The sequence below is a fragment of the Narcine bancroftii genome, chromosome 4 (assembly GCF_036971445.1).
Source record: "Narcine bancroftii isolate sNarBan1 chromosome 4, sNarBan1.hap1, whole genome shotgun sequence".
Lineage (NCBI taxonomy): Eukaryota > Metazoa > Chordata > Chondrichthyes > Torpediniformes > Narcinidae > Narcine > Narcine bancroftii.
The window spans coordinates 215,848,512-215,992,690 of NC_091472.1; the positions used below are offsets into that span (position 1 = coordinate 215,848,512).

Below are 144,179 nucleotides of genomic sequence, written 5' to 3' on the forward strand. Positions count from 1 at the left end.
CCGGACATGAGGAGAATGTAAAAACTACTTCTAGACGTTGGGTCGCTGGGACTGTAATAACATTGCCTTAACAGCAATGCTACGCTAACTGTACTGCCCAAAAATATCTGAAATGAGGCGAGATTGAAAGGTGATGCTGTTAGGGACCTCAATTCACCCACACAACTTATAAACACGCCACTGCGCCAGGAAGGTAGGCAATACTTTGGCAAAGTGAGGGCAATTATATCAGATATCATGAGCAATTATAGAAGGCCCTGGTGAGACCACCTTTGGAACACTGCGTGCAGATCGGGTCGCCCCTCACAAGGATGCTTGCGTTTGCCATGGATGGAGTGCAGTGAAGACTCACCATCTCGATTCCCAGGGGAAGAGAGAGAGATTATCTGATGAGGAGGCATTAAGTTGGTGGGGCCTGCACTCTCTGGAGTCTAGAGGAAGGAGCAAAATGTACAAAACGTTTAAAAGGCTTGGTGGAGGGGAGTGGTGTGCAGATGTAGGGGCGTTCCGGGATGTCTAAGGCGATGGCCATTCAAGGCGGAGAAGATTTTTTTTCTTCCAAAGGATGGTGAATCCTTGGAATTCTAGAGCTAAGAAGACTGGTGGTCAAGGATAATCAACCTAGAAATGGATTGATTAAAACCGTCCGGCAGCCTCAAGTAACCAGAAAAAAAATTATGGAAAGTACAAAAGTTTAAAATTGGCACCTCCTAGCAGTTCGCCAATCTTGCCACGCGTATTCTCAAGCAAACGGCAAATCCACTTATCCAGCAATTGCCAATCCCCATTTTACAGTGGTTTTTAACCGTACAAGTACTTGAGTAGTCAAGAACTGAGACTGAAACTGACTTTGCATGTGGTAGATCATGTCTCACTAATCTTATAGATTAAGGAGGAGGTTACCATGAAAACTGTAGATGTTGTCTTCAAGGACAAGGACTCACATGGGAGATTGGTGAAGAAGGCTCAGTCATTCAGAATTCATGGTGCGGTAGTAAATTGGATTCAACGTTGGCTTTATGGGTGAAGCCAGTGAGTGTTAGAAGATGATTTCCTCTCTGATTGGAGGCCTGTGACTAATGGTGTGCCTCAGGGATTGGTGCTGGGACCATTGTTCTTTGTCTCTATATCAATGATCGGGATGATAATGTGGGAAATTGGATCAGCAAGTTTGCAGATGACACTAAGATTGGAGGAGTTGTGGACAGTGAAGAAGAATTTAATGCAGACAAGTGTGAGGTGCTGCATTTTGGAAGGACAATCCAAGAAAAGGACATGCATGATAAATGGTAGGACACTGAGGAGTGCGGTAGAACAGAGGGGTCTGGGAATACAGAGGTTCTGATGGCTCAGTGTTTAGAGCTCTGGTCTTGTAAAGCAGGGGTAATGAGTTCGTCCCTCGCTGGGGCCTCATTTCTGTGAGGGGCTCTGAACAAAGTGGCGACTCTCTGTTTTCCTTACGGTAGACAAAGTTAAAGAAATTCATTTATGTTCTAAATGTAATATTACAAGACAATAGTGCGGTCACAAGTTGATTGGGTTGTAAATAGAACATTTGGCATATTGGCCTTGAGAAATCAAAGTATTGAGCATAGGAGCTGGGAGGTTATTGGTGAGGTTGTATAAGGCCATATGGTGTAGGAGCAGAAGTAGGGCCATTAGGCCCATCGGGTTCACTCCACCATTCCACTATTCTCCCACTTAGCACCACTCCCCCACCCCATCTTCTCCACATAACCTTTGATACCCTGACTATTTGGAAACCTATCAATCTCTGCCTGAAATACACACCAATGGCCTAGTCTCCACAGCCTCCCATGGGAGCAAATTCCAGAAATTCCTGCACATTTCTGTTTTAAATGGGTGCCCTTCAGTACTGAAGTTTCCCCCCCCCCCCCCCCCACCTTGTCCTAGATGCTTCCTCCCCACCACAGGATACATCTACTCTGCCCAGGCCTTTTACATTCCAAATGCTTCCCTAAGGTCCTCCTTCTTTCTCCTGATCTCCAAGGACAACAGTCCAAGAGCGGTCAAATGTTCCTCATCTGCTAATCCCTTCATTCCAGGAACCATACTTGTGAATCTTCTCTTCAATGCCAGCACATCCTTTCTTAAATAAGGGAGCCAAAGAACAATACTCTGTATTCACCAGTGCTTCACATCACGTCACACCTCTGCTCTTATATGCTACGAAGGCCAACATTGCATTCTTCACCACCGACATGGGTGAGGCCAAATTCGTGCACTGTTTTGTGCACCTCCCTACAGGAAAGATATCAAAAAGATAGAAAGAGTGCAGAGAAGGATGTTTCCAGGACTTGAGGAACAGAATTACAGGTTAAAGAGGTTTGGACTTTATTCACTGGAGCATTGAAGAATGAGGTGAGATTTAATACAGGTATTCAAAATTGTAAGGGATGTAGATAGTGTAAATGTTTTTCCACTGAGGTTGCGTGAGGCAAGAACTGGAGGACATGAATGAAGGGTGAAAAGTGGAATGTTTAAAGGGAACATGAGGGGGAACAGAGAGTGGTTGGAGGTGTGCAACGAGCTTCAGAGGAAGTGCGGGATTGATTTTAACCTTCATAAAGAATTTGGACAGGTAGGGGAATGGGAAGGGAATGCAGGGAGGTGGTCTGGGTTCGGGAGCAGGTCAATTGGACAGCAGAATAATAGTTCGGCACTGACTAGATGGGCTGAAAGGCCTGTTTCTAATCAAGGCTGGGAACAATACAGTGCTCGCTCCCCTCCCCTCACATCAAATAGCATGGTGCTGCTCCAGAGCAGATGCCTCCAATCAATCCTGGATCACCTGGCCCACAGCAACACGTACACCATGGTGCTTTTCATCAATATCAGCTCAGCTTTCAACACCACCACAGCCTCAGTACAGGTCAGCAAACTTCAAAACCCGGGACTCTGCATCTCCTGCTGCAACTGGATCCTTGACCTCCTCATCAGAAGGCAATGGTGACTCTGGATTCAGATTTCCAATTTATTGTCAGAGTACGTAAATGACATCACATACAATCCTGAGATACTTTTATCTGCTGGCGAGGCAGATTTATCACTTACTGTGAAAGGAAGAAAAAAACTGCACAACATCCCCACATAAGCAAGTAAAGAAATGTAAACAGATAACAAGTGTAAACAAACTGACTGCAATACAGAGAGAACAAAAATTAAATGAAGTGCACAAGAAAGCTCCTTAAATGAGATTCTGATTGAGTTTGTTGTTGAGGAGTCTGATGGTGGAGGGGTAGCAGCTGTTCCTGAATCTGGTGGTGTGAGTCTTGTGGCACCTCTACCTCTTGCTTTATGGCAGCAGTGAGAACAGAGCATGTGCTGGATGCTGTGGGTCCTTGATGATTAGTGCTGCTGCTCTCCGACGACAGCATTCCCTGTAGATGTACTCAATAGTGGGGAGGATTTTCTTTGTGATGTCCTGGGCTGTGCCCACTGTCTGCCTGTCCCGCATCGGACTTGTCAGCCACAAACGAGCCTGCAGCTGACGTGGACATTTACCCCCTCCATAAATCTTCGTCCGCGAAGCCAAGCCAAAGAAAAAGAAAGATGCTCAATGGTATTGGTGACCCCATATCAGACCGTGATGCAGTCAATCAGCTCACTTTCCACCACCCCTCTGTTGAGATTTGCCAGGGTTTCTGGTGTCATACCCAACCTCCACAAACTCCTGAGGAAGTAGAGGTGCTGACGTGCTTTCTTCATGATGACATTGGTGTGTTGGGCCCAGGAAAGATCCTCCAAGATAGTGACTCCCAAGAACTTAAATTTGCTCACCCTCTCCACCTCTGATCCCCCAATGATCATTGGATTGTAGATCTCTGGCTTTCCTTTCCTGAAGTCAACAATCAGCTCCTTAGTTTGGTGACATTGAGTGTGAGATTGTTGTTGGAGCACCATTCAGCCAAGTTTTCAATCTCTATCCTGTATGCTGTCTCATCCCTTCCTTTATACAACCCACTACCGTGGTATCGTCCGCAAATTTGTAGATGGTGTTATTGTCATACCGAGCCACAGTCATAGGTGTAAAGTGAGTAAAGCAGAGGGCTAAGAACAGCCATGTGGTGCTCTGATACTGATGGAGATTTTGGAGATGTCTTACCAATCTTCACTGATTGGGGTCTGGAGGTGAGGAAATCCAGGATCCAATTTCATAGTGGGGTGTTGAGTTCCAGGTCTTGGAGTTTGCTGATCAGTTTTGAGGGGATGATGGTGTTAAATACTGAAATGTAGTCGATAAAGAGCATCCTGATGTATCTATCTTTTCCGTCCAGGTGTTCCATGGTATGATTGATGCCTGTTTGAAACAATTGGTTTCCACACCCCCTAATGGAGTGAGATTTTGAAGATATCAGTGAATAGACCAGTATGTTGGCCAGCACAGATTATTAATACTCAGCCAGGTCCTCCGTCCAGGCCAGATGCTTTCCTCGGATTCACTCTCCTGAAGGCAGCACGCGCCTCATCATCAGAGATGGACAGGATGGGACCATCAGTTGGGCTGTGGAGGGATGGTTCAATGCTTTTACGTCATCAAATCGTGCAAAGAAGGCATGGAGCTCCTCTGGGAGTGAAGCTTTGCCATCTGCTACTTCACCAGATTTGGTTTTATAGCAGGTTATGGCATTTAGGCCCTGCCACAGCTGTCGGGCTTCCCTCATTGTTTCCATTTTCATCCAGATACGTCCATCCAAATCTGTTTTAATGAAGTGTGCAATCGTTCAGATTGGTAACAGTGTCTCCTTAATGACGATCATCAGAGATCCACCTCAAGGATGTGTGCTTAGCCCACCATTCTACTCTCTTTACACCCATGACTGTGTGGCCAAGCTCAGGTCCAATGCCATCTGCAAATTTGTCGATGACATCGTGGTTGCTGTCAGAATCACAGGCAGCAATGAGGAAGCGTGCATTGATAGGTTGGCGAGTGGAATGGTGCCACAACAGAGCCTTGCACTCAATATTAGCAAAACTAAGAAACTGATTGTGGGAGAAGTCAGGAGAACATAAACCAGTCACCAGAGGAAAGGGTAAAGAACTTCAAATTCCTGGGTGTCAACATCTTTGAAAATCTGTCCCGGGGTCTTCATGTTGATGCAATCACGAAGAAGGCTCGCCAGCAGCTATACTTCATGAGGAGTTTGCAGAGATTCGGTATGTCACCAAGGACTCTTGCAAATTTCTACAGGAGCCCTGTGGAGTGGTTGCATCACTGTCTGGTATGGAGGTGCCAATGCATAGGGCAGGAGCATGTTACAGAGAGTTATTAACTTGGCCAGTGCCACCGCGGCACCGGTCTTCACTCACTCACTTCACTTCATATCCTCAAGGGACCCCACCACCCAGGCTATGCCCTCTTTCACTCTGCTACCATCAGGAAGGAGGTCTAGGAACTTGAAGGCGAGCACCCAGGGGCACACAAAAAAATAGCTTCCTCCCCTCCACCATCAGATTTCTTGAAGGGACCATGAACCACAGACACCACCTCATTTTGTTTCTCTTTCTTTGCACTAATATATTCATTTAAAAAAAATAGTGCATTTACAAAACTGTAGTTTATCACAGTTTTCGCAGCGGTAATGCACAATCGCGCTGCCCCAAAACAACAAATTGTGTGACCTGTGCTTGAGGCAATAAATTCTGATCCTGAATTTTTGAAGATCCCTGCTAATCATGCCACGAATTATAGGTGTGAGCCATTTCTCCCATTCCTGCATGGATTTGTTCTGGCCAGTTACTCCCACCACCCCTTTTTTTGCATTCGCTGATCTAGGGGTGTCCAACTCCAGGCCACTGAGGACCAACCCCTTAAGCTTTCCATTCAGATGCGCACACTTAGACTCAAAACTGCCAACGATGATGGGTGGGTCCATGCAAAGGGAGGTGGGGGACCTTGTGAGGGGGTTCTCAACACTGAATTGCTGAAGATTAATTAAAAATTTTAAAATTAATTCCATTAATTTATGGATATTCAAAATATGTGTACAAAACATAGCCTTGTTACCTGGCAGGCTTAATTCATGATTAATTGTTTGAGAGCAGGGGTGTTGGCAGCTGGACAAATCTCAGCCCAGCTGTATGAAGACCACATAGTTTTAGCTTATTCTGATTCCTGGCTGGCTGATTAAGGCCAGCCTACTTCATACTTGGTCTCTGCTTGAAGCAGAGACGAAGGCTTCTGCTCCTCTGCCTCCCCGTCCCTGCCTGTTCCTCCGTCAGGGTTCTCCCTCACATTCCGTGTGCTCAGCACACGGCGCTCCACTGCCAAAGTGGACATCATGGCTCTTAAGGTTTTATTCATCTTGTTCGAGCTCTGCTGCACATGGAACACTTTCCTGGCACAACCGAACTTTGTATATCACTCAGGTAGGTACATGGGAAATCTCTACCACTTGTGAAATTCTGTAATCATGGACTGCTCTGTTGTTTAAGATTAATTCAGTTTATCTGTCAACATTCAGCATTCAACTTGTAAGGGGAATCAGGGTTCAAAGTGTCTCGCTAAAAGTGAAGACAGTTATTGAAACCTTATGCCTTTTACTTTTCCACGTCTCTCCATGTTCCTGTGTTAAACAGTCTTGATTTACTGTCAAATGAAGAGAAGGAGGTGTTAGTTGCTTGTATCGCCAGAAATGTGTGCAAAGCAATTTCACTGTGACTCTAAGTTGGGAAAGGGTGGGGGGGGGGGGTGGGGGCGATGGTTTTCTACCTAGTCCTGACAGGGGTTGAACTTCAGGCTCTCTGATTATTTTTTGTGTGGTTTCCACAGATTGCCCCGTCGATCTGTTCTTTGTGCTGGACACATCCGAGAGCGTCGCTTTAAGAGTCCAACCCTATGGAGCCCTCGTGGACCTGGTGAAGAAGTTCACTACAAATTTTGTGGACAAATTGCAGAACTGGTAACCACTGGGTTCTCATGCATTCTTTCTGTCTGCAGCTGGGAAACAGAGGGTTTGGCTCATTTGTGTTTCTCCTGTGCCAGTAGATGGCACTGAAGTTCTGGTCAGAAACATAGAAAGAGAAAATAGGTGCAGGATAAGGCCATTTGGCCTTCAAGCCAAATGATCATGGCTGGTCAGTACCCGGTTCCTGCCTTCTCCCCATACCCCTTGATCCCCTTAGCCACAGGGGCCAAATCTAACCTACTCTTAAATATTGACAAGGAACCGACCTCAACTACTTCCTGTGGCAAAGAATTCCACAGATCCACCTTCCTCTGAGAGAAGAAATTTTTCCTCATCTCAGTCCTAAAATACTTCCCCCTTATTCTTAAACTGTGACCCCTGGTTCTGATTTTTCCCAGCATTGGAAACAACCTTCCTGCATCTTGTCGGTCTAAACCCTTAAGAATTTTAAATGTTTCTGTAAGATTCCCCCTCAGTCTTCTAAATTTCAGAGAATACAAGCCTAGTCTATCCATCTTTTCTTCATATGCAAGTCCTTCCATCCCTGGTATCAGCCTAGTGAACCTTCTCTGCACTCCCTCCATGGTGAGGACGTCCTTCCTCAGATAAGGAGACCAAAACTGCATGCAGTACTCCAGATGTGGTCTCACCAAGGCCCTGTACAGGTGCAGCAGGATCTCCCTACCCCTGCACTCAAATCCTCTCGCTATGAATGCCAACATACCATTTGCCCTCCTCACTGCCTGCTGCACCTGCAGGCCCACTTTTAATGACTGATGCACAGCAACACCCAAGTCTCGCTGCATCTCCCCTTTTCCTAAACAGATTCCATTCAGATAATAGTCCTCTTTCCTTTTCTTATCTCAAAATAACCTCGCATTTATCCACATTATACTGCTTCTGCCATGTTCTGGCCCACTCGCCTAACTTGTCCAAATCACTCTGCACCCTCCTAGCATCCTTTACACAGCTAACCCCACTACCCAACTTTGTGTCTTTTGCAAATTTTGAGATATTGCTATCTTGTTCCACATCTAAGTCGTTGATATATATTGTGAATAACTGTGGTCCCAGCACTGAGCCCTGCAGCCCCCACTAGTCACTGACTGCCATTTTGAAAAGAACCCATTTATTCCTACTCTTTGCTTCCTGTCCATCAACCAATTCTCTATCCACCTTAATACCATACCTCCTATACCATGCTTTTCAAGTTTGTACGCTAGTCTTCTGTGCAGAACCTTACCAAATGCCTGACTAAAGTCCAGATTTACAACATCCACTGATTCCCCCCCTCCCCCACCACCCCCCCCCCCCCCCATCCACTTTACTGGTTATATCCTCAAAATCTCTCTCAGATTTGTCAGACATGATTTTCCCTTCACAAAACCATGCTGACCCATCTGATGATACCACTACTCTCCAAATGTACTGCAATTGCATCTTTAATAACTGATTCTAGTACCTTCCCTACGACCAATGTCAGACTAACTGGTCTGTAGTTTCCTGATTTCTCTCTCCCTCCCTTCTTAAAGAATGGGGTGATGTTGGCCACCCTCCAATCCTCAGGAACTAATCCAGTATCTAAGGAGGTTTGAAAAATTATCACTAATGCATCCACTATTTCCTGGACTACTTCCTTCAGCACTCTTGGATGCTGACCATCCGGCCCTGGGGATTTATCCACCTTTAATCCCTACAATTTAACTAATACAACCTCTCGACATACAATTCTTTCCTTTATACCCTCTCCCACATTAGGTCCCCGATCCTCAACAATTTTCTGAAGATTAGTTATGTCCCCCTTGGTGAAGACAGAACTAAAGTAGTCATTCAGACAGTCTGCCATACCCTGGTTCCCCATGATTAACTAACCCGTTTCTGTCCACACAGGACCCACATTTGTCTTAACCAACCTCTTTCTCTTAACATAGCTATAAAAGCTCTTAGAGTCATTTTTTTATGTTCCCTGCCAGCTTCCTCTCATAATCTCTTTCACCTTTCTTAATTAATCTTTTTGTCCTCCTCTGCAGAATTTCTCCCAATTATCAGGAATATTATTTTTTGGCTAATTTATATGCTGCTTCTTTGGATTTGAATCTCTCTCTGATTTCCCTTGTTAGCGAAGGACACGCTACTCTCCTTGATTTATTCTTTTTACAAACTGGGATGTACATCTGTTGTACCTGCTCCAAGCTATCCTTAAATGATTGCCATTGCATTTCTACCATTAGTCCTTTAAGTATTATTTGCCAATCTATTTTAGCCAATTCACATCTCATACCATCAATGTTACCCCTCTTCAAATTCAGAACCTTTGTATCTGAATCAACTTTGTCACATTCCATTCTAATGAAAAATTCCACCATATTGTGGTCACTCTTGCCCAAGGGGTTCCTCACAAGATTGTTAATTAACCCTTCTCCATTACTCAGTACCCAGTCTAGAATGGTTTGTTCCCTCGTCAGTTCCTAACCCTAACCCTAACCATAAACTACTCCAGCCTCAAGAAAAGATCTGTTTGCATTAATAAAATATTACTTTTTTTCTTGCTGCAACTGTGAATATTTATCTATCCATTTATATTTATTACCTCTTTTTCTGTCTTGGCAATGTGGTAATTTATTGTCCACATCGCCTCTCCTTTCTCGGTGTCATGATCGCCGCGCGGCCGCTGTCCAGCTCGCCAGGCAGGAGGTCACTGAAAATGGCCGCTCCTACATAGCAACACCTTCTCGACGGTGTTCCTCCCCCACCCGTTTTCACTGAATTTGCTACGCCATGGCGCGACCGAGTGCCTGGCGGTTAACTGGACGGGTAGGCTAGGCTCGTTAGCCTTGGTTGGCGGCCAGCCTAAGGGAAGGGCAACTCTGATTTCAAACCCGGCAGAAGAGCCTCATCAGGCTGTCCATCTGAAGAAGGACTCTGCGACATAACACCTATGACCCGAGGGCCTGGATGTCACCGTTCCAGCATGCTAGGCCGTGGCCCAGGTGTAAAGGGTGGGGCCAGTACCCTGCACACACTGCACTCCACCTAGAAAATCCATTGCGCAGGCTCAAAGGACATGCCCGTGTCGCCAATCCTTCCTGGATCTTCGTTCACAAAGCCAAGCCATGAAATAAATTGTCATTAGATATCTTATGTACCCATGTGGTTGTTGCAACAAATAAGAATGTTGGTTCATCTGTATGTTGTACTTATGTATATGACAATAAACTAATTACTTGGTCATATTGCAATGGTCTTGCAATTTTGCTTCATGTTACCTTGTGACATAGGAGGTCATTTCAGTCCATCCAATCTATGCTCGCTTATTGGACAACCCAATCCAACCCCCCCCCCCCCCCCCCCCCCCCACCGATTGAATCTACTCTCCCCACAATGCAACCTAATTCATCCCTCATAGGTTCTACTGCACCCCCAGATGTGGGAGAAAACTGCAGCACCCAAAGGAAACTTGTGCAGCCAAAGGGAGAATGTGCAAACTCCACACAAGGCAGCAGCTGAGGCCAGAATTGAACCCGGGATCTCATGGGGGAAGGGAGAAACACTGACGAGAAGGTGTTGCTATGTAGGAGCGGCCATTTTCAGTGACCTCCTGCCTGTCGAGCTGTACAGCGGCCGCCAGGTGATCGTGACACCGAGAAAGGAGAGGTCGTGAGGCAGGACTCGAACCGCTGTGCCACTGATGGAGTCGATCTGCGAGCAGCATTATGCTTAATTGCAATATCTTAGCAAAGCTAGACCAAGCATAACAGGTTAAATTAACCGATCCAATATTAGCAACAGTGTCCATCATGGTGTGATTTTCTATTGGACTTCATCTGCCAACCAGTGAACTGCAAGAGCGGACTTGCCTTTTGAGCCATTTGGAATGCAATTTACATTCTGATGTCTCTGCGGGATGTGGTATGGGACTTTTGGAACTGATACAAGAAATTCAAGGGTGTTTCTTTTGGCTTCATGGATAAATGCTTGGGAAAGTCAATGGAGGAGGCTTTATCCCATTGCTTTCCAGGCTTGGAATGCTGGTCCTGTGGATGTGCTCTCTGTGGAGGGTGGATTTGAGCCGAGAGTGCACAGTCACGACTCTGAAGTCAGTCCTGAGAAGAAGCCTGTGATGCCAAGCTTCAATCTCCTCTGGGGAGCCCATCATGAGGTGACATGATTCAAGATTGGAGCCGGCCTATTAAGGAGCATTCCGAAAGCAAAGATGTTGGAAGTCCAGGTTATTCACTAGAAAAGGTGTAAAAGCTGAGGGCCAATTATAAACACAGAGGGTAAAGAGGCATTGAACGGTGGGCGGCACGGTTGGGCATTGTGGTTAGAGCAACTCGATTACAGCGCCAGTGGCCTGGGTTGGAATCCCGTGCTGTCTGTTAGGAGTTTTCACATTCTCCCAGTGTCTGCCTGGTTTTTCAACAGGTGATCCAGTTTCCTTCCCCCCCCCTCCCCGCCCCGTTCAAAAATGCACCAGGGACTGCAGGTCAATTGGGCCGCAAAGGCTCATTGGCCAAAAGGTCCTGTTACCGTGCTGTAAGTTTAAATTAATTTTTTAAAATAAAGAACCAAGATGGGGATTGAATAGGGAATAAAGAGGCACTGAACCAAGAGAGGGATACACAAGGAATAAAGAGGGATTGAATCAAGATGGGGGATACAAGGGGTATGTTGAGCCAAGACAGGCAATAGGAATTAGGATCCAGATTGGCTATTGATGAAGTGACTGGTGAATCAAGTCTAAGGCAGTAAGCTCATAAAGAAGGATGGGAAACAAATGGAAGGGACATGGAACAGATGGAGATTAAGGAGCAGGAGGTGCTTGCTGCCTTACAGTGAATAAAGGTAGATAAATCCCCCAGGCCGGATATGATATTGCCTTGGGCCTTGAGGGAGACTAGTGTAGAAATGGCTGGGACCCTGGCGGATATATTCAAAATGTCCTTGGCCACGGGTGAGGTGCCGGAGGATTGGAGGGTAGCTAATGTTGTTCTGTTGTTTAAAAAGGGCTCCAAAATTGAACCAGGGAATTATAGGCTGGAGAGCCTGGAGTCAGTAGTGGGTAAATTATTGGAAGGAGATCTGAGAGATAGGATATAACGGTATTTGATAGTCATGGGCTGATTAAGGATAGTCGCCATGGCTTGGCGCGTAACAAATCTAGTGGAGTGTTTCGAGGAGGTTACCGGTAATGGTGGTGAAGGAAAGGCTGTGGATGTTGTCTTCCTGGACTTTAGTAAAGCCTTTGACAAGGTCCCAAGTGGGAGGATAGTCAGATAGGTTCAGACACTCAATATTCATGGTAAAGTAGTGAACTGGATTTGACATGGCTATGCAGAAGAAGTGGTTGTGGTTGCTTCTCAGACTGGAGGCCTGTGATTAGTGGTGTGCCTCAGGGATCGGTGCTGGGGCCATTGTTTGTCATCTGTCTAGTGATCTGGATGATAACGTGGTAAATTGGACCAGCAGGTTTGCAAATGACACAAAGATTGGAGACTTTGTGAAGAAAGTTTTCAAAGCTTGCAGAGGGATTGGGGCCAGTTGGATAAATGGGCTGAAAAACAGCAGATGGAATGTAATGCAGACAAGTGTGAGGTGCTGCATTTTGGAAGGATGAACCAAGAAAGGATGTGCATGGTAAGTGGTAGGGCACAGAGGAGTGTGATAGAACAAAGGGATCTGGGATTACAGATACATAGTTCACTGAAAGTGGTATCACAAGTGGATAGGATTGTAAAGAGAGCTTTTGGCATCTTGGTCTTCATAAATCTAAGTATTGAGTACAGGAGTTGGGATATAATGGTAAAGTCGTATAAAACATTGGTGAGGGCAAATATGGAGTATTTTGTGCAGTTTTTGTCATCTAACTACAGCGGTGGTTCCCAACCTTTTTCTTTCCACTCACATCCCACTTTAAGTATTCCCTATGCCGTAAGTGATCTGTGATCAATAAGGGATTGCTTAAGGTGGGATGTGGGTGGAAAGAAAAAGTTTGAAAACCACTATTTTAATCATTCCAAATTGATTCGTTATGTGCAGTTTCATAACTCCAAAGGAAATGGGCCAATGACAATTTTACACAAGCAAAATATTTCAGTAATAATTGGGTCGAGATCAGTGATTCTCAACCTTCCCTTCCTACTCACAGACCACCTTAAGCAATCCCTCATTAATCACAGAACACATGGCATGGGGAATACTTAAAGTGGGATGTGAGTGGAAAGAAAAAGGTTGGGAGCCACTGAACTACAGGAAAGATAACAATAAGATAGAGAAGAGTGCAGAGATTTACTGGATGTTGCCCGAACTTCAGGAACTGAGTTAGAAGGTAAGGTTAAACAGGTTAGGACTTTATTCTCTGGCGAGTAGAAGAATGAGAGGAGATTTGATAGAGGTATTTAAAATGATGAGGGATGTAGACAGAATAAATGCAGGTAGGCTTTTTCTACTGAGTGTAAATAGACAATATGGGTTAAGGGTGAAGGGGGGAAAAGTTTAGGGGAAACATTTGGGGGAGCTTCTTCACACAGAGAGAGGTGGAAGTGTGGAACGAGCTGCCAGCTGAGGTGGTGAATGTGGGCTCAATTTTACAATTTAAGAAGAATTCAAAGGGGCACACGGATGGGAGAGGTATGGAGGGGTATGGACTAGGTGCAGGTCAGTGGGACGAGTCAGAATAAAAGTTTGGCACAGGCCAGAAGGGCTGAAAGGCCTGCTTCTCTGCCATAATATTCTATAGTTCTCTGGTTTTAACATGTAGCACACAACAAAGTGAGAAGTATTAGGCATTCTTATTACATGCAGTAGAGTGGTACATGCTTTTCAAGGGGGAGAAACCTGTGTGGGGGGGGGGGGTGGAATGGAGAGAGCGAGCTTGGCAGCAGAAATAACTTTGCTAAAAAGAGGCGCTTTTATGATTTGGATTTTCTCACTGTGAAGTTTTCTGGAACACGAATGGTTTAAGGTCCTTGATGCTCTTACCCCATTGCCTCCCCAGTACTGGAATGATTTGGATTGACTCAGTGAAAGATGATGATGAGAGTTTATTGTCATACACATAAGTGCATTGTGAAGATACACTGGCATTCTTGCTTGCTGAACCTATACAGATCACATGAAGCAAATAAGTGTGGATTACCACGCAAGAAAAAGGAACAATAAAAAAATGTTTAAAACGGATAAATATTCACAGAGATGCCAGAAACTAAGATAAATATATGGCCTCTTCACAAGATATCGCCTGAAATTGTTAATATCTCAAATGTCCCATCATTTATTATGCAGATCTACAATACAACCCTGATTATCTGAAGTGGTCAGTACTGGGCCTATTTCGGATAAACGTTTTTTTTTGGTCATTTAAAAAAAAAACTGCCCAATAGCCACAGCAAATCACTTGCTTATTCAACAGCAAACAACAAGGGAAGGGTTTTTAAGCATTAAAATTAAAGAAAATGCTGGCCACCGCTAATCACCGACTCCTGCCCGAGTGCCTGAGGTTCCTGCGGTTGCTGGCGCCAGGAGCTTGAAGACCCCGGTCAGTTTAGCTCTGGATAAATGAGGATTTCAGATATCCTCGTTGATCCAAAATTTCTTAAAAATTTCGGGTAACTGAGATTTCGGAGAATCCAATTTCGAATAATCGGAGTTGTACTGTATATATTTACATACAGTTATTTAATTTTAATTTAGACACACAGCACAATAACAGCCCATGCTGCCCAAACACCCCAATTGACCTGCAACCCCTGTACCGTTTGAAAGGTGGGAGGAAACAGGAGGACCAGAGGCAGCCCGTGCAGGGAGAATGCACAAACTCCTTGAAGACAGCGCCGGCTTCGAACCCCAATCGCAGGTGCTGTAATAGTGTTGTGTGTGCTGCTGCGCTAACTTGTGCATAGGCCAATAAACAGAAGCTTAAACCCAGGTGAGCCACTGTACCAAGGCAGCTCAGTCTTCAGTGTAAGTCCCAGTTAACCCAGAGACACAGAAAACACAAGGCCGACGTTGTGTGTGAGAGTAAGGCTGACGGTGGTGAGCCAGCAGTTGGATGGAACCTATCTCTCTGTCCCAGGCTTTACAGAAACTCAAAGGCCTTCTGAGAGGGGAAGGTCAATGGGTGAAGGGAAGGATGTCTGTCAAAGCCAGCGTGTATAATGCAAGGGGGTTTATCTGTTTCAGGTACTACCGATGCGACCAGACATTGGAATGGAATGCTGGCGCGCTCCACTACAGCGACGAAGTGCGAAAGATCCACTCTCTCAGCTTCATGGATCAGGCCGGGAAGTCGAGCATGATCCAGGATGTCAACAGAATGGCCTACATTGGGAAAGGCACCTACACAGACTGCGCCATACGGGATGGAGCTGAAGAACTTCTGCTGGGGTAAGAGGGCATTAGTGGTTGAACCGTCAGGTGGGAGCATGCAGCGGGCAGCTGTGCAAGTTCTGCATGAGGGCCAACGACAGCACAAAGCCGCCATGTGAAAGGGGCTGGCAGGCTGCATCAGGGCTGCACAGTGTGGCTTTCATACTGCAGCTGGAGGCACATGTAGTAAGTAACAAGGTTCCTTTTATTGACACGTAACAATAGATTTCAGATTTATCACAGTGCCTGCATGGTAGCACATCCCATCATGAGATTCCCTTTCCTGAGGGCCAGGCAGAATTACCACTTATTGGTAGTGCAAAAAAAATTGTACTCAATGTACAGAAATGATGAGATATGCAATACAGAGAGAAAATAAGGGCAGAAGTAAGAGTCCCGAGAGGCTGGAGGAACTCAGCCGGTCTTCAGTGTCTATATTGTTGACATTTCAGGCCTGAAATATCTACCTCAAGGAAGAAGCAGAATCTTCTGAAAAGACCGTCTGGGTTCCTCCAGCATCTCGGTGTGCTTTTACTCAATTGCAGTGTCTACAGACAAGTTTCACCCTGATTGAGTTCATCGTTGAGGGGTCTGATGTTCCTGAACCTGGTGGGGGGGAGAGCCTTGTGGCCCCTGGACGTCATTCTCAATACCAGCAGTGAGAACTGAGCGTGCGCTGGGCGGGGTGGATCCTTGACGATGGCTACTGCTCTCCGACGACAGCGCTCCCTGCAGATGTTCTTGATGGTGGGGAGGGTTTTGCCTGTGATGCCCATTACCTTTTACAGAGCTTTCCGCTCTGGGGTATTGGTGCCCCCATTCTAGGCCATGACTCAGCCGGTCAACTCACTTTCCACCACCCCTCTGTAGAAATTTGCCAGAGTTTCCAATGTCATACAAAACCTCCGCAAACTCCTAAGGAAGTAGAAGCGGTGATGTGCTTTCTTCACGATGCCATGAGTGTATTGGCTCCAGGAAAGATCGTCTGAGATAGTGACATAAAAATGATAATATACACGATATACTTGAACTTTCAGTAAAAACACAGAAAAGCTGGCAGAACTCTGGAGGTCTCGCAGCATCCACAGGAGGTAAAGATCTATTCCCAACGTTTCAGGCCTGAACCCTTCCTCAAGGTGTAATTAAAAATTTAGCAGGCACCTATATTAAAAGGTTGGTGAGAAGGGAAGAAAGGGAGGAGTACAGGCCAACACACAATAAGAGGGCAGGAGAGAGGTGAGGTGAGGTGACAATTGAATGGAAGCGGGGGTGGGGGGGAAAGAAGGTGGAGGGGAGAGACAGCGAGACAGAGGGAAAGACACATCTTCCCTTAACCCTCCTTCTCTGCCTTCAGTAGGGATCGTTCCCTCCCTTGTCCTCTCCTCCCTCCCTTGGCACATTCCCCTCTGACCACAGGAGATGCACCCACCCTCATTGCCATTCGGGAACACCTCAAATAGTCCTTCCAGGTGAGACAACACTCCACCTGTGAATCTTCAGGGGTCGCCGACTGCACCTGGCGCTCCTGCTGTGCTCTCCTCTCCTTCGGAGAGACTGGACGCAAGCTGGGAGACCGCTGCATTGAGCGCTTTCGTTCTGCCCGCCACAGCAGTGTGATCAGCTATTTCAATTCTCCGTCCCACTCCCTCGCTGACACAGATGCCCAAGAAACTGCTCGACTGAAACCGCCCGCATATTCGAGGAACAACACCTCATCTTCCAACTGGGCACCCTCCAACCGGATGGCATTAACATCAACTTCTCCGGTTTCCATGAGCACCCCCCCCCCACCCCCCATCTTTCCCTTTCAACGAGTTCAGGCTCTTCCTTTTTCCATCTGTGCCCTTACGTAGATTTAAACCTCCCCTCCCCCATTTAGTTCTCATATCAGATCCAATTAACACCTTTTGACTGTTGGTCTCTATTCCTCCCCCTCCCATTCTTCTCTTATCACTGGCCTTTTAATTCAGACATCTGCCTGTTTGTTACTCATACCTTGAGAAGAGCTCAGGTTCTTTACATCGTATGGACACTGTGAGACCTGCTGAGTTCCTCCATCCTCTCTGTGCTTTTTACCGCAGCCATCGCATCTGCAAACTTTCGTGTTTCACTTCGGACTTTTGTCTGCGGTATGGCAAACAACGAGTTGCCGTGAACATTGACCGGTGCCCTTAACAATAGGAGAGGGAGAAGCAAAAGGGAATCCTTTCAGACACACTTGAGTGTCCATGGATTAACCCCCCAGTGCTCCCGCAGCCTCTCTGACTCCTGTTCGATCCACTGGCAGGCCAGATCCAGGCCCTTCCTACCCTCAGTGCCTTCTCCAATCTGGTTTCCCATGAGTCGGTCTCCAGCAGCCCACAGCCTCTGCAGGTCCTCTGGGCGCGTCTTTGGCCACTTGCAGCCTGCTTGGGTTATTCAGATGTGGTCACCTTCCCTGTAGGGTCATCCCCCTTATCCTCAATGGGAGTGTCTCCCTGTTTCTGGGGCCTGGTGTCATTCCCCAAAGCAGAATAATGACATCCATTATGACCCTGTTCACAATGGTTCCCATCACTCGATCAATGCCAGTGGTCCTGGCGGCAGGTTTGGATATTCACTGCTTCCTGTCCACAATTGCATGTGATATACACTAGGAACTGTCCCTGAAGCATATGTAATTGTAATAGATCAGTTCGAAGTGTACACTGGACAAAAAAGTTTTTTCAAAAGCTTTGCTTCCTGAAAATAAATTGGGGATTATGAGAGACACCGTCAAGCTTAAGTCAAAGATCATTTCAGATTTGCTGTATGAATTAGGAAGTTAGAGAAACATTAAATGAGCTTTTATTGAATTTAGCCTGTTTAATCGCATAACGACGCTAACACAAAGCATTAGTTCAACCGACCTAAAAATGTTTTGCCGCTGATTTTCGTTTGTATTCAGCATCTGATGCCTCTCATGTCAGTGACCAACAATAGTCGGCCGGCATTATTGGATTCCAGTTGCCCTGATACCGCTTTTCCATGGTCGCAATGTCCTGGTGAAACCTTTCACCATGTTTGTTACTGATGGCCCCAGCAGGGAAGGAGTCCGAATGCGAATGCAAAAAATGAATTTTCAATGACATGTTGCAGTTCATGGTATGAGTAACAAACAGGCAGGTGCCTGAATTAAAAGCCCAGTGATAAGAGAATGGAAGGGGGAGGAATAGAGACCAAAAAGATCACATGATAGGAAAATTTTAAGGCTACTTTCGTGATCAGCAGCCCAAAATTCATAAAATGCACCCAAAAGTGTTCAAGAAGCAAATTTTTTGTTTGTCCAGTGTTACCAGACAATTTGTTCGGGGTATCAGTGCAGCCCTGATTCACTGTATATGTTTGGCAATCTCCCCAAGATATATTTATCTGTATGCTTACATTTGCTGATTCATATCCTACCCCTGCACCATCAGACTCTTAAACAACACTTGATCAAAGACTTTTCATGTTTATTATTCAATGTTTATATATTCTGTATTTACTGTCAGATGGTTTACATTTCTTTCTTTTGTAGACATATCTCTCTTCCTTGTTGGATATTTTAAAAGTCTGTATCTAAATGAAGAAAATAATAGTCATATGTTCCAAATCCATTATACATGTTACACCCCCCCCCCCAAAATCCCACCAACCCCCTCCTCCAAGTAATAATCCCCAAAGAATAGAAAAAGCAAAAGATAGAAATTAAAGGATATAGTCAATGAAAAGTGAAGGAGAAAGGAAAACAAACCTGGTTACCAAAATATCTCCACCATTCACTCAACTTTGCCCTCTCAATATCATCATTTATTTATCCCAAGGTTTCACAAGGTTCGGGGAAACCCCTTCATAAATTAATACCTACAGTATGTAAATATGGGCACCAAATTTTCAAAAAAATATCATATTTATTCCTTGCATTATCTGTGAGCTTCTCCAGAAGTACACAACTATATGATTCCCCATGCCATCTTTCCATTCCTAAATGAGAACCTGATTTCCATGTTACTGTGACTTGTAACTGCTAATGCAATTTTCACTAATTCCCTTTGGAAAAATATTCAATTTCAATTTTGGTCTCATCGCTGAAAGATTACCCAATTTAAAAGAAAAGAAAAGCATTAGAATATATCTTTCTTCTTGACTACAGTTTACAGTAACAGATAAGTAGAAATTCTGCCTGGCCCATAGGAAAAGGAATCTCAGGGCCGTATGTGATGTGTATTATTCTTTGAACTTTGCCGGACCTCCAAAGTAGTTGATTAACACAAATGTGGCTTGAAAGTCTGTATATACAGCGTGAAACCTATGACTGACTGAAGTTGCAGACCAGGAGAATAGGAGACTCGTTGTCAGGCGAAAAGTAAATGAGAGCATTTTTGCAGTCTGCAAGAGGCGGGATAAGTAAGAGTTGGAGAAAGAGGAAATATTCCATCTGATGAATGTCAGAGGTAGCAGAGCACAGTCTACAAGATTAAAAAGAAGTTCTGATGAACAGGATTGAACTGCTGGGGACAAACGATTTGCCACATCACTGTCTTTATGTGACACATAGTCTGAAGAGATTGTCTCCAGATTGCTTTGTATACTGTTAAACTACTGATCTCCCTTCCTCTTATCATGGTCCTCGTTTAGTAGATTCTGTGCTACCTGGCAACACTGATTGTCATTAAGGTAATTCAGATGAAAGTTATTTCGATTGTTACAGAGCTGCAATCTGGATTTATTTTCTTTAAATGAAAACAGTTTCTGTTTACTCATTGAATCCCAGATCCAATTTCTGTCACTGTTTTTCTGAATTAGGATTGCAGCTAAACTTCCTAAAAAAAATGAGACATGGCCAGCATAGCAGTTAGCATGACGCCATCACAGAGCTGGCGACCTGGGTTCAAAACCGGCTCTCCCCATGACCTGCATGGGTTTCCTCCAGAGGGGGGCTCTGGTTTCCTCCCACCGTTCAAAACGTACCAGAGTTGTAGGTTAATTGGGGGGCTTGGTGGCAGCAGTGGTTTGGGGGGCCCCCAGAAGGACTTGTTGCTGTACTTTAAAAAAAATATGACCAGAACGTTCTGACTTTTGGTAACTTGGTCAAATTCCCCTGACATCTCTCCCAGTATTGGGTGCCATATGCCAACGGCTGATGTTGATCCTTTAAGAATAAATGTTATTGACAGTCATCACTGGTCGGGCAAAAAATTCCCCTACATTGTAGGTTGCTGAGATCGGTATGTGCTCTAGCTGTGCTCTGCAATTCTCCCTCAAAATTGAAGCAACTGGGCGATGTCACATCATTTGTCCCTGTTGGTAAGACAACAGTTATTAGCAATAAAAGGGAACCTACATTTTCCCAGCTGCTCAAGGTGGTGTGCAGCACAAGGGAATCATGGACCTTTTGGTCAAAGCATCAATCCGAATGGTGTTCGACAACTGCTGCTTGTATGGAAGATGAGCCTGATCCTTGGGGATCAGAGAACCCTATCCTCCTCGCAGCCGAGAGACTCTCAGTTGCAAGGATCTCCCGGTGGCAACCCATTCCCATTCCCCGCCCCATTCCCATGCTGACCTATCTGTCCGGCCAAGCTGGGGCCACTCACAAACTGAAGGAACAGCACCTCTTGTTCCATCTGGGCACCCTCCAACCAAATGGCACAGACATCGATTTCTCCAGTTTCTATTAGTCCTCCTCCACCCCTCTCCCACCCACTATCTCTCCCCTTCACCTACACATATATCTCTTTTTCTCTCTCTCTTCATTCTTCCTCCCTGCATTCACAGAGCCACCCCCACTACAATCAGTTCTCACCTTTCCTTTCCTGCCATATCCCTGTCTAATTATCACCTTGGGTCTGTCGACCAGTGCTCCTCCCCTGTCCCTTCTTCCCTTCTCCCCCAGCCATTTAATTCAGCCGCCTGCCTGCTTTTCACTTATACCTGGAAGAAGGGCACATTGGTTATATAACTTTACCTCCTATGCTAGACATCCTGAGTTCCTCCAGCGCTTTTGTGTTTTACTCATTTATGAGGACGTTGCCCAGACTTCAGGAACTGAGTTACAGGGAAAGGTTAAACAGGACTTTATTCCCTGGAGCGTAGAAGAATGAGGGGAGATTTGATTGAAGTTTACAAAATGATGAGGGGGATAGACAGAGTAAATGTCGATGGGGTTTTTTCCACTGAGCTTAGGTGAGATACGAACCAGTGGGCGTGGGTTAAGGGTGAAAGGGGAAAAGTTGAGGGGGGAACTGCTTCATACAGAGAGTGGCGGGAGTGTGGAACGAGTTGCCGGCTGAGGTGGTGAATGCGGACTTAATTTTAACATTTTAGAAACATTTGGGCAGGTACATGGATGAGTGCAGGTCATTGTGGAAACAATAATAAGTTTGGCTCAGACTAGAAGGCCAAAGGGCCTATTTTCTGTGCAGTAATGTTCTATGGATCAATGGTTCCATAAGTCACTCTGATCTCCCTCCAGCTGATGGTTAAAATAAATACTGCCAATGCTGCAGGTTTATATCAAGCTGAGCTGCCTTCTTTCATTTGTGAACTTCTGATAGTTCAAGGGACAGCAGTCCTGTATGTGCTCTGGTGAGGCAGACTGCTCTGTGTTTTCCCAGCATGCCCCGAGGGGAATAGAAACTGTAACCATGGTGATGTCTCTCTCATTTCAGTGGCTCTCACCATCGAGAGAACAAGTACATGATTGTAGTCACGGATGGACATCCAATTGAGGGATATAAGGAGCCGTGTGGAGGGCTGGACAGTGCTGCGTCCGATGCAAAGAACCAGGGCATAAAGATATTTTCTGTTGCCATCACTCCAGATCACTTGGTATGTCACTCCTTTCTCTGCTATTGATTCCACAGATCTTCTATCTATCCATTCACCTATCCATCTCTCTATCTATCTCTCTATCTATCTATTTATCTCTATCTCTATTTCTATCCTTATTTCTCTATCCATCTCTATCTCTCCACCTATTTCTATCTGTCTGTCTGTCTATCTGTCTGTCTATCTGTCTATCTGTCTGTCTGTCTGTCTGTCTGTCTGTCTGTCTATATCTCTTTCTATCTCTTTATCTATCCCTATCTATCTATGTCTCTCTATCAATATATTTGTTTCTATCTGTGTCTATTATTCTGTCAGCCTTTCCTTCTATATCTTTCTATCTATCCAATTCTTTTCATAAAGATTTTGCAACGTAGAAACATGCCATTCAGCCCATCTGATCTGCGCTATGTTTAGACACACAAGCTCCCCTCCTCCCAGCCCTCACTCCACCTCCAGTCCCTCCCATTGCTCTGCCCTTGAAGGCGCTGACATCGCTCCACCTCCATCTGCTACTTGCCTCCTTGGAGTAGACCAAGCCAAGAGTACCCTGAAGGGCGGGACCCCGCAAAGCCTGTGCAGTTGTGTAGAAGGCAGCCATTCAGTTCTCAAAGAGATGCGCGGACTCTCAGGCAGGGCCAGAAAAAAGGCAACTGAGTCACCGACACAGCGGACTATAATTCCTGGCCACCTGGCTTTCTGATCTTCATGTGTTTCCATTCCCCTCTTTGGTGTTTTCCTAAATAGCCATTTCCTCATTTATCCATTATTCTGAGAAGCCAAAGATGTCCAAACAACTCCAACCGCAATCAGACTTTTGAGCCTCCTCTTGGTTCACTAGTTACAGACTGTCTGCACCTTTACTTCATGACCATCACAGTGAATATTTATTATCTACCTAAATGTATTTGTTGTTTCTTTCATCGTAATCCTTGTGTGAACGGTTAGCACAGCGCTGTGGCAGAGCCAGAGACCGGCGCCACCATTAGGGACCCTCAAATATTCATTTGGGTTTATTAATTCAGAAAATCCCCCATCCTTGGAGTTCCCTGCATCGGCGGGTTGAAGGTCATTTGGGTGTAATTGGGTGCAGTGCCAGTGGGGGGGGTGAATGGGGGGTAAACATCGCAAACGGGTAATTTGCACCCCACAGAGAAAGTTGAGTGGGAGAGGGAGGTGGCAGGAGTCCAATCTATTCCTGCGCTGAAGAATAGACTGAACAGCAAAAGTCCGTCATGTTTCAGTGCAATGAAAGTTGAAATAATGAGGACCAGTGTCTCAAAGATGTTACCCAGTGGTTCTCAACCTTTTTCTTCCCACTCCCATCCCACTTTAAGTAATCCCTCTGCCATCGGTGCTCTGTGATTAGCAAGGGGTTGATTAAGGTGAAATAGGAGTGGGAAGGGAAGGTTGAGAATCACTGCTCTAAACCCAATTGTTACTGAAATATTCTGCTTGAGAAAAATTGTCATTAGCCCATTTCCTTTGGAGTCTGAAATGGTGAACATAATGAGTCAATGAGGGACGATTAAAACTTACCACATTCCACCTTAAGCAATATTACTAATCACAGAGCACCGATGGGATAGGGGTTACTTAAAGTGTGGTGTGGGTGGGAAGAAAAAGATTGAAAACCACCGCATTGGATCTTTTCCTCTGAGGCTTCAGGCCGAGTTTTTCACATTTAATGTTGCTTCAGGAATCGAGGTTGAATCTGATTGCTTCTGATGCCCGATATCGCCGAAACTACACTGCAACCACTCTCGAAGAAGTGGAGTTAAACAAGACAATCACCGATATTCTTGAAACCATCGTGAGTATCCATGCTGCCTCGCCAGTGGGAGGACATTGCAAGTGTAAATTGCGTCGCACGTCATTGGATCATTGAGAGCGAAGCTGGCACTGAGAAATATCTGGAGGTTTCTTTCCAAGAGAATAGAATTACTCTCCTGCTTCATTCACGTTCTAAAATGTACGGGGTGGGGATTGTAGGTTAATTGGGATATTTGGGTGGCCTGAGCTCATGAGCCGGAAACTGCTGCATGTCTAAATTGGGGTGTGCGGATTGGTAGCACATTCTCTTGCGCAGAATTGCGGGAGGTGTTAGACGATCCACTTACATTTAAAGAGGTTTTACCAAAGGGGCTTTAGCAGCTGCATGCTACTACTGCAAGATATCCCATCTAGCCTGTGTGACTATTGCTGTGGATGTCGCAGGTTGCCATTCATTCACTGCAGCACTGAGCTCAAATGTTGGGCTTGTGAGTGTCTGCCCCCCCCCCCCTTTATTCTCTCTAGTGTTTTGTTCGCGAGGAGTCTCCCGACGTCCTGGCAGCGGGGGCTCACACAGGAACAACCAAAGCTGTGAATCTCTGCTTCAGTCCACGAACTCAGATAGCCTTCCAGCAGTGCATCATTGCACGTCAGTGGCAATTTTTGTTCAGGTTTGACTGCAGGCATTCCTGGAAAATGATTGGGGGGTGGGATCGAGGAGGTTAAAAAGTCAGAATGGGAACGACAGCCTCATCCCCAATCCCAGCTTTTTACACAGCATGCATTCCGGGAAAAAAGGAATAATTACCTGGAGCTCAGTGACTGTGTTTAAAAACTCCTTCCAGCGCTCTCACTGCTCTCCCCATATTCTGCTCCACATTGCCTCATTCTCCCCTGCCCCACAGAGTGATTGTAGTTAATGTTGGGGGGGCATTGCGGGTGTAGACACAGAAGACGCCGCTCGGACCCGGCCATCAAGTGGGCAGCACGAAGCATCGGCAGCCCATTCCCCACGGGCTGCTGCAAAATGGCTCTGCCGGCTAATTGCCGGTGATGGATCGCGAAAGTGTCAATCGGCGCCCAGGGCTGGCACAAAGCACACCCCCCCCCCCCCCCCACCGATGAGGCTGCAGCAAAATGGGCTGATTCAGCCAATCACCGATGGCGGGGGCCGCGAGGACGCCAGTCACAAACTGAAGGAACAATGGCCGGCGACGTGGCAGCCTGGCTATACAAAAGAGAGCAGCCAGTCATGAAATGAGTGCCAACTGCACTCCTTGGTGCGTGTGTGCGTGTGGGTGTGTGCACGTGTGCGTGTGTGGGTGTGCGCATCCACCTCAGCATCCATCAGAAGCAATGATGTATGTATCTCTTCGGACGCAGTGTGACCTGCTGACTTCCCCCAGCAATTTTGTGTGGTTTTAGTTCATTCCTCGACATTAGTTTCCTTTAAAAACACAGTAACCCAATGCTGTTTTCATGATTTTGAAACCACAGAGCAGAGGATGACAATCAAGTATTAGATTCCAGTGGGCAGAATATCTGCAATAGATTCGTGATCGTCTTGAGTTTCTAGTTCATCCGCAGGCTTAACTATACAACATGTTCTAAGCACCTCTTTTCCTTCCTTACAGTATGATGAAGTGGAACCAGTGGTATGTTGTCACTTAAAATCTTCATTTTGAACTTATTTGAATGAATATATTAGCTTGCATACCTGGCTCCTAATCTTCCTCCTTTCTCTCTTTCGGTTTGCAGTGCTGCTCCTTTGAGTGTCAGGTAGGTGTCTTTTTAAAGATACTTCAGTGTCGTGCACACGACCGATTTCCTACCATGCTGCCTCAAAAGGAACCTGTTCACCAGGAGAGCTTTTTATTTCTGTCCTACAGGCGCTGCGGGGGCCACCGGGATCCCCTGGTGATGCAGGAGGAAAGGTCAGTGTCACAGAGCGGCGCGTGGGGCAGAGGGGTGCTCTGTGGATAACGCAATCGTGTCACGTTCCCCCCCCCCCCCCTGCCGGGGCTTGGCGTGTGGATCCCTGTTCAAACCATTGGTGGCCCGAGCCCCATATCCAAACCTCCAAAATGAGCGGGAATCTTTCTGTGCCCCAAGCCTTTTTGGGGGCCCTTCTTGCTCTCTGCACCCTCTCCAATCCCAGTTCTGATACCTGGTTGCCATGAGCCCTTCTCCAGCTGCTTGCAGCCTGGGTGAGTCCTTCGACCATGAGCCGCCAACCTGTTCTTTCAGCCACTGAGCCCCTCGCTTGTACACTGCCAGGGTCACCATCCTATGCTATTTCTTTTCAACGGTAGGGGTGGGGGGAGGGGGTTCCTGTTTCTCATGCCCTCTGCCGGTTCGCTGTTTCCCCCAGAATCTGTAACCACTTGTGGCATCCTGCCTGGCATAAGTGCCACCATCTTGGGCACATAACTCCATGATTGCAGGATTTTTAAAAAAAACACAGCATTGGCTCCTTTAACAGGCCATTTGAAACCTATACTGAGCCATCAACATTAGGACCAGGCAGTAGGACCCTGTGGAGCAGTGCTGTGTCCCCAGTCCCTGCTCTCCCGGGTCCGCAGCGCTAGCATTACATTGTGCCTATTGCATGCCAAAGCTAAATGTACTTTCTTCTTTTTCAAAAGGGTTCAGATGGACGACGAGGTCCTCATGGCCCCATTGGACCCCCTGGCCCTCTGGTAAGTACAGAAACTGATCTACCAATGCTGGGAGGAAAGGCTACCATTCACGCCACATCACCAGTTTGCCCCCTCCCCGAACCGTACATTACTCCAAAGCAACATGGTTCCCACCGGTGCTGGCTCAGTCTCAACGACATTCCACTGCAGGCTTCATCAGGCCTTCTTGCCCATATCCCCTTACCCTCCAGCCTGGCACATTTTCATGTGCAAGCAATAAAATCACTGCAGATGCTGGTTATCTACCTGTCCAAAATATGGTAGACCACTTGTGTTATTTTTGACTCTGTAAAATATTGTTCATTTTCACCATAAATACCTATCTTATACAATACTGATATCTTTATCCCCTACTGCAGATTCTGAGATGGATCTACCCATCCCTGCCAGAACTGATGTACAGCCATAATGTGCACTGTTAATATCTTGCTGCTATTCTCAATGGGGGACTTATGGCCCTCTCCTGGAGGGTGGAGGATCACAACACTTTTAAGTAAAAGCTCCGTTTTCTTCCCTCCTCACGCAACATAAATAATTTTCATGATTTTTTAAAATCTCGCTGGGAGGAGGGAAAAACCCAGCTAAACCTGTTGGTTTCACAGGGAAGGGGGCCCCCATGGCTGAGGAAAGGGTTGAGAATGGCTGATCGACGGACATCCCACAGATCGCTGAACAGGCTCTACAAGCTGACATCTTTACACCTGCGCACTGATAACCACATGGTTATTTATATCGAATTTTTTTTTTTAGCAGTATTGATACCTGCCCATGCTAAACTCTACAGCTATCTCCCAATCCATGCAGAGGTAGCCATTCCAAGATAACAATTCAAATGAGCATCCAATTTATCCATACATGGCTGGTCCGTGCAATCCTGCATGATGTGACCACTCACCTCTCTGGTGAAATGGCATTTAACCTTCCTGCTCCAGTATGAGCCCTCACAGTACAGTCCGATCTTAACATAAACAGTGCTTTCAATGTCCAGTCGAGCCCTGGCATCTCTGCCTTATCCATGTGCTGCGGCCTGCCTAGGGTCCAGGTCTATAATGACGCACTTAGCCACTCTGTCCAGGAGATTGTCAGAGCAAAGTCAATGTAACCTGCCCCACACTGTGCTGTTTGAATTTATTCTCTCCCCTTTGACAATTTTTTCTTCTTTATTTCAGGGCATTGCTGGTGACATTGGGCCGGCAGGTCACCCGGGGATGAAGGTATCTATCTGCATGCTAGACATCAGCACCATTTAATCTCTGCTTTCAAGGAACAATTCCAGTATTGCCCCTGAATTAACTGCCTTTTCTCTCTTGACAACAGGGTGACAAAGGAGACCGGGGCACTAAGGTAAGGTTGGCAGTGAATTCTAATAACTATTCTGTCTTTCATTGTTGCTTCATGCGGTTAATGGAGAAAATATTTTCCATTAATTAACAAACTACATTGTAGCCTCACAAATGCACGCGTGCATGCACACACACACACACACACACACACACACACACACATCCACAGAAACACATTCAAACACACATCCCCATACACACATATACAAACTCACATATCTCACAAATACACACATACAATTACGCACACAAACAAAAACACACATCCCCAAATACACACACACAAACACACACACATACAAACACACACACACATCCCCAAACACAGACATACCACAAATACACAAACATAAATATGCAAATACACACACATCCCCAAATTCACACAGACAGACACACACACATCCCCAAATATGCACACACATCCCCAAATAAACACATACACAAAAAAAACACACAACCCCAAATACACACACACATACAAACACACACACATCCCCAAATAAACACATACACAAAAAACACACACATCCCCAAATACATACACACATAAAAAACACACACATCCCCAAATACACACACACATACAAACACACACAAATCCCCAAATACATACACACATAAAAAACACACACATCCCCAAACACACACATACATACAAACACCCACACATATCGCTAAATATGCACACACATCCCCAAATAAACACACACATACAAAAACATACAACCTCAAATACACACACATCCAAACATACACAAACACACACATTCCCCCCACACACACTTACAAACATACACATCCACAAATACACACACATACAAAGACACACATCCCCAAATACACACACACATACAAACACACACACATCCCTAAATATGCACACACATCCCCAAATAAACACATACACAAAAAACACACACATCCCCAAATACATACACACATAAAAAACACACACATCCCCAAATACACACACACATACAAACACACACAAATCCCCAAATACATACACACATAAAAAACACACACATCCCCAAACACACACATACATACAAACACACACACATATCGCTAAATATGCACACACATCCCCAAATAAACACACACATACAAAAACATACAACCTCAAATACACACACATCCAAACATACACAAACACACACATTCCCCCCACACACACTTACAAACATACACATCCACAAATACACACACATACAAAGACACACATCCCCAAATACACACACACATACAAACACACACACATCCCTAAATATGCACACACATCCCCAAATAAACACATACACAAAAAACACACACATCCCCAAATACATACACACATAAAAAACACACACATCCCCAAATACACACACACATACAAACACACACAAATCCCCAAATACATACACACATAAAAAACACACACATCCCCAAACACACACATACATACAAACACAAACATATCGCTAAATATGCACACACATCCCCAAATAAACACACACATACAAAAACATACAACCTCAAATACACACACATCCAAACATACACAAACACACACATTCCCCCCACACACACTTACAAACATACACATCCACAAATACACACACATACAAAGACACACATCCCCAAATACACACACACATACAAAGACACACATCCCCAAACACACACACACATCCCCAAATACACACAACCATACAAACATACTCAGATTCCCAAACACACACACCCCCAAATGCACACACACGTACACACACACATACAAACACACATGCACATCGCCAGATACACACATGCAAACTCACACACACCCGAATATACACACACATACAAACACACAAACATCCACAAATATACATGCCCATACAAGCACACACACACATCCCTGAATACACACACACATACAAACACACACATCCTTGAATCCACATACACATACCAACACACATACATACAAACACACACATCCACAAATACACATATTACAAACACACACATTTACAAACACACACATATACAAACACACACACACATCCCCGAATACACACACACATCCCCGAATACACACACACATCCCCGAATACACACACACATCCCCGAATACACACACACATCCCCGAATACACACACACATCCCCGAATACACACACACACATCCCCGAATACACACACACACATCCCCGAATACACACACACACATCCCCGAATACACACACACACATCCCCGAATACACACACACACATCCCCGAATACACACACACACATCCCCGAATACACACACACACATCCCCGAATACACACACACACATCCCCGAATACACACACACACATCCCCGAATACACACACACACATCCCCGAATACACACACACACATCCCCGAATACACACACACACATCCCCGAATACACACACACACATCCCCGAATACACACACACACATCCCCGAATACACACACACACATCCCCGAATACACACACTCACAAACAAACAAAAATCCCCAACTATAACCATATAACCAATTACAGCACAGAACAGGCCAGTTCGGCCCTACTAGTCCATGCCGTAACAAATCCCCACCCTCCTAGTCCCACTGACCAGCACCCGGTCCATACCTCTCCAGTCCTCTCCTATCCATGTAACTATCCAATTTTTCCTTAAATGTAAAGAATGATCCCGCCTCGACCACGTCTGTCGGAAGCTCATTCCACATCCCTACCACCCTTTGCGTAAAGAAATTTCCCCTCATGTTCCCCTTATAATTTTCCCCCTTCAATCTTAAACCATGCCCTCTAGTTTGAATCTCCCCCACTCTTAATTGAAAAAGCCTATCTATGTTTACTCCATCTGTCCCTTTTAAAATCTTAAACACCTCTATCAAGTCCCCTCTCAATCTTCTATGCTCCAGAGAAAAAAGCCCCAGTCTGCGCAATCTTTCCCTGTAACTCAAACCTTGAAATCCTGTCAACATTCTCGTGAACCTTCTCTGCACTCTCTCTATTTTGTTTATATCTTTCCTATAATTTGGTGACCAAAACTGTACACAGTACTCCAAATTTGGCCTCATCAATGCCTTGTACAATTTCATCATAACCTCCCTACTCTTGAATTCAAGCACACACACATCCCTGAATACACACACACATACAAAAACACACATCCCTGAATCCACACACACATACCAACACACATACATACAAACAGACACACATCCACAAATACACATATTACAAACACACACACATACAAACATACACACATACCCAAATGCACATATATCCCCAAATACACACAACCATACAAACACACACATTCAAACACACATTCATCCTCAAATACACACACACAAACAAACACACATTCATCCCCAAATACGCATACACACATACAAACACACACACATACAAACACACACATACTAACACACACATCCCCAAATACAAACACACACATACAAACTCCTACATATACAAACACACACATCCCCAAATACACACACATAAAAACATACTCGCATTCCCAAATATACACACACCCTCAAATACACACATACATCCCCAGATACACACATGCAAACTCACACACACACATACCAACACACATACATACAAACACACACACATCCAGAAATACACATATTACAAACACACACACATACAAACACACACACACATCCACAAATACACACACACATACAAACACACACATCTCCAAATACACACATATCCCCAAATACACAACCATACACACACATTCAAACATACATTCATCCCCAAATACACACATACATCCCAAAATACACACACACATACAAACATGCACAGATCCCCAAATACATACAAACACACACCCACACAAGCACACATCCCAAATACACACACACAAACTTACAAACACACATCCCCAGATACACACACGTACAAACACACACATCCACAAATATGCACATACCCCAAATACACACAACCATACAAACACACAACACACACACTACAAACACACACATTAAAACATACACACATACAAATACACACATACAAATACACACATATGCAAACACACACACCCAAATACACACACACATCCCCAAATACACACATACATGCAAACACACACATACAAACACACACACATACAAACACACACACATACAAACACACACACATACAAACACACACAACCCAAAATACACACACATCCCCAAATACACATACACATACACACAAATCCCCAAATACACACACATAAATACAAATGCACACACATAATACACACATGCACATCCCCAAATACACACAAACACATACAAATTCACAGACACACATCCCCAAATGCACACACACACATACAAATACACACACATCCCCAAATACACACACATCCCCAAATACACACACCTCCCCAAATGCACACACCTCCCCCAATGCACACACCTCCCCCAATGCACACACCTCCCCCAATGCACACACCCCCCCGACGGCACACACCCCCCCCGACGGCACACACCCCCCCCGACGGCACACACCCCCCCCGACGGCACACACCCCCCCCGACGGCACACACCCCCCCCGACGGCACACACCCCCCCCGACGGCACACACCCCCCCCGACGGCACACACCCCCCCCGACGGCACACACCCCCCCCCGACGGCACACACCCCCCCCGACGGCACACACCCCCCCCGACGGCACACACCCCCCCCGACGGCACACACCCCCCCCGACGGCACACACCCCCCCCGACGGCACACACCCCCCCCGACGGCACACACCCCACCCGACGGCACACACCCCCCCCAACGGCACACACCCCCCCCGACGGCACACACCCCCCCCGACGGCACACACCCCCCCCGACGGCACACACCCCGCCCGACGGCACACACCCCCCCCGACGGGACACACCCCCCCGACGGCACACACCCCCCCCCGACGGCACACACCCCCCCCCGACGGCACACACCCCCCCCGACGGCACACACCCCCCCCCGACGGCACACACCCCCCCGACGGCACACACCCCCCCCGACGGCACACACCCCCCCCGACGGCACACCCCCCCCCGACGGCACACCCCCCCCCGACGGCACACACCCCCCCCGACGGCACACACCACCCCCGACGGCACACACCCCCCCCGACGGCACACACACCCCCCCGACGGCACACACCCCCCCGACGGCACACCCCCCCCGACGGCACACCCCCCCCCCGACGGCACACCCCCCCCCCGACGGCACACCCCCCCCCGACGGCACACACCCCCCCCCCGACGGCACACACCCCCCCCGACGGCACACACCCCCCCCGACGGCACACCCCCCCCGACGGCACACACCCCCCCCCCGACGGCACCCCCCCCCCGACGGCACCCCCCCCGACGGCACACACCCCCCCCCCGACCGCGCACAGCCCCCCCCGACCGCGCACGCCCCCCCCGACCGCGCACGCCCCCCCCCGACGGCGCACCGCCCCCCCCGACCGCGCACGCCCCCCCCCGACCGCGCACGCCCCCCCCCGACCGCGCACAGCCCCCACCCGACCGCGCTCGCCCCCCCCCGACCGCGCACGCCCCCCCCGACCGCGCACGCCCCCCCCCCGACCGCGCACGCCCCCCCCCCGACCGCGCACAGCCCCCCCCGACCGCGCACGCCCCCCCCGACCAGCGCACGAGCCCCCCCCCGACCGCGCACAGCCCCCCCCCGACCGCGCACACGCCCCCCCCGACCGCTAGCACGCCCCCCCCCCGACCGCGCACGCCCCCCCCCGACCGCGCACACGCCCCCCCCCGACCGCGCACAGCACCCCCCCCGACCGCGCACAGCCCCCCCCCGACCGCGCACGCCCCCCCCGACCGCGCACACGGCCCCCCCCGACCGCGCACGCCCCCCCCCGACCGCGCACAGCCCCCCCCGACCGCGCACGCCCCCTCCCCGACCGCGCACGCCCCCCCCGACCGCGCACGGCCCCCCCCCGACCGCGCACGCAGACACACGCACATACAAACACACACACCCGCGAATGCACACCCACATACAAACACACACACCCGCGAATGCACCCACATACAAACACACACACACCCGCGAATGCACCCACATACAAACACACACACCCGCGAATGCACCCACATACAAACACACACACCCGCGAATGCACCCACATACAAACACACACACCCGCGAATGCACCCACATACAAACACACACACCCGCGAATGCACCCACATACAAACACACACAACCCGCGAATGCACCCACATACAAACACACACACCCGCGAATGCACCCACATACAAACACACACACACCCGCGAATGCACCCACATCCCCAAATACACACACAACCCCAAATACACACACACCCACACAAATACACACTCAAATACACACACACCCACACAAATACACACTCAATTACATACACACCCACACAAATACACACTCAAATACACACTACACACACACCCACACAAATACACACTCAATTACATACACACCCACACAAATACACATCTCAAATACACACACACTTACAAACACACATTCATCCCCAAATACACATAAACACATACAAACACACTTACAAACACACATTCATCCCCAAATGCACATAAACACATACAAACACACACACACATACAAACATACACACATCCCCAAATACATGCACAAATGCAAACACCTGTACTTACAAAGACACACATCCCCAAATACACACACACATTTCCAAATACACACATACAAGCACACCCCCCCAAATACACACACATCCCCAAATACACACACACAAACAAACATACTCACATTCCCAAATACATACACTCCCCAAATACACACACATACACAAACACACGCACATTCAAACACACACAGATCCCCAAATACACACACTCATACAAAATACACACATACCCAAATACACACACATCCGCAAATGCGGATATATCCCCAAATACACACACACACATCCCCCCCAAACACACACACACATCCACTCCCCACACACACACACACACACACAACACACACACACACACACACACACACACACACACACACACATAAACAAACACACACACTCATTTTTGGAGATGAATTGAGATACCGAATACCAAAACCTGCACAAAGGTTAAACTTACTAACTCTGTTTCTTTTCTTCTCCAGGGTGATAGAGGATATAAAGGAGGCAAGGTTAGAACAATTTTGAATCTTTTCTACCTTTAAAGAAGTTTTTTTTGTGCAAATAATAAGTAGGCATTAGAAAACCATATGTGTTCATTTGCTTGGTCTAACTCTGTTCTGTCTGATGCTTGTAGGGAGCAAAGGGTTTCCCTGGAAGAGATGGGAAGGATGGTCAGAAGGTAAGGAGATGGCGATGAATGGGACTGAGGTTTTGGAGCACCTTGTTCAAAGTTAAAGTAGATATTGGGAAGTAAAATCTACCCTGAAGGACCTAATATTCTACACTACTCATGACAGCGACATTAATAGAAGATCATAACGCATAGCATCAGTATCAGGCTATTCGGCCCATTGAGTCTGCCCATCAAGGCTGATTTACTCTCCTTTACAACCACATACTCCCCGTACCCTTCCTTCCCTTCCTGATCAAGACCATATCCACCTCCGCCTCAAATATCCCCCTGACGGCGCCTACAGCCCTCCGCAGCGATGAGCTCCACAGATTCACCGCACTCTGGGTAAAGAAATCCCTCCTCACCTCTGTCGTGAAGGGACTTTTTATCTTTGTATTCTATGGCTGGGCCCCCTGGTCCCAGATTCTCCCCCACCAGGGAAAACATCCTCTCCACGTTCCCTCTATCCAGGCCTTTCCGCACTCAAAAGATTTCAATCGAGATATCCCCCCCCCCGTTCTTCTGAAGTCCAGCAAGTTTAGCCTCAGTGCTGTCAAACACTCCTCATATGAAAACTCTTTATTAACATAAACACTTTAATAATGTTGTATAATTTTTGTCCATTCAATCATCATATATTTTATGACTTTGGCATTTTCTAGAGTGCTTTTATGAGATAAGTAGAACTTTAAGTTTCATAGAAACATAGAAGATAGGAGCAGGAGTAGGTCATTCGACCCTTCGAGCCTGCTCCGCCATTCAACGAGATCATGGCTGAGCTTAAAGTTCAATACCCCGTCCCCGCCTTCTCTCCGTAACCTTTAATACCCTTATACTGAAGAAATATATCTAATTCCCTCTTAAATATATTTAATGAACCTGCCTCTACTGCTCTCCGTGGCAATGAATTCCACAGATTCACCACCCTCTAGGTAAAGAAATTCCTCCTCATCTCGGTCCTAAATGGTTTGCCTATTATCTTCAAACCATGGCCCCAGGTTCTGGATTTTCCCATCATTGGAAACATCCCATCTACATCCATTCTGTCCAGTCCTGCCAGAATTTTATGTCTCTATGAGATCCCCTCTCAATCTTCTAAACTCCAGCGAGTACAATCCCAATTTGTGCAATCTTTCCTCATAAATCATTCCTGCCATTCCAGGTATCAGCCTGGTGAATCGCCTCTGCACTCCCTCCATTGCAAGAACATCCTTCCTTAGATAAGGTGACCAAAACTGCACACAATACTCCAGGTGTGGTCTCACCAAGGCCCTGTACAGCTGCAGTAAGGTATTCTTGTTCCTATACTCAAACCCTCTTGATATGAAGGCCAACATACCATTTACCTTTTTAACCGCCTGCTGTACCTGCATGCTCGCCTTCAGAGACTGGTGTACAAGTACCCCTAAGTCTCTCTGCACTTCTCCATCTCTTAATCTATTGCCATTCAAATAGTAATCTGCCCTCCGGTTTGTATTACCAAAGTGGATAACCTCACATTTATCCACATTGTAGTGCATTCCTGACACATTAGGTTTTAAAGCAGTGTGAAATACCAGATGGTGGACACTATCTAAAACAGCAGTTAATAGCCTGCATTTCCATAGAATGAGGAGCTGCCAGACTCCTGTAATGGCAGCCATTGGTGAGTGGAGATGTAAGCACTTATCTGAAGGGTTCTGCCACCCTCTACAAAGCCCAGTGCAAACATTAAGTGGCCTGTTTAACTAAAATCCTGCCACCACGGCTCTGTGCCCATGCCGGAGCTGCCCATGCTCGGCAGCAGCTGCGAGGGGTCACAGAATCCAGGGGGGGGGGGCCACCACCTCCTTTGAGGAGGAGATGGCCCTGCAGGACGGTGGGGCTGGCGAGGGCCCCTGGCAGCTGAAGGACCCACACAGGCTGCAGCCGGGGAACCCTCACTGGAAGAACTCAGAGGGTCAAGCAGCATCGACGGAGGCAGGGTGGGTGGGTGACACTGGCGCAGAATGGTAATCTCGAACGCCGGCATCCTTCCTCCTCTTGGGATTTGACAAGGGGTTCTTACACTGTCCCCAACACCTCCATTGCAGACTTTACAGCCGCTCCATTCATTGGAATGGGGACAAGACAAATGTACGTGTTATGAGCAAAGGGATAATTTTTAACTTAACTCGTCAGTTTCAGATCCAAGCCAATCCGCCTGGACAATTATGGGGAAAACAAAGAGATTTCAGGTGTTGGAATTTGGAACAATTAATCATCTGCTGGAGGATCTCAGTGGGTCAGTGTGGGAAAGGCACGGTTGACATTTCGGGTCCAGACCCTGCTTCAGGACCTGGGATCAAGGTTGATGCCTGTTCCAATCGAGCTGGGTAAATTGGGGCACGTTTTGCCTCTTGAGTGAGAAAGGCCGGACTCCTGGGCTATGACTGACTGCGAGGGGGAGGGGGTGGTTTCCCTGCACTGACCAGAAGGCACTAAACCAGTGGTTGTCTATCTTTTCTTCACTCACAAGCCACCTTTAGAATATCCCCTACGCCATAGGTGGTCTGTGATTGGTAAGGGGTTGCTTAAGGTGCTCAGGTCACCTGTCTGAGTGCTACTGGTGCCATGCAACCCAGCCACATGGTCGGGTGGTCGGCACACAGACTGGCTCCCCCACCCCCTGCCAGGCTTGGCCTGATGTGGAGGGTGCAAGATGAGAAACAAGACCTGGCAAAGGGCGGATGAACCATCCTGTAGGGTCAACGGACATCTTGCCAGATGCTGAAAATTCTGCTGCCGAGTTCCACCATCCTGTCTTCTCTTTTGAACTCCTATCGTCAGAGACATTTTGCTTTTGGTGAAACCAAGAGGCTGTCACAAATAGCCAGAGTTCCAAAGCCACCCTTGCAGGTCGAGAAGTTAGCAAGTTTTTCAGGACCCCATTCCTTTGCATAAGTTGATGTGATAGTACAGATTCTATCACCAATGTGTATATGTACAGATTGTAGTGTAGGATGACTGTGATTGGCTGAGAGTGTAGCCACACCTACTGGCAGGTCTTAAAGTATTGCTCCTAGCCAGACCAGGTCATTCTGGACTGGTCAACCTACTTGTGATATGCTCCAGTTTTTAGTTAATAAAAGCCTTGGTTTGGATCAACAAGTCTTTGGTTCTTTTGACGCGTATTACAGTCGAGTATTTTCTCTCTTCTTTCTCTTTCTCTTTGGCTTGGCTTCGCAGATGAAGATTTATGGAGGGGTAATGTCCACGTCAGCTGCAGGCTTGTTTGTGGCTGACAAGTCCGATGCGGGACAGGCTGACACGGTTGCAGCGGTTGCAAGGGAAAATTGGTTGGTTGGGGTTGGGTGTTGGGTTTTTCCTCCTTTGTCTTTTGTCAGTGAGGTGGGCTCTGCGGTCTTCTTCAAAGGAGGTTGCTGCCCGCCGAACTGTGAGGCGCCAAGATGCACGGTTTGAGGCGATATCAGCCCACTGGTGGTGGTCAATGTGGTAGGCACCAAGAGATTTCTTTAGGCAGTCCTTGTACCTCTTCTTTGGTGCACCTTTGTCACGGTGGCCAGCGGAAAGCTCGCCATATAACACGATCTTGGGAAGGCGATGGTCCTCCATTCTGGAGACGTGACCTACCCAGCGCAGTTGGATCTTCAGCAGCGTGGATTCGATGCTGTCGGCCTCTGCCATCTCGAGTACTTCGATGTTAGGGATGAAGTCGCTCCAATGAATGTTGAGGATGGAGCGGAGACAACGCTGGTGGAAGCGTTCTAGGAGCCGTAGGTGATGCCGGTAGAGGACCCATGATTGGGAGCCAAACAGGAGTGTGGGTATTTAATTTACTTGGAAATAGCAAGATGGCATCAGATGAAGTCACCGTGAAGCTAGTTGGTTGTTGTTAAATTAAAATGGGTATACTGGAACAAATGATTCCTCTCATGGCAATGCAAGGCCTTTTGACTATTTACAAGGCACAAGTTGGGGTGTGATGGACATGCCTGGATAAGCGTAGCTCCAACAAATCTCAAGAAGTTTCCAGAAGAAGCCCATTTTGCAAATGTGCTGTCGTTACTCATCAAGGGTCCTAAACCCATGGTCTCTCTCTCTCTCTCTCTCTCTCTCTCTCTCTCTCTCTAGCTCTCTTTCTTCCCTCCCCCCCCCTCACAACCTCAGCCTCCCTGACTTGGAAGCGCATTGTCGCTCCATCATTGGGGCTGAGACTAAATCCTGGAGCAGCACCCAATATCTGGGGGTGAAATGGGAATAGGGGATATGCGGTCCCTGACCCCACCTCCGGAACAAGCCACCCACACCCACTGCCATCTTTTCAGGGCAACGAGGCCCGAGTGAACCCATGACCTTACAGCAAGACCTGCAACCTACTAACCGAAGGCAGTGTATTATTTCAGAGCCACAGACTCACCCAGCCCGGAAAGAGGCCCTTCAGCCCACCTTTCCCGCACTGACCACACTGGTGCCTCCTTCCTGCGTGCAGCCCATATCCCTCCTCATCCAACCTATCTATTGCACTGCCCAATCTTTTTAATTGCAAGCTGCAACAATACCTGCCTCAACCATCTCCTCCAGCAGGCCTGGGTCCATTTCTCCTCCCACCAGCTTTGAGGTAAATCTTTGAATGGCCACTTCGGCTCTTTTCAATCTCCCCACCATTCCCCCCCCCCCCACCCCCCCAATTCTCCTCTGCTCACCTTAAACCGACGTCCTCTGGTTGTCAATTCCTCAAAGCCAGGATCTGTGATCTCATTTTACTCAGGGACATTCTAAAGAAGAGCTTAGACGTGAAAGGTTGGTTATATACCTTTACTACCTCCGGGCACTGCATGACCTGCTGAGTTCCTGTGGATTTACTCTCTCATTCTAATATTGCCTCTGTTTTATCCATCACATAGGGTGAAGCTGGATATTCCGGACTTCCTGGCTGCTCTGGGTCTCATGGACCCCCTGTAAGTGTGTTGTCCAACATTGGGCGTACAATTTATCACCCATGGCACAACAAATTTTTGTTCTTGCCATCATATCTGCTGCTTCATTTAATGGTCTTAATGCCTCCTGTATCCCTTCATACTCATTGTGTGGCTGTTGACCAGACATGTGGTCTTAATGTCCCCTGTATCTACCTTACACAATATGCAATGCTTCATCAGACTCATGGTCCTATTGTCCCCTGTAGACTGCCTCACACAATGTGTCGAAGCTCCAATGTGTCTGCCCATCTGAAAGAAATGGGCATTGCATCTTTGTGTTAAATGATTTAATACCAACTGTGCAAATTCTGTCATTTCAACAGGGTCCACCTGGGCCGCAGGGCCTTAAAGGAGATCCAGGACCATTTGGCAGCAAAGGTTTAAAGGTAGGAAGGTCACCATCCAGAGGGTGGGGAAGCCAGAGTCTTTTGTTGACATGTTTTCAGCTGACGCAGTGAGCAATACTCCAAGGGTGTGGGGGGGGGGGGGGGGGGGTGGTGGGGTTGCAGTGAGACATGGGAGGGCTCGTCTCGAGGGAAAGGCCATCTGTAAGGACAAGACCTGTGAGCTGGGAGAAAGGGGGTGGGGGGGGTGAAGTGCCACACTAAACTTCCTCAAATTTTCCTGAGGGGCTTATCCTTGAACTGTCCGCACAAGGAAACAGCTGTTGCGCTAGTTAACACATCTGCTTGTTTAATGAACGCACTCGCAAGGGTAAATTCCTGAACAAGTCTTGACAGTTATTCCCAATGTCAAAGCGCGGGGGACAATTACTTCCTTTTCCTTTGTGCTGCCTCTGAGGGAGGCTTTAATCTTCCATCTTTCCCTGATTTGGGCTATTTTTCAGAATAGGTACTGATCAAAATGGAAACGCAATGAAATTCAAAGCTGATTTTGAAAGGCGTGTAGGACAAGATCACCTATAATACACACACACACACACACACACACACACACACACACACACACACACACACACACGCAAACACACACGCAAATATTCTGGGACGTCGACAGAAAGAGGGCGTTTTCTAGTTGGTGCGTTGAGGCTGAAACAACTTGAGTGGGATCTAAAATGGTCTATGGAATCTTATTGAGATTTAGTGGATCATGTGATTGTGTAGGACGCAGCAGGTCTCATTAAACACAGCAAAGGCAACCTTAACTCCTCCTTATGGGGGGTTAGGAGACAGTTGAGGGGCCTGCACATTTCTCGTTTGTGTAGGCCAACTGCTTATCCTTCTGAAGTGGCTTTTATTTCAGGGCCAAACAGCTGGCCTATTGTCAGAAGACCTGAGCTGAGTGAAAGGACAGGTGATAGCACAAAACAGTGGCATCCCAGGCCTTGGTGAGAGTTTTACTTCATCTTCTGGTGATCCATCCTGTAGGATGATGGTATCTCCTTTCAGTCAGTTTGTGGGGCTTACACCCTGCTCCTCAGAAAGGAGCCGCAAGTGTGTGAATGGATTTTAGGGCGAGTCAGGGGTTGCACAGGTCCGGACCTGCCTCTTGGCATCCCCTCCCAGATCCAGCGGCCTGGTGAGGTCCAGAACGGCCAGGGGAAGTTCTGTTGCTAGACCAAGCTTTGATGCCAGGGATGCCCTTTCCGCGCTTCACGGCATGTGCTTGCTAGATGGCCGTCGACCTGATGAGAGGATTCATCCGCCCTTTGACAGGCTTTGTTTGTCATCCTGCAGGGTGTCTAGCCACCCTCCGCACCAAGCAAGACTGGTGGGGGAGCCAGTTTAATGGCCAACCACCCGACCACGCGACAGGTAGTACTGGGTTACTAGCACTCAGACGAGTGGCCTGATCAAGAAATGTTTTAGTTCAACCTTACAATAAAACAATGGACATTCTTACCAAAATAATGTGTAAATTACAAAGGCCTTCTTCCACCCCCAATATCTCCCCTGTCCCTTCAAAAAGAAGCACTGAAGATGAGCTGCTTCACCAGTCATCAATCGAACTTAGCCTTGTTTGGACATGAATACTGTAGACAAATGAGGGTACAAAAGCTAGGTAGGGCAGCCATCTTTGGATTAAAATTTCAGGTCAATTTATTGACAAAACGTGGAAATGGGTGAAGGCATTGAATACACTCGTGGCTGATCATGGGACCTCAGCTCCCTGTTCCTGTTTTCCCTCCCTATCCCTTGATCCCTTTAACCACAAGGGCCACATCCAACTCCCCCTTTGAATCTGTCCAATGCACTGGCCTCAACAACTTTGTGCAGCAAGTTCACAACCCTCTGGGAGAGGCGGCTACTTGTGGTCCCTTGTGGTGGACTTTTCAACATCAGGAATATTCTTCTTGCCCATCTGAACTTTAAACATTTCAGTGGGATCCCATCTGATTTCTGATGAGTATAACCCAAGTCTTTCCTCGTCCATCAATCCAGAAATCAGTCTGGTGAAGCTCCATTGCACACCCTCGAAAGCAAGAGCGTCAGATTATGCAAGATTGCGCATAATCCTCCAAGTGTGGCCTCTCCAATAAGACCTCCCTGCTTCTATTAACCCGTTTGTGACACGACCTGCTGAAAGCATTTTCCATCTTACTTCAGATCTCAAATATCTGCAGTTTTACTTATGAATCAGTGACTCGTTTTATACAAATAAAACCCAAAATGTTGTCACCTACAATGGCCCTGACTGATTCAAAAGGTTTTCACCACCTCCTCAAAGTCAGTGGGCCCACCTTCTACCTCTGCCATCTAGATGGCATGGAGATGGAACAGGACACAGATTTGGAAGGTCGAACTTGAAGGTGCAGTATGTGGTCAATGGCAGGATTCGACAGTGTGGAAGAACAGGGGGAACACTGAGGTCCAAATCCATAGCTCTCTCAAGGTTTCCACATAGGCTGATAAAGCTACCTTAACTTTAGACGTACAGGAACAGGCCATTTCAACCCACGAGTCCGTGTCGCCCAATTGACCTACAACCCTCGGTGCATTTCAAACGGTGGGAGGAACCCAGAGCCCCTGGGGTGGAAGGGGGAGAACCACATAGACACGGAGAGAAGGTACAAACTCCTGACAGACAGTGTGAGGATTCAAAAGGCATTGCTCTAACCACTACACCCACCGTACCGCCCCAGTAGTAAGAAGGCTTATGGGATTGGATTCAAACATCGTGAGGTAATGTTGGAGCTCTATAGAACTCTGGTGAGACCACACTTGGAACATTGTGTTCAATTCTGGTCACCTTATTACAGGAAGGACGTGGAAGCTACAGAGAGGGGGCAGAGGAGATTTCCCAGGATGTTACCTGGATTGGGAAACAAGTCTTATGAGGCAAGGTTAACAAAGCTGGGACTTTTCTCTTTGGACTGATGAAGGGTGAGAGGACACTTAATAGATCTCTACAAGATTATGAGAGGCAAAGATAGGGTGGACACCCAGTGCCATTTTCCTGGAACAAGAGTAGCAAATACCAGAGGACATCTCTGTAAGGTGAAGGTAGGAACGTTCAGGAGAGACATCAGGGCTACGTATTTTACACAGAGTGGTGGGTGGCTGGAATGCATTGCCAGAGGTGGAGGTGGAGAACTGGCACAATAGGGACTTTTACAAGACTCTTAGACAGGCACTTGGTTGAGAGGGAGGGAAGGTTTAGATTGTTGAGTAGATTTATATAGGTCAGCAGGAACTGTGCTGTAATGTTCCATGTTACTTGGAGGGTACATATATGCTGTGATGTCATGGGGCTTGGTGCACTTACAAAGTGCTGTAGTCCAGCCAGGGAGGGAGATCCAGGATAAGGTAACCATACCTTGCATCTCATCCGATTCCTGCTCTGTCATAAAAACAGGGAAGAGAGATACCAAGATATGATGTTTGTGATCTCCTTGAGGTCGGATGGGGGGGGGGGGGGGGGGGGGCAGGGTTAAAAAAACACAAGCCGATTAAACCCTGGGGCCCATTAGGTATCTCAACAATATCTGCTGGTGACCTGCCAGGCAGTTAGACATAGCTTGGGAGACATCTGAATACCTGATGACAACTGCACGTCAGAAGCTTGGCCTATCAAATAACTGCCTGTTTCATTTTGCACTCAGGGTGAATCCGGCCTCGACGGAGAACCGGGACGGAGTGGACCCATGGGGAGACCAGGTGATAAGGTCTGTCTCTACTGTGGATGGGCATTTGTGCAATGGCCCTCCGAGGCTGGTCATTTTGCTCTGTGGGGCTCAGGGTCTTTGCCAGATAGGTGCTCCTAATGTCGCTAGCTCGGTAAACAGTAGGACCTTGAGGAGTGCGGTACAACACCAGGATCTGGGGATACAGTTACATAGGACCTTGAGGAGTGCGGTACAACACCAGGATCTGGGGATACAGTTACACAATTCCCTGAACATGGCATCACAGGTGGATAGGGTCACAAAGAGTGTGTCGGCCTTCATAAATCAAATTATTGAGTCCAGGAGTTATTGGTAAACATATATAAAACTTTGACGAGGCCAAACTTGGAGTATGGAGTGCAGTTTTGAACACTTATCTACAGCAAAAGTGCAGAGAAGTTTTACAAGGATGTTGCAGGGACTTGGGAAATTTAATTACAGGGAAGTGAAGTCAAGTCAAGTTCACTGTCATCTGATTGCTCAAGTACAACCCGACGAAACAGCATTCTCCGGTCCTTGGTGCAAAACCGGCAGACACACACCCAGACATAACACACATACAGACAAACAGTATTCAGGACAAGTATGCAGGACAAGTATTCATATAAACAAATAAGTATTGTTTCATGAATATGAAAGTCTTGGAGGGTTAGGATGAGCAGATCCTTTGGTCGTTCAGCATCCTCACTGCCCTTGGGAAGAAGCTGTTCCCCAGCCTAGTAGTTCTGGCTCTGATACTCCTGTATCTCTTTCCCTGATGGGAGCAACTGAAAGATGCTGTTTGTGGGGTGGAAGGGGTCCTCAATGATTTTGCGTGCCCTCTTCAGACAATGATCCAGGTAGATCATATGGATGAGGGGGAGGGAGACTCCAGTGATCCTCTCTGCCGCTCTTATGGTCCTGTGGATTGACCTCCGATCCATTTCTCTGCAGTGATGCAGCCGGCCAGGACGCTCTCGATAGAGCTCCTGTAGAAGGTTGATTTGATGGGGGCCTTGCCCGCTTCCGTCTTCTCAGGAAGTGCAGTTGCTGTTGCACCTTCCTGACAAATGTTAAACAGGAGAGGAATTTATTCCCAGGAGTGAAGAAGAATGAGGGGAGATTTGACAGAGGTATATAAAATTATGGGGGTTATAGATAGAGTAAATGCAAGCAGGCTTTTTCCACGGAGGTTCTGTAAGACAAAAACCAGAGGACATGGGTTAAGGGTGAAAGGAAAAAAGTTTACAGGGAACATGAGGGGAAACTTTACACAGAGAGTGGGGGGAGCTTGGAATGAGCTGAAGTGGTGAATGCGAGCTCAATTTTAACATTTAAGAATTTGGACAGGTACATGAATGGGAGGGGTGTGGAGGAAGACGGCCCGGGTGTAGGTCAGTGAGACTAGGCAGAATAACAGCTTGGCGTAGACGGGATGGGCCACTTGGCCTGTTGGGGTGCTGCAGGCCTTTCTGTTGTCTAGGGCTCCTATTGTTCCTGCAAAGGGGGCACACCTTCTCTCCCATCAATCAGAATTCCCCGGCATGTTCGGTCCTGATGTTCCTTACTTGTATTAAGGAATGGGAAATCATGCATTACATGAGATTGGGTCCCACCTCCAGCCTCAGGAAGACTCTGAAATAATAATATCCATTAGTAGAGCACCATTCACGCAGCTGAAAACATTATCCAAACTCCAAAAAAAGTTGACACTGATTGAACTGAGGAAGCATCAGCGCTGAGGGCTAACAGCTTGGTCCAAGAGGTGGTTTACAAATCCACTGAGCGGCAGAGGCTGAGGGGAGACCTTGTCGAAGTTTATAAGACCGTGGGAGCCATTGGGAGGGTAGACAGTCATAATCTTTCTCTGGGGATGAATATATCACAGACGAGAGGACATGGGTTTCAGATAAATGGAGGAAGAGGTCGTTCTATTATTCTTCAATATGTTTATGAATGGAGTTATATCGATTACATTGATGTTTTATTTTACTTTAGAGAATAGATTTAACACGGAATTTAAATTGGATGATGTAAGAGAAATTAGATTCTTAATAAATGTATGATTAATTAGGAGTGATATATTGAAATTTAACATTTAGAGTTGATTTAAAACATAAGAATTACATATTTGGGTATGTTATAAATATGTTGGTTTATGTAATCTCTTCACTCCATTTTTTTCTTTTGTGCTTTCTTTTTGGGGGGAGGGGGGGATAAAAACAAAATAATGTATCATTTTGTATCGTTTCTTTTGTAATGTATTGTTCAAGGTGAAGAAACCTATGTTTATGTTTGATAAATTGACCTGAAATGGTAAATTTAAAAAAAAATTAACAAAAGGTAAATGGAGGAAAGTTTAAAGGAGATACGTGGGGAAAATTTATTCCTGGAACAGGCTGCCAGGAATAGTGGTGGAAGGAGGTGTTTAAGAGGTTTCTAGACAGTTTACCTATCTTGGCTGCACCATTTCATCGGATGCAAGGATCGACAACGAGATAGACAACAGACTCGCCAAGGCAAATAGCTCCTTTGGAAGACTACACAAAAGATTCTGGAAAAACAACCAACTGAAAAATCTCACAAAGATTAGCGTATACAGAGCCGTTGTCATACCCACACTCCTGTTCGGCTCCGAATCATGGGTCCTTTACTGGCATCACCTATGGCACCTAGAACGCTTCCACCAGCGTTGTCTCCGCTCCATCCTCAACATTCATTGGAGCGATTTCATCTCCAACATCGAAATACTCGAGATGGCAGAGGCCGACAGCATCGAATCCACGCTGCTGAAGATCAAACTGCGCTGGGTAGGTCACGTCTCCAGAATGGAGGACCATCACCTTCCCAAGATCATGTTATATGGCGAGCTCTCCACTGGCCACCGAGACAGAGGTACACCAAAGAAGAGGTACAAGGACTGCCTAAAGAAAGCTCTTGGTGCCTGCCACATTGACCATCGCCAGTGGGCTGATATCACCTCAAACCATCCATCTTGGCGCCTCACAGTTCGGCGGGCAGCAACCTCCTTTGAAGAAGACCGCAGAGCCCACCTCACTGTCAAAAGACAAAGGAGAAAAAACCCAACACCCAACCCCAACCAACCAATTTTCCCTTGCAACCGCTGCAACAGTGTCTGCCTGTCTCGCATCAGACGTGTCAGCCACAAAGGAGCCTGCAGCTGACGTGGAAATTACCCCTCCATAAATCTTCGTCCGCGAAGCCAAGCCAAAGAGAAGAGGAGACAGAAACATGAACAGAGAGGTGCAAACAACAGAGTTTGTTTCAATTGGGTTTCATGTTCGGCCTTGACTGAATGGGCGGTACTGCTCTGTTGTACAGCAGAGAGGAGAGACGAGGAAGCATTAGGCAGGAACTTTGGAGTTCAGGGCCTTGGCAGCTGAAGGCATAATCACCATGATTAAATGGAGGGGTATTCAAGGAGAGAAGAGACCTGGAGGGGTTTACAGGGTTGAAGAAGAGCAGAGGGTTGCAGAACAGGGGATTGACATTGGAGACTTGAGCACCGAGCAGTGTGATGGGGCAGGCGAGAAATACCACAGGTTTGATTGAGAGTGTAGAAGGATGGCTCTTTAAGAAGAGACTTCATTTCCCGGAGTTCTGTCAGTGAGGATTTACCCCGAGGAGAATTCTTCATAAGCCAGTTGTTCTGCCCAGCTGTCTTCAACACGCGATATGTTGCTTTTCTGTCTCCAACAGGGCAATCCCGGCAGCAGAGGAAGTAACGGAGATCCAGGAGAGAGAGGTGATGATGTAAGTCCTGCTCCTGCTTTGAGGAACAAGTGGAGATATGGAATAGTTCGCTCACCAAACACCCCCCCCCCCCCCGCCTTTCCATTCATTTGAGTTCATGGTTGGACTTTCCCAACTCAATCTCCATATCCCAGCATTTCCATGATCTGCTGGTTCCAGACTTGATAAATTAAAGAGACGTCAAAAATTCACAACTGAAATTTCTTTGCATTCTGTCACCTGCGTCGTGGTGACATCCACTCAAAGTCGATTCTCCCGGCTCACTGACTGCCAGAGCATAGCAGTGTCCTCATGTCTTACTGCATAGTGCTGTAAGACAAGAACTGAGACCTGAGTGCTCTATGATACACAGGGTACCGGTGATCATTGGTTAAGGCCTGGCAGAGATTGATAGGTCCTTAATTAGCCAGGGCATCAAAGAAGGCCGGGCAGTGGGGCTGAATGGGAAAATGGATCAGCTCGTGATTAAATGGCGGGACAGGCTTGTGTCTTCTGGTCATGTATAACTGAAGGGTGGTAAGTTCTGCCTTCATAAGACTCACAATCCCCTGTGAAAAAAAAGTCTTTTGATTTAAACGTGCTGTGAGCGCTGCTGTGCGAAGAATTCAGACACAAGGTCCGCAGACTGTACAACAGGCTTTAATCAGCTTAAATTTGTACACACCAGGACTCAGTCCACTTCAGGCTCCATGTGCCTGACTGTCCCCCAAAGGGGATGGCTCATTAGTCTTTATATGGTGATTGACAGCCGACCAGTTGGGGCCAGCTGCCCAGGTTGCCTACCTGCAGGCACAGTGGTCGCCCCCCCCCCCCCCCGCAGTAAAGGCTGGTAGGAGAGCGGCCAGTGTAGGGGTTATATCACCTCGCGTGCGAACCCCATAATCACTGACCTTTTGGTTCAAGATTCTCCCTCACTAGGGAACCTCCTCCCTGCTACAGTATCAGGAATCCTGCAGGTTTTGATTAAGACCTCGTTCACACTTGTAAATTTCAACGGACAGAAGATCAGCCCGGCCACCCATAATGTTCATGGGGCCAATGTGGTCTTGCCACTGGTTTGTAAAGTGGAAGCATTGCCTCCCTTCTTTGATGTTGAATTCCCCTCAGCAATAAACCACACAGTTCTGTAAGCTTCCTCGTTACTTCCTTTTGTGAATCGGGAAAGAAACCCCACCAAGAAGTAATGTTAAAATAGAGCAGGGAGCCTTTCTACTGGAGTGTGGGGGCCGATGAGCTCCCGAACAGTTGGGGAATTGTTAAGTTATGTGTGGACGATCTGTCTCTGAAAACTGTTTGCACTTGTGCGCAGGGACCCCTGGGGAATGATGGAAGCAGAGGCGAGCCGGTAGGTAAAACGGGCTTTTGATTCTGATTGCTCATTCTCAGATTCAGTGCTCTGCGACCTAGAAGATTGTCACTTTGGCCATCGGCCCTGAGCTGTCCCCTCCCCCTCTGCTGGCTTATTTCCCCGCTGCTCTTTCACTCTTTCTCACCCCTCTCCCCTGCCAATTTTCCTATGACTGGGCTGCTACTTGGGGGTGGGCACTTAATTCGCAAAATCGTCATTGGGATATAGAAGGAAACTGGAGCACAATGGAAGGGGGTTGGGGAACAAGGTCACAGGGAACATACAAACTCCACACAGACAGCAGTCAACGTGAGGACTGACACCAGCTCACCAAAGAGCCACCAATATTTGAGCATTACAGTGTATATTATGCAGATGATACTGAACACACACATCCTCTGCTAGAACATTTTTCATTGTTTTTGTGTGTGATTAAACTTTCTTTGCTATTTCTTTCTGCTGCCTGTGCCTGTAATCTTCTCCAGAGACCCACTCCCCAAACCTCTTGAATTCACCATCACCACTAAAACTTCCTTGTGCAAGCACATGAGGTGTTTGTGTGGGGAATGTACACATGAGGAGATCGTGTGGGGAATGTACACATGGAGTTTGTGTGGGGAATGTACACATGTGGAGTTTGCGTGGGGATGTACACATGAGGAGTTTGTGTGGGGAATGTATAGATGTGGAGTTTGTGTGGGACATGTATACAGGAGGAGTTTGTGTGGGGAATGTACACATGTGGAGTTTGCGTGGGGATGTACACATGAGGAGTTTGTGTGGGGAATGTATAGATGTGGAGTTTGTGTGGGACATGTATACAGGAGGAGTTTGTGTGGGGAATGTACACATGAGGAGTTTGTGTGGGGAATGTACACATGAGGAGTTTGTGTGGGGATTGTACACATGTGGAGTTTGTGTGTGGCATGTATACATGTGGAGTTTGTGTGGGGCATGTATACAGGAGGAGTTTGTGTGGGGAATGTATACAGGAGGAGTTTGTGTGGGGAATGTATACAGGAGGAGTTTGTGTGGGGAATGTATACAGGAGGAGTTTGTGTGGAGAATGTACACTGGAGTTTGTGTGGGTAATGTACACATGAGGAGTTTGTGTGGGGAATGTACACATGAGGAGTTTGTGTGGGGAATGTACACATGTGGAGTTTGTGTGGGGATTGTACACATGGGTTTGTGTGGGGATTGTACACATGAGGAGTTTGTGTGGGGAATGTATACAGGAGGAGTTTGTGTGGGGAATGTATACAGGAGGAGTTTGTGTGGAGAATGTACACAGGAGGAGTTTGTGTGGAGAATGTACACAGGAGGAGTTTGTGTGGAGAATGTACACAGGAGGAGTTTGTGTGGAGATTGTACACATGAGGAGTTTGTGTGGGGAATGTACACATGAGGAGTTTGTGTGGGGAATGTACACATGAGGAGTTTGTGTGGGGATTGTACACAGGAGGAGTTTGTGTGGGGATTGTACACAGGAGGAGTTTGTGTGGGGAATGTACACATTGGTATTCTTTGTTGCCGCAGATGCCTTCACTCATTCTTCATGCCATCGGCCACCGTGTCACCCAATTATTTGCCTGAATAACCATGTAATTCTAATCTCTCATTTTCTAGGGTCCTTCTGGAGAATCCGGACTACCTGGGCCACCAGGTTCAAGAGGCATCCGAGGAACCAAGGTATCTAAGACCGAAAGTCATGGAGACATACAGACAGAGAATAAACTAAGGCTTAACGTCAATCGGATGTACAGACAGAGGATAAATTAAGGATTAACTTCATGGGGACGTACAGAGAGAGATTAAACTATGGCTTAAAGTCATGGGGTCATACAGACAGAGAATAAACTACAGCTTAAAGTCATGGGGATGTACAGACAGAGAATAAACGGGAGTTTTTTTTCACTTGAAGATTCACTGGGATAATGGCTGATGGTGGGTGAGTCAAGGACATGAGGGCACAATTTCAGGAGTGAAGGGTGTCTGCTTAGAACAGAGATGCAGATGATTCTCTTCAGCCAGAGGGTGGTAAATCTGTAGAATGTGTTGCCAGAGTCACTTGCGGGGACTGGGTCATTGGATGTAAACTTTTATTTTCAATATCTTCATTGATTTTAATGTAAAAAAAATCCATTTATACATGGTCTTCTAATTAATAACATAAACCAAATTATTTTATATACATATCTCACGAAAATTGTAAGTCAGGTGTAAACATAATTATTTTCTGAACTTATCCCATTCAAAACATCGAATTCAATGAATATATTAACAGTTAATCCATTCCTCATAATATATCCACAATTAATGGTGACTAGAAAATAGATATAATTAAGATTCCCTAATTAATAAAAAGGGGATTTTATATTTCTCAGGTATTTTTATCTTATTCCATGAAATGATCCATATTCATGATCCACAGTTGAACCCATTTTTACCAAGTTTATATCTACTAATAAAAAACAAAAAAAGAATATAAAGGAAAGAGAAAAATACCCTGATATTCCAACCCCTCCCTCTAAACAAGGTTGACTTGTATAAATTATTTAGGTATAAATCGAATAACAACTTTCAGATACCAGACAAAGTCTCCGGAGCATCTGTACACCTTAAATCAGTAGTTCTCAATCTTTTTCTTTCCACTCATATCCCACTTTAATTCCCTATATCCTTTCCACTCGTATTCCCTATACCATCGGTGGTCTGTGAGTAGTAAAGGGTTGCTTAAGGTGGGATGTTGGTGGGAAGAAAAAGTTTGAAAACCCCTGTATTAATCATCCCTAATTGACCCATTATGTGCATGGTTTCAGAACTCCAAAGGAAATGACCCAACGACAATTTTTCTCAAGCAAAATATTCCAGTAATAATTAGATTCAGAGCAGCGATTCTCAACCTTCCCTTCCCACTCACATCAAACCTTAAGCAACATATTACTAATCACAGAGCATAGGGAATACTTAAAGTGGGATGTGAGTGGTAAGAAAAAGGTTGAGACCCACTGGGTTAGAGGCAGGAGGGTGGGAGGTTTATGGGGGTGGGGAGGTTCCTTCTCTCTCATTGTTTTTCTTATGTAAACCATATGTATTTGGAATGGACTGTAAAATGCGTGAATCTTTTGTGGTTTTGAATTTATAAGTAGAATTTATTAAAAAATACATCACCTCAAGGCTCTTGAACCCAATCCCACGACTCCCGGCCAAACACAACATCGGTTTCTTTCCTCTCTTTTCTTAATCTTTTTTTTTGTTTACAAAACAAATATCAGGTTCCATGTGATATAATGTTCAAGTAATGATAAAATAGAATTACAGTCGATAAACAACAGTAAACAAGAGAAAGAAAGGGAGGGAAAATATCCCATCTAACTTCTAACCCCAACCTGAGCGATTACTGGCAAAGTCGGGCATCAACTGCTAATTTCAATACTAACATGCTGAAAAATAAAATAATAAGGTAGTTGATCGATACATTTTGAAAATAGTTGAGAACAGAACACTAGAGTGAAGAAAATTTAATACCTGTTGTCGCTGTTGAGCACCACATTTTCTCTGGAGAGAGGTGTTAGGAGCCTAGAGGACCCCAAAAAAATAGATATTCACCAAGACAAATGGTTACTTAAACAAAAGTTGCTTTTAATTATCTTTAAACATGAAAACAGAATCACACTTTCACTTATTCTATTGACTTAACTAACCTAACTTAACCCCCTTCTAATTTTAAGCACACGTGAATTTAATATGGGTGTAAGTTCAGAAAAATTCTTTGGTTCACAACCCAATCTCACTTCTCCTTCCTCCAAGTTCACTGGTGGCAGGCAATTCTCGTACTGCATGCAGAATTAAACATTTATGAATCTTCACCAGGCTTTGGTGCTTGGTGAATGGTTACCACTCAGGAAGATTCTTGTCAGTTTTCAGAGGGAGATTTGTTGTACGATGGACTCCCAGCCACTTCAATGTCTTGTCAAAGAAACTTGCCCCCTCAGGGTTCTCCAGATGATAACCTCTTTCTTTCAGGTCACTACAGAGTTCCTTCTTGTTTCTCTTATTTCAAGTGAAACATTAGACAGCCAGTCCTCCTCTCTTGCATGAATAACAAGGGCTTTGACCAGGCTGAATTAAAGACTTACAACCCATCATCTAAATGGGGTTTTCCACAAGCTTGCCAGCTTGTCCTGTTCCAGTCCCACCTGCTGCTGCTGTCTGTAACACTGTAGAACTGATCTCTCTCACACACACACACACACACACACACACACACACACACACACACACACACACAGAAAACCTGGCCCTCATAGAACAGCAAGTTCCACTCCAGACAGAATGCAGCTCCAACAAGTTCTTCCATCTGTTGCCTTTTTGTAAACAACAATCCATTAGTGAAGTCTCTTGGGCACTCTCCAAAGCTCTTGTAAAGGCTGTGGGGGTGATATTTCTAGCATTGGGGAGAGCTCCAGTTTTTCAAATAAGATCTGTTTTAAAGTGTTTGTATGTGACCAACAGTAACAAACCTTTCTTAATTTATCTCCCAAAAACATATCTATATACTCTGTCACAGAGGGATGCCATCTAATCCATTGTGTCTATGTGGGAGTGTTCCCTGCCACAGAATGAGCCTTCTCGCAATGAGGGAAGCAAAAGGGATTGAGATGGAGTCAAAATGTCTTTCTGAACTACCCTAGAAATGTGTGCGGCAACTTCAGGAGATGTTGGCACCTGACAGGGTGGGGGAGTCCCACCCATTATACCCCTTGGAGAATGTGAACCTATGCTGTCCTGCCTCACATTGTGTTTCCAGGCAAGCTGCACATTGGCTGGGAAAATGGGGAGGGAAGGGGGCCGTAGGATTGGCCTTGACACCTCACTGAAGTTCTCCAAATTTCCCTCCACAGGGTGACAACGGGCCTGACGGGCAGCCGGGACACGATGGTCCTCCTGGACTCAGTGGAGAGCCAGTAAGTGCCTTCTGAACGAAGAGTTCAGATGTTCTCAACCAACCATGGGATCTCACAGCTGAGGCTCGCAAAATAACCTTTCTTCTTCCACTCAGCAGGAAAGGTGAACTAATTCTTCTTGGGTTCCCTCAAAAACTCGGTTACCTGGGTGGTAAACTGGGGCAAAAGTGGCGCAATAGTGGGAGCTCGCCAGAGAACAGCATCTTGCAGCAAGGATGGCGTGTGGGACCTAGTGACAGTGGCCATGGTTGAGGACTCACTCCTCCGATAGAGGGACCTAGTGACAGCGGCCATGATTGAGGACTCACTCCTCCGATAGAGGGTCCACCCTTCCCACGGTGGGTCCACCCTTCCCACGGTGGGTCCACCCTTCTCACGGTGGGTCCACCCTTCCCACGGTGGGTCCACCCTTCCCACGGTGGGTCCACCCCTCCCACGGTGGGTCCACCCCTCCCACGGTGGGTCCACCCCTCCCACGGTGGGTCCACCCCTCCCACGGTGGGTCCACCCCTCCCACGGTGGGTCCACCCCTCCCACGGTGGGTCCACCCCTCCCACGGTGGGTCCACCCCTCCCACGGTGGGTCCACCCCTCCCACGGTGGGTCCACCCCTCCCACGGTGGGTCCACCCCTCCCACGGTGGGTCCACCCCTCCCACGGTGGGTCCACCCCTCCCACGGTGGGTCCACCCCTCCCACGGTGGGTCCACCCCTCCCACGGTGGGTCCACCCCTCCCACGGTGGGTCCACCCCTCCCACGGTGGGTCCACCCCTCCCACGGTGGGTCCACCCCTCCCACGGTGGGTCCACCCCTCCCACGGTGGGTCCACCCCTCCCACGGTGGGTCCACCCCTCCCACGGTGGGTCCACCCCTCCCACGGTGGGTCCACCCCTCCCACGGTGGGTCCACCCCTCCCACGGTGGGTCCACCCCTCCCACGGTGGGTCCACCCCTCCCACGGTGATCCCACCCCTCCCACGGTGGATCCACCCCTCTCACGGTGGGTCCACACCTTCCATAGTTTCCAATGAGTGAAGCTTGCAACTCCTTAGACAAGAGGACATGCTGGATCACAATGTCTTCGAAGTCCCATACCCTTGGAGATCATCAGAAGCCCAGGGAATGGGTAACAGACACACCTTGGGATCACAAACTCTGGTGTTCTAAACATTGCCATGGAAGCTACTACCTCGTTCACCTCTGAAATGCCTCTCACCGCTGATGAGGACTTCCCTGCCAAAGGAACATTGTAAACCCTTGGGAACCTGGAGGGGGTGGGGGGGGGGTGTAGAATGATGGGAGCAGACTCTTACAGAGGCAATAAGTGGTCTGGTAAAGGCTGTGGTGCTGTAGCAAGTAAAGCTGTCCAAGAAAAGATTTCTCAGATACAGGAATTGGGAGACAAATTTCATGTTGGCGTGCCCTGGTTACTATGATAAAGCTTTAACCCTGTCCTAATAAAGCAAGACAATTATTTTGACGTTTCAGACAGACCCAAAATTAACATCAAACTTTTAATTCTTGGATGGTCTGGCACTGTTGAGGGAAGGGCCCATTGGTCCTTAAATGTGGGCTAGGCCTTCCTCAAACCTCCTCTAGATTGGATGAGTTCTCGTAAGCAATTGCAATGAAAAAGAGTGGTGAATTTGTTCATTGAAACGGCACATGGAGCCAAGGGTGGCCTGGGCATGCCCACAGACCTCCTGGGCGCCACTGCTAAACCCACGAACAGGCTCTGCCACTCCCTCCTTCTGATCCCTCCTCTGCCTCTCTCATCTCTGAATGCCCACAGAGGACTGAAAGGTGCCCTCCCCGGAGTGCCCCGGCATTCAGAAAGGTTGTGACCTCTTGTCCAGGGCATGGCTGGGCAAGGTAAACATTTGGCCTGGTCATAAAACCAACCGCAATCAGTCTCCGCCCTGGGGCTCAATAGCTGGGGTGGGGGGGGGGGGGGGTGGAGTTGTACATTTTAAACAGATTTGCAGTGCAACAAGCAATTAGAGACCAAAACCACGGTAACCTTGTTAAACTGGAATTTTCAACACCATAACGCATACCAGATGCATGGACTGATGCATAACTGATGCACGGATGTGTGCATAAGTTTACCCGATGCTTGGCAAGTGCCTCACTTAGAGGAGTGGGCCTGGCATGGTCAGATCCACTGCTTCACACCGAGTGACAGGGGGCGGTTGGACAGTGGAGCCATCTCCCCCTTGGTTCATTATGGGGATCACCAGCTTGGTCCTCCAGGAGGTGAAGTGCAATTGGAGCACAAACTCCCTGGGATTTCCACTGAGCTTAAAGGCAGGCCAAAATGCCCTGAGATGCATAGGTTTAACATCAGCGGTTTTGTTGCTAACTTCCCTAACTCCAGGCCGAGTTTAACCCTGGACGAGCTTCTTCATCCCCGATGAGGGGCTCATCTGAGCACCATGTATATTCAGTAAAACATGAAAGTCTGCAGACGCTGAGATCATAATACATTAAACACTAGTCTTTCATTAAGATGATTGCCTGATTTTTGCTTCTACCTTGAAGAAGGTTCAGGCCCAGAATGTCAGTGATATAACTTTGCTTCCTGTGGATACTGGGAGACTGGCTGAGTTCTTCCAGAATCTCTGTGTGTGTTTTAACCATGTATATTCAGGGCACAATGTGGAACCTGCTCTCGGCAGGCTCTTATGGTTGGCACGGTTAACGCAGTGCCTTTACAGCACCAGCGGTGGGGACTGAGGTGTGTAAGGAGTTTGTACATTCTCTCCGTGCCTGCGTGGGTTTTCCCAGCTGCTCTGGTTTCCTCCCACCATTTGAAATGTACCGGGTTGGGGAGGGGGTGGTGTAGGTTAATGGGGTGGCCCGGGCTTGTGGTGTGTATAAAAATTAGGTGGAGGAGGTGACCTGGTTCCTGGTAAATCAGGATAGAGTGAACTGTTATGCCATGCCCAAAGATTAATTGAAAGATTTATTGGACACTGAATGTGAAAATTACACCAGTGGGCCCATTTTCTTGTATGAATATGAGTGTTAAAGCCGCTTAAATCTAGGGTTCTGATGGTGGTGAAGGCTATCGCGGCCTTCGTGATAAACTCTTTGAGTATGTCTCAAAGTCTCCATTTTTGAGTTAATTTCCATGACAAATAGTGTCCTGTAGTCGTTAATGCAAACACTGAGTTTAATTGTTTAACAATTCGGTTCAAATGTTGTTATCCGTGAGTTGACTGGCCGGCTCAGAGAGGGGAAAGGAAAAACCGCCTAGTCCGCTTCTTCCAACCCATTATGCGTCAGGTGCCCATGAGAGCCCGAGCCTCCAAACAACAGCTTGAGAACCAAGTGGCGCGATCTGCCATGTGCCCTCATTTTTGTGCGAGGAAACAAAAGGGGTTTGTCGGTTCAATTTGAGACAACCCATGACATGGTGGGTTGCCTGTGAATTCACCCAACCTTCTGGAGGTGGTATCAGAGATGGGATTGCCCCACTTGCAGTGGTGCGTGGGGTTGAGTGTGGCTGGGCAGTACTGCTGGCAGGGGGAGTGAGCACTCACAGTGGCGGACGGGGAAGTGAATAGTTTTCTTTCGCGTGTAGTAGAAACACACAGTAAACACTGGAGGAACTCAGCCAGTCTGGCGACATCCATAGGAGGTAAAGGTATATCACTGACGTATCGGGCCTGAGCCCTTCCTTGAGCAAAAAAGCAGGCAGGCGCCTGATTTAAAAGGTAGGGGGAGGAAGGAAGAAACAGCAGGGGGAGAAGAACAGATCAACAGACAAAAGGTGTTAGGGTGTTCAGTCTTCAGGGTGGGAACGGATTTTGCAGTGGAACAGCTGAATGAATGGAGTCAACAGTCACCCAGCTAACAGGACAGCATTCGACCAGTCTGAGTGTTCATTAAAGCACAAAATGCTGGGGAAGATCAACAGGTCCTTTTCGGAACCGATGTTTCGGGCTTCAGCCCTTCGTCAAGGTATGAGAGAATGTCGGCAGGCGTCCGAACAAAATGGTGCTGGGGGGGTGGGGCGGTGCTAAAGGCAGGAGATGATCGGGGGAGGAGGGATGGCTGAGTGGGTGGAGGGGATGCCATGTTGTCTACCTATTTTCATGATTTACTTCTGGGTGTTTGTTAACCTCAATCCAAGGGCAGTGTGGGGAGCTAATCCCCCCATGCTATGTGTTATATAGTCAGGATAACGTGAACTGTTTTTTAACCGCGTAAGAATATACCCTTCTCACTGTAATGCCCCTCTTTGGGGTGTATGTATACATATATGGGAGTGTATGAACAGTTTCCTGTGATGGTGGAAGACATCAGAAAGTAAAGCCACTTCTGTTAGTTGCGTCTTGCGTCTCTAAGTTATTTAAGAACCCACCCAAGTAATGCAGAGAGATACCACTGTGCTCAGCAGTAACACTTTGCTTTGTTTTATTCTCAGGGGGTTCAAGGTCGACCTGGATCCAGAGGATTTAAAGGAGACATGGGTCCTCCAGGAAAGGAGGTAGGTATTGTGCAGCGCGACGACGTCATGCTGGCTTTGACGCAGCCAGGTGCTGTGACATTGGGTCTCAACAGCAGGACCCAACCTCAGGTCTCATGGGCTCCACCTGTAATGCCACCTTGCAATCTTGCGTGAGCATGTAGTAGGCCCGGTTGCCTGTAGAATGGGAACATTTGGTGTCCACAGGAACCACGGAGGGGGTTTGGCAATGTTGGGCAGAGGGCTACACTGCATGCCAGAGAGGGTTTGCAACATTTTAATATGGATGCCTAGTTGTCTTGCATTTAAGGTTTTGAATTTACTTGATCTGTTTTGATGTGCCTGTGTTAATAAAGTCTCGGTAAGAAAAAAAATTTGGGGGTGCTGCCTGAGCTGGTGTAACGGCAGTGCTGTTGCTGGTGTGGACCCACGGGGAGCAGAGACAGAGTGCTTCCCCATGGGGGTCCAACCACCCAGTCTGACTGCCGTTTGTCCCATAAACGACCTGTTAAAGGAGCCGAAGGTGGTTTATTTTAAAATCCTACAACTCCCAAGATGGCGGCACCTATAATCAGCAGCGACCACAGCGAGGGGAGGGGGCGAGTGCGAGTGCAGAGTCCAGGGAAGCGGAAGTCTGGCACAGGGCACCAGAAAATGGGGAGACCATCGCCCTCCACCTCTCCCATCCATGTAAGAAGGGGGGAGACGACCGACAGGAGGATGGTGACTACGGTGGCAGACCAGTGAGACTGGAGAACATATAGGAGTTGGGGGACTCGAGGTGAGGAACCCATGCAGGATGGCTGACGACTGCGATGAAGGGACTTGCACCAGGTTGTGGATTGTTGGAGACTGGCTCGAGACCAGCTGAAGGGGCTACCAGGTATCGGAATTGTGAGGGTGCTGGAGGGTCCCTGATCCTGTCAGAGGGGTGCATCTGGAGCTTGGGTTGCCGATGGTTTGGACTAGACTCTGGGTGGCTGTGGGGGCTGCAGAAGGGAGGTGAATCCATGGGCACTCAGTGACTCGGGGGTGGGGGGGGCTCTTTTTTGCTTCTCTTTCTCTGTCTGTAAGAGGCGCCAGGTAATTGGAGAATCTTTGTCTACCTTACGATAGACTAAAGGTAACATCACATTTCCTTTTTATTACTTGACATTAAAATAATCATTAAGTAAGAAGGGAAAGCAAAACTGAGGTGTCCAGAGCCACACTCCCCACTAAACCATAGGCTGGTGGTACACCACTTGGGGCCCAGTGCCCATGCAACCAACTCCCATTTCCCCACCCTGATGGGAACACCTTACGAATGACGGCACTGTTCCCATCTCTTCCGACAATGGGTGCACCTCCCTGACCCCAAATCTAAGACCAGTTTAAATTGTAAATCCAGACCCTATGGCCTCCAAAGCCCTGCCGCCAACTGCTTGGAGAATACGCCACACCTCAGACCCAACGCTTGCCGAAAAATCTCCGTGAGAGCAATGTTAGGAAGGTAGAGTCGAGCAGTTTCCTAACCGAGCTCATGAAGACAGTCAGGCATCCGAGACCCCTTGGAGATTGGACCTTACCTCCCTTCCCATCAGCTGGGCATTATCTGGGATCATGGCAATTGCCAAGCTCCCCAAACGAAAGAAGCAATGGCTGAGCTCCTCAATGCGTCGGTCTCTTTGCCTCAGTGGCACCCACTCCATCAAGCATGAGAGTTAAGAGGCATCCTGAAGCTCAGCCCATACCTGGTCTCAACTTCAACACTGGCAAGAGGAATGTCCATCACAGACAAACAACAGACTTCCCTATTGACTGAGACATAACTCTTCCGGGAGGAATATTATTCAATAGGCTTGTTGAGAACTACCCAAGAAGGAAATATGGTAAGTATAAAATTAGAAATTAAAACTTTCTAACCTTTTGTGATAGTACAGATTCTATCAGCAATGTGTATATGTACATATGTACAGATGGTAGTGTAGGATGACTGTGATTGGCTGAGAGTGTAGCCACACCTACTGGCAGGTCTTAAAGGATTGCTCCCAGCCAGACCAGGTCATTCTGGGCTGATCGACCTACTTATGATATGCTCCAGTCTTTTAGTTAATAAAAGCCTTGATTTGGATCAAGTGTTTGGTTCTTTTGACGTGCACTACAATTTTATTAACTAAAAGACTGGAGCATATCACAAGTAAGTCGACCAGTCCAGAATGACCTGGTCTGGCTAGGAGCAATTCTTTAAGACCTGCCAGTAGGTGTGGCTACACTCACAGCCAATCACAGTCATTCTACACTTCTTCTTTCTTCATTGGCTTGGCTTCGCGGATGAAGATTTATGGAGGGGTATGTCCACGTCTGTTGCAGGCTCGTTGGTGACTGACAAGTCTGATGCGGGACAGGCAGGCACGGTTGCAGCGGTTGCAAGGGAAAATTGGTTGGTTGGGGTTGGGTGTTGGGTTTTTCCTTCTTTATCTTTTGTCAGTGAGATGGGCTCTGCGGTCTTCTTCAAAGGAGGTTGCTGCCTGCCGAACTGTGAGGCTCCAAGATGCACAGTTGGAGGCGATATCAGCCCACTGGCGGTGGTCAATGTGGCAGGCACTAAGAGATTTCTTTAAGCAGTCCTTGTACCTCTTCTTTGGTGCACCTCTGTCTCGGCGGCCAGTGGAGAGCTCGCCATATAACACGATCTTGGGAAGGCTACACTACAATCAGTACATATGTACATATACACATTGGTGATAGAATCTGTACTATCACACCTTTTAAGACTCTCAATCCAATTCATCCAATCTTGTGCGATAGAATCTGGTACAGTTTCATCCCATCCAAATTTTCCTCTGCACAATTCTTGCAGAATTTTCTTGGCTATTGTACATTCTTACGATAGAAAGAATGCCTCTTCTTTGCTTTGTTGAACATGCAGTAACTTGGGATGTTGTAAACTGCATATATCACAACTTGTTAGAAGTTTTGCTGATGTGTCTGTTACACGAGCAACCAAAAGGCATTCCATTCTTCTTCAAAAGGGTTAATTTCTCGTCATACCATTTTTTCTTTCTCTCTCTGAACATTTTTCTAAAGCTTGCAATGCGCAGACGTGCTGGAGAAACTGGGAAGGTCGCACGGCCTCCACAGGAAGTAAAGGATAACCAACGTTTCTGGGTGGGCCCTTCATCAAGAAGAAGAAAAAATGGTGGAGGGGGGGAGGAGAGAAGAGGAGGGATGAAGGGGCAGGGGTAGGAGAACAGGTGGATTATAAGAGACAAAAGCTGAGGTGATAAGGGGTGAGGGTTGATAGGAGAAGGGGGGAGGGGTGGGGGAAAGCTGGAACTGTTTACAAGCCAGCCAGCAATCTCTCAATTAACATCACCTTACACACATCTCCCCTTCGCATTGGTTGTTCAATTCTGAATGTGCATCGGAAGGCTCAAACGTGGAATTAAAGGACTAACTAATCCTTTGTCTGTCCCTGCAGGGATCCAGGGGGCCAAGAGGTCCAAAGGGATATCCAGGTGATGCAGGCCCGATGGGTGAAATGGTAAGAAGCGGCAAATTGCACTCAGACATATAGGGCCTGTAGAGCCAAGCTAGACCTCACTGAAGCAGCAGTGACATGTCTAGACACCCCTCCCCCGCCGGCCCCACTTAAACTGGGCCCTCCTGCATGAAGGCTTCCTCCTCTTCGTTGCTTGGGATAATGGGAGCATCCTGACGCCTTTCCCCCTGAGCTACTGGGCCAGTCCCAGGAGGGAGTACCCCCACCATGGTTGGGCAGTGAACAAAAAGCAATGAACCGGTACAAACACCGAAACCTTACAAGTATCAGCATGGGTCACCAACTCAAGTCTTGGAGGAGATTCAGGGAGCAGTGGTGAAAATGCTGTGAGAGGTTCATTGTGGGGTGAGGTAGACTGCAGCCTTTTTCCAGCTGTTTAAAGCAGGCAATTAGCAGGCATCAGTAAAATACAAAAGTTGGCAGGCACCGTGATCGAAGTAAAAACACGACGCTGGGGAAACTCAACAGATCAAACTGTTCCTTTTGTATAGCAAAGGTAAAGATGCATAACCGACGTGTTGGGCTTGAGCCCTTCATCAAGGTATGGAAAACTGTAGGCAGGCATCTGAACAAAATGGTGGTGAGAAAAGGACAGGGGAGGAGCACAATCCCACAGGTGGGGTGATAGGTGAAGAGAGGGAAGGGGAATGGCTCAGTGAAAGCATAGGGAAGGGGGAAGGGGGTGGAGAGCTGGAGTGGGCTGGCAGAAACCAGAGAGGCTGATGTTACTGCCATCCGGTTGGAGAGTGCCCAGATGGAATATTCGGTGTTGCTGCTCCACCTTACAGGTGACGGTGCGTGAGGCTGTGGACAGACATGTCAAAAGGAGTGGGAGCGCAGAACTGAAGTGGTTGGCCACTGGGAGGTCCCTGTCACCGGTGCGGAGCCAAGGTGCTCAGCAAAGCGATCTCCCAGTCTCTCTGATGTACAAAAGGTCACAACGGGAGCACCGGATGCACATTAGCGAGCAGTGTTATCCTGGGTAACGCTGCAGTTCTTAAGTGCTATTGGAGATGAGCTTTGGGTATGGATCAAAATTCCCATGAATCCTAGCACCCTGGGAGAGGGAGGGAGGGAGAGAGAAAGAGAGAGAGAGAGAGAGGATGCAGGAAAGGTCCAGTGGGATATGGGCTGAACGCAGGCCATTGAGACCAGCTTGGGTAGTCAACCTAGTTGGCTGTTTCCATGCTGTAAATCTTTGATTTTTGTATCTCGTGCTCCATCAATCTGCTCTGTCCAGTTGCAGCAAGGAAACCCAAGTCTGTACTGACCACCCTTTACACCAGTGGTCTTCAAACGTTTTATTCCCACTCACATGCCACCTTAAGTATTCCCTATGATTAGTAAGTAAGGGATTGCTTAAAATGGTCTGTGAGTGGGAAATAAAGGTTGAGAACCACTGCTCCAGACCCAACTATGAGTGAAATATTTTGCTTGAGAAAAACTGTCATTGGCCCCTTTCCTTTGGAGGTATGAAAGCATGCACATAACAAGGTACGATTAGAACAATGGTGTTTTGAAGAGTTTACCAAGAAGGTAGATTAAGGAAAGGCTGTGGATGTTGTCTACATGGACTTTAGTAAAACCTTTGTCAACGTCTCACATGGGAGGTTAGTTCGGAACGTTCAGACACTGGGTATCCATAGAGAAGTTGTAAACTGGTATCGAAATTGGTCGCGTGGGAGAAGACAGAGGGTAGTAGTGGATGGTTACTTCTCAGACTGGAAGTCTGTGACGAGTGGTATGTCTCAGGGATCGGTGCTGGGACCATTGTTGTTTGTTGTCTATATCAATGATCTGGATGATAATGTGGTCAATTGGATCAACATGTTTGCTGATGAGACTAAGATAGGAGGCGTTGTGGACAGTGAGGAAGATTTTCAAAGCTTGCAGAAGGATCTGGACCGACTGGGAGAATGGGCCAAAAATGCCATTCCCCTCCCCTAACTTATCCATCTATCACCCCACCTGTGGGATTGTGCTCCTTCCCTGTCCCTTTCTCACCACCATTTTGTTCGTATGCCTGCCTACAGTTTTCCATACCTTGATGAAGGGCTCAAGCCCAACAAGAGTGAGGTGTTGCATTTTGGAAGGGCAAACCAAGGTAGAACATACACAGTAAACAGTAGGGCACTGAGGAATGCGGAGGAACAAAGAGATCTGAGAATACAGATACATTGTTCCCTGAAGGTGGTGTCGCAGGTGGACAGGGTTGTAAAGAAAGCTTTGGGCTTCTTAGCCTTTATAAAGCAAAGTATTGAGTATAGGAGTTGGGATGTTATGTTAAAGTTGTTTAAGACATTGCTGAGGCCAAATTTGGAGTATTGTGTGCAGTTCTGGTCACCTAACTACAGGACAGATATCAGTAAGATTTAAAGAGTGTAGATAAGATTCACTAGGATGTTGTCAGGTCTTCAGGAGTTGAGTTACAGGGAAAGATTAATCAGGTTAGGACTTTATTCCTTGGAGTGAAGAAGAATGAGGGGAGATTTGACAGAGGTTTACAAAATTATGAGGGGTATAGACAGAGTGGATGCGAGATGGCTTTTTCCACTTATATTGGGGAGATAAATACAAGAGGTCATAGCTTTAAACTGAAAGGGGAAAGGTTTAGGGGGAACATCACTCTGGGAGTGTGGAATGAGCTGTCATCTCATGTGGTGAATCTGGGCTTGACCTGAAGTTTTAAGAATAAATTGGATAGATACATGGATGGGAGAGGTCCGGTGGGTTATGGAATGGGAGCAGATCAATGGGAATGATGGTGAGCACAGACTAGAGGGGCCAAATGGGCTGTTTCTATGGTATGTGTGTGGAAAGGAGAGGTGTGAAAACCACTGCGTTACACTAATCCGACACTACTCCCACATTTTTTTTTTAATTCTGCTCAAGTTCCTGTCAACTCCTCCCACCTTCTACCCCCTCACTCACACTCAGTGAAATCCACAGCAGACCATTAACCCAACCCAACCTCGCGTCTTTGGGTTGTGGTAGGGATCCGGAGCATCCTTGTCACAGGGATACTCCATTCAGATAGGGCTGGAGGGCGGGATTGAACCGGAGTTGCAAGGCAGCACTACCAACTGCTGCACCGCTGGGCCATGGGGAGTTAAACGAAGGAGAGGTGGGCTGGTGGCAAGGTTCAATAAAGGAGCAGGTGGATGAAGCAAATTTTAAAAATCAGTACTGCCAATCACTTCCCAAAAGTATTGCATTAATTTTACCTGACATTGATACAAGACCTGGGAACAAGTGTGTTATTTCACAGGGAGTACAATCAGTGCAGAGAGTTTGTTATTGACGACGAGCTCAGTGCATAAAGCAGAAATTCAGCTCATTTACAATCCCTTGGAACAATTTAAAAAAAAACAAGTGCTGATCCATCAGTTGAGTGTAATGGCAGGATAGGGAATTGTGTCCCATGGGATTGAGCAGGAAATAATTCTGCTCCCTGGAACTGCTCCGGCAAAGGAGTTTCAGCTGAAGATTGAATTTGTCAGCTCAGGGCTGCTTGGAAGCAATCTCCCTCTCCTTCTCTATCCCTCCCTCTCACCCCCTCTCTCCCTCTCCCTCTTTCCCTCTCTTCCTCTCTCTCTATCTTTCTCCATCTCTCCTTCTCCCTCTCTCTCCCTCTTTCCTTCTTTCCTCTCTCTCCCTCCCTCTCTTCATCCCACTCTTTCCTTTCCCTCTCACTCTCTTTCCCTTTCTTTCTCTCTCCCTCTATCTCTCTCACTTTCTCTTTCCCATCCCTTCTCCCTTTCCCCTCTCTCCCCTCCCTACCCCTCCTCCCCTCCTCTCTCTCTCTCTCTCCTATTCTTCTTTCTTTACGTTTCCCTAACTTTCTCACTCTCTCTCTACCCTTCTTACTCTTTCCTACTCCGTACTCCCTATCTCCCTCCCTTTTCTCTCTCCCCCCTCCCCCTTTCCCTCTCAGGACATCAGTGAGTGAGCCATACATTCTGACCCTGGGAATTGCACACCCGGGGAGCTGAGTCATGGTATCCATCTGCCTACACGCGCCCCCGGGATAGTCGCTGAGCAGACCCGAGCTCCTCTGCAGTTTGTGGAAATATGGAGTATGTGGTCATGACACTGGAGGAACATTTGGACAGGAGTGCTAGGTTATAGTAGTTGGATTGGCAATCAGCAGACTGCTGAGTTTGTGTACTAGTACTGACAGTTCACAAACTGAATGCAATAAATCTGCAGGTTTGCGAGATGATCTCATAAAATTAAACAAGGAAGCTTTTTGAATTGTTGATACAGTGGTGCAGTCATAGTGTTCTACAGCATGGCAACAGCCCTTCAGTTCATCTTTTCCAGACAGACCGAGTAGTCCACCTGAGCTAGTCCCAAACAGCATAGAATCCAGCCCTTACACCCACCTCTTGCTTGCCCATACCTTGGTACACTCAACCCACTTAGCTGCACTCGGCCAGTATTACCACCGCCAGGAGAGGAACCTGACCAACAGGTCATTTCAAGCTCCATTTGCAGCGCGGTTTGAGTCTGAGAATCGGCCAGTGTGGCCGCAAATCCTTCATACCACCCAGTACCACCCATCTCCCATCACTCGGTCCATAGTCTTCCTAAATGCTCTCAGGCTGTGCATTCCCACCACGCACCACTCTCTGGATGAGGAGGAGCTCCCTCATATCCCCTCAAAATATGGTGTTCAGTTCTGGTCACCTCACTACAGGAAAGATGTGGATGCTTTAGAGGGAATGCAGAGGAGATTCACAAGGATGTTATAGAGAGGGTGCAGAGGAGATTTACTAAGATGTTACCAGATTGGAGAGCACAGCTGAGGATAGGTTGAGTCCTTTCTCCTTGGAGCAACGGAAGATGAGGGTTGACCTGATAGGGGTGAACAAGATGATGAGAGACATTGATCGTATAGATGGTCAGAGGCTTTCCCCCCAGAGCAGAAATGGCTAACCTGAGGGGGCATAGTTTTAAGATGCTTGGTGGGGAAAGTACAGGGGGAGGGGGGGGGGTGTATGTTTCTAACACAGAGAGTGGCGGGTACATGGAACACATGGCCAGCTATGGTGTTGGAGACAAGTACAATAGGATCTTTTGTGAGAGAGAGTAATGGGGAAGGGGAGAGAGAGAGAGAGAGAGAGAGAGAGAGAGAGAGAGAGAGAGAGAGAGAGAGATGGAGGAAAAGGGAGAGAGAGAAAAGAGGGGAAGAGAGCAGTGGAGAGAGAGCAGGAAAGGGAGGGAGAGATAGAGAGAGAGGCTTTTAGGATAGGAATGTGGAACTGAGAAGAATGGAAGATTATGCAGAGGGGAAATTCTAGGTAGGCTATTAGGTCAGCATAACACTGTGGGCCAAAGGGCCTGTACTGTGCTGTAGTTCTCTGTTTTAAATCTCTCTCCCTTTACTCTGCGTCCTCCAGTTTTACGCGCCTTGCATATGGGGCATGGTTTCCCTGCGGTCTATCTGATCCGCGCCCCTTCAGTGTCCTCCCAGAGAGCTCCTCTCCACGTGACAGAACTGCTGCTGCCCAGGCAACCTCAGGACTACACCAGCAGTAACATCCCCCACTGCCAATTCCAGTTTTCTTTTGAATTTAAATTTTTTTTAAATTTAGACCAACAGCAGGGTAACAGGCCCTTCCACCCCACGAGCCCATGTCCCCCTCCCCCCATAAATACACCCCATTAACCTGCAACCCCAGTACATTTTTGAAGGGCAGGAGGAAACTGGAGCTCCTGGGGGAATCCTTCACGGACATGGGGGAGAATGCACAGACTCCTTCAGACTGCACCAAATTCGAGCCCGCTGTAATAGCCATGCGCTCAACGTGCCGCCCAACCTTTTAAAACAACATCAAAATACCTTTTGTTATTTTAAAAGAAAAACATTGGAAACTTAATTAGTTGCTGATGCTTTTAACACAAGAATGTTTTAGCGCACCCAAAATAAAGTCAATATCATTTCCAAACGTCCTTGTTTTGGTGAGGTGGGGGAGGAGGGGGTGGAAATGAACATGGTGGCTCCATGAAGCATACAGCGTAAGACAGGCCTTGCCGCCAACTCATTCATGTCGACCAAGATGGAATTCTGGTCTGATTCCTTTTGCCTTCATTCGGGGCATATCCTTCCACCCATAAAGTCTTTTGAACATTGTTATTGTCTCCGATTCTGCAGCTCGTTCCAGATTAAACATTGTCCCTTACGTCTCTTTTAAATATCTCCACCTTAGGTCCTCCAGTTCTGAAATCATCTATTCTGGGGTAAAGGCAGTGAAGCTTTCACTTGAGGTTTCAAGAAAGTGAGAAGAAATACTGAAGGAAACTCAGCAAAGACTTCTCATGAGCTAAATGCTTCTCTGCTTCAATCATCCAGCCCGGTTGAGAAGTTGGCGCCTTGGCGCAGCTGCGCGGGTTTTCGCTGAGACCCCCATCCAGGTTACCGTGGGCGGTTTCAGCCTCCCTATCTGAGGAATGATGTTCTTACCATTGAGGAATTGTAACCAGCGTTTGCCCAGCTGATTCTAGGGATGGTCGCGCTGATGCCTGAGAAGGGAGTGGGCCAGCTTTCACTGGAGTATGGAAACATGGGAGGAGTTTTCATGGAAATCCGCAAAATACTAGCAGGACTGGGCAAGAGATGGTCGGGGAGACCACAGAGATTCCAATCGCAAGATATAGTTAGGGTCAATGATGATTTACCTAGATGCCAAATGATTGTATACTGTGGTAAACCTCTGTTAGACAGTGATTGGCTGCTACTGACTGGACACACCTCCTGAGACCAATCCTACCCATAGGCCCTTGCAGGCGATCCTTTTGCTCTGATCAGTCAAAGAGTTGGATGGTTGTTCGAAAGTGATCCAGTCTTTAGCTATTACAAGCCTGCTGGTGAATTGTTGATGGTACATCACATACATTCAGAGGCGATAAATTATTTTCTTTAATGTTACAATTTAAATTTTTTAATTTAGACGTACAGCACAGTAATAGGACCTAGTGTCCGTGCCACCAAAATACCTCACTTAACCTGCAACCTCCGTACATTTTTTTTTAAAGGAGCCCCCCCCCCCCACATTGGGAAAATCCCACGAAAGACACAGGGAGAGCGCACAAACTCTTTGCAGGCAGTGCAGGATTCGAGCCCAGACTGCCGGTGCTGGAAAAATGTTGTGCTGACCGCTCTTGACCTACAGTAAGAGGGGTGATCTTTTGGAGAGTGCTGGCTCGAGGGGGAAAATGGCCTGCTGCTGTGCTGCATCAATCACACTGTGAGCACCCAAGAGGTTTAAGGAACAGGGAAAGATGGCAAAGAAGTGGAAGATCTGCCGTTTGGGCTGAAGGACCTACTCCTTTCTTCGGTGGCTTTTATCCGTTGGAACGTTTACTGTTTCTCTTTGGGTAATGTGCATTTTTTTCTTCTTCCTGTTTCCTTCAGGGAGATCCTGGAAGCCCAGGGAATGGATCCAGAGGACCACCAGGATTACCCGTAAGTGTTGAGTGCTCCTTTAGATGAGCTGCTTAAATACAATCTCCCTACTTGCAACTTTCTTCATTTTGATCCCATCAAAATAACCAAAGGGCATGATCCAAGGATGGGCTCACATGCAACTCGCTTCAAACCTAACCCTACACTTAGTGGTATTTTACAAGCAAGCAAAAGTTATTTAATTTCCCACAGGAAGGTACCAGAAGCCGCAATGTGTAAGGAGGCAATTTTCTTCAGTGAATTTGCCTGCCATCGTCCAGATGTAGAAAACCCCCACTCTCGTTCAAAAACCGTTTGAAGGAGACGCATGATGCTGGGCGGGGGTCTTGCTTTAACCTCATCAGAAGGTGACACTTCTGGCAGCACCCTCTTAGCCAGTACTATGCTGGAATCTCTGGCCCGGGGCAGATTACCGTCTTCTGGCTCGGAGAGTAGAGAATTGTTTGTGCCACAGCGTGGCTACCTCCCTTAAAATGGGAGGAAGTCTGTCCTTTGATGGATCCAGGCAGTGCAGGACCGGGTCCACGTCGGATTCAGACACAGTCAGGGTTCATCGCGACCATGCCCCCTCCTCAGCACAGCCCTCCTAGTTAGGCGAGTGACTGGAGCCCTTTATTGCTTTAAGGATTACTTTCAATATAACCTGACAAACCTGATCGATATTTTGCTCTTCTTCCCACAGGGAATTCCAGGGGTACAAGGATTCCGTGGACCCAATGTAGGTTATCCTCACTGCACCAGAAATCAGTTTCTATCTCCTGCCGAGCTGTCGGTCAAGGAGCTTGTGTGTCTTTTGAAAAATGTCACTGCGGTCACGAGAGTGGACTGGGGCCTTGCTGAGAACAGCTAACTCTACCCCATGCCACCAGCAGAGCCTACTGGGACACAATAGCATCCAGTCCCAATGTATGGACTTTGCTTCATCCAGCGAGTCAACCTAAACAAGGAATTCGGCCCAAATGCTTCGTGCAAAAGGGGTGAAGGATTTCAGTGCAGGCTTTAATGAGCTGAAGGATTTGGTCGCTAACCCTATCCCAAACTCAATGGTTACAAACCGTCACCATCTCTGACCAAGAATTGTTGGGTTGCTAAGTCAACAAGTTAGTAAAAAAAAAGCTAATCTCTAATTACTTTAGTAGTCAAACAAGAAAGTCTGCAGATAGCGTTCGAGTGCAAAACTCAAACATGCTGGAGAAACTCTAGATGAAGTAAAGGGTAACCAATGTTTCGGGCCTGGGCCCTACGTCAGGTATAAGCAAAAGCAGGCAGGCTCCTGGATTTAAAAAGAAAGTGGGGGGAGGGGGAGAGAGGAGAGGAGGGAGGAAGGGGCAGGGGGAGGATCACAGGTCACAGGTGGGAGGGCAGGTGAGAAGGGGGAGGGGGAGCTGGAGGAAAGGAGACGGAGGGATGGGGAGAGAGGGAGAGAGGTGGGGAAGGATGAATGGAAGTAGGAGAAGTTGATGGAAATGCTATCGGCTTGGAGAGTTGCACAGACAGTATCTAACTGCTTCGCAATCTGTGTCTCCGGATTCTGGGACACTGAGGCATCAGAAGGTCAGAAGCTCGTGCAGTCATATCTTATACGTATGCTCTCGTCCATGCTCACCAAAGAACCCACAGCAACCCCGCGGAGCATCTTAAGACTGGGTAAAATTCAGAAAAAAATGGAGAAAGCCAGGGGTTTCAGAGTATGAGAAAAGGTCACGGGGAAGAGATAAGCTTTGCAAATGCTGGAACATTGGCACATCACGTTGGGAAAGAGATGAGGACTGATGCAGGCGAGAGGAATACCGAAGGTCAAGGCAGTTCAACACAAGAGCCTTCAACAAAGGCCAGACAGAACAGACCCCTCACACCATTCTGTGTTCTTGAGGGGAGGAGGTGGTATTTGAGCAGGTAATCTGATGCCCTGCCATTGAAGAGAAGTGTTTTACCCTTAAGAGGGAACTCATCCTTTTCATTGAGGAGAGAGGAAGAAGCATATCTTGCCAGGGAAAAGTGAACGATATGGTATTGGTGTAACAAACTGCTAATGTCGCAAGTCGGGGGGGGAGTAGTTGAAAGGAAGGAAGGGAGGGTGGAAGGGATTGAGGGAGGGAAGAAAAAAGAACAGGGAGGGAGAGAGGGAGAAACAGGAAAGGCGGGGCATTGAGAGAGTGAGAGAGAGGAAGGGCGGAGGGAGAGATAGAAGGAGGAAGGGAGAGAGGGAAATAAAGGGGAGCAGGAAGGGAGGAATGAGGAAATTGGAGAGAGAGGAAAGAAAGGGAGTGAGGGATTTTTTGCACATTCACCATGTCTTTAGAAAAGTTTGAAATTGTGTCGTGTCACATCGGTGTGAGATCAAGCCTCTGGCCATGACCGGCAAAATGTTTTAGCGCCAGCGGTTGACTGGGCCTAAGGGAGAACTGCTCCTCCTCAAAGTAGGGCCGTGTACACCATTCAAGAGTGGGGATGGGGCTTGGCGGCAGCTCGAGTCTGGCAGAAAGCAGGCAATTTGTAATTGGAGCCTGACGCCCCTTCCCCTCCTCCACATCAGTGATTTCAATTTGAGAAGCTTCACCAGAAACCCAAAAGTTCAACAGCACAAGTATTTTTTTAAAATCAACTCCACAAGATAAATCAGCCTCTTACTTTCCTTGCTGCACATGAGCTGTTCATTAACTCTGCTTGCAAATGCCCAGGAATTCTGAAGGCGGAGAATGAACTGCTCTGCTCTTCACTTATCTCTCTCTCTCTCCCCATCTCTCAGGGAACAGAAGGTTTCCCCGGTCCAAAAGGCGATGAGGGAGAACCAGGAGACCCAGGACCTGATGTAAGTAGAGATTTCAACATCACGCTTCACGACTCTTTGTATCCGAGGGAAGCCCCTTTCTCCACCATAGGGCCTTATCACTGTCAAGCAGGTATACACGTCTGTGTCAAAACACGACACTGGAGAAACTCGCCAGGTCAAACTGTGTCCCTTATATAGCAAATGTAAAATGATACAACCGTACAGAAAAAGGTCGGCAGGCGTCCGAACAAAAGGGTAGGGGGGGAGGGGTGGGGGGGGAGACGTGGTCCCAAAGGCAGGAGGTAATAGGTGGGAGGGCAAAGCAGCAAGAAACAAGAGAGATTGCTAGGTAAATAGAGAGGGAAAGGGGTGGAGAGCTGAGAGGGGGAAGGGAGGGGGAGGGGGAAGAGGTTAGCAGAAACTGGAAAATTCCACATTAATGCCATCTGGCTGGAGAGTGCCCAGTTGGAAAATCAGATGTTGTCCCTCCAATTTGTGGGTGGTCTTGGCAGGTCAGTACCAGAGGCATGGACCGACGTAGGTGTGGGAGTATGACACAGAACTGAAATGATTGGCTACTGGGAGATCTCTGTCACTGGTGCAGACAGAGCGAAGATGTTCAGCGAAGCAATCTCCCAGTCTGCGCCTGGTCTCTCTGATGTAGAGAAGGCCAAGTAGGGATCACTGGATGCAGTAAATCAGCTCTGCAGATACACAAGTGTTGCTTCATGTGAAAGGCCTGTTTGGGGCCCCGCATCATAGAGAGGGAGGAGGTGTGGCACCTTCTGCGGCCACAGAGGAAAGTGTCAGAGGGGGCAATATGTGGGGAGGGATGCATGCACCTGGGAGTCACGGAGGGAGCAGTCCCTATGGAAGGCAAAGAGGGAAAGATGTACCTGGCAGTGGGATCCTATGGTAACTGCCGAAAATTGCGGAGGATCATGTGTTGGATTGCGAGGCTGGTGGGGTGGTAAATGAGGATAAGAGGGATTCTGGGTTTATTGCATCTGGGGGCAGAGTGGGCCAGGGTAGATGAGTGGGAAATGGAGGAAATGCGGGTGAAGGGCTGAGTGGATGGTGGTGGAGGGGAAGCCACTTTTGTGGAAGAAGGCAGATAGTTCGGAAAATCTGGACTGGAAAACCTCATCTTGGGAACAGCTACTGCAAAGACGGAGAAATTGAGGGAAGGGAATAGAATCCTTGCAGGGGACAGGGTGTGAGGAAGTGTAGTCCAGGTAGTTGTAGGAGTTGGAGGGTCTTGTAAAATATGTTGGTAGAAAGCTTGTCTCCCAAAGATGGAGACAGAGAGATCCAGGAAGGGAAGAGTGTTATCGGAGATGGACCAGGTGAGTTTGAGATCAGGGTGGAAGTTGGCAACGAAGTGAATGAAGTTGAAAAGCTCATCACAGGTGCATGAGGCAGCCCTGATGTGGTCATCAGTATAATGGAGGAACAGTTGAGGGTTCCTTGCCTGTGTAGGATCGCTCCACAAGCAACCCATGCAGGTTCCCATGGCACTCCTTTGATTTGGAAGAATTGAGATGAGTCAAAGGAAAAGTTGTTTAGAGTGAGGACAAGTTCTGCTAGGTGGAGGAGAGTGGTGGTAGAGGATGACTAGTCCGATCTCTGGTCTAGAAAGAAGCGAAGAGCTTTAAGACCTTCTGTATGGGGGATAGTGCTATAAAGGGAATGGACATGCATCGTGAAGATGAGGTAGTCCGGTTCAGGGTACCTGAATTCGTTGAAGAGGTGACGGGTATGTGAGGTATTGCGGATGTAGGTGGGGGAGGAATGGGGATGTGGGATGAGGGGGATGAAGGTGGGGCCTCCGTCTCAGAGAGGGGGAGATCAGAAGGGATGGTCAGAGATAAGCAGAGGTCAGAGTGGGAATCAGTGTGGTGGAGGGAGGTCAGAGGGTAGAAAAGGGAGGTGGAAGCCTCACCTTTGTCCCCTTCTGCCCACACCTTAATGAATTCTGGGTTACGCCATGATGCTGAACTCTTCTTCAGTCATCTCCGTCTTCGGGCCTACTTCCACGAAGTGGAAGACCCGTTCTCCTCACCCAAGACCCCTTCTCCCACTTTGATCCTCTTTCTTCCTCTTGGACACCTCCTGCTGGCCAGCTGCCCACTCAAGATCATTTTATTTCCAATTGCTGCCAAGTCATCAAGCACCCCTCTCTCACATTCTAATCTTACTCCCTCTGAATGCTCCACCCTCCACTCTCTCCGCAACAATCCCAACCTCACCATCAAACCCGCAGACAAGGGTGATGCTGTTGTGGTCTGGCGCACTGACCTCTACCTTGATGATGGCACTCAGACACCTCCTCCTGTTTACCTCTTCCACAAGACCCCACCACTGCTCACCCCTGGCCTTCTCTGTCCCCAGATTCAACCAACACAGGATCCGCTTTGTCTTCACCTCCCCACCAGCCTCCGCATCCAACATGTCGTCCTCCGGAATTTCCAGCATTTAAAACAGGATCCCACTACCAGATGTATCTTTCCATCTCCTCCCCTCTCTGCGTTCTATAGTGACCATTCCCTCCATGACTGCCTGCTCCTACTTACCCCTTCCCACCAATCACACCCTCCCACCCCCACGGCACCTTCCCCTGTGGCCCCGGGCCCCCACACCTCTTCCCTCACCATTGTCCGGGACCCCAAACACACAGTCTAGGGCCCCAAACAGGCCTTTCAAGTGAAGCATTTCACTTGTATATCTGCAGGATTGATTTTCTGCCTCCGGTGCTCCCGTTGTGGCCTTCTCTACATCGGAGAGACTGGGAGAACCTCCCATATAATCATATACAGCATAGAACAGGCCAGTTTGGCCCTACTAATCCATGCCGGAACAAATCCCCACCCTCCTAGTCCCACTGACCAGCACCTGGTCCATACCTCTCCAATCCTCTCCCCTCCATGTAGTTATCAGTCTTTCCTTAAATGTAAATAACGTCCCTGCTTCAACCACCTCCGCTGGAAGCTTATTCCACATCCTAACCACCCTTTGCGTGAAGAAATTTCCCCTCATGTTCCCCTTATAATTTTCCCCCTTCAATCTCAAACCAATATCTCCCCCCACTCTTAATTGAAAAAGCCTATCCACGTTGACTCTCTCTGTCCCTTTTAAAATCTTGAACACCTCCATCAAATCCCCCATCAATCTTCTACACTCCAGAGAAAAAAGCTCCAGGCTGCTCAACCTTTCTCTGTAACTCAAACCTTGACATCCTGTCAACATTCTCGTGAACCTTCTCTGCACTCTCTGTATTTTGTTTATATCTTTCCTATAATTTGGTGACCAAAACTGTACACAGTATTCCAAATTTAGCCTCACCAATGCTTTGTACAATCTCATCAAAACATCCCAACTCTTGAATTCAATACTCAGATTTATGAAGGCCAACATTCCAAATGCCTTCTTCACCACTCTATCTACCTGAGTATCAACTTTGAGGGTACTATTTACCATAACTCCTAAATCCCTTTGCTCCTCAATTGTCTACCATTCAATGTATATGACCTATTCAGATTTGCCTTTCCAAAATGCAACACTTCACATTTATCCGTATTAAATTCCATCAGTCATTTCTCAGCCCATTCCTCTAGCTTTTCTATATCTCTTTTTAAGCTATGGTAATCTTCCTCACTGTCCACAATACCACCAATCTTTGTATCATCTGCAAACTTACTTATCCAATTTACCACCCCTTCTTTCAGATCGTTAATATATATAACAAACAATAGTGTACCCAGGACCGATCCCTGAGGTACTCCACTAGTCACCGGCCTCCAATTGGACAAACAATTTTCTACCACTACTCTCTGACACCTTCCATCCAACCACTGCTGAATCCATTTCACTACCTCCTAATGCCTCATCCTTTTTTACTAACCTCCTGTGGGAAACTTTACTAAAGTCTAAATAGACAACAGCTACAGCCTTCCCTTCATCAATCTTTTTTGTAACCCTCTCGAAAAACTTTATAAGGTTTGTTAAGCATGATCTACCCTTGACAAAACCATATGCACCAGTGGCAAAGAACTCCCAGTGTCCAGCCATTTCAATTCCGTGCCCCACTCCTACACCCACATGTCTGTCCATGGCCTCGTGTACCATCCCACCCAAGACCACCCGTAAATTGGAGGAACAACACCTGATTTTCTGGCTGGACTCTCTCCAGCCGGATGGCATTAACACCAACTTCTCCGATTTCTGCTAACCTGCTCTCTTCTTCCCCCTCCCTCCCCTTCCCCCTGCCAGCTCTCAAATCTCCCTTCCCACTCTATTTACCCAGCCCTTCCCCCTCCACTTCACTGCTGTCCCCTCCCTCCCTTCTCCACCTATCACCTTCAGCCTTTGCGACCATGCTCTTCCCCCCATGCTCCTACCCCCTTACCCATCTATTCAGACGTCTGCGACATTTTTCCATACGTCGGTTCTGTATTTTTACCTTTGCTATATAAAGGACACAACTTGACCTGCTGAATTTCTCCAGCATCATGTTTTGACTTCAACCATGGTGTTCGCAGACATCTGTGTTTTACCCATGCACGTGTCTGGGCATTTGGGAATGACAGCGTTAGCTTCTCCTGGGGTGCAAATGTACACCAAGCAAAAATATTTAAGCTATATAAAAAAATAACCATTGTAATATTTTAAAATCTATTTCTAAACTCAAATTTATTCCTTCTAAAATGGGGATTAGTGATAAAAGGTCACACCTTTATGAACAAAACTTCCAGGCAAATAGAAGCTTTTGAAAGGGAAATTGAACATCTTTTTCTAGACTTGTTGGGGACTGTTGATAGGCATGAGAGAGGGAATATTTTGCAGGGAAATAATTGGGCTTGCTTTTAGATGCAGTCAGCATGTGCAAAATGGGCCAAATGGCCTCTTGCCACATCAAAGAGAGTGATGTGTATCATTCTTCTTCCCAGAGGAACCACCAAGGCAATTACCTTTTTATTGATTGAGGTATGACTCAGTCTGTTATTGAAAGTTGGCATCACCCCACTTTTAAAATGTCTCACAAGTGACCCTGGCATGGTCAGCAGGACTTGGCTTTGACCCCAGAAGGGGCTTGCAACCAAAGAAGGCCTCTCAGCCCTTCTGGACTATGGCAGCCCACATTCAGATCGTGCTGGATGTGCAAGTTGACCCTAGTTCCCTAACTCAGAAGTAAACACAATTTCTGTTGGAGTAGCTCAGTAGGTCAGTGGTGGGGGTGGTGGGAAGGGGAAGAACAGTTGATGTTTTGGGCCAGAGCCCTTCATCAAGACTGGACCGAGGGTTCCAGTTAAAGTTTCATTGAGCGGCATGTGCTCATGGGCTGGAAAGGCCGTTTATTGCACTGTGTCGAAATTTTAAAAAAAAATTTAAAGAAAGGACTCAGTCCCAAAACGCCAGTTGTTCTTGTGAGGCCTCCTGACACATTTTAGGGTGGCACGGTTGGGGTACCTTTAAGCACAGCACCTTTACAGCACCAGCGATTGGGACCGGACCCACGCTGTCTATAAGGAGTTTGTACATTATCCCCGTGTCTGTGTGGGGCTTTCACCAATTTCTCCCCACCATTTCAAAAACGTACCCAGGGTGTAGGTTAATGAGGTGCACGGACTCGTAGGGCCGAATTGGCCTGTTTCAGTGCTGTATGCCTAATTTAGTTTATATAAATTTATCTCCGATGGACGCTGCCAGACCTGCTGGGTTCCTCCATCGTTTCTTTGTTTTTACAAGGGTTAAGCTTGGTTCTGATCCCATTCCAGTGAAACCATCTGGTAATCCTCACTGACAAGGAGAGAGGCTCCAGAGTAGGTCAATCTTTTGGCTGTTCCTCGAATTGAATCAAATTCCAGTGTGAGCAAGCAGTGCAGGAAGTGGCAGGGGGAGGGGCGATAAGAGAGCGGGGAGTGCATTTTATTTTCAACCTCCAGACGTTTTTTCAGCTGCAGTGGGGAGATGTTTTAAGATGCATATCCAGCGATTCAAGAGCTGCAGAGGTTGGGTGAACCTGGTAAACAGATCGAAGCAACAGACTTGACCCTCTTTCATGTGTTGGCTGGACAGTGCCAGCCCTGATACGGTGTGCTAGTTTGCAGACTCCCTGCTCCATCCCACAGTAAACTGGTGAGGCAGAGCGGGTAGTACAGCCTCGAATTTCAGTCTCCGGTAGATTGCGCAGATTTTCAAAGAGAACCCAACAATTTTCACTTATAAAGCAACTTTAACATTGCCAGAGCCTACTCAAACAAAATTTGGCACCAAGGAAGTATTAGCGCTCATGACCCAAGGTTTAGCCAGTCAGGAATTGCTGGGGTCACACTGCAATTGTGGGTAGAAACGGTCAGTCAGTGTTTCAGATCAGAACCCTGTCTCTCTCTCTCTCTCTCTGTCTCTCTGGGCTAAATGATAAAGGGGGTGAGATTGTGCACACGGTGGGGGTAAATAAGATGGGGGAGGGTCAAAGAGGTAATAGGAGGGGTGGGAAGTAGGGAGACAGGTAGGTTTAAGGCACTCTGTAGTGGGGTGGGGGGATATTTAATTTAACATAATTTAGAGAGACAGCATGGCAACAGGCCTTTCCAGCCCACAAGCCCATGCCATCCAAATCCACCAATTAACCGACAAACCATGTATTTTTTTTTAAGAGTGGGATGAAACCAGAGCACCCAGGTAACCCACTCAGATCACAGGGAGAAGGTACAAACTCCTAACAGACAGGGCCAGAATTGAACCTGGGTCGCTAGCACTATAAGGGCATTTCCCTTGATGTATTGTCCCTCGAGTGGCCTCTCCCAAACAATGATTTGAATGGTAGACCAGACTCAATTGGACGAATGGTCTGATTGTACCCCTAGATCTTGTGGTCTTATGGATGCGGCCGAGGATAGAAGATATTAGGGCAGTTGAAATGGTTGGCTGACAAAGCTTAAACTAACAAACAGAGCGAGGGTGTTCTGCAAAGGGTCAATTCAGGGTCCCGACCAGAAATGTTTAAAGACAGGGAGCTGAGAACAACCTTTTTCTTCCATATCTGGAATGAGGTACCAGAGGAAGCTAAAGATGCAGATATATGGACAGATATATAAATTGGAAGGATATGGACAAATGTAAGCCCAGAATGCCAATTTGGTCATACTGTGCATAAGTTGGGTAGAAGGGTCCAATCCTTGTTGAATTACTCCATGATTCTCATGGCAATAATTAATGCAGAGAACTAGTTCCATTCCTAAAGATGAACAACCTCCAGTTGTTTACAAAAACACATGATTCCACAATGCACAATATGCTGTCAATGAAAATTTTGGGAACAATTTAGCTTACACTGGAAAACGCTCTGGCTCATGGAGAGTGACCAACAACACCCTGTTTAGACCGGAGTGCGACAGCATTGGAAATTGGTTGGAGTGAGGAATTTTGCTGAGTAAAGCAAGGATTATTCCAAGTTCAAGTGTGCAATGTCAGGAGACAGGAAGGGACCTTGACTTCAAATGGGCACCTTGCAAAGCTTCACGGATCTCCCAATTAATGATTTTTTTAAAATTTTAGACATACAGCACGGTAACAGGTCATTTCGGCTCACAAGTCCATGCTTCCCAATTTGCACCCCATTAACTTATGCCCCTGGTATGTTTCGAACAGTGGGAGGAAACTGGAGCCCCTGGGGAAAACCCACACAGACAACGTGAGAACATGCAAACTCCTTCCAGACAGTGCAGGATTCGAACCTCAGTCTCAATTGCTGGCACTGTAAAGGCATCATGCTAACCGCTACACCAACCGTGGCGCCCAAAAATGTATTTTTTATCCCCACTCCCGAAGTGCAGTCGCTGTCGTAATGCAGGCGGTGACATGACTCTGCAGCGGGTAGTGCGGCTTCCCCTCCCCTCCCTCACTCCAGCGACCCAAGTTCAGTCCTGACCTTAGGCACCATTACGCGTACCTCCACCCCACCCCCAACAGCGGCTACCTTACCCACCCCCTCTCCCACGTCTCGAGGACATATGGTTAAGTCCATCATGTCTCTTGCTGTTTTGCGAGCAGCAGAATGGGAGGGGAGAGTTGGTAGGACCGTGCGGAGAATAAAATGGGTCAAACTTTAAAATTTAGACAAATAGGCCATTGCGATCACCCAATTACACCCAATTGACCTGAAACATCCCCCCCACCCCAGTCAGTTTTGAACAGTGATCCCGCCCCCCCCCCCCCCCACGGAAAACCTATACAGACACAGGGAAAATGTACAAACTCCTTACAGACAGTGTGGGATTCGAACCCTGGTCCTGATCGCTGGGACTGTAAAGGCGTTGCACTAATCGGCTACACCAACCGTACTGTTTCTTGGAGTAGGATCAGTGCATAGGAGAGCTGGATGGAGATCTGCTGGTGTCCATGCTGTAACTGTGACTCTGCAACTCTACGATTCAGGAAATCGATCAGCCAACCTTTACCAACTAATACGTTAAAATAGCTACAGTCTGTTTTGGTGCCTGTTCAGAAGACCAAGATCAATTTTCTTCTTCTGAGCGTCTTGCAACCAATCAGAGTTCCAGTAATATTGTCTTATCCAAGATGTTTGACTCAAGTCAAGTCAAGTTTATTGTCATCTGATTGCACAAGTACAACCCGGTGAAACAGCGTTCTCTGGTCCTCGGCGCAAAAAAACAGACATAACACACATACAGACAAACTATACATGTGCAGGACAAGTATTCATGTATACAAATATGTCTCGGCTGGTTAGTGTGACTGGTTCCTTTGGTTGTTCACCATTCTCACTGCCCGTGGGAAGAAGCTGTTCCTCAGCCTGGTGGTGCTGGCTCTGATCCTCCTGGATCTCTTCCCCAATGGGAGCTTCTGAAAGATGCTGTGTGCGGGGTGGAAGGGGTCCTCAATGATTTTGCGGCCCTCTTCAGACAATGATTCTGATAGATCACGCCGATGTGGGGTTGGGGGGGGAGGGAGACCCCGGTGATCCTCTCTGCCACTCTTTCGGTCCTGTGGATTAACCTCTGATCCATTTCTCTGCAGCAACTGCACCACTCTGTGATGCAACCAACCAGGACGCTCTCGATAGAGCTCCTGTAGAAGGTTGACTTGATGGGGGCCGGGTAGCCTTGCTCGCTTCAGTCTTGTCAGGAAGGCTCAATTCCAGAGGCATTGCCCTGAACTTCAAGTCTACCCTCTACACTCATGCTTTTGTTGTAGAAGTTGAACCCACAATTAACCCATGAGGGGTGAGGGGTTAATGTGGGGTGGGGGGGGGGGGGGTGGCGGTGACCACAAGTACAGGACTGAGTCTTCCATCAGGAATTACTGATTACATCAAGATTCGCTGGAAACACTCAGCAGGCCTGGCAGTATCTGCTGTTGAAAGGGAACTTCTCCTCTCCGTCAATCTTCAGGTCTGCGCCTCTTGATCCAGAGGGCATGTGTCCTATTCTGTTCCGACCTGAACCGTTAACTCGGTTTCTCTCTCCACAGTTGCTGCCCGACCTGCTGAGAGTTTTTCATTTTCAGTTCAGTTTTCCACTGTTTGGCTTTTTCTTTTGTTCTTTTCAGGTTAGTGAAGATTTGTGATGCTCACGGGACACATTTCAGATGGGTGGGGGAGAGAAAAAGGTGGAGTACATGGTTAATGGCAGGATTCTTAAGAGTGTGGAAGAACTGAGGGACCTTGGGGTCCAAATCCATAGATCTCTCCTGATTGCCACGTAGGGTCACATGGTGGAAGGCATTTATATAGAGGTCTGGACAGGCCAGTCTGAACCTCACTGACCCCTCCCTTGGCTCCTCCCCGGATTTCCCAGTAAAGGCTGGCGTGCCCGGACTCACCCCTCTTGGAACCTGGAACCTGGCCAAGTCGTGTATCAGTACTGCTCAGGTTTTGGGTAATTAAAGCCATCTTGTCGATGTGATTATTGTGTGCACCACAGATAGTTAAGAAGAGATTGTACGCTGGGCTTCATTCGTCGGGGGATTGAGTTCAAGAGCCTTTAGGTTATCTTGCAGCTCTAGAGAACTCTGGTGAGACTGCACTTAGAACATTGCGTTCAGTTCCAGTCGCCTCATTACAGGAAAGATATGGAAGGTATGGAGAGGGGGTAGAGGAGATTTCCCAGGATGTTGCCTGGATTAGAGAACGCATCTTATGAGGCAAGGTTAGCAGAGCTGGGGCTTTTCTCTTTGGAGCAAAGAAGGATGAGAGGGGACTTCATAGAGGTCTATGAGATTATGAGAAGCCTAGAGAGGGTGAACTGACAGCGCCTGTTTCCTGGGCCATCAGTCGCAAATACCAGAGGACGGGCACAACGTGAAGGGAGAAAAGTTTAGAGGAGATGTCAGAGCCAAGGTTTTTACACAAAGAGTAGTGGGAGTCCAGAATGCATTGCCGGGGGTGGTACAGTAGAGACATTTATAAGACTCTTAGACGGGCATGTGGACGTAAGAAAAATAAGAGGGTTATGGGTGTGGGATAGGGGAGGTTTAGATGGCGGGAGGGCAGAAGAGAACAAAAGCTGAGAAGTGACAAGGGGAGGGATTATCTCTCTGAATGGAGAGGGGTGGGGAGCAGTAGGAAAGGAAACAGTGGGATAAGGAGAGAGAGAGACTTGGGGGAGGGGGGTGTTCAACAGAAACTGGAGGATCAGGTTAATGCTATCTGGTTGGAGAGTGCCTGTATGGTGTTGTGATGTTCTATGTTCTACATCATACCCAGTCGATATTACATATGCCTGAAACACTTTGACTTGTCCAGTGTTTATCCCAGAAACCTGAACGTGATAACTCAGAGCTGACTAAGAAAACTCTTTTCTTTTGTTTATGCCGCAGAACACTGTCCCAGGAGAACCAGGACGCAAAGGAGCCAAGGGTTACAGAGGTCTGGAGGGCAATCCGGTAAGAGCTTCACTGACCTTTCGTTGAGTTGACTGGTTTGAAGGAAAGGTGGTAAAGGTCCTTTAATCACAGATCATGCTGTGCGTGTGTGTGTGTGTGTGTGTGTGTGTGTGTGTCCCAATATTTGCAAAATATGTACAGATTGCAAGAGAGCAATACCTCATTTATTTCGCTCCAGCTTTCACTCTATCTCCATTGGTCCCTGAGACATGCAGTAGAAAGAAGCCCCACCCATCACTTTAAAAAGTGCAATGCACTGAAGTGCTGGAGAAACTCAGAAGGTCACGCAGAATCCACAGGAAGTGAAGGCCTGGGCCCTTCATCAAGGTACACACAAAATCCAGGTCGGGGCCTGAATTAAAAGATGGATGGGGGAGAGGAGTGAGAGGAGGGGAGGAGAAGGGAGAGAAAAGGAGGAGAGAGGAGGGAAGGGGAAGGGAGGAAAGGGGAGGGGAGGGGAGGAGTGAGGGGAAGGGAGTGAAGAGGAGGGGAAGGGAGAGAAAAGGAGGGGAGAGGGGAGGAGCAAAGGGGAAGGGAGGGGAGAGAAAAGGGGAGGGCAGGAGTGAGAGGAAGGAAGGGAGTGAAGAGGAGGGGACGGTAGGAGAAGAGGAAAGGGAAGGGGAGGGGAAGGGAGGGGAGGGGAAGAGAGAGGGGAAAAGAAGGGAGCGAAGTGGAAGGGAGGGGAAGGAAAGGGAGAGAAGGAGAGGAAGGGGCAAGGGGAGGAGTACAGGCTATCAGGTAAGAGGTCATAGGTGAATATGGGCGGGAGGGCAGAAGAGAACAAAAGCTGAGAAGTGACAAGGGGAGGGATTATCTCTCTGAATGGAGAGGGGTGGGGAGCAGTAGGAAAGGAAACAGTGGGATAAGGAGAGAGAGAGACTTGGGGGAGGGGGGTGTTCAACAGAAACTGGAGGATCAGGTTAATGCTATCTGGTTGGAGAGTGCCCAGGTAGAATTGAAGGTGGCCTCAGTTTGGTAGTGCATGAAGCCATGTTTGTGTGGGAATGGGGTGTGGAGTTAAAATTGTTGCCCACCAGAAGGTCATTGCTATTGCAGCAGAAAGAGTTGAGGTGACCAACGAAGCGATCTGCCAGTCTGCACCCAGTCTTTCCGATGTAGAGGAGCCCACAGTGGGAGCACTGGAGACAGTAGTTGAACGCTTCAGATTCACAAGTGAAGTGTTGGGGATTGGGGCCCTTGAATGGTGGTGAGGGAGGCAAATGGAGCACTTCTTGTGGTCACAGAGGTTGCGAATGGTTCAAGTTGTCTAATGTTGACTGCTGTGAATGCTCTGTACACCCACTCCAGTTTTATACCGGTCCCGGTAGCCGCTGAAGGACCTGATGAGTGGAATCTTCGCTACCTGCTGGTTCCCCATCCAGTCTTGTTCCACCCTGACTTGGAAGAAGAGCAGCCGTCTTTTATTGTCACCAGATTCTTACATCCAGAACCACCCCATCCCCACCCTCTCCAGAAGGACGGCAGTGTTTCGAGGCTCACCGCCACTTACTGAAGGTCGTTACAATGCTGTGCTGTTCAAAAGACCATAAGACATAGCTTCAGAGATAGCTCATTCAACCCATCGAGTCTTCCCCACCATTTAATCACGAGCTGATCCATTTTCCCATTCAACCTCACTGCCCGGCCTTCTCCCCATAACCTCTTATGCCCTAGCCTATCCATCTCTGCCTTAAATACACTATGGCATGATCAACAACCACCTGCAGACACAAAGCCAGCAGTCAAAGGCTTTATTGATCAGAAGACCTCGTCACGCCTTGACATGTTGCTGGCTCGCATCCAAGGCAGGTATGGGGGGAGGAGACTAGGGCCCTCGGCCTTTATTAGGGATCTTATGGGGAGGATGGAAGGCCCAGTCCAGCAAGGTCATGCCTGCAGTACCCCGTTCCACCACATGCACCCACTGACCTGGCCTCCACAACCCCCGGTGGCAACAAATCCCACAGATTGACCAGCTTCTGACCTGTCGAAATTCCTCTGCATCGCTGTTCTCAGTGGACAATCCTGAGTTTGTTCCCTCTTCTCCTAGGCTCTCCCGCCATGGGAAACATCTGCCATTTCTTCACCTACTTGTTCTTCCTGGCTAAACAACTCAGTAAAAAAAATAAACGCAATGACGTACAGATACACGAAAGCAACAGAAATAGATGTTCATTGGAAACAAAACCTAATTTTGTTTTGTTCTTTCTTTTTCAATCTTTCTTTTAATAATATTCTAGGTAAACGAGACATAAGGAGAAGCGGTAAAGGATATCACGATATGACATCATATGATATAACATTTTGTTTGTTCTTCTACTTTTGCAGGGACCCCCAGGGCCCCCTGGAATACCAGGGCCTTCTGTAAGTATACGGTGAACTCCTTTACTTTGTTAATACGCCGTGGATCGCTCAAGTAGTGAATAGTGCATTCCTTACCCTTTTCCTTTTGTTTACAGGAATGTGAAATATTGGACATCATTAAACGCATGTGCTGTAAGTGGACAATCATTCGAATTTTTCCTGTGTAGCTCCGTGCGCCCCCCCCTCACCCCACCATCCCGGGACTTGCCGGGATGTTTGCGTCTGTGGCCCCCACTCTTGGAAAACTGACCGACTCTTAAAGGCCCCCGCTACACACCACGCACAGAAACGTGCAGTTGTAGATGGAGGCCATTACTGACTGAGCCTTAAAGGCCCCCGCTTCACACCACGCACAGAAACATACAGTTGTAGTTGGAGCCCATTACTGACTGAGTCTTTAAGGCCCCCGCTTCGCACCACGCACAGAATCGTACGGTTGTAGATGGAGGGCATTTGGCTCATTGTGTAATACACACTAAAACGTTCAACCAGGCTCAATCCCACTTCCGAGCTCCCCAACTGTGGGCCTTTGGCTTGCAGCAAGATGTGAATTTCGCCACCTTCCATTCCCAGTTTAGTTTCCGACTCGAGTGAGATGCTATACTTTCTCAATTCCTTCCCAACCCTACAACCAATTAACTCAAACTGGCACCACCCATCAACAAACTCTCTGCCAAGAGAAATGTTTCCTTCCTGTTTATCCCCCCTACACCCAACATACACCTTCAGTAGCCTTTGATCCAAAGAAAAAAACAACCCCAGCCTGCACCATCCTCCTCACAATTCGAACTGTTCAGACAAGCTGATGCCCTCTTGAATGCCTTGCACACCCCCTCTCACGCTGTGACCAGGACTGCCTACTCTAATCCATGCCCTTCTGCTGATGCTCACTGCCGAAGCCAATAAGACACACTGTGTATCAGATACAAAAAGTCACACAGAAATGCTCGGCCAGTGGAGCAGAGCCCAGATGAGGTAAAGATATGTTCCCGACGTTTCAGGGCTGAATCCTTCTTCAAGGTAAAAGCAGGCATCTCGATGAAGGCTGAGAGAGAAAGGTGGGGGGAGAATGGGAGCGGGAGGGGGAGGTCAGACCAACAGGTGTTAACTGGGGATGATAAAAAGTGAGGATAGAGGGCAAAGGGAAGAGAGAGAGAGACAGAGACACACCACTGAAGGTAAAGGAGGTCATAGCTGGGGGTGTGTGGGGGAAACCAGAGAAGTCAGTGTTAATGCCACTCGATTGGAGGTCGCCCAAACGAGGTGTTGTTCCTCCACTTTGCGGATGGCCTCGAGTGCACTTTGTTTTCAAATGGTTTGCTAATATTTCTTTCTCTTTTATTCAAACAGCTTGCTGCGGTGAGTAGATTTCATTGTTTGAAGCTCAAATGAATTTTATCGGTTGCTTTGCTGTCACTAAACAAATTTTCTGTTGTTCAACTTTATTCGATTGTGTATTGGCATGGGCATGCAAATTAATAGACCGTCCCCCAGACTTTGGTTGGTATCATCAGTTCAAAGCTTTGCTGGAATTTAGAGACATTCCCTAATACGATCAATACCTTGACAGTCAATGAGCATGAAAGAGGTTTGTTCGGGTTCAGAATTGGAATCAGGATTTATTGTCATTAACAAGTCATGAAATTTGCGGTTTGCAGCAGCGTCACAGGGCAAACATTCATATTATCACCATCTTACAACATTACTGTAAAAAAATTTAAATGATACTGCACGAAAAGTAAGGCCGTGTCTTTGGTTCCTTGATTATTCAGGAATCTGATGGCAGTGGGGAAGAAGCTGTCCTTGAGCCGCTGAGGGCTTGTCTTTAGGCTCCTGTACCTTTTCCCCGATGGTAGCAGAGAGAAGAGGGCATGGCCTGGGTGGTGGGGGGGTCTTTGAGCATAGAGGCTGCTTTTTTAAGGTACCGCCTCATGTCGATGTCCTCGATGGAATGAAGTCTGGTGCCTGTGATGTTGCTGGCTGAGTTAGCAGCCCTCTGGAGTTTATTCTTGTCCTGAGAGTTGGCATCTCCATATCAGGCAGTGATGCAACCAGCCAGAATGCTCTCCACGGTACACCTGTAGAAGTTTACAAGAGTCTTCGATGACATACCGAATCTCCTCAGGACACCTCACAAAGTATAGCCACTGGCGAGCCTTCTTCTTGATTACATCAACAAGGAGGCTCCAGGACAGATCCTCGGAGAGGCTGACATCCAGGAATTTGAAGTTCTTGACCCTCTCCACTACTGAGCCCTTGATGAGGACTGGGTCGTGTTCCCCTGACTTCCTCCTGAAGTCCACAGTCATCTCCTTGGTTTTGTTGATGTTGAGCACAAGGTTGGTGTGTTAGACCATTCAACGAGCTGATCTATCTCCTTCCTGTACGCTTCCTCATTGCCGTTTGTGATTCTGCCGACAACTGTGATGTCATCGCAAAGTTGTAGATAGCATTGGATTTGTGTCTGACCACACAGTTATGGGTGTATAATGAATAGAGCAGTGGGCTAAGCACACATCCTTGGGGTGCGCCTGTGTTGATGATCAGTGAGGAGGAAACATTTTTACAATTCATACTGACTTCTTCCACTGATAAAGTCAAGGATCTAGTTGCAGAGGGAGGTACAGAGGCCCAGAGTTTGTAGCTTCTTGACCAGCACTGAGGGAATATGGTATTAAAGTGAAACATGGAAGTCTGCAGATCTGGTAATTGTAGTCAAAACCCAGAAATACTAGAGGAATTCAGCCAGTCCAGTAGTGTTCATTGATGGTGAAGATCTATTACCAGCACTTCGGGCCTGCACTTTTCTTCAAGATATGAATGAGAAGAGACAAGCAGAAACTGGCTGAATTCGTTCAGCACTTCTGTGTTTGCGTTCAGATTACAACCTGGAAATGGAATTAGCAGAGCCAAGGAACTGTCATGTAGAAGTTTCTGACCTTGACGTTCGTGCTGATTAAATGATCTCCATCACATTCACAACAAATGGTGCAGAAGACACAAAATCTACAGGACAATTCTCACGAGGATTCTAAGGGTTGAGTTACAAGAAAAGATCGGATCAGATGTATTGATTTCACAGGAGAGAAGGAGGGACTGGTGAGAGGAGACAAAGTCTGTTTCCCATAGTCAGAAATCTAGAGGGCACAGATTTACAGTGGGAGGGAGTTGGTTTAATGGGTGGGCAATGAGCTAAGGGCTGGCACAGTTTGTGCAGTGGTCATTAACAGGGCCAGCCACCAGGGTTTGAATCGGACACTGTCTGTTTAGGAGTTTGCACGCTCTCCCTGTGTCTGCGTGGGTTTTCTCCAGGGGCTCCGATTTCCTCCCACCCTTCAAAAACTTATCAGGGTTGTAGATCAATCAGGTGTAATTGGGTGGGCCGAAAGAGCCTGTTACACTGCTGTACCATGTTTTCTTTTAAAAATTCACACACAGAGAAATTGGCTCCTGGAATGAACTGCTAGATAATATGGTTGAGGCAGGGTCAGTAACAGTATTTGAACGGACATCTGAATGAACAGGACATCGACTGATGCATCCATAGTATAGATAGGCATGATGATCAGCAGATATGCAGTAGGCTGAAGAGCCTGTTTCTAAGCTGTTCAACTCGAAGACCCTGAAGTTTCTGTTAATAACTTCAAGGCCTCTTCAAAGCAAAAACTTCAGTCCATTGAAAAAGTCCCCTTAAAGTTTTGATCAAATGGAGGAAGGAAAAGTGGCAGGAGAAAGAGATAATGGAAATATTAGCAGGCAAGTGAGGCTCGTGATGGGCCGATCGACTGGTGTGGAGGCAAGTTGTTGTTACCTTTGTTCTCCATTTCAAGTTCCCCGACATTGACCATGCTGCCACTTCACTTCCTTAACCTACCTGATATCCAGTATCCACAGTCATGGTGAATGGTCAATTTCCTTAAGTCAAGCCTGCCATTCAACAGCATGGGAGGTGGTGAGGAAATTGCAGGGGTTGTGGGAGCAATGCGGTTCCTCCTCACTGACAATCAACACAGGCACGCCTCAAGGTTGCGTGCTTAACCCGCTGCTCTACTCACTGTGTGGGCAAGCACAATTCAAATGCCATCTATAAATTTGTTGATGACACCACGGTTGTTGGCAGAATTACAGATGGCAATGAGTACAGGAGGGAGATACATCAATGGTGTCGCAACAGCAGCCTTGCACTCAATGTTAGCACAGCCAAGGAACTGATTGTGGACTTCAGGAGGGGCAAATCAGGAGAGCACGGTCAAGCCCTCATCGAGGACACAGCATTAAAAGCTTCAAATTCCTGAGTGTCAACACCCCTGAGGATCCGTCTAGGGCCAGTCACGAACGCCAGCACCTTTACTTCGTGAGGAGTTTGAGGAGATTCGGTACGCCACCAAAGGCTCTCGAAATTTTTTACAGCTGTACCGTGGAGAGTGTTCTGTCTGGGTACATACTGTCTGGTACGGAGATGCCAATGCGCAGGACAGGGAAAAAAACTCCAGAGAGTTGTTAATTCGGCCAGCGCCATCAGTATTCTCTCCATCGAGGACATCTACAGGAAGGCAGCCTCTATCCTCAAGGACTCCCACCATTTGTTTTTTGAATGAATAAATAAAGTTTAAAAAAAAAGACTTTCTACAATTCAAACCCAAACTTTGAGGGAGATGATAAATCTTTGGACTCAGCATTCTGTCCACGGAAACAGATTTCCATCAGATTGCTCTGCTCCACGTGTTTGCCGATCTGCTGCCTGATCAGAATATTATACACAGATTACTTCAGGGCAGCCGTTTCTGGTGTCTGTACAAAACATCTGGTGATTGGACAGTGGTGTTATAGTTTAAAATTCAAAATTCCTGAGTGAAAATAGTTTACCTCATTAACACTGCCACCATTGGGAAGGAGCTCCCAGTGGCACAAGGACAGCTACTTCCCCTCTGCCATCAGATTCCTGAATGGGCAACGAACCACTGGCACCCCCTCACTTTCTCCAATTTTCTCGCACTGTTTATTTATTTTTCAAATGTAATTTATAGCAATATCTGCACCTGTGATGCTGCCCCAAAGTCAATGAGTTTTGTGACACGCTCATGACAATTAATTCTGATTCTGGATCCCTCTGGAATGAATGCCTGACCAACTCTTTTCCTCACAGAGTGCAAGTGTGGCCCCCTCGACCTCCTGTTCGTGGTGGACAGCTCAGAAAGTATCGGGGACCAGAATTTCCGCCTCGCCAAGCAGTTTATAATCACCGTGATTGAAAGATTAAGCAGAGATGAAAAGATCAAGGTGAGTTCAATACAGAAAGGATGGCCAGATTTATTCATGAAACAGCAGACAAAATAAAGTGACATATAATAGCGCCTACTGACGGCAGCCCTGCAGAAATGAGAGACATCCACACAGCACAGGAGCGAGCCAGTCACTGAACTTCAATTGGAATTCCTTGTGCTACTCAAGGAGACCGCCCACTTCCCATGAGGGGCAGACTGGCCTTAGGGAGCGATGTCAGTGCCTCGCGACATCATTCCCCATCCAGCGGCGTGCGACACGAGAGCGACGCTGCCCCCCAACCACCGGGCAGCACATGTCACCAACAATGGGCTTCTCCTCGGAAGGGGAGGGGGGCCCGCGCTATCTTGTGTTGGATGACTGGACCGTCTAACCACGCGGTCGCTCAGCTGGCAACAGTATCACTTCATTGCTCTTGCGAGGTGCGGTGGCAATCTCCGGGTTAATGAGGTAAACTATTTTCACTCAGGAAGCCTTCTTGAATTTTAAACTATAACACCACTGTCCAATCACCAGATGTCTTGTGCAGACATCAGAAATGGCTGCCCTGAAGTAATCTGTGTATAATATTCTGATCAGACAGCAGATAGGCGAACTCGTGGGGCAGAACAATCCGATGGAAATCTGTTTCCGTGGACAGAATGCTGAGTCCAAAGATTTATCATCTCCGTCAAGATTTGGGTTTGAATTGTAGAAAGTCTTTTTTTAAAAACTTTATTTATTCGTTCAAAAAACAAATAATATATGACATATACAACAATTAACCATAAACATGAATGTTATTTTTTTATAGAAAAAAAAAGAAAAGGAAAGAACCCCCCCCCCTCAGCCAACTCTCCCAAGGAGAGCCATAAATAAAGAAAAAAAAAGTATTAAAGAAAAATTAAATATACATATTAAGATCTAATCAATGTAAATTGAAATGTAAATATTCAGAATATAACAACCACTTATTAATAAAAAAATTATAATTATCACGCGAAGCATACGTAATTTTTTCCATTATTAAACAATATCTCATTTCATTATTGCCATCTATTAATATCAATCATATTTGTATCTTTCCACATACTAGCAATACATTTTTTCACTACAGATAAAGCTAATTATACAAAAGCAAGCTGAAACTTATCTAATCCCAAGCCTTTAAGAGGTTTCAAACTACCCAATAAAAATACTGTTGGATCTAAAAGTATTTTAATCTTATACTATTGTAGAAAGTCTTGAGAAACTTTATATATTTTAGCTAGAGCACAAAGTTCAATCAAAAATAGCTGGATCTATTAATGTGGAATGCAATGCACAAAACCCTCTGGAATTCTTTGCCCAAACACGAAGCAGATTAAAAGCAGAGCAGCGCGACATAAAATTCCCGCTGTTTTGCTAGTTGCTCCCTTAATTCATTTTCTCCAGAAGCTTAATAATCCTCATTAATATGTTTTTGGAGAAAGCACCACAAGAATACAGCGGTGACTATACTGCTGGACATGGCCTCAGGACCAACAGTACGTTGACAACTTCTCCCAGAAATAAACAACACTCCCTGTTTGTTCGCAAGTGTAATGTTAACCCACACATTGATAGTGGGTTTCAGTCCCTTTGTTAAGAATACTTCTCAAGCCAGTTCTAGACCAGGGCTAATGTGCACCTTAACTCCAGGGATACCGAGTCCACAATGCCCTGTGGAAAAAAAATTAGTCGAATCTCCAGTTCCACCAGGATCCATGGCCTTAATGAGATGCCCAGATCTTTAAAATATGAAAACAATTCTCCAATTTCATTTGTTCTCTACCAGAGGAAAAAATGCATCTCTTTTGATCAATATGAGGCTCATAAAAGTGTCCTGACCCGAAATTTTAAATTAATTTTAAATTTAGACGTATAGCACGGTAACGGGCCATTTTGGCCCATGAGTCCGTGCCGCCTAATTTACACCCAATTAACTTACACCCCCCGAACGGTGGGAGGAAACTGGACCCCCTCAGGGAAAATCCCACAAAGACACGGGAAGAACTTGAAGACAGCAGGGGATCAGACCTCGGTCCCGGTCGCTGGCGCTGTAAAGGCGGTGCGCTAACTGTTGCGCCAACCATGCAGACAAAGGTTTGCCATCAGCACAAATTGCTCAGTGCCCCTTACAGTCAGTGATTCCTCATAGAATCACTGAGCGTCCATGGATTCGCCCTCCTGCACTTCAGCGGTCTCCTCAGGCACACAGCCTACAGTCCAAGCCATCGGCAGCCCAAGCTCCAGACCCGAACCTCTGACGTCATCAGGAAGCCGTCGGCGCCCCTCGGCCCCCTCTTTCAACCCGGTTCCGAAGCCCTTTTAGCCAGTCTCAAGCCAGCAGTCCGCAGCCTAGGGCGAGTCCCTTGACCTGCAGCCTGCTTGGTTTCCTCGCCTCAAGTGAGCCCCTCGCTGGTCACCGTCCTTTGGATGGTCTCCTCAGATTCTTCTTCTGGGGGGGAGAGGGGGTGATGGCCACCCTGTTTTCTAGTTCCCTACGCTAGTCATCTCCTTCTCCGAAACCTGCAACCCCTCAAGGCTACTGCCGTACATAGGGCTCAGATCCCGAGGTCACAAGTTTTAAAAATAAATCACCGTTGGCTCCTTGCTTACCTGAGAATTTAACTCTCTTAAGGCTGCTATCCTTAAGATACATCCCCTCCAATGCTATAGATCTTTCCTCCGGGGCCCTCCCCAAAGCTGACCATTTCTCTTTCAGATGCCTGTGGCTCTTTCTACCTGAGCCTTTCACTCGGTAAATAAATTTGGTATGTTACGAGCCCAGAGGACCCCAATACTCAGCAGCAATAGATATTCACCAAGACAAATGGTTACTTAAACAAAAGTTGCTTTTAATTATCTTTAAACATGAAACTTTCACTTAACTCTATTGACTTTCTTAACCTAACAACCCCCTTCTAATTCTAATTGGACGTGTGTGTAATGTGGGTGTAGGTTCAGAAAAGTTCTTTGATTCACAATCCAATCTCACTTCTCACTCCTCCAAGTTCACTGGTTGCAGGCAATTGTTATACTGTGCACAGAATTTAACATTTATCAATTTCACCAGGCTTTGGTGCTTGAAAGGTAAATGGTTACCGCTCAGGAAGGTTCTTGTCAGTTTAGAGAGAGATTTGTTGTTTCAAAACACCCACAACTGATTCCTTTTTAATCAGCCACTCCAGTGTCTTTGTGATGAAACTTTCCCCCTCAGGGTTCTCCAGATGATAACCTCTTTCTTTCAAGTCACCACAGAGTTCCTTTTTGTTTCACTTATTCCAAGTGAAACATTAGATAGCCAGTCTTCTCCTCTTGCATGAACCACAAGGGCTTTGACCAGGCCGTCTTCCAGTTGGGCTTGCCAGCTTGTCCTATTCCAGTCCCAGCTACTTCTGCTGGCTGTATCACTGTCAAGTGATCTCTGTCTCTCTCTTTCTCTCTCTCATAAGCCACTTTCAGGTGGTCAGAATACCCCAACAAAAAGCTGCCTAAAATACCCAAATGTGGCTGTTGGGAGGCCCCCTGAAAGCAGAGAACCCTGACCCGAGGAGTACTTACCCAACCCTCCTCAGGTGGGTGTATTCTCTGCTTCCGAGCATTCATCCTAGGCACCTGAAAGTGGGTGGAACTACGGCCACAGTTGACAGGAGCTGGCGTTTGCTCTGCGGCGCCTCTCCTCGCTGAGGACCTTTCAGGTGCCAGAACAGTGTCTTCAGCACTGCCACCTGAATGTCACTTTGCACACACCCACAGCTGGCTCCAGAGCCACATTCTCCCAGCTATTCCACCTGAAAGCGGCTTGAGCGAAAGCCTGTTTGACCCTCTCTGCTTGCAAAACCACATGACCCTCTCAGAAAAGCAAGTTCTCTTCCAGACAGCAGCAGCTCCAACATGGTCTTTCATCTATTGCCTTTTGTAAACAACAATCCTTTAGTGAAGTCTTTGAGCACTCTTCAAAAACTCTTGCAAAATCTGTGGAGCCAATACATCTACCATGGGGAGAGCTCCAGTATTTTAAAGAAGATCTGTTTTAAAGTGTTTGTATGTGACCTACTCTAACAAACCTTTCCCAATTTATCTCCCAAAAAACATTTCTCTACATACTCTGTCACAGGCATGGGCTAACTTCCAGAGATGCTTTTTAATTGCCTCTGATGTGCTACCTCCTTAAAGGACTGGGGTGTATTTGGGCATAATGTTTAATATACTGGGCATAATGACAGGAATCCAGATGAAGGTGGTGGAGAGAGTCCATTAAACATTAAAATGTTTATGCTTGAGGGACCTGCCCTCCTTGTTTTTATTCCCCAAGGGAGTCGGTATCTGCTCCACTATTCTTTGCATTTGCCTGGGTTCAAGTGGGTCTTGTTCCTGCTCCAGGTACGGGCTGCACTAATTCTTCTTCCTTTCTCTCGTTTCCAGTTTGATGGCAAGGAGTCCAATGTTGGAGTGGTGCAGTACAGTCACGCTGGAACGGAAGAAATTGTCTCAATGGCTAGCAGCAACATCAATTCTCTGGCTGAGCTGAAAGTGTATGTCTTCCATTGTTTCACTAACCATTCATTGCTTCTTCATTTTTCTTGTTGCGCCGATGTCTCCCATCCAAGGCATGATGGAATAGCTTTCGAAATGGAAATAAAATGGCGAAAACGTGGGTCGATTGAGACAAGAAGCGGAGGACACGGGTTATGGGTGAAAAGTAGAGGTGGGGGTGTGGAACGAGCTGTCAGTGAAGGTGGTGAAGGGGGAGGGGAAGTTGGACAGGAAGATGGATCAGAAGGGGATGGAGGGATATGGTCAATGGGACCAGTTTGGGATGGACTAGATGGGCTGAAGGGTCTGCTTCTATGCTGTTTAGTTCTATGGTTCTAGATGTCTCAAAGGGATGAATGGAGGTTGAGAACAGGGAACTTACTCGGGTGTATTCGGGTATAATGTTTGATATACTGGGCCTAATGACAGGAATCCAGATGAAGGTGGGGGAGATAGTCTATCAACCATTAGTATGTTGGTGACACAGGTAGGCAGGGCGATGAAGAAGACGTTGGGCATGTTTGCCTTCAATAGTCAGGGCATCGAGCACGGGAGCAGGAGGGACATGATGCGACTATTGGTGAGGCCACACGGAGCATTGTACGGAGTTCTGGCCACCTAGCTAGAGGAAAGATATCACTCAGGTGGAAAGGGCACAGAAAAGAGTCCAGAGAATGTTGCTGGAGCATTGGAGGTTAAGGGAGGCCTTACAGAAGTTCATAAAAATCAAGAGGGCGGCACGGTTGGCGTAGCGGTTAGAGCAATGCCATTATAGCGCCAGCAATCAGGACCAGGGTTGGAATCCTGCGCTGTTTGTAAGGAGTTTGTATGTTCTCCCTTTGTCTGTGTGGGTTTTCCCCGGGGCTCCGGTTTCCTCCCACTGTTCAAAAATTACCGGGGGTGTAGGTTGATTGGATGTAAATTGGGCGGCCCGGACGTGTGCTGAAATGGCCTGTTACCATGCTGTATATCTAAATTTAAATTTTCCCCAGAGATTTTAGATTTAAGGTGTGGGAAGAGAGATTTAGAAGCGATTTGAGGTGTACATTTTAAGGCTGGGAACGGCTGCTGTGGAGTACGGGCAGTTTATCCGTGGTGGAACAGGGAACCAGTCTACTCAAAACCAAAAAGGAATGGAAAAAATGTGGTGATCTGACTAGTGGAAGGATGAGAGAAATGGTTCTTTATTTTTCCTAATCTCCAGAGCAATCAAGAACCTGAAGTGGATTGCCGGAGGAACGTTCACTGGAACGGCATTGGACTGGTCAAAGACTGCCTTCAGGGGATCGCTTAACCAAGCACGAGTGGCACTGGTGCTGACAGACGGGCGCACGGACATCCTGAGGGATCCCAAGTCACTGTCGTCACTCTGCAACACGGCCAATGTAGGCACCCCTCTTGCTCACTCCCTGCCTTTATTTTGAACCTTCTTTTCCATCTCCATCAGAGCCTGCAGGGTCTGGGGCTTCTTGTCCTTTGCGAGGAATATCGTGTGGGGTGCAGCAGGAGGAAAGTGGAGATTGTGTTCTCTCGCAGGAAGCTCATTTGTTGATGGGTAGCTCTCAAAAGAGCCAAGGTGCAAGAGGTTTCTTTCACAAGATGCTCCAACGTGGAGGGCACAGCCCAAGGATTCATGTTCCCCATGCAAGGCTCATTCAGAAAGTCAGGAGGCATGGGACCCTTGCTTTGTGGATACAGAATTGGCTCTCCCAACGAAGGCAGGGGATGGTTGTAGATGGTTCATACTGTGCATGGAAGTCAGTGGCCTGCAGTGTTCCGCCTGGATCTGTTCCGGACCCCCTTTCTTTGTGTTTTTCTTTCAATGAGCTGGATGGGGAAGTGGAAGTAGTAAGTTTGCAGATGACACAAAAGTGGATAGTATGGAGGGTTACCTGAGATTGTATATTGATAGAGCTAGGCTGCAAAGTGGCAGATGGCGTCTTACCCAGAAAAGTGTGATGTGGTCCACTTTAGTAGGTCTAATTTGAAGGCTGACTACAATGTTAATGGGAGGTCTGTGAACAGCGTGGACAACTGAGAGATCTTGGGGTCCGGGTCCACAGTGTGCTCAAAGCTGCTGCACAGATTGATAGTGTGGTTAAGAAGGCATATGGTGGGCTGACCTTCCTTAACAGTGGGATCAAGTTCAAGAGTCATGAGGTGATGCTACAGCGATATAAGACATTGGTTAGAGACCACTTGCAATAAGTTCTGATCACCTTATTGCAGGTAAAGATGTGGGCACTATAGAGAGGGTGCAGAGGAGATTTACAAGGATGTTATAGAGAGGGTGCAGAGGAGATTCACAAGGACACTGAACTTGATCTTTTCTTCTTGGAGTCAAGGAGGATGAGGGGTGACCTGATAGGGGTGTACAAGACATTGATGGTGTGGAGCCTTCTTCCCCAGGGCTGAAATGGCTATAACAAGGGGACATAGTTTCAAGGGGCTTGGGACTAAGTACAGGTGGGTGCAAGAGGAAAGTTCTACACACAGAATGGAACGTGGTTGATGCAGGTACAATGGGATCTTTTAAGAGGACATTAGATAGGTAAGTGGAACAGAGAAAAATGAGCAGTAATAAAGTAGGAAATTATAGGCAGTCGATAGAGTAGATGATAGGTTGGCTAAGCCGGTGAGCCTGCATATGTTCTATATTTAATGGTAATATACAACGGGGTATTTATATCTACAAGGAAAAAAAGGAGCGGCAAGTGGGAATAATTGGAGAACTCCTTCAAAGTATTGGTGGAAGTACAAAGGGCAAAATCTACCAGTTCTGGTATTCATATGAGTCGTGTCTCTCATGTTCCTGCCTCAACTACTTCTCCTGTTTCACCAAGCATCTCGCCTCTCCTCTTCCAGCTGCTGGAACCCTCCTGCTGAGGATTCGGTTACCATCGGATTCCAAAGCCTTTCCATCTCGACTCCCACTCTCTGATCCTGATGAGGCCTCGCTTACCGTAATTCTCACCACAGTGCTGGTTCTTGCACTCGGTCTGAAAATTAACCTGATGCTTAAAATTCGCGGCCTTGCTGTCATATCGCTCCATGCCCCTGTACAACCACCTCCAGCTCTTGAGACCTCTGAGATATGTGCTGTAAACTTCTTCGGAGCCCATGGTTCCGAGATCAACACTCCTCTGACACATTGTGAACCTGATATTTCCTACTCCTATGGAATTTCTTCCTGAGCTCGCAGATGCACATAAATTCCTCTTTCTTTCAGATAGTGGTGTGCCTCAGGGACCGGTGCTGGGACCATTGTTGCTTGTCATCCATATCAATGATCTGGATGAAAATGTGATCAATTGGATCATTAAGTTTTCAGATGACACTAAGATTGGAGGTGTTATGGACAGCGAAGAAAGTTTTCAAAGCTTGCAGAGGGATCTGAACCAGCTGGAAAAATGGGCTGAAAAATGGCAGATGGAATTTAATGCAGACAAGTTCAGATTTCAGATTTATTGGCTGAGGTGAGGTGAAGTGTGAGGTGTTGCATTTTGGAAGGTCAGTCCAAGAAAGGACGTACATGGTGAATGGCAGGACACTGAGGAGTGTGGTAGACAGAGGGACCTGGGAATACAGATACATAATTCCCTGAAAGTGGCATCACAGGTAGATAGGGTTGTAAAGAGAGCATTTGGCATATTGGTCTATATTGAGTACAGGAGTTGGGATGTTATAGTAAAGTGGTATAATACATTGGCGAGGCCAAATTTGGAGAATTGTGTGCAATTTTAGTCACCAAACTACAGGAAAGATATTAATAAGAGAGAAAGAGCACAGAGAAAATTTACAAGGATGTTGCCCAAACTTCAAGAACTGAGTTACAGGGAAAGGTTCTGACTTTATTCCCTGGAGTGCTGAAAAATGAGGGCAGATTTGATTGAGGTATTTAAAATTATGAGGGGGATAGACAGAGTAAATGTAGGTCAACTTTTTCCACTGAGGGCAGGTGAGAAAAGTTTAGGGAGGAACTTCTTTTCACAGAGAGGAATGGGAGTGTGGAACGAGCTTCCAGCTGAAGTGGTAAATGAGGGCTCAATTTGAACATTTAAGAAGGATTTGGACAGGTGCATGTATGGGAGAGGTGTGGAGGGCTATAGACTGGGTGCAGGTCAGTGGGACTAGGCAAGAAAAAATGGTTCAGCCTAGACTAGAAGGACTGCAGGAGGCTGTTCCTGTTCAGTTGTGCTCTATGGTTCTAGTTTTTGCTCGTATCTCCTTGCATGGTGTCGGGCTGGAAGGGCCCGTTACCATACTGTGTCATGAGAGGCAGAGACGGCCAGCATCTTTTTCCCAGGGCAGGAGCAGTAAACACCAGACGACATCTGTCCAAGGTGAAGGGAGAAAAGTTTTAAGGGAGACATCAAGGGACATGCTATTATTTCCACAGAGTTGTGGGTACATGGTGGTGAGGCTCGAACATTTAAGGGATTCTTGGATAGGGACATGGATGGAAGGAAAATGGAAGATTATATGTTAGGTAGGGCTTAATGTTGTTTTTGCTAGGTATATATGGGTGGGCCGAAGGGCCTGTCCTGTGCTGTTGTATTCTGTGTTATATTCTGTTATATTCGATGTCTTGTTACGAGCCCAGAGGACCCCAAGACCCAACAGCAATAGAAATTCACAAAGACAAATGGTTACTTAAACAAAAGTTGCTTTTAATTATCTTTAAACATGAAAACAGGATCAAACTTTAACTTATCACTATTGACTTAACTAACCTAACTTAACCCCCTTCTAATTCTAAGCGCACATGTATGCGATGTGTGTGTAAGTACAGAAAAGTTCTTTGGTTCATAGTCCAATCTCACTTCTCATTCCTCCAAGTTCACTGATTGCAGGCAATTCTTATACTGTGCACAAAATTTAACATGTATAAAGTTCACCAGGCTTTGGTGCTCAAAAGGTAAATTGTTACCACTCAGGAAAGTTCTTGTCGGTTTGCAGAGAGAGATTTATTGTTTGCTGGACACCCACAACTGATTCCTTTTTAATCAACCACCTCAGTGTCTTGCCGAAGAAACTTGCCCCCTCAGGGTTCTCCAGATGATTACCTCTTTCTATCAGGTCACCACAGAGTTCCTTTTTGTTTCCCTTATTTCAAGTGAAACATTAGGCAGCCAGTCTTCTCTTGTATGGACCAGGCTGAACTCAGCACTTACAACCCTTCTTCCAAATGGGGTTTTCCGCCATCTTGTCCTGTTCCAGTCCCAGTTGCTGTTGGTGACTGTAAAACTGTAGAACTGATCTCTTTCCCTCCCTTCTCTCTCTCTCTCTGAGAGAAAGCCTGTTCAACTCCCTCTGCTTGCAAAACCACATGACCCTTTTAGAACAACTCCAGACAATCTGCAGCTCCGACAACCTCTTTCATCTGTTGCCTTTTTGTAAACAATAATCCATTAGTGAAGTCACTTGGGCACTCTCTAAAGTTTTTGCAAAGGCTCTGAGGCCCCGACATGTCTAGCATGAGCAGAGCTTCAGTATTTAAAATAAGATCTGTTTTAAAGTGTTTGTATGTGACCTACACTAACAAGCCTGCCCCAATTTATCTCCAAAAAACATATCTATATAATCTGTCACACTCTCTAAACTAAACTAACATCAATGCTTGAAGAGACTCATAACCCTCTGTATTGCCTCTGCACTGTCCTCTGGTACTGACTTCCTGACAGCTTTCTCTTTTGGTCTCTCACCGGCCTTCCCCTTGTGACCCAGGTGGTCTCGGTTGGCGTGAGTGACATTTTCCGCAACGATCCAGCCTCCGAGACCCTGGATCAGATTTCCTGCCACAGATCGCAAACGCCAGGCCTGAGCCTGCAGCGCGACAACTTCTTGGAGCTGCTTGAGGACACGTTCCTTGAAAATGTGACTGCGTTCATCTGCAAAGGTACGCGGCAGCCAGTCCGAAACACAGCTACTCCCTTCCCTTTTATCAGCACCCAGTACTTCCCTTGAAGGATAGGTTCGAGTCTTGCTGGTGGTGGTGGGGGGGGCTTGAGATGTGAGAAGAGATTGGATAGGCTGGGTCTTTATCCCAAGGAAGATGGGTGATCTTACAGAGGTTTGGAGGCATGGAGGGAGTGTACACACAGTAAATGCTGGAGGAACTCACCCGGTCTCTCAACGTCCATAGGAGGTGACATTTCAGGCCTGAGCCCTTCTTCGAGATAAAGTAAAACTTCTGGTATCTGGCACCTATGGGGATTGGCAGATGCTGGAGACGTGAATTTTCCGGTTGCTGAGACTGGTGTGGATCTGCAAACTAACAGCGAGGTGTACCAATTTTATACTTCCGTATTTTTTTACTTATTTATATTCCACAATTTTTTTTTTGCTGGTTGATTGAATTCCAGATAACAGGGATCCAGATAATTGAATTCCGGATAACAGAATACTGTTCAAGCTATAAGAAGGCAGGCGTCTGAATTAAAGACTTGGGAGAGAAAAACAGGGTGAATGGGAGGGGGATCAGTGCAGACCAACAGACAAAAGGTGTTAATTGGATAGGTGAGAATTGATTTTGGCTCTGTGAAAGGAGACAGAAGGAATGGAGGGGAGAGAGAGAGGTTTCTGCTAACCTGCACTCCTCCCTCCCTTCCTTTCCCTTCCCCCTGCCTTCTTTCCCTCAGCTCCCCATCCCCTTCCCTCTCTATTCACCCAGCCATCCCTCCTCCCCTTGCTTGCTACTGTGCCCTCCCTCCGTTCTCCACCTATTTACTTACTGTCTTTGGGACCATGCTCCTCCACCCCACCCTTTTGTTTGGACACCTGCCGACACTCTTTTCCATACCTTGATGAAAGGCTCAAGCCTGAAATGTCGGTTACTTATCTTTATCTTTGGTACGTAAAGGACACCATTTGACCTGCTAAGTTTCTCCAGCACTGAGTTTTTACTAGAGAGAGTGAGAGAGACTGAGCTAGATAAGGGGGAAGAAGATGGGGAGGGGGCTTTAATTGAGAGCAGAGAAGCTAATGCCATCTGGTTGGAGGGTGCCCAGATGGAACTAGAGGTGTGGTTCCTCCAGTTTTGAGGGAATTAATGTCCGATTTCCCCAGGCAGACGGTTCCTGAACGAGGGGGTATAAGTTTCAGGTGAGAGAAAGCTTTAACAGGAACCCAAGGGGGCAACTTTTTTCACCCAGAGGGTGGTCTGTATCTGGAATGAGCTCCCTGAGGAAGCGGGTACAACTGCAACAGTGTTCAAAAGGCAGATACGTGGGTAGGAAGGGGCTGAGGAGGAAATAGACCAAATACAGGCGGATGGGACATGCGCACCATGAACAGGTTGGGCTGTCGGCCCTGCCCTGTACCATATGCCTCCATAATTTTATGTCGCCATTTTCCACTTTAAACAAAAACGGTGCTTGTAATCCAGTGAGTTACTGAGCAATATTGACATGTTGTGCTTACTTTTACAGAGAAGAAATGCCCAGACTATTCCTGCCCCAGTAAGTACACGTTTAATTTGCTTCCTAAAAACAAAGGCTGGAATGATGAGGAAGCGGGTGGAGGGGCCTGGGGGTGCTAAATGATCTTAAAGTGGCTGCCAACTGTGATAGGTTCCAGCAAGACCCTGTATTTTAAGGAGGAGCCAATGGAACATGTCCCGTCCATCAGTGAATGGGGAAGGAGGGTAGCCGGCAGTGTAATGGATGTTCCCGACATTGGGGAAGACCAGAACCAGGGATCACAGTTTAAGGATGAGGGGGAAGTCCTTTCACACTGAGATAAGGGAAAAAAATTCTCTCAGAGAGTGGTGAGTCTGTGGGATTCTTTGCCATAGGCAGTGGTTGAAGCCAGTTCCTTATCTATATTTAAGAGGGTGTTAGATTTGGCCCTTGTGGCGAAGGGAATCAGGGGGTATGGGGAGAAGGCAGGTACTGAGTAGATGATCAGCCATGATCAAAATGAATGGGGGTGTTGGCTTGAAAGGCCGAATGGCCTACTCCTGCACCTATTTTATATATTCTCTGAGATGCGAGAGGTAGGTTTTACACAGAGTGGTGGCTGCCAGGGGTAGTGGAAGCAGATAGAGTTGCGTTTAGGTATGCAGGGAGTTGAGGGATAGGGATCATGTGGAGGCAGAAGAGATGTAGCTTAACTTGGGCATCATATCCAGCATAGGCATTGTGGGCCAAAGGGCCCGTTCCCATGCTGTATGTCGTGATGTGATCTTGCCCAGCATATAATCGAATTATCACAGCCGACAGGCTCCTTCCACCAAGGTTCACGGCCAGTGGTAGTCGCCAACACCATTCTGAAATCTGATTGGCCCTGGTTCTTGACACGCCCTGTCCACGGGCATGTGTGACGGTGCCTGAAGCTTGTTCCCTTCCATTCAGTTGAGGAGCGACCTGTTGCGTAAGTGAGGGGAACCTGGGGTCAATGCAGAGACACCAAACTCTGCTCTGTGAGCTTTTCTGCACTCAGACCGTTGGGAACTATTTTTTGACTCAATGCTGTTTTGCTGCCTCCCTCTCGAGAGTGCCTGGAATTGATCCAATGCATCGTTACCAATCTCTTTTTTTTTAACTTAATTTAATATTTTTCAATAAGGATAAATAGACTTTTACAGAATAAATAATCTAATAATAATAAAACAAAACAACCCCATTAGCTGAGTGATTCTTCCCATGAAGCCATTCAGGGCAACAAGTTCCAGACTTCAGGGACTAAGTTACAGGGAAAGGTTAAACAGGTTAGGACTTTATTCCCTGGAGGGTAGAAGAATGAGGAGAGATTTGATGGAGGTATTTAAAATTATGAGGGGGATAGAGTAAATGTAGATAGGCTTTTTCCACTGAAGGTAGGTGAGATACAAATCAGAGGACATAGGTTAAGGGGAAAAATTTAGGGAGAACCTCTTCACACAGAGAGTGGTGGGAGCGTGGGACGAACTTCCAGCTGAGGTGGTGAATGTGGGCTCAATTTTAACATTTAAGAAGAATTTGGGCAGGTACGTGGATGGGAGAGGTATGGAGGGCTATGAACTGGATGAAGGTCAGTGGGACTAGGAAAAAAATGGTTCAGTATAGACTAGAAGGGCCAAAGGGGCCTGTTTCTGTACTACAGTGTTCTATGCTTCTATGGAGACAACATATCTTTTTCTTGTATCTAACATGGTTGAAGATACATTGGCAATGCTTTCTGTCTTGCCACCCTCCATGGACTGAAAATCACCTGACGCCCGGCCAAAATTATCAACAATTCACACATGCACTGGGGAAACTCAGCAGGCCACACAGCATCCATGGGAAGCAAAGGGGATACCAATGTTTTAGGCCTGGGTCCTTCACCATGTTTAACCCCAGTCAGCTAAGAGTATAAGTTGGCGATTGCAAATTCAATCTATCACAAGGAAGCCTCTCCCAATATCCCTTAACAAAATTCCAGCCACATACATGTCCAGAAAACAGTTTGAGGCGCCCCCCCCCCCCCCCCCCCCCCACCTTGATCCCAGGACTTGTTTGTATTCAGCAGAGAGCCACCAATGTAATAATATGTTTGGGACAGGGTGCAAGTCATGGAAGTGCAAGGTATGAAGGAAAAAGGGAGAAGCCCCCAAGGGTAACTATAAACTATGGGACCAGGAGCCAGTGGAGGCCAATGAATGCTCAAAAGGTGATTAGATAGCAAAAGAGTAAACTGAGTGGTCTTAAACATGAGTAATGAGAGTTTATTGTCAGTAGATGTACCATTGAACCGGAATTATTTGCTGCAACCACACAGGTATGTAAGATGCACCAGCATTGCAACTCTACAATTCTATGTTGAGACCACATTTGGAGTATTGTGTTCATTTCTGGCCGCCATATTACAGGAAAGATGTGGAAGCTTATGGAGAGGGTGCAGAGGAGATTTACCAGGATTGGGAAATAAGTCTGATGAGGCAAGGGATTTTTCTCTTTGGAGCTTAGAAAGATCAGAGGTCTATAAGATTATGACAGGGTGGGCAGCCAGTGCCTGTTTCCTAGGGCAGGATCAGCAGACACCAGAGGACATCTGTACAAAGTGAAGGGAGGGAAGTTGAGGGGAGACATCAGGGGTAAGTTTTTTTTTAATGCAGAGAGTTATGGGGGCCTGGAATGCCTTGCCGGGGAGAGTGGTGGGGATGAAACATTAGGGCTATTTAAGAGACTCTTAGACAGACACATGGATGGAAGGAAACATGGAGGGCTATGGGGTTAGTACTTTTTTAAAGAATATATGGGTCGGCACAACATCAAGGGCTGAAGGGCCTGTACTGTGCTATGTTCTAAATAGCCACAGTGTGCCAGGACAGAAAAAGAAATATAAAAGGATGGATAAATAAATATTTAAATTTTATTTGCAATGTCGTGGAAGCTGATTCTGCCATTAAAACTCTTGCTGCCCAATTACACCCAATTAGGTGAGGTACAAACCAGAGGACTTTCTTCACACACAGAGTGGGGAGAGTTTGGAACGAGCTGCCAGCTGAATGCAATCTCCATTTTAACATTTGAGAAAAGTTTTGACAGGTTCATGGGCAGGAGGAGTGTGGAGGGGACAGCGCCGGTTTCAAACCCGGGTCGCCGATGCTGCACTGCCACTGCCACAATATTACAACTGGGGCGATTCAGGCTGGTTCATCTAATCGTTCTTTTAGTGCCCTTCAGAAATCTCTCCTAAAAGGATGGTGTTTTCTCTGCAGTTCAGTTCAACACTTCCACCGACATCATCTTCCTGGTTGACAGTTCCACCAGCGTGGGGAGGAAGAACTTTGAGATCACCAAGACCTATACCAAACGAATGGCGGAGCGTTTCCTGGATGCCAAGGTCAAGAGGGGTGCCACAGTCCAGGTCTCAGTGATCCAGTACAGCAAGGGCCAGGTAGTTGAGTCGCACTTCTCCAACAACTACACACAGGTGGCAGAGAACATCGACCTGATGAAGTTCATGAACGATGCCACGGATGTTGGGGCGGCCCTGGACCGTGTGATTCGGTACTACCAGAGCAACAGTCGTAACGCCAAGAGGAAGGTCCTCTTGTTCACGGATGGCCGGTCCCAAGGTGACCTGGTCTACGCCATTGAGCGGCAGGCCCAGGAGGCCAAATTGGGAAAGATCGCTCTGTACGTCATTGCCGTGGGTGACCAGGTCCACGAGAACAATCTCCGGGCCTTAGTAGCCGGCAAAGCAACTGACTATGACATGGAACGTGATGCACACTTCCTCTTCCGGGTAAAGGACTACCCCTCTCTCCTGAAAGGTGTATTTTACCAAACTGTTAGCAAACAGATGTCCTTGGATTAACCAATGAGGAAATTTCCATGCCCTCCTAAGCTGTTTTATTTTACATATTTTTATAAAATGGTTACTTTTCTTTGAGGATCTGCTTTCTTAGGATTTGTATTGTCTTTTTGAAGAGTAATTTTGTTCAGGAATGCTCCTCCGCTGCTGTGTCCCTTCACCCTACTCGCACCCTCCGCTCTCCCCTCTCCTTCTCACAGGCCCTGGGCCTCTCTGCCTGTTAGCTGCCAGGGTGGGAACACTTTGCCTTTCCATGGATGCTCCTGGTTGAGGCAGTCATGGCCACAATTTGCCAAGGTCAGAACGAGCTGACACGATCTGAGCAAGCTGCGCCTGAGATTTTCAGAGAGAACAAAAAGGTAGAAATTGGTCCGAGATCCCCCCAGGCTTGTGGATGGCGGTAAAAATTCCCAACGTACTGTGGAGACTGGGAAATTAACATTGCTCAGCTATTGAGGGCAGCTGCCTCGGTGTGGCATTTGACTCCTTATGTCTGCCAATTCTGGGCTGCTTTTGAAGGTCTCAGCAGCGCACGGTCACCTGCTGATGCCCAGAAACCATTAAAGGTGTGAGGTGTCAGCCTGATCATGACAGGAGAATGCCTCTGCCCACCCTTGGGAAGTGGTATAAATTCGGGTTGTATGAGTAGAGCCTCGGACCAAACACAACCTGGTCCTAATCATTCCCTGAGCCCAAACATGGGCTGGGTTCACTCACAGCCTGGGTCCAACCACAGCCTAATCATGACTTGGGCCCAACCTGAACCTGGGTCTGGGCTCAGTCAGAATCTGGCCTAAATCAGGCCCACAGTCACCCTCAAGCTGGCAACTTGAATGGTGTCATTTGGCAGTCTGTACATTGCACCCTTCAACTCACCAGGGCATTTGCAGAAAGCTCCACCCCTGCTTCTTCCCCCTCATTATGATTTTATTCCTTCAGAAGCCTCCACGGAACCCACTAACGTTGTTGTTCTTTGCTATTATTCTGTACAATTGGAGTCAGTTTATTTTAAAGGCAGAGTAACTACAGGTGACTGAATGGACAGTGGACACTTAATAATGCAAAAGGATCTGTTCCACTCGATTTCCAGTGGATCACTAGCAGACCACCAGCCCCCCACGATCACCAGTGATTACAATTTCCACTTGAGTACTAGTCAGCCACTAATTCTACTTGGCCACCAGTGGATCACCAACTCCACTTGGCACCAGTGGATCACCAACTCCACTTGGCACCAGTAGATTACCAGCCCCCATTGAGTAGATCACCACTCAATCAGCAAGAGGTTACCAGTTCCACTATTCAACCAGTAGACAACTGCCAGGCCTCCTGTCCGTTGCCAACTCCGCTGAGACCACCAGCAGGTCACCAGTCCTGCATCCTACACAGCAACCTGCAGATAAAACACTGGTTGAAAATGTTCCTGGGATGACCTTAAGATGTGGGACTGACTGACTGGTTGGATTTTCCACTGGCCAGTCACCATGAGTCTCATCAATTCAGGTCACCTTACCCCTTGTTGATTCAGGTCACCTTACCTCAAAGTCCTGTCAGTTACAGAGAGCAGTGCATTGATCAAGGATGGTCAAGGGATAGAGGAGAATGGTTGTAACTTATTAGAGCCCCTCAAAATACGCTGTCGAACACCATACAGCCTGACAAAAGTGTGGAATTGTTGTACATTTTCTAGGAACTTATCGTGGATTTTCTCAGAACTTTCTAAAGAAGCCTTGAAAGAGATTGCAATGTGTGGATTCATGTGGTAAGTCTTCCCAAGATCTGCTGAGACTGTGTCCCACCCTTTGCTCGCAAAGGCCATGCGGAGGCCGTCAGAGGAAGCAATCGTACGCATGGACAAGGGGCCATTGTATGTGTGGGAATGGGCTTCAAGGGGCGGCTGGTTCTCCTGAAGGCATTGAGGGGAGAAGCGAGGAGGCGGTTGGTCTGGGACAATTTGTGGAAGGACTGCTGGATGGGTGAGAAGCTAAAGTCTGATGAGTCAAGCTGGTGGTTGTTGCCATTCATAGGGGCCATCAACCTCTCTCCACCCCTGTCAATCATGGGGCCATGAGTGAAAGGCAGGTCTTACTCAACAGGTCAATTATGTGAAGATTTATTGACAATGCACGATGAGTTGTAGACACTGGTGGGCTTGTAATACCACAGGGAATGGTTGATACTGGGCACAAAGCTTTATAAGTGCTGACCATACCAAGACCTAATCGTTCAACATTTTATTTTAATGAACAATCAGCAAGTAACCATTTAGAAAGTAAATAAATGTTTTCTTTAAAGTAACCTTATATTGGTGCTATGAACATAGAGGGCTGCTGGAAAGAAAATGGAATTTACAACCCTTCACTTGTTGGACCATGTGTGAGGTGAAGCCTGCTTTATTTTGTCAAATTTATTTTGTATTTGTAAAATATAGACTTTTTTAATATTACGGGACCTACATCATTTTTGCGATCATGTTTGTAATGACACGGTTGGAGATCATTTAAGGATTGGATTATCAGTGTTCAATAAAGATTTCCATGTTCACTGCCGGTACTTTTAATTTTCTTTGGAATATTTCTTGTGAAATACTTGATTCAAGATTTTTTTTTTATCGTCATGTAATAAAACAGAAAAATGAATATTACATTCAATTTCCTTTAGTCTGCCATACAAATATTCGCCATTCAGCAGAAATTGCCCGGTGCCCCTTACAGTCAGAGAAAGAGAACCAAAAGAGGGATCCCCACCCCCTCCCCCTCAGTTCACTGAGTGTTCCCACAGCCTCTGCAGCCACACAGTCCAGTCCAAACTGTGGGCAACCCGAGCCTCAACGCAATCAGGAAGGTCTCCAGCGGCCTCGGTATCTCAGTTCCGACACTTAGCCCCGGTGTCGAGCCAGTCTCCAGCAGTTCGCAGCCTGGTGCGAGTCCCTTGGCCATAAGTCACCTGCAGCCCATGAGCTCCCCTCACCTGGAGTCACCAACAGCCTGCCACTGCCTGCTGTGCATTCTTCGGAAGCAGAGCCCCCCCCCCCCCCCCTGCTGGTCCACCGTAGCCACCGTCCCATAGGATTGTCTCCTCTGCTTCTCCCTCTCAGACTAGGAAGTTCTCCCCATTACTGATACCCCGCATCAGTCCTCTGCTTCCCTAGAGGCCCCTGCTGAATATAGGTGCCGCCATCTTGGGCCCAGACTCTGCAGTCACAGGATTTGAGGCATGTTTGCTTGAATCTGTGACATTTTAATGGACGAACTTTCCAACTCAAAGTCTATATGATTAAGGGGGCTTTTTTAAAATTCATATATGTGAAGTGGGTTTCACTGGACGTCTTAAATCACCATCCTAACTGACTGCTAAGCATTCATTGACCAATGTAATCTTGATAAAGGATCCAGACTCAAACCATTGAGCAGCTGAGTTCCTCAGTTGCAACCAAGCCCACGAACCGTCCTGTCATGGAATAATTTTCCATTAAGACTTGACACTTGGGTCACACCAGCTTTTAGTTCTTTGCCATGGCCAAAGCCTTGCTCAGAAGAGTGAAACACGATACTGTGATTTCAGTAAAAAGCACAGAAATGTTGAAGGAACTAGCAAGTCTTGCAGCATCCAGAGGATGCAAAGATATTTAAAATGCTGCCAAAGTCCACATGAGCTGTATCTAATGCAGTGCCCTCAAGGAACCAGCTGAAAATAACTCAGTCTGGTTGGCCAGTTCTAATTTTCTGTTAGTGGTTCCATGCTGGTCTCTGGTAAATCTAGGTCTTTTGAGATAATTGACGACAGATTCTAATAATTTCCCAATCATTGACATTTTTTTTTCACTTGGTGTATTCCCTTTCCAACATTTTAAACATAGCTGTCCTCCAATCTTCTGCCACTGCAACTATATAAAAAGTAATCATGGGCTCTCCCCCAGCCTCCGATATGATTCCTGAAAATCAGAAGGAACAGTGTGCAGACACTGGAGGTCCAAAATAAAATCAAACAAGGCCGGAAATGTACAGCAGGATCAGAGAGAGGAAAACAGTGATCATTTCAGATCCCGGACCCTTTAAAGAGAGAATCAGTGGTTTTTTGCGGCAGGAAAAATGGGATGGAGCAAAGGAAATATTTCAGATGGGGCAAGACCAAATAGGACAGGTTTCACCTGAGCCGATTGGTCTATTCGCTTTCAAAGATATTTAATACTTTCACTGCAGTTGTCCCAATCAATATCCAGAAATAGGAGCAGTACAAGGTCATCTGGCCCGTTGAAACTGCTCCACCATTCAACGCCTCTACTTCCTGCGAAGGCTGGGGTAAGTTCATCTCCCACCCAACCCCTCCCCCCCCCCCCCCCACCATCCTCACTACATTCTACAGAGGATGCATCAAGAGCATCCTGTGGAACTGCATCACCGCCTGGTTTGGAAGCTGGGCCTCCTCGGACCACAAGACCCTGCAGTGGATGGTGAATTCAGCAGAAAAGACCATTGGGGAACTTCTTCCTAGCACGAAGGACATCTCCAACACGCAATAAAAAACTATAAGCATAAGAACAGAAGAAAGGAGTTGGCCATCCGGCCCGTCGAGCCTGCTCTGCTATTCAATGAGATCGTGGCTGATCTGATCATTGACTCAACTCCACCTCCCTGTCTTTTCCCCATATCCCTTAATTCCTTTTTGATGTAAAAATCTATCTAACTGAACCTTAAATATGTTAAATGAAGTCGCCATAACCACTTCCCTGGGTAGAGAATTCCACAGATTAATATTATGAGGGAATCCACACACCCCACATGTAAACTGTTCTCCCTTCTGCGATCAGGCTCCTGAAGTCCCAGTACAGATGTGGATAGTGTACCATGGACATTCAGTCTTAGTACCTTAATATGTTAACTACTTCCCTAACTTACATCTCTGTAAATATGCTCCGTGGTCCTAGAAAAGCGTTATCTCGTCCTACAGTGCGAGCAAGGTATGAACAATAAATAAAGTTGACTTGACAGCGTCTCAGCTCCATCTATCCACCTGTTCCCTATAAACATTAATCCCTCTGCCATGCTGTGTTTTAAAAATATTTATGGAGATTGCTTCCTTGGGCAGAGAATTCCGTAGATTCACCACTCTCTGGGAGAAGCAATTCCTCCATCCCAATTCTACTCCTGCAAACCTTGAAGCTAAGTCCTAGCACATCCTCCTTAACTAAAGAATCAACTTGCTGTTTAGTGAAGATCGTTGCGAAGCATTCATGAAGAGCCTGTGTATTCCGACAACCCTGCATCCACACATAAGGCCACTTTACTTGATCATCCCTAATGAAATATACAAAAGTGCTGCCGAAACTCAGCTGGTCACACAGGATCATACGGAAATGGAATGCAACCAACGTTTCGGGCCTGAACCCTTCATCAGGAAGCATCAATTATTCTTCCTTAATCACAGCCCCAACCAATCCACCCCTCCCCTGGCTGGCAGAACTTGTTCTCCCCCTCGATATTGTCTCCTTTGGTTCACCCCACTTTCTCCAAGAGATGGACATCCGTGGGTACCCGCCTGGGGCCCCGGCTGTGCCTGCCTTGTTGTTGGCTACGTGGGCCAATCCATGCTACAAGCCTACGCAGGCAAGGCCCCTCAACTCTACCTCTGCAGCACTTAGTGCATCGGGACTGCCTCGTATACCCTGTGATGAGCTCGTTAACTTTACCCTCTTTGCTGCCAACTTCCACCTTGATCTCAAATGAATTAAATTTAAATTAAAACTGAATATTTATCAAGTTAAATTTGCACAGATTGCATAAGCTAGAGCTAGAAAGTGCATAACCATATCTTCGAAATCAGGTATAAATTTGGGAATGGAAAGATGCTGAGGTTCAAAGCTGTATGCCACGTGAGAAAATTACCATATAACCATTTACGGAGCAGAAACAGGCCACGTCAGCCTTTCGAGTCCGCACCAGTTCACTAGAACAACTCCACTAGCTCAAATCTCCCGCTCTCCGCCAATAACCCTTCAACCCCCTCACCTCCATGTTCACATCCAACCTTCTCTTAAATGACAGAAGGGACCCTGCCGCAACTATTTCATTCGGAAGATCATTCCCTTCTGCCACCACTCGCTGAGTGAAAAAGCCACCTCTAACATTTCTTCTAAAGTGTTGCCCCCTTACCCATAACTCATGGCCTCTTGTTCCAACCTGTCTGTTTATGTCTATTCCTTTCATAATTTTAAATACCTCTATCAAGTCTCCTCTCAGTCATCTATGTTCCAATGAATAAAGTCCCAGTCTTCTTAATCTCTCCCTCTAATCCAGATGCTGCAAGCCAGGCAACATCCTTGTAAACCTTCTCTGCACCCTCTCCATCTTATCTATATCCTTTCTATAATTTGGAGACCAGAACTGAGCACAGAACTCCAAATCTGGCCTCACCAATGCCTTAAACAGCTGCAGCATCACCTCCCAGCGCCTATACTCTAGACCACACATGTCAAACTCAGGCCCGCGGGCCAAATTTGGCCCGTGATATAATTATATTTGGGCAGCAAGATCATATCAAATATGTATTAGAGCTGGCCCGCTGGCCGCCCTGCCAGTATAGCGCATGCACAGCTAATACTACAAATCCCAGAATGCTTTGCAAATGTGTTGGCACCAGCCTGTCAGCCCGCTAGTCGCCCCCACCTCCTCTCTTTACTTTCATTAGCATCTGCGACCTGTCGCCCAACTCACATGTAATAAACCCCTTATGAAAAATGGCCAAACGAAAGACAGAAAACGGGACCTTTCAAGACAGGTGGGAGGCAAACTCTGACCCCAGAGTTTGATGAACTTGCATCTAAGAAGAGATGCCAAGTATCTGGTTTAGACCAGGGTGCATCAGAAGAGCTAAGCTTGGATTAATATTTTCTTTGGTTAACTTTGGACTGTTTATAGTTGAAAGATTGGATTTTCATTGAAGCAAGTTTTTATTTTTTTGACTTGTTGGCTTGTGAAAAAAATACATTTAAAAGGAGCTTAAAGGCTATAGAGAAATATTATTTATTGAATATATTATTTCTCATTTGTTAATGCTTCTTCTGGAAAGAGTTTAACCAAAACTATTTTTAGACATTTATTTTAATAAGAAAAAGTTTAGCATTACATATGTTGAAAGACGAGAAAACATGCAGATGTTGTTGAAAATTTTCGATAAATATTTAGTTTGGCCCCCGACTTAGTCCAAGTTTTTAATTTTGGCCCTCTGTGAATTTGAGTTTGACACCCCTGCTCTAGACTATGATTTATGAAGGCCAGCATTCCATATGCCTTCTTAACCACCCTTTCTACATGGGAATCCACCTTCAGTGAACTCTGTACCATAACCCCCAGGTCCCTCTGCTCCTCTGTGTGCCTCAATGCCCTCCCCTTAATTGTATATCTTCTATTCTGGTTATTTTTACCGAAAAGCAACATCTCACACTTGTCTACATTGAATTCCATCTGCCATCTTTCAGCCCACTCTTCCAAACAAACCAAATCCTTCTGTAATCCAAGAAAATCTACCTCACTATCCACCACTCCCCCGATTTTCGTATCATCCGCATATTTGCTTACCCAGTTAACCATACCCTCCTCTAAATCATTAATATAAATGATAAACAACAAGGGACCCAGCTCCGATCCCTGAGACACCCCGCTTGTCACAGGTTTCCAACCTGACATACAGTTATCCACCATGATTCTCTGCCGTCTATCTCCCAACCACCTCTGAACCCATGTCACAAATAACGTATAATTTACCAGATAACATTTACCAGATAAACATTATATATTTTTGATAATATGGAGCCCATATTAACAAAAGGTGGGTTTAAGTATTTAATTGAATTTTTGATATTTTATTTCTTCTCGAGATATACAATATTATGAAATGTTATTATTGGAAAACTGTTGAAGAACCTCAAGCCCTCTATTACTTTCAGTAGAGGGTTAGTACGGGATGTAGGGGGCCAGGGGTCTATCTTTTTTTTTCTTTTTCTCTTTTATTTATACCACCTGTATTGGGATTTGAATTATACATTTGTAATGAACAAATTTATTGTGGCTTTAAATCAATAAAAAAAATATTTCACTTGGCCCAACAATCATTCCTTTCTCGATCTCTCTGCCTCCATCTCGGAAGACAAAATCTCTCCATCTCCACCACCACCACTAATGGAACCTACTTTATCCTCTTGCCTGATAGTTTATTGTAAAAACTTCTGGATTTCTTTCTATTTCATTTGTCAGCTTCACCATTTTCCTTATCCAATTACCTTTAAATTGCATGCCAACCTCTTGCATTCCTTGCCTTATCTTCCCGTCCTGCAGACCAGAAACAGGCTCTTGCAACTACTCTGCAAGCTCCCACCCCCATTTACACCAATTCTGCATTAGGCCCCACATTTTATTCCCATCAGCTCCCAGATACAACCACTCAGCTACACACTGAAGGCAATTCAGAGTGTACTTTGGGATGTGGGGGGAAACTCACGTGGTTGCGGGGAGAACTCCATAGAGACAATGCCCGGGTTTGGAGTTGAACCCCTGTCTCTAGAGCTGTGGGGAAGCTTATGTCCCAGCCGCCTGAGGAACAAGCTGCCAGAGGAAGTGATAAGACCGAGAACAATTGCTATGTTCAAAAGACATTTAAGCCCTTTTTTCCCACTGGCGTCCCAGTGAATTGGTCATGTGGTATCCCGGGATGGGAAACTGTTTGTACTGTTTCTACTGGGCCATCTTAAACCTGGACACTGAATGCTTTTCCACTGACTGTAACTCATCCCCGGGGATTGGAGAGTCTACCTTCAAATGGAATGGAATGGACAGAAGTTGTCCTTTTTCCTCCAGTTTAATCAGTATGTCGGTGTCAGCTGACACTGGGGATATCAGTAGGGGTCGAGGCCGTCAATCCCCAGCGCCATTTGATTGTTTTCCTTTTACACTGGGCCCTTAACCGGTTAATTCCTGGGGCAAGGTGCCCATGGGAAAGGGGCTTCAGACAGGTGCATGGACATGAAAGGTTTAGAGGGATATGGACTGAAGTCAGGCAAATGGAACTAGCTTGCTTGGCATAGACAAGATGGACTAAAGGGCCTGCTTGCATGCTATCTCTCAGTGGTTCTCAACCACTCCGCTCACATGGCACCTATATAATCGCTTATTAATGTAAGGAAATCAATCCCGGCCAGCAAGCGTGGACAGAATCTGGTGTGGGGTTAGGATGAGGACCGCGTGGCTTTGGATGGAGCTGAAGCCTGAATGAACAGAACTACAAAATCGGAATCGTCATGCAACATCATGCATTCATTTATTATGGCCACCAATGCCGAGATACAGCGAAAAGCTTTTCTTACCATTCAAAGTCTGGCAATGTGTTGCCAGGTCCCGTGGCCCTTCCTACCCAAAAATAGGAGAAGGAAAGGAAAGTCCCTTCGGAAACAGCAAGTAGCCAAGAACTACGCAGCCTACATTGCAAGGCTCCTCTAGCATAACCACCATTGCAAGTAGCTGCTGCCAAGGAGACACTGAAGATCATCAGAGGAATCTTATTGCTGCAAGGTTGAGGGTGGTTAACTCTTTCTAATTGGGTTGCAATTGCTTGTTACGTATCTAATGCATTTATCAGGGTCTTGTGCAATGATATGACTCTCTCCCCATGAGCCACAAAGCCACAGTAACATCAGAATCAGAATTTGTTGTTTTGCAGCAACATCACATTTCTATAAATTACATTTCAAATATAAATAAATGGGGTAAGAAAATAGGAGAAAGCGAGGGAGTGTGTTTAATTGTCCATTCAGGGATCTGACGGCAGAGGGGGAAGAAGCTGTGCTTGAACACAGAGGCTCCTGTACCTCCTTCCTGAGAGTAGCAGTGGGAAGATGCCATGGCCTGGGTGGTGGGTGGTCCTTGAGGACCTGTTGTCAGTGTCCTCCAAGGATGTCCTCCTGTGATGCCGCAGGCCGAGTTCACAACCCTCCGGAGAATTTGTTTCTCTCTCTGCTGAGCAGCTCACCATTTTGTGGAAACTCCGCCTTCCTGGGAGGGAATCCCATTCTCTGTCCCCAGTTCAGAGTCAGGCTATCTCTTTGGGCGAGGCGTGCGATTTTACTTCAATGGAAGGATGCTGCCCCGCCTACTCACCATCTCTCTCTCCTTTTGTTTTTCATTGAATATTTAATTATATATGGCATCTGGCAACACTGTTGGGGGGGAGGTGGTGTTTGGAGTTTGTCTGCAATTTGCTTTTCTTGTTTTTTGTCTATTTGTTCTTTTGTCTCTTCTCTTTTTTCTTTTCATTTTTTCATTTTCTTTTTCTTTTTCATTTTAATATTTTTTTCCTGATACTTTTCGTTATTATATCTTTTTATATCTAAAAATATAATACTTTGAATACAAATTATGGATATGATTTACAACTTTTTGATAGACTGAACATTTTATTAATGTTGTGTAACTCTCCTCAGCATTTCATTTAATTGTATTATTCATGTAAGTTCTAAAATCAATGCAAATATTTTAAAAAGAAAAAGAAACTCCACTTTCCATTCTTTACACTGCATACTTGCCCAGAATTCCAGTGGTGTGCGCAGCTTCACTTGTTCTGTTCCATCCTCTCTCACTCGAGTCACCCATTTTATGCTCTCTTAGTGCATTCCCACTTTTCTTCCCAGCTGGGAGGATTCATCCTCGACGTTTGGTATTCAGAATTAGACCAAGTTTTGAAATGTTATCACTTCATTTTTCTTTATATATAATGTAGACCTACCACATGGTAAAGGCCATTTTGGCCCACGAGCCCATGCTAACCAAATCATGACCAATTAACCTACAACCCCCAGTACATTTCGAACAGTGGGAGGAAACCAGAGCCCCTGGGGAAAACCCACGCAGACACAGGAGAGAACATACAAACTCCCTGCAGACAGCACAAGATTCAAGCCCTTGACCTCATCGCTGGCGCTGTAGCAGCATGGTGCCAACTGCCCATTAACCAATGCCTTTGCATCATGTCTCAGTGGATGCAGGAGGAGAGCCAATAAATTCAACTATCAAAGCGGTTGTGAATAAAATGTGTTAAAGAGAGCCAAGGCAGAATTTCTATTGTATCCTGACCCCACAGAGGAAGACAGACCTCTGGAAGTTTCTACACTAAATAATTTTAACACATGTAAGAGCATTTAGTCATATGGTGCAATTCAATATCAACTAATATTCTTATTTCTAATGTAAGGTCAAAATTGTTAATTACACAAAAGAACATTTAGGGTTACGGGGAGAAAACCAGGGAGTGGGGGGCGAGCGAGTGGGAAGAGGATTAGAATGGAGGAGCAGAGTTGAAGGGCTGAAGGGCCTACGTCTGCTCCTAGATCTTGATCTTGTGAACTCAGCAGATCACGCAGTGCTCTTTACGTTGCTTGACAAAACGATCTCCCAGTCTGCGTCTAGCCTCACCAATGTAGAGGAGACCACAGCGGGAGCACCGGATGCAGTCGATGACCCCTGCAGATTCACAAGTTGCTTCACTCGGAAGGGCAGCTTGGGGCCCCGAATGGCAGTCAGGGAGGAGATGTGGGTGCAAATGGAGCATCTCCTGTGGTCACTGTGGACGATTGGTGGGAATGGAAGAAAGGATAGGGGAGTCACAAAGGGAGCTGTCCCTGCTGAAGGCGGAGAAGGGAGCATTGGGGAAGAAGTGTCTGGTGGTGGGATCACATTGTAGGTGGAGGAAGGTTATATGCGGAGGCTGATAGGTGGTAGGTGAAGAGACACGGACACACAGAATCCTGTCCTTGTTGCGTCTGGGAGCAGAGGGTCCAGGTCAGAAATAGAATGTTTGCACTTGATTCCATTTTGGAAGTTGAATCTTGAAGTCCATTTGGAAGCCAAGCAATGAAATGCTCTGTCCTTACCGAAACAAGACCTAGGCAATATTAAGACAAAGAGGCAGGCCACATTTCCACCAGACAAGTGTTAGAAGATGTCCATCTCCTGGAGAAGGCCACTGACCAGAAACTTATCCAGATCAAGGATGTAAATGATGAACCGGGAACAACCACCCTCCACTACACATCAATAACTCTGTAGTGGAGAGAGTGGAGAGCACCAAGTTTCTTGGAGTCCACTGAACTAGTGACCTATCATGGACACACAACATCCCCTCACTGGTCAGGAAGGCTCAACAGCAACTGCCCTTCCTGAGGTCTGAAGCGGGCAAGGCTACTGGCCTCCATCCTGTCTACCCTTCTACAGGAGCTCCATCGTGAGCGATCTGGCCGGCTGCATCACAATGGGGTACGGTTGCTGCAGAGAAATGGAGTGGAGGTCAATCCACAGGACCATAGGAGTGGCAGAGGGGATCACTGGAGTCTCCCTCCCTCTCCACCCCCCCCACCCCCACCATGGGCATGATCTACCACGATCGTTGTCTGAAGAGCATGCGCATAATCTTTGAAGACCCCTTCCACCCTGCACACTGCACCTTTCAACTGCTTTCATCAGGGAAGAGATGCAGAAGTATCAGGGCCAGCACCACCAAGTTGAGGAAGAGCTTCTTCCCACAGGCAGTGAGAATCCTGAACAACCAAAGGAACTGTTCACGCTGAGCATCCGACTCCCATGTTCATGAAAAAAAATTACTTATTTGTACATATGAATACTTGTCCTGTATACGCATTGTTTGTCTGTATGTGTGTTACGTCTGGTTATGTGACCGCACGTTTTGCACTGAGGACCGGAAAACGATGTTCTGTGGAAAGTACTTGTGCAATTGGATGACAACAAACTTGAGTTGACTTGAAATACCATCGGCAAAACAGTAGGTCAAAGGCCACTCTGACGTCTGCAGTGAATGTCTTCACCCCTAACATCATCCCAAAAGTTTCCACCATCTACAGATCACCAGACTTGAGAGTTATCTCTTTCGGAGTGACAGGAGATGAGAGGCGACCTCATGAAAGTGTATAATGCGATGAGAGACATCAGTAGGGTGGACATCCAGCACCATTTTCCCCGGGTGACACTGGCCAACTCTGAGGACGTCTGTTCAAGGTGAGGGGAGGAATGTTTCGGCGTGACTTCGGGGTTACCGAGTGTGGTAGGGGTGCCTGGAATGCATTGCCGGACCCATGGATGCAAGAAAAATAGGTGGCTATGGGTGTGAGGGAGGGAGGGAAGAGTTAAATTGATGATGCAATGGTTTTTTTTTTAACTATTAGTGCCACTACCTTGAACAGCAGATGCAGCAAGAGTAACATTAATTTCCCCGACCAAGTGACATGCGGACGCATGCCCATATAATATCTTCCCATTCCTACACTGGGTTGAAATTACACTGAGAGCAAAGAAGTTTGGAAGAACTCAGAAAGTCAGACAGCATCCAGGGGTAGAAATGGTCAGTCAACGTGTCAGGTCTGAAACTTTTATCACGACTTAGATAGAATAGGTGAAATTATGTCGGGTAAGGGGGGAGGGGTCCACAGGTGACATAGGACAGGGGTGGAAGAGAGACAGGTAGAGGGGCAAACCATTAAGGAGAAGTGTGTGTGTGCGTGTATTTCTGTATGCGTGTGTGTGCAGATATAAGTGTGTGAGAGAGAGTGACAAAGGGAACGAGGAAGAGGGAGAGAGAGAGGGAGAGGGAGAAAGAGAGAAGGGGAGATAGAAAGACAGAGAGAGAGACAAAGAGAGGGAGTTACAATGGGAGAGAGAGAGGGAGGGGAGAAAGAGTGAGAGAAAGAGAGAGGGAGATAGAGAGGGAGAGTGAGGGAGAGAAAGAGAAAAGGGTGGAGAGAGGGAGGGAGAGAAAGAGATAGGGAGAAAGAGGGAGGGAGAGAGAGAAGAATGGGGAAGAGAGAGAAGATAAAGAAGATAAAGAAGAGGTGGAAACAGCAGAATTAGATGAGGGTGGGGGTGGGGTAGAGGTCAATGTTCATGCCATTGGGTTGAAAGGTGCCCAGGAGGAATACGAGGTGTTGCCGCTCAAGTTCACGGTGGGGCCTCAACCCTGACAATGGATGAAACTGATGGCAGATACGTCACTGTAGGAATGGTTTGGGGGGGAATGGTAATGGTCAGCTACAGGAAACTCAAGCTGAGATCATTTCTCTAAAATTTAATTGAATTGTTTAATGTTGTGAAAAATTTTGTTCAGCATACCATCCAGATCTCTGCCACGTATGATACCTAGAAGAGATCATGACCAGGTTGTGTAACATGCTACCCAGTGCAGTGGCAGGTGAAGATGTAGTCGAGATGTAGTGAAGATGTAGCAGAGATAAGTCATCAGTGTACCAGGCCTGAGGACTTTGTGAAGGCCTGACGGGCAAGAGGCCATAGGTGGATGAGGGTGGAGAAGGGAAAATAGCTGGGAAGTGATGGGGGGGGGGGGTAGTTCTCCGAATGGAGAAGGAAGGGGGTGGAGAGCTGGCTGAAAGGAGACAGATGGATGGGCAAAAGATGGAGATAGGGGAGTGGCCAAACTGAAACTGGAGAATTCGATGCTGATGCCACCCGTTTGGAGAGGTGTTGTTCCTCCAATTTGCAGGTGGCCTCGGTATCAGGCCATGGACAGACATGTCAATACAGGAATGGGGTGCAGGGTGGCCCCTGGGAGATCTCTGCCATTGGCTGTGGACAGAGTAAGGGTCTCCCAGTCTGTATCCAGTATCTCTGATGAAGAGAAGGCCACCCTGGGAGCGCTGGACACTCTAAGTGAAGCCTGCAGATTCATAGTGTTGCTTCACTTGCAAGGGCTGTTTGGGGAGGGAGGGTCCTGAATAGTGGTGAGGGAGGAGGTGTGGGCGCAAGTGCGGCACTTCCTGTGGTCACAGGGGGGAGGTACCAAGGTGGTGACAGTGGGAAGTGATGAGTGGACAAGGGAGTCACAGAGGGAGTGGTCCCTGGAGGATGAGGAGAGGGGAATATGAGTCTGGTGCTGGGATCATGTAAAAGGTGGCAGAAACTGCTGAGAATGATATATTGGATGTGGAGGCTAGTGAAGTGGTAGGTGGGGTCAAGGGTATTCCTTGCCCTTTCTATTTAAGTGGTTTTTCAAATATATATAGGTAGCATGTTCCATTTTAGATAGTTGCCATCCTTTCATTCTTCCTCTGAACTTCCATAATGTGCTCTGATCACAAGAGCAGAAGTAGGCCAATCGGCCCATTGGGTCTGCTCTGCCATTTAATCATGAGCTGATCCTTATCACTTTGCCCCACTCTCCGGCTTTCTCCCAGTGGTTCCCAACCTTTTTCATTCCAATCACATCTCATTTTAAGTGTTCCCTATGCCATCTGTCCCCTGTGAGTAGTAAGGGGTTGCTTAAGATGGGATGTGGGTGGGAAGAAAAAGTTTGAAAAACACTGTTAATTGTCCCTCATTGATTCGTTCTGTGCAGGGTTTCATGTCTCCAAAGGAAATGGGCCAATCACCATTTTTCTCAAGCGAAGTATTTCAGTCACAATGGGGTCCAAAGCAGTGGTTCTCAACCTTCCCTTCCCACCCACATCCCACCTTAAGCAACCCCCTTACTAATCACGGAACACCGATGGGGTAGGGATTACTTAAAGTGGGATGTGAGTGGGAAGGAAAAGGTTGAGGAGCACTGCGTGTATCCCTTGATACCCGGACTAATCAAATACCTGTCAATCTCTGCCTTAAATACATCCAACGTCCACAGCCACCTGTGGCAACAAGTTCCACCAACTCACGGCCCTCTGGCTAAAGAAGTCTCTCCACGTCTCTGTTTTAAGTTGATGCCCTTTTATCCTGAAGTTGTGGCCTCTTTCCTTAGACTCCTCTACCATGAAAAACAACTTTTCCACATCTGCTCTGCTCAGACCATACAGATTTTGAAGTGTCTCCGTGAGGTTCCCCCCGCATACTCATTCTTCCATACTCCAACGAGTACAGTCCAAGAGCTGACAAATGGTCCCCATATGCTAACCCTTTCGTTCCTGGCATCATTCTAATCGGTATTGCCTTTTATTCATGAAACCTCTGTTTTATTTTAACCCCTATTTCATTCATAATCCAAAGAGCCATGCACGACCGAACCAAGGCCACACATAAATTGGAGGAGCAACCCCTAATGTTTCGTCTGGGCACCCTCCCACTGGGCGGCATTAACGCCGACCTCTCCGGCATCTGCTAGCCCACTCCCTGTTCTCTTCCCCTACCCTCTGTCTCCTTTCCTCCGGCTCTCCACCCCCTTCCCTCTCCATTCACAGAGCTGTGCCCCCCTCCTGTTCACTGCTGTGCCCGCTTGCCCGCGGGGCTGTGCTCCTCCCCCCTGCCCCTGCCTACCCCTCACCCATCTTATTCAGATGCCTGCCTAATATTCTGCTTGCACCTTGATGCAGGGCTCAAGCCTGAATCATTGGTTTATGTATGTTTATCTTTGCTGTATTTAGGACAGAGGTTGACCTGATGAGTTTTTCCAGCTTTGGGTATGGAGTTCAACCACAGTGTCTGCAGATGTCCGTGTTTTACTCTGGCACTGCTGTTTGGCTTAATTTCAAAACTGCTGCCTTGAAGGTTTGGCAGCAGATGATGATCATTTTCATTCCCTCCATCTTTTACCAAACCTTTTATTTCTCAAATAGTTAACACCTTTGATTGCGATTACCCAACCTATTGCAGCCAGTTGAATGCTCAGAACTTGATCCAGTGCCCCTTTCTTATCCATTGGGCTGACTGCAATCCATTTTGGAACACGACTTCCTGGTCTGAAGCTCTGATATCGTACTGGCAAAATGAACACATTTACCAGGAATAAAAAAAAAAGAAAGTACAGCTGTTGGTGGAAATCTGTAATAAAAAACAAAGATGGATTGGATACACAGGGTGGGGGGGTGGTGGTCAGGCAGCATCTGTGGAGAGTCAATTTTTCAAAGGAAAATTGGGATAATAAGCATCTTTTACATTGTGAGGGGGTAAAGAGATGGGGTCCATAAAATTGTTAGGGGGCATGTTAGAATGGTTATGGATAAATATGTCTTTAACAGAGACAGATTGTGGGGGGGTTTAGTGTAGGTCACTTCACAGAGTAACACTTCACAAATGACATCTCATTTAAAATGCAAGAGTCTTGCTGAAGCCAGATGTTCAGGCTCCGGTTGGCTTTGCAGAACCAATGATGAATGTTGTTCTATTTCGTATGGGCAATAAAGTCCAGGCTGAGAAGGACTGATAACATCTTCACAAGGATTGGGTTTGGAGCCTTGGGAGAGGTTTTTGGTTTTTACAAGCAGAGAGAAGAAAAAACAAATAGGATTCTTCTAAGAGAGGGAGAGAGAGAGAGAGAGAGAGAGAGAGAGAGAGAGAGAGAGAGAGAGAGAGAAGTTAGTTCTACAGTAGCAGTTGAGGCTGTGGTTACGACATGGCAAGCTGGCAGCTTGTTGAAAGACCTCATTTTGAAGACGGGTTGTGAGTTCTGAGTTCAGCCTGTTAAAAACCCTTATAGTCCTTACAAGAGAAAGTTTGTAGCAAGTATTTGAATATGGATGGGCAGGTGATAGAGAAAGGAAATGCTCTGGAAGAAGATGAAGGGCAATTGGCAGGAAAAGGAAGTAATGTTGTTATTAAAGATGAGGGAAAACAGGGATTAAGAATTGGGAAATCTCTGAAATTCATATATTTTAATGCCAGGAGTATTGTAAAAAAGGTGGATGAGCTGAAGGTGTGGATTGATACTTGGTAGCGATTAATGAGACACGGTTGCAGGAGGGATGTGATTGGCAGCTGAATATCCCTGGGTTTTGTTACTTTAGGTGTGATAGAGTCGGAGGGGCAAGAGGAGGTGGTGTTGCATTGCTTGTCAGGGAGAATATTACAGTGGTGCTTAGGCAGGATAGATTAGAGGGCTCATCCACGGAGGCTATTTGGGTGGAACTGAGGAGTGGGAAAGGAGAGGTTACACTTGTAGGGGTGTATTATAGACCACCCGGAGGGGACCGAGACCTAGAGGAGCAAATCTGTAGGGAGATAGTGGATATTTGTGATAAGCACAGGGTTGTAATTATGGGAGATTTTAATTTTCCACATATAGATTGGGAAACACATTCTGTGAAAGGGCTGGATGGGTTAGAGTTTGTGAAATGTGTGCAAGATAGTTTTTTACAACAATATGTAGAGGTGCCGACCAGAGAAGGAGCAGTGTTAGATCTACTGTTGGCAAATGGGATGGGTCAAGTGACGGAGGTTAGTGTTGGCGAGCACTTCGGGTCCAGTGATCATAATGCCGTCAGCTTCAATGTCATTATGGAAAGAGATAAGTCAGGGCCAAGGGTTGAGGTTTTTGATTGGGGAAAAGCTAGATTTGAGGAGATGCGAAAGGACTTACAGGGTGTGCATTGGGACAATTTGTTTTATAGGCAGGATGGAGTAGAGAGTTGGAAGTCTTTTAAAGATCAGATTTTGAGAGTGCAAAAGCTTTATGTTCCTGTTAGGTTAAAAGGAGGGGCAAAAGGTTTGAGAGAGTCGTGGTTTTCAAGGAATATTGGAAACTTGGTTCGAAGAAAAAGGGAGGCGTACATTAGGTACAAGAAGCATGGAATTAAGGAGATGTTTGAAAAATACATTGAATGTAAGAGGAATCTTAAGAGAGGAATTAGGAAAGCTAAAAGAAGTTACAAGGAGACTATAGCAAGCAGGGTGAAAGTTAATCCAAAAGGGTTCTACAAATATGTTAATGATAAAAGGAAAGCGAGAGACAAAATTGGTCCCTTAGAGAATCAGAGCGGAAAACTGTGTGTGGAGCCTAGAGAAATGGGGGAGATATTGAACAGTTTCTTTTCTTCGGTATTCACCAAGGCGAAGGATATTGGGATATGTGAGATAAAAAAACAAATTGGGTAAATATGGAGAATATAGTGATTACGAAAGATGTAGTGTTAGGGCTTTTGAGGAATATAAAGGTGGATAAGTCTCCAGGACCAGATGGGATCTTCCCCAGGACATTGAGAGAAGTAAAGGAGGAAATAGAGGCTCCGACGGTAATTTTCCAAATGTCATTAGAGATGGGTATAGTGCCGGAGGATTGGCGTATTGCGCATGTGGTTCCGTTATTTAAAAAGGGTTCAAGGAGGAAGCCTGGCAATTATCGGCCTGTAAGTTTGACGTCAGTGGTAGGTAAATTAATGGAGAAAGTTCTTAGAGATAGTATTTATAAATATCTGGATAGACAGGGTCTGATCAGGAGCACTCAACACGGATTTGTGGGCGGAAGGTCCTGTTTGACCAATCTGATTGAATTTTTTGAAGAGGTGACTAGGAATGTGGATGAGGGTAGCGCAGTGGATGTTGTCTATATTGACTTCAGTAAGGCCTTCGATAAGGTACCACATGGAAGGTTAGTTAGGAAGGTGCAGTCTTTAGGTATAAATTTTGAGATAGTCAAATGGATTGAACATTGGCTGAAAGGGAGAGGCCAGAGAGTGATAGTGGAAAATTGTCTGTCAGGTTGGAGGCCGGTGACCAGTGGTGTGCCTCAGGGATCTGTATTGGGCCCATTGTTGTTCGTTATATACATTAATGATCTAGATGATGGAGTGGTGAATTGGATTAGTAAATATGCAGATGATACTAAGATAGGTGGAATAGTGGATAATGAAGAAGGTTTTCAAGGATTGCAGAGGGATTCGGGCTGCTTAGAAAAGTGGGCTGAAAAATGGCAGATGGAATTTAATGCTGATAAGTGTGAGGTGCTTCATTTTGGTAAGAAGAATCAGAACAGGACATATGTAGTAAATGGGAGAGCATTGATGAATACAGAAGAGCAGAAGGATTTAGGAGTAACGGTACATTGTTCCCTGAAGGTAGAAACTCATGTGAATAGTGTGGTGAAGAAGGCTTTTAGTATGCTGGACTTTATCAATCATTGCATGGAATATAGGAGTTGGGAAGCGATGTTGAGATTGTATAAGGCGTTGGTGCGGCCTAATTTAGAGTTCTGTGTGCAGTTCTGGTCGCCTAATTATAGGAAGGATATAAACAGAGTGGAGAGAGTGCAGAGAAGATTTACCAGAATGTTACCTGGGTTTAAGCATCTAGAGTACAGGGAGAGATTGGGGAGATTAGGTCTTTATTCTTTGGAGCGTAGAAGGTTGAGAGGGGATTTGATAGAGGTATTTAAGATTATGAAAGGGATAGACAGAGTGGATGTGGATAGACTATTTCCGTTAAGAGTAGGAGAGATTGAAACAAGAGGACATGAGTTAAGAGTTAAGGGGCAGAGGTTTAGAGGTCACATGAGGGGGAACTTCTTTACTCAGAGAGTGGTAGCGGTGTGGAATGAGCTTCCGGGAGAAATAGTGGCGGCAGAGTCAATTTTATTATTTAAGAAAAAGCTGGACAGGTATATGGATGAGAAGAAGATGGAGGGTTATGGTCATTGTGCAGGTAGGTGGGACTAGAGAGGAGTGTTTGGTTCGGTGCGGACTGGAGGGCCTAATGGCCTGTTTCCGTGCTGTAATTGTTATGTTATTGTTATGTTAAGAGGAAATGTCTGGCTCGAGTGTTTCTCCTGAAATAAGGGAAACAAGAAACTCTCTGGTGACCTGGAATAAGAGGTTATTATTTGGAAAACCCATGATGGGGCAAGTTTCTTCGTCAAGTCACAGAAGTGGCTGATTGGAGAAAATCAGTTTGTGCGTGTGTCCAACGAGCAACAAATTTCTCTCTGAAACTGACAAGAACCTTCCCGAGTGGTAACCAATTACCTTTAAATACCAGAGCTTGCTGAAAATTCATAAATGTTGAATTCTGTGCACAGTATACCAGTGAACTTGGAGAAGTGAAACAGAAAACTATCCTGAACATATACACATTACATACACACTCACTTAAAATTAGAAGGGGGTTAAGTTAGGTGTGATAATACAGATTCTATCACCAATGTGTATATGTACAGATTGTAGTGTAAGATGACTGTGATTGGCTGAGAGTGTAGCCACACCTACTGGCAGGTCTTAAAGGGTTGCTCCTAGCCAGACCAGGTCATTTTGGACTGGTCGATCTACATGTGATATGCTCCAGTCTTTGAATTAATAAAAGCCTTGGTTTGGATCAACAAGTCTTTGGTTCTTTCGACGCGCTCTACATTAGGTTAAGTTAATAGTAATAAGTTTAAGATTGATCTTTTTATCATGTTTGAAGAAAATTAAAAGCAAATTTTGTTTAAGTAAACATTTTCCTTGGTGAATTTATATTGCTGCTGGGTTTTGGAGTCCTCTGGGCCCATAACACAAATCCTGTGCAAGGCATGGGGAAACATTCAAAAACGTCCTTCTTTCTCTTGTGGGAGAGCAGACAACTTAAACAAACTCTAGGGCAGACAAGGAGAAGATGAAAGGACTCCATGGGCCAGGGAGTATTCACGGAGAGAAATGGTCAGACACTTGGGGTTGAGGTGCTTTTTTGAGGAATTCATGTACAATAAAACCTTTGGTGTCCGGCAGCCTCAAGCAACCAGCAAAAAAGTCAAGGAAAATTAATTTAAAAGTTAAAATAAATAAGAATAAAATAATAGAGTTTGAAATTGTAAATATGAGTTTAGAATAGTAAAAGTAACACCTAAACTGTTGAAGATGGGAGAGAATATTGGTCGAGCTTTGCCCGTAGCAGCTGTTTGAATAAAGTTGTGTGAAATAGTCAATGGTGTCGCCCAGGATGAAGAGCTGGTTGATGCTGCTCACTGTTAGGGCGACTCTCTTAAAGTGTCTCCTTATCCCTGCTTAGTAATAGTCACCCTGGTCAGAGGCTTGGAGAAGGAGGAGGGTTAATTATCTAATGTTATTGTTATCTTTCGGGCAGCTCCGAGGAGGGGGAGGAACCTGAAGATGCAGCGACGGTTAAATGTTTTCAAAGAATGCAACTGAAAATAAAGTAAAATGCTTTAAGGTTTATATATTCATGCAAATGAAGTTTGTTCAGTGTAAGTACAGTATAAAATAGTATTTTTGTCTTTTAAACTGTTTATTCTTAATGCAGGTGTATTAATTAGGCATTGTATGAGAAAATCTCAAAAAACTAGAAAATACACTTATCCAGCATCTACACAGAGGGGGATAATCTAATGATGTGGTGTGACAATAATGGCCTGAGTGGGCAAAATGAAGGAGATGATCATGAACTTCAGGAGAACCAGGAATGACCACCCACCCACTGTGGCTCGGTACGCCAATAACACCATCCACAAATTTACCGATGATACCATGGTAGTGGGTTATATAAAGGAAGGGGATGAATCAGCAGACAGGAGGGAGGTTGAAAACTTGGCTGAATGGTGCACCAACAACAACCTTGCACTCAATCACCAAAACTAAGGAATTGATCAGGGTAAGGCAGAGGTGTAAGATCCAGTGATCATTGGGGGATCAGAGGTGGAGAGGGCAATTTAGGTTCTTGGGAGTCACTACATTAAAGGCATTATGAAGAAAGTTTGTCAGCGCCTCTACTTCCTCAGGAGTTTGTGGAGGTTTGATATGGCAACAGAAAACTTCTACGTAGATGTGGTGGAATGTGTACTGACCGGTTGCATCCCGGTCTGGTATAGGAACATCAATACTCCTGAGCATAAAGCCCCGCAAAAGGTACTGGACACAGCCCAGGACATCGCAGGCAAAACCCTCCCGACCATCGAGAACATCTGCAGGGAATGGTTGGAAGAGCAGCAGTAATTATCAAGGATCCCCACCACCCAGCACACGCTGTGCTCTTGTGGCTGCCATCAAGAAAGGGGTACAGGGGCCACAAGACTCGCACCACCAGGCTCAGGAACAGCTGCTACCCCTCCCCCATCCTCAATGACATGGGGAGGCATGATTGGTGTAGCAGTTAGCACAATGCCTTTACAGTGCCAGTGATTGGGACTGGAGAGGATTCGAGTCCTGTGCTGTCTGTAAGGAGTTTGTACGTTCTCCCTATGTCTGCGTGGGTTTTCTCTGGGGGGTTCAGTTTCCTCCCATTGTTCAAAAATGTACCAGGGGTGTGGACTAATTGGGTGTAAATTGGACACCGTGAGCTTGTGGGCTGAAATGGTCTGTTACTGCACTGTATATATGTATGTCTATTCTGTCTAAAAACAAACTTAGTGACTCATTTAAGGACTCTTACATATGGATTTTATTGATTTTCTTTGTTCTCTCTGTATTGCACAGTCAGTTTGTTTACCTGTTTACATTTCTTTAATTGTTTACATGCTCATGCTGTGTACAGTTTTTTTTGCATGACCAATAAGTGGTAATTCTGTCTTGCCCACTGGAAAAGGAATCTCAGGGTTATATGTGATGTCGTGTTTGAAATCTGACCATAAATCTGAAATCTGAAATTATTACACGTCAATAACTCGGAGAGTGGAGAGCACACAACATTTCCTCACTTGTCAGGAAGGTCCAGCAGTGACTGCACTTCCTGAGAAGACTGAAGAGGGCAAGACTACCAGCCACCATCATGTCAACCTTCTACAGGAGCTCTATCGAGAGCGTCCTGGCCAGCTGCTTCACAGTGTGGGACAGTTACTGCAGAGAAATGGATCAGAAGTCAATCCACAGCAGAACTGTAAAAGTTAGCAGAGAGGATCACTGGAGTCACCCTCCCCCCACCCCCCACCCTCCCCTCCCATCGACGTGATCTACCAGGATCGTAATTTGAAGTTGACGTGCAAAATCATCGAGGACCCCTTCCACCCTGCACACAGCATCATTCAGCTGCTCCTGTCGGGGAGGAGATATAGGAGTAACAGAGCCAGCACCACCAGACTGGGGAACAACTTCTTCCCAATGAGTATGCTGAACGACCAAAGGAACTGCTCACACCATCCATCCAAGACTCTTATGAGTCCAAAAAAAAATTTATTTGTATATCTAAATACTTGTTCTGCTGCATATGTATTGTTTGTCTGTATGTGTGTTATGTCTGGTGGTGTGTCTGCATGTTTTGCACTGAGGTCCGGAGAACGCTGTTTCATGGGGTTGTTCTTGTGCAATTGGATTAGATTAAACTTGAATTTGAACTTGACACAGGTAACCTCGAAGTTGGTGCTCTCACCTGAAGGGCATGCTGGAACAGGTTGTCCAGCGGCTGGGCTTGTAATGGAAATACTGCCGGTGCTAAGAGTGGTGATCTCATGATGAAAGAATCAGGCAAGCTTCTCAGTCACATGAGGGATCTCTGGTTATGGTTCCATGTGACTTTTGGCTTTTAGCCAGAATAAGGGTGCGTTATGTGCAGAGTAGGGGAATTGGTAACCAGATGAGAGGGAGAGATTTATGAGGATCCCAAGAGGTAACTTTTTTTTTAACACAGAAGTGTGGAACGGGCTGTCAGAGGAGGTGGATGAACCAGGAACTATTGTAACGTTGGATGGATAAAATAGGTTTGGAAGGATATGGGCCAATGCTAGGAGGAGGGACTAACGTGGATGGGACATTACGGTTGGCATAGTCCAAAGGGTTTGTTTCTGCCCTGAGTGACTCGATGAGTCCAGGTAACAATAACATGGGGCTCAACTGGAAGACAGCTGGTGAGGTTTCAATTGGGAAACCAACAACTGGGATCCCAGCAGGGCCACCAAATTTGTTTGGTCATGCAAAAAAAACTGTACACGCACAAATTGCCGAGGGAGCTCAGCAGGTCAGGCAGCATCCACAGACACATGGTTTCAGACCACAACCCTTCATCGGGATTAGCAAGAGAGATGAGAGAAGCCCAAATAAAAGGATGAGGGAAGGGTCTGGCATGGGTGGGAAGGGGGGAGGGGGAGAAAGAGGGAAAAAGGAGACAAAATGGAGCAACGATAGCCAATATCCAAGGAGAGGTGAGAGGAGGAAGGTTTAGAGCAGTGGTTCTCAACCTTTTCCTTCCCACTCAAATCCCACTTTAAGTAATCCCTATGCCATCGGTGCTCTGTGATCAGTGAGGGATTGTTTAAGGTGGAATGTGGATGTAAAGAAAAAGTTTGAAAACCACCGTTTTAATCGTCACTCATTGACTCGTTATCTGCATGGTTTCAGAACCAAAGGAAATGGGCCAATGACCATTTTTCTCAAGCCAAATATTTCAGTAACAATTGGGTCTAGAGCCATGGTTCTACCAGGGTTGTCACCTTGGCTTCTCCTTCTCAACAGAGTTGGGGTAGGGGTGGTTCTCCTGCTTTTCTACCCCCTGCCTACTCCACTGCTCTCCCGGAGTCCGCAACCCCTCCTGCTTATGCTGCCTGGCACAGGCACCACCACACTGGGCACAGACCTCCAAGGTTGCAGGATCTCTGTAAAAAAAATACCATCAGCTCCTTTAACAGGCTGGTTCAAGCCTGCAAGACAGATAATGTGAAAGTCGATGGGAGAATAGTCAGGGAAACAGGGATCTAAAGGCCAAACATCAGCTGCTGAGAAATTGCCGGAAACTATTATTTGTGATGAGAGCTTTAACAAAGTTTGATGGAAAGGAAATGGTTATTTATACAATTCAGTAAAGTTCTTTAAGAGTGTAATTAGAAGTCTTGCAAAGAGGAGGTGGTATATTGCCAAATGCAAAATCATACTGGATAAAGTCAGCTGATCAAGTGGCTATCAAGAATATTTCACAAACCACAGGCGCTCTGGACCACCTGCCAATCAAATTTATCCTGACTGATCTGGCTGTGGACTCAGCACCACCTACCTGCCTGTTCCCCATAACCCAGTGCTTCTCAACCTTTATCTTTGCATTCACATCCCACTTTAAATTATCCCTACTCCATCGGTGCTCGGCGATTAGTGAGGGGTTGCTTAAGGTGGTGTGTGAGAGGGAAGGGAAGGTTGAGAATCACTGCTCTAGACCCAATTGTCACTGAAATATTTGGCTTGAGAAAAATGGTCTTTGGCCTCATTTCCTTTGGAGTTCTGAAACCGTGCACAGAACGAGTCAAGGAGGTACAATTAAAACAGTGGTTTTCAAACTTTTTCTTTCCACTCACATCCTACTTTAAGCAACCTCTTACTAATCACAGAGACTGATGGCATAGGGATTATTTAAGGTGGGATGTGAGTGGAAAGAAAAAGGTTGGGAACCACTGTTTTAATCGTACCTAATTGTCTCGGGCTGCACAGTAGTTGTGGGATAAATTTGAGGTTACATAAAAGGAGGAACACTCCTGGTAATGGCCAGAGATAGAGAATCTAGGAGTAACTGAGGAGATGTACTTGCTTGAAACAAGGAAGTTAAGACCAGGGTAAGGAAGTTTATCATACGTTAATGGTAAAACACAGGATTTTGTTGACACTGTGTGTAGAGCGCGTCGAAAGAACCAAAGACTTGTTGATCCAAACCAAGGCTTTTACTAACTAAAAGACTGGAGCATATCACAAGTAGGTCGACCAGTCCAGAATGACCTGGTCTGGCTAGGAGAAATCCTTTCAGACCTACCAGTAGGTGTGGCTACACTCTCAGCCAATCACAGTCATCCTACACTACCATCTGTACATATACACATTGGTGATAGAATCTGTTCTATCACACTTGTTAAGTGAAAAAACACACACTTGCTGGAGAAACTCAGCAGGTCAAACAGTGCCTTCATGCAGCAAAGGAAAAGATACATCCCCAATGTTGTGGGCATGAGACCTTCATCAAGGTGTGGGGGAACATGAGAGATGTCTGAACAAAAGTAGGGACTTGGTGAGGATGAGGTAAGAAGGGAGACTGCAGTGGGGGGAGGAGTCTAGGCTGGGTGGAGAGAGAGGAAGTTGGAACTGGAATAACTAGTTAGGGGGTGGGGGGGTGAAGGCAAGTTGATTAGTGGAATGCAGTGAACTCAGTGTTCATGCCCTGGGGTTGGAGGGTGCCCAGGTGAAAAATGAGGTGTTATTCCACAAATCTGCGGTGGCCAGGGTGGGGTAGTGTGAAAGGCTGCGGACAGAGTGTGACTGTGGTGGTACTTCACCGGCCTACTGCAGGGGGCAACCTCTGTACCTGCAGGAGTGTAAGGGGACAGGACAACACCTGGCCGGCTGTCAATCAGTCGTCTTGAATGGATCAAGCCCCACCCGGTCGGGTGTCAATCACCCTCCGGGATATAAGCCTGCGCTGGCCTCCTGAGGCCTCACTCAGAGTTGCTGCAGCCACAGCCAGCCTGGCTCTGTGGAAGTCTTTGTGGATTAAAGCCTGTTGTACAGTCTTTACCTTGTGTGGGTCTGATTCTGGCTAACAGCGCACCACAATTTAATCCACAAAATTTTCCCACGCGGCTATGGAAAAACTCCTGTGCGCAGGGACCCTCGAGGTCGACCCATGCCACCCGGAAGCCCAGACACGCTTTGAGATCTGGCAATCATCGAGGCACACGGGCGACATCCTGGACTCTGATCGGAAGAGGTTGGTCCTACTCCAGTCAAAGCTGGGTCCCTGCACCTTCCAGGTAACCAAAGGCTGCTCCACGTACAAGAGCGCAATGGACACTGTCGAGAACTTGTACAAGCCCCCCATTAATGTGGTCTGTGCAAGGAACCTCCTCAACACCCAGCCCAGCAAGCCGGGGAGATGGCTGAGTCTTACCTGGGACACTTGCGAGAGTTGGCCCGACCATGTCTGGCTGAACCCGGGGTAGGTGTAGAGGAGGTCGAGAGGCTGATCTGGGACGCCCTTTGTCTGAGGGCTACGCTCGATGGCCATCCGGCAGAAGATGCTGGAAGACAACATTTATGCCCTAACCAGGACTGTGGAAGTGGTCGAAGCCTTCGATTCCAGGTTCCCCATGCTCCCTCATGGCCTTCTCATACTGCAGCTGCAACCCCAGGCTAAGCTGGGGAGGAGAACATCGCTGCGGCAGTGCCCCTGTAAGTACTGTGGGACCTGGTGTTGGTCAGATCGAAGATCGCGCCAAAACTGCCCAGCTAGGAACCAGTATTGTTCCCAATACGGCAAGAAAGGCCACTTTGCAAAAGTGTGCCTCTCTAAACCTGCCTGCAGCTCAGCGGCCCTCTATGACCTCCCCACCTCCCCTGCGGACCCCCCCCCCCCAAGTGTGCGTGCTGGGAGGTGCCACCATTGTCCCTGTGATAACTTTCCCTATCCCCGACTTTGACCACGCAACATCCGGCCCCGCCAGCGACCGTCACAACGTGTGCCCTGAGCATCTGTTCCAGCCCCCGCCCTCTCTGGCGCCGCTCACTGAGAACTACAGCGACGTCATTTCTGGCTTACGGCGTGACGTCACTTCTGGCTGACATAATGATGTCAGTGCCACCGGCCGTGATGACGTCACTTCCCCTGGCGCAGCAGACACGGCTGGAGAAGGAGGCCAACCATGCAGTGGCCCCCGACGACATTAAGAACAACGTGGTCAACATGGGCGATGACCAGGCCGCCCTACTGATGCTCCCCTTGCCTCTGGGTGCATGCCACACCCAGCGACCAACGGCAATGTGGTCAACACGGACGATGACCAGGCTGTCCTACCGACGTTCCCCACGCCTCCGGAGGCCATCAGCTACCGCACGCTGCACCTCACGATCGATGTCGACATGGTCAACACAGGCGATGACCAAGCCACCCTATCAACGTTCCCCATCCCTCTGGATAGCGACGACTCCGGCTCCGAGATGGTCCTGGCCGCCACCACGCTGACCAGGGACATCCCCCATGATCTCGAGCGCTCGATGATGGACGTGCAAATCACCGGGGAGGTAACAAAGTGCCTGTTGGACAATGGCAGCATCGAGAGCTTCATTCACCCGAGCGTGGCCCATTCCCTAAGGTTAAAGGTCCACCCCACCACTTGCTCGATTGCCTTCGATGCCAAGGATAAGACTGTTGGTACCCTCGGGTGCTGCTCGGTCGATATAACGGTGGGAGGGGAGACTTACACAGGATTCAGGCTCTTGGTCATGCCAAACTCTGTGCACCACTCCTCCTGGGCCTGGATTTCCAATGCCACCTTGCCTTCGGGCGGCCCCAACCTCCACTCACATTGCACAGCACGCCAACCTACCAGACCCGGCCAACCTGCGGCCTCTCCACACTGTGCATCACCCCACCGGCGCTCTTTCCACATCTTGCGCTAGGCTGCAAGCCGATCACCACCAGAAGTAGGCGCTATTGCGCTGCAGACAGGGACTTCATCAAGGCGGAGGTGTGGCGATTCCTGGCAGAAGGTGTTATAGAGCCCAGTAACAGCCTTTGGAGAGCCCAAGTCCTGGTGGTCAAAGGGAGAAGTAAGCTGAGGATGGTCGCGGATTACAGCCAGATCATAAATCGGTACACCCAGCTTGATGCCTATCCCCTGCTGAGGATCGCTGACATGGTCAATGAGATAGCCCGCTACCGGGTTTTCTCCATGATTGACTTGAAGTTGGCATATCACCAAATCTCCATCCACCTGAATGACAAGCCCTACACTGCCTTTGAGGTGGACAGGAGCCTATACCAGTTCTGCCGGGTTCCTTTTGGGGTCACGAATGGGGTCTCCCTCTTCCAGCAGGAGATGAATCGCATGGTAGGCCGGCACAAGCTGAAGGCGGCGTTCCCATATCTGGATAACGTCACTATCTGCGGCCGTAACCAGCAGGACCACGATGCTAACCTAGTAAAATTCCTCCAGGTGGCTACGGAGCTGAATCTCGCTTACAACAAGGAGAAGTGTGTTCAGCACCACCCACCTTGCCATCCTGGGGTTCATCGTGGCTCATGGAATCATCGGCCCAGATCCGGAAAGCATGCGCCAATTAATGGAGTTACCCCTCCCCCCACACTAAAGGCCCTCCACAGATGCCTGGGCCAGGTCAAAAGGGTGGGCCATTGAGAATTGGCAGGACGCCCTGCCCGAGGCGCTCATGCCATTCGGTCACTGCTGTGCACGGCTACCAATGAGACCACTCATGAACGCCTGTTCTCATTCTCCAGGAGGTCAGCAACTGGAATGTCACTCCCAGCATAGCTCACATCCCTGGGATCGGTGCTTCTGAATAAGCATGTATGGACACACAAGGCCGAAGCCCTGGTAGAGCAGATTTTCCTCCTTCATGCAAACCATAACTACGCTTACGTTAGGTTCAGCAGTGGCAGGGAGAACACTGTCTCAACCAGGGACCTGGCACCAACAGGAGCACCCACCACACCACACCACTCTCCAACCCAAGATGACGCTGACCGGGCATGCATCCCTGTCCCCGGGCAGCTATGGGACACGCAGGGCCTCCTTGACCACCAGGGGCCTGCTTCAGCCTTAGGAGTCGAACCTGACCCCCAACATATGTGGGTCGTATGTGGACCCCTGGCCACCCCTCCGCGCGGCACCACACCAGCCGCGTACACCCCTGCCACCAGCACCCCACTTCTGCTCTGACCAGTGACCAGGAGCCAGTCCTACGATGGTCACAGAGACCCCAGCGGCTGCCGAATCATCTCAACCTGTAAATATTGTATGTACATAGTGGGTGCGATTCCTTGTTACTGCCCCCCCCAGGACAATTTTAAAGAAGGGGGTGAATGTGGTGGTACACCACATGTATTGATTTTCAAGAAATAGATTATTATCCTTTGAACAAATGAAAGATAAATATAATATAACTCAAGATACAGTATTGGCATATTACCAATTGAGATCCTACTTGAAGGACAAATTAGGAAGCAGTCTGAGGTTACCAGAGGGAAGTAACTTTGAATATGTGATTACAGATACAATGATAATCAAAAGATTTATAACAAATATGTATATTAAACTGCAAGAAAAGGAGAATGAGGAAACAAATGGTAAAACTAAACAAAAATGGGAATAAGATTTAAATATAAAGATAAAGAAGGAAACATGGGAGAAGTTATGCTCTGGAATGATGAGAAATACAATAAATACGAGGTTACGTATGATACAATATAACTGGATACACAGGCTATACATTACACCTCAAAAGTTAAATAAATGGGACCCAACAGTATCTGACAGATGTTTTCGTTGTAAAAAAGAAATGGGAACAACAATTCATGCAATCCGGACATGTGAGAAAGTAGAAAAATTTTGGGAAGATCTAAACCAGATATTAAATAAAATTACAGAAAACAATATACCAAAAAACCCAGAGATCTTCCTCCTAAGTAACATAAAAAACAAAGAATTTGGACTTGATTTGGATGGTGCACAAAAATGATTTGTTAAGATAGCTCTAGCCGTAGCAAAAAAATGTATTATGTCAACCTGGAAATTGGAAGATAATTTGAGTATACAACAATGGTATATAGAAATGAATAAATGTATTCCATTAGAAAAAATAACATATAGTTTAAGAAATAATATTGAAATATTTGAACAAATATGGGAGCCATACATGAAACATAATAGAGAAAACCTACTGGGGACATTTACAACCTAAATTAACGAAAGGAGAAGGAAATAAAAAGAATTGACTCAGTGGAATTTCTTGTTTATTTTTATTGAATGACAACATTTTTTGACTGGTTTAATGTATCTTAGATTTTGTACTTTAAATGAATGGGGGGGGGAGGTAGGGAGGGTGGGATGGGAGGAGGGAGGGGGGGAGAAAATGACACTGTATATATTTGAAAAGGAAAATGTATGTATCTTGGTCAATGTGGTTTATGGTGTGAAAAATAAAACATTTTTTTAAAAAAGTAAAAGATTAGTGAGGGATAAAATTGGACCCCTTGAAGATAGTGAGGGTAGGCTGAGTGAGAAGTCAGAGGAAATGGGGGAAATTTTGAATTATTTCCTTGCCTCGGTATTCACTAGGGAAAAAAAATATTGAACCAGTTGAGGTAAAGAAAAATAGTGGGGAGGTAATGGAGCATATAAGGATAACCGAGGAGCTAGTGATGGCTGTGTTGAAAAAGATAAAGGTGGATAAATCTCTGGGACCGGACAAAATATTCCCAAGGACACTCAGGGAGGCTTGTGGATAGATAGTGGGGCCATTAACAGAGATATTTAGGATGTCACTGGCCACGGGGATAGTGCCAAAGGATTGGAGGGTGGCGCATGTGGTTCCGCTGTTTAAGAAAGGGTCTAAATGTAAACCTGGGAATTATAGGCCCGTGAGTCTGACGTCTGTGGTGGGCAAGTTGATGGAAAGTGTTCTGAGGGATGGTATTTACAAATATTTGGAGGTACAGGGATTGCTAGGGAGTAATCAGCATGGTTTTGTCAGGGGTAGATCATGCTTGACAAACCTGATTGAGTTTTTCGAGGGGGTTACAAAAAAGGTTGATGAAGGGAAAGCTGTGGATGTTGTCTATTTAGACTTTAGTAAAGCTTTTGACAAAGTACCCCACAGGAGGTTAGGAAAAAAGGTGGAGGCATTAGGTATAAATGAGGAGGTTGTGAAATGGATTCAGCAATGGTTGGATGGGAGGTGTCAGAGAGTAGTGGTAGAAAATTGTTTGTCCAATTGGAGGCCGGTGACTAGTGGAGTTCCTCAGGGATCGGTCCTCGGTCCACTATTGTTTGTTATATACATTAACCATCTTGAAGCAGGGGTGGAGAATTGGAGAAGCAAGTTTGCAGATGATACAAAGATTGGTGGTGTTGTGGACAGTGAGGAAGATTACCGTAGATTAAAAGGTGATTTAGGAAGGCTGGAGGTGTGGGCTGAGAAATGGCTGATGGGATTTAATACAGATAAGTGTGAGGTGTTACATTTTGGAAAGGCAAATCTAAATAGGTCATATGCATTAAATGGTAGGCTATTGAGATGTGCAGAGCAACAAAGGGATTTAGGAGTGATGGTAAATAGTACCCTCAAGGCTGATACTCAGCTAGATGGTGTGGTGAAGAAGGCATTTGGAATGTTGGCCTTCATAAATCGGAGTATTGAATTCAAGAGTAGGGAGGTTATGATGAAATTGTACAAGGCATTGGTGAGGCCAAATTTGGAGTACTGTGTACAGTTTTGGTCACCAAATTATAGGAAAGATATAAACAAAATAGAGAGAGTGCAGAGAAGGTTCACGAGAATGTTGACAGGATTTCAAGGTTTGAGTTACAGGGAAAGGTTGTGCACACTAGGGCTTTTTTCTCTGGAGCGTAGAAGATTGAGAGGGGACTTGATAGAGGTGTTTAAGATTTTAAAAGGGACAGACAGAGTAAACGTGGATAGGCTTTTTCAATTAAGAGTGGGGGAGATTCAAACTAGAGGGCATGGTTTAAGATTGAAGGGGGAAAATTATAAGGGGAACATGAGGGGAAATTTCTTTATGCAAAGGGTGGTAGGGATGTGGAATGAGCTTCCAGCAGACGTGGTTGAGGCGGGATCATTGGTTACATTTAAGGATAAACCGGATAGTTACATGGATAGGAGAGGACTGGAGGGGTATGGACCGGGTGCTGGTCAGTGGGACTAGGAGGGTGGGGATTTGTTACGGCATGGACTAGTAGGGCCGAACTGGCCTGTTCTGTGCTGTAAGTGGTTATATGGTTATATGGTTAAAAGAGGTGAAGGCCAAGATTAAAAAGCAAAGGGGAGGGCATACAAGGAAGCTAGAATTAGTGGGGAAACAGAGGACTGGGAATCCTTTAGAGACAAAAATTCATTAGGGGGGGAGAGAAGATGTATTTTGAAAGGAGATTTGTAAGCAATATAAAAAAGGATTCTAAGTTTTTAAAATGTATGAAGAGTAAAGAAGGCACATAGACACAAGAATGATTGGAAAATGATGCAGGAAATTATAATGGATAATAAAGGCATGGCAGAGGAACTTCATCAATATCTTGCATCAGTCTTCACTGTGGAAGACATTGGCAATTTACCTCATGGGCAGAGGCTTCGGGGAGTAGAATTATATGCTGTTAGGATTACTAGGGAAATAGTGCAAGGCAAGATAAATGGATTAAAGGTTGATAAATCTCCTGGACCGGGTGAGGGTTCTAAAAGGGGTAGCTTTGGAGATTGTGGACCCATTGGTGATGAGTTTCCAGGAGTCAGTCAAGATTCCAGAGGATTGTAAGGTTGCAAATTTGGTTCCACTGTTTAAGAAAGGTGGGAGATTGGGGGTGGGGGGGTGGGGGGGGAAGGAAACTATAGACCTATTAATCTGATGTTGGTAGTTGGGAAGGTATTCATCAATCCTTGAGGCCATGGTTGTGAAATACTTAGGGCTGCATGACAGGAAAGGTCCAAGTCAGCATGGTTTTTTTAAAAAGGGTAGATCCTGCCTGACCAACCTATTAGAATTATTTTTTTGAAGGAATCTTGGATAGGGTGGACAAAGGGATGTTGTATATTTAGATTTTTAGTAGGCTTTTGATGAGGTGCTGCACATGGGGCTGCTTTAATAAGATCAAAACCCACGGAATTACAGGGGCAATATTTGATTGGATAGAAAATTGGCTAATCGGCAGGAAACCAAGGGTTGAAATAAAGGGATCCCGTTCAGGATAGCTCCCCTGTAACAATTTATATTAATGATCTAGATTGAATGTTTTTGCGGCCAATTTTGCAGATGACCCCAAGATAGGTGGCGGAGCAGGAAGTGTTGAAGAAATTGTAAAGTTGCAGAAGGATATAGACAGCTTCGGCGACTGGGCAAAAATATGGCAGATGAGATACAATGTTGAGCAGTGCACAGTTCTTCTTTTGGGCAGTGGAAATAAATGGGCAGAGAGAGTACTATTTGGATGGGGAGAAAATTCAAACCTTGGAAGTGCAAAGGGACCTAGGTTGGATCTGTAGTAAAGAAAGCGAATGCTATGTTGGCATTCATTTAAAGAGGAATAGTGTATGAGTAGAGGCACTGATGAGGCTCTATGGGGCACTGGTGAGACTTCATTTGAAGTACTGTGTGCAGTTTTGGGCCCCCTATCTTAGAAAGGATGCGATGTTGTTGGAGAGGGTGCAGAGGAGATTTACTAGGATGATTCCCATAATGCAAAGGATAACGTACGAAGAGTGTTTGACAGCTCTTGGGTTGTATTGGAGTATAGAAGAATGAGAGGGGATCTCATAGAAACAGATTGAGTTTTGACAGTGGATGTAGATAAGATCTTTCTCTTGGTGGGTGAATCAAGGACATAAGGGCACAGTCTTAAAATTGGAAGTTGTCCATTTTAAACAGATGATTAAAAACACTTTAGTCAGTGGGTCGTGGATTTGTGGAACTCCTTGCCACATACAGCAGTGGAGGCCTGATGACTAGGAGAGTTTAAGCAGGAGATTGCGTATCTAATTGGTCGGGGCATCAGGGGATATGGGAAAGGGCTGGCAATTGGAAATAGGTGTGAGTATAGTTCAGCTTGGGGTAGAGTTGCAGAACAGACTATTTCTGTTCCTTTATCTTGTGATTTGTAATATCAGCATTGTTTTGGTTGGGTGTGGTTTACTGGATTAGATCAAGGCGATTTGTAATATCAGTGCTGTAATGAAGGGTGAGTGTGGATTAGATCAGGGGATGATTGTAATAACAGGACTAATGGTTGAGTGTGGTTTACTAGATTAGATCAGACACCAACTTTCATTCGTTATGTCCTGCAGGGAGCTATGCACTTCAAACCAGCTCTCAGCTTGGCTTGGAAGACAAAGACACGTTTACAACTAATATTTTTCATGGCAGTAAATCATCTGAGGTTGGCTTGCCACCTTTGCAAAGTCCAGAATGGGAGGTTGGCAAAGTTCCCACCTGGAGTCTATGTGTGTTTCTGGGATGGCTAGGAATATGCAAAATGCATTGGAGACAGACAATGTTACATTTGCAGGAGCCAAGCAGTAGTGGGAGGAGTGAAGCTGCCACCAAACGCACTCTGTTCCAACTAATAATGTGTTGCTAAGGGGCCCGTTTTAGGCTTCTGTTCTGTGGGGCTTCTTGTAATGCTGGAACATTATACATGGAAAAATGGCCCATTCAGTTCCTTCTCATTGTATGTTACTTCCAATTCTGCTCGGGATGATGTCAAGACAAGGAAGGGCCCCTGGCCTGAAATGTGGGTCATCTGTAACTTCCTTTGTGTTTTGCACTCGACCCCAGCGTCGGCAAACTTTCCTGCTTAAAGTTGAGATGCAGAATCTTGGTTCAGACTTGCAAACTCCTTACAGACAGTGCCGGCTGTTGGCGCTGTAATAGCGCTACGCTGACTGTGCTGCCCCAATCCTACACTGAACTCATTATATTCCTCCCCTCATTCCCCCCAGAACCTTCCACTCACTGGCACACCAGTGGCTAATTAGCTGACCACCCACTTGGCTTTGGGGTGAGAGAGAGACAGAAGAAAGTAAAGGTGTTAATGAGCTTTCTTGACCGCTGCATCAATGTGCTTGTCCCAAGCCATTGGAATTGTTGGTCATGAAGAACTGGAAGAAGAGAGAAACACGACCGGCTGTTGGCACTGTGATTGTAGTAAACACATTGAAATGCTGGAGGAAGTCAGCTGGTCTGTTCAGCATCTGAGGAGACAAAGGCATGTTGTTGATGTTTTGGGCTTAAGCCCTTCTTCAAGGGAAAAGGCAGAAGCAGGATATACCAAAGTCTCAGAATTCAAACGATAGGGGAGGAATCCAGACCAACAACAGGTGTTAATTGGATGTGATCAGGGATTAGGTCGAATCAATCATGTCTGTGCAAAAAGAGACAGGGAATGGAGAGATGGTGGGGGAATTAAGGAGTGGTGGGGGTTTAACAAAAGCCAGAGAAGTTCACATTAATGCCATCCAGTTGGAGGGTGCCTAGTTAGAAGATGAGGTGTTGTTCCTCCAAATTATGGGTGGTCTCAGTCTGGGCAGTGCCCAAGACTATGGGCAGACATGTCGGCAAGGGAATGGGGTGGGGAATTGAAATGGGTGGCCACTGGGAGATCCACATTATTGCAGCAGACAGAGCCAAGGTGCTCCACAAAGCGATCTCCCAGTCTCTCCGTCATAGAGGAGACCCCAGTTCCAGAGGAACTGGAAGCTATCTATCAGTGCCGTTAATGTGGGCAGGGGATTTGTCTCTGAACCTCTCCTGAAGTCATTGATCATCTTACTGACATTGGGAGATGGGTTGTCATCTTGACACCATTCCATGAGATCTCCTTCCTGAATTCTGTCTCGTTGTTATTTGATACATGACCACCCCCACCCACCCCTCATTAATGTCAGTGGTGAACTTTAAGATGGAGTTGGATCAGTACTTAGCTG

At 46.8% G+C, this 144,179-nt stretch overlaps 1 protein-coding gene and 1 long non-coding RNA gene across 2 annotated transcripts; one reads left to right on the forward strand and one right to left on the reverse strand.

Annotated features, from left to right (window-relative positions):
• The first annotated feature begins 6,155 nt into the window (after positions 1–6,155).
• col6a1 (collagen, type VI, alpha 1) lies at positions 6,156–109,636 on the forward strand. Its single transcript, XM_069933939.1, has 35 exons — positions 6,156–6,390; positions 6,794–6,923; positions 15,111–15,314; positions 21,968–22,127; positions 23,824–23,937; positions 25,532–25,552; positions 25,656–25,676; positions 25,787–25,831; positions 26,543–26,596; positions 27,766–27,810; positions 27,914–27,940; positions 35,104–35,130; positions 35,256–35,300; positions 40,181–40,234; positions 40,579–40,641; positions 44,319–44,381; positions 48,081–48,134; positions 49,444–49,479; positions 51,112–51,174; positions 54,390–54,452; positions 58,883–58,945; positions 62,388–62,450; positions 69,886–69,936; positions 70,619–70,654; positions 72,686–72,748; positions 83,549–83,614; positions 85,943–85,978; positions 86,074–86,110; positions 87,329–87,337; positions 91,125–91,258; positions 95,690–95,799; positions 97,005–97,185; positions 101,528–101,699; positions 103,231–103,260; positions 106,485–109,636. The coding sequence occupies exons 1-35, from the start codon at positions 6,303–6,305 to the stop codon at positions 107,084–107,086; spliced, it is 3,030 nt and encodes a 1,009-aa protein (XP_069790040.1). The 5' UTR covers positions 6,156–6,302; the 3' UTR covers positions 107,087–109,636.
• Positions 18,753–25,027, reverse strand: LOC138761587 (uncharacterized). Its single transcript, XR_011356381.1, has 4 exons — positions 24,706–25,027; positions 23,763–24,586; positions 20,505–20,597; positions 18,753–18,875 (listed from the first exon to the last, which is right to left on the reverse strand). It is a non-coding gene; the product is annotated as an uncharacterized lncRNA (long non-coding RNA).
• Positions 109,637–144,179: the final 34,543 nt, after the last annotated feature.

Excerpts from the sequence above, each read along its gene's own strand:
- col6a1 (XM_069933939.1), top strand. The coding sequence starts at position 6,303 with ATGGCTCTTAAGGTTTTATTCATCTTGTTCGAGCTCTGCTGCACATGG. Across the intron at positions 44,382-48,080 it reads TGGGGAGACCAGGTGATAAG|GGCAATCCCGGCAGCAGAGG; the intron begins GTCTGTCTCTAC and ends TGTCTCCAACAG. Across the intron at positions 51,175-54,389 it reads GAGGCATCCGAGGAACCAAG|GGTGACAACGGGCCTGACGG; the intron begins GTATCTAAGACC and ends TTCCCTCCACAG.